This window comes from Pongo pygmaeus, chromosome 3 (genome assembly GCF_028885625.2).
Source record: "Pongo pygmaeus isolate AG05252 chromosome 3, NHGRI_mPonPyg2-v2.0_pri, whole genome shotgun sequence".
Lineage (NCBI taxonomy): Eukaryota > Metazoa > Chordata > Mammalia > Primates > Hominidae > Pongo > Pongo pygmaeus.
The window spans coordinates 84193686-84337864 of record NC_072376.2 but is presented as its reverse complement, the minus strand read 5'-3'; the positions used below and the strand labels follow the sequence as shown (position 1 = coordinate 84337864).

At 36.7% G+C, this 144179-nt stretch overlaps 1 protein-coding gene across 3 annotated transcripts; it reads right to left on the bottom strand.

Moving 5' to 3' along the window:
- Positions 1–25103: 25103 nt before the first annotated feature.
- NPFFR2 (neuropeptide FF receptor 2) lies at positions 25104–143467 on the bottom strand. 3 transcript variants are annotated; one of them, XM_054485726.1, is made up of 5 exons: positions 135089–135371; positions 107468–107578; positions 43768–44102; positions 36121–36220; positions 25104–26431 (listed from the first exon to the last, which is right to left on the bottom strand). In XM_054485726.1, exons 3-5 carry the CDS (start codon positions 44093–44095, stop codon positions 25597–25599), a joined length of 1263 nt encoding a protein of 420 aa, XP_054341701.1. In that variant the 5' UTR covers positions 44096–44102; positions 107468–107578; positions 135089–135371; the 3' UTR covers positions 25104–25596. The 3 variants fall into 3 exon arrangements, with proteins under 3 accessions (XP_054341701.1, XP_054341699.1, XP_054341700.1); XM_054485724.1 differs by lacking the exons at positions 107468–107578; positions 135089–135371 and adding an exon at positions 143267–143467; XM_054485725.1 differs by lacking the exon at positions 107468–107578.
- Between the last annotated feature and the right edge of the window lie 712 nt (positions 143468–144179).

Below are 144179 nucleotides of genomic sequence, written 5' to 3'. Positions count from 1 at the left end.
GGGTAACAACCCCCTAAACAGGAATGACACAAACATCCACTTTAGCAAAGTGGTGCCTACTTAGAACAGAAAAGTACTCTAAGTACAAGCCCTTAGCAGCAAAGTTGCAAGAAGTCTTGGGACCCTAATGCAAGATAAGGCCATGGAGCCTGAGGAACCCCCACATTTCTAATGAGGCATAGTATACAGATAGGTCTAGTCAGAGTATTGCTGCTGGATTGCTGCCACAGTCCAGCCTAGCACTGACACCATATAATTTAATACCAAGTGTAGGCAAAGTAGCTAATAAGTTAAGCTCAAGGCAGTGTAGATAGTAATCACCAGGGAGGTGACACCTATGGTAATCTGCAGCAGTAACTAGGCAGTTTATTGAGGCTTAACCTTGTGATTAATTACCTAAAAGTTATAGAATTAACAAGTTAATCACTGAACCATGTAGGGCCAAGCCATGTGGCCAGATCTATAAGAGGAAGGATATCCTTCCCTGACCAGGTATAGGGACAAACGGCAATCTGTTATTGCCTGCCCCAATGCCCCTAGAGGTAGGGAAACAAACAGACAAAACCTGGTGTTAGCAATGGACCCTCCAAGTCCCTCATTGCAAATGATTGTCTATCGTAGCACTCTGTAGGGAGGGTCTGCCGTATGACTTATATGTTACTCCTTGAGTATTTAATGTGTGGCTTCTATGATTGACCATTCATAGAGGAATGGCCAGGGAAGAAACCTTCCTCCAGGGGACATGTACTGTCTCTGTGGCCTATTATAAGTGCCCCTGTGACTTTGGCATGGGTACAGGACCCAAAGGAACCATAGGGAGCTGAGAAAGTATAGTACCATCACCCAGGGCAGAAGCCCTTGGCGGCTGCATTGTTATCCAGAAATAAAAGTTGGCTTGTATTTTGCCTGAGGGGTGTGATTTGCCCCTGTTAGTACCTGTGATTGCGTTGTCATTCCGGCCAAAGTTTGACCACGATGCTCCAACAGCATCGTGGACCGGGCCCACACCTACACTGAGGTAACCAATGTCTCCAACTGTTAAATCTGCACTGCCCTTCCAGTAGCAGCAAGCAGCTGCAAATGGCTTGCCCTGGCATGTGCATTCCAGCTTCTGTCCAGAACTGGACATGGCTAGAGACTTGGGTTCCCACAAACCATGGGTGGGATGCAACATGGCAAGCTTTAAATAGGGGGCATTGCAAAACCCATGGCAATCCTGCCCCCTGGCTAACTCATAATGTCCATGGTTGGTGGGGCTGGCTAATGGGAGAAACTGGTGGTGCTTCCATTGCAGGTGCCGCAATGCATAGAGCAGCACTGGGGTAAAGTTACTGTAGATGGTTGCCTGCTGAGGTTTATGTAAATATAACACGTGTCACCACACAAAGGATGTGGTAGAACAAGTGGCTTTACCAAGGCTGGGCCCCCATGGACTTCGCGCCCACTGGGAGTTTATGGGTCTCTAAAAACACAGGATGGCCATATCTGCCAGCCAACTAAACTGGACGTTTTGCCTGGGGGTGGCCCTATGTGTCTGCCACTGTGCTTCCCATGTTGCCTAGTCTCTCGCATAACTGGGAGGCGCTGTGTTCCCACTATTTTTCCAGTGTGGTGAGCCCCCTGGTGGTTCTATCCCTTGGTAATAACTATCCCTAAAGCAGGTGTCATTACTGCAGAAATGCAAGTTACAGCCCTTGCAGAGCACACAGCTTAGGTCCTGAATTACACCCGAGTTGCTCTCCTTTTGTTAACTAAAGATCAGATCAGGAAGGTGGTGCTGCAAAACCAAATGGCCTTAGATATAGTCACAGCTGCCCAAGGTGGCACCTGTGCCCTTGTAGGGACACAGTGTTGTACATTTATCCCTAACAACCACCAAAACATAATGGCAGCTTTACAAGGGGTGTCACAGAAAATTAAAGCGATTAAGCACCTTACTGACAACCCCCTGCAGAGATGGTGAGCGTTTCTAGGCTCTGGCCTATGTTTGGCTCTTGTAATCATAGGTAGGATAACAGGAATATTAATGGTAAGTTATTGCTTCCTGTATTGTTGCTGCGGCCTATAAGTCCAAGGTGCTGCCCTATGTGCATGAATCCCCACTAAGGACTCCCTCAGCCTAGGGGGTGGAATGTAAAGTCTGTGTGCCAAGCCTGTTTATCAAACCCATGTGCCCAAAACTTATGTGTAAAGCCTGCGTATTATATCAAGCCTATGTACCCAAAGCTTATATGTATAAGCTATGTATCCAAGGCTTATGTCTCCCTCGGCCTGGGGGGTGAAGTATAAGGAACATGGCTGTGCTTTGGTCAAGGAATAAGTTGAGATGGACATCCGGGACAAAGTGACTCAGTGAGTTTGGAATACAGGTGCACAATTCCATGTATAATGTAAACACAACTATGTAGCCATAACATGGGAAGGCCATCACTTGGATCTAAGCCACTATTGTCTGTAAAATGTATAATTGCCCTGTTGATTGACACTGTGCCAGTACTCTTGCACCCAGAGAAAGAGAGAGAGCCAGAGCTGGCCATCTTTTCAGATGGAGAGCAGGGAGCCAGGACACAGCTTGGCTCACTCATGCCCAGACAGAGAAAGAGTTAAGCTGCTGACCCTGAAGGCAGGGGAGAGCTGGCCGCACAGCTGTGTGTGTGGGACCCAGACTAAGCAGCCGAGACAAGGTGGAGAGTTGGAGAAAGCTGTTGATGAGAGCTGCTGCTGAATAAAATCATCTTTCACCTGCCTACGGTCCCCCAAGTGTTCTTTCTGCTCATCCACCCACTCCCTTCAGCATGGACCTCAGCATGGACTGAAACCTAACCGAAAGCATATCAGCCCAGGAACTTTTATAATTGCAAATTGCTTTTGCATCTGAATTGCTTCTAGTAACTCTGAGACTTGGTGCCCATTTCTTATGGGCTGTCCAGATGAGGTAAGAAATCCTCTCTGTTTTCATAGCATGCCAAACTCATGGGCTATTCCAAAAGCATATTGGCTGTCGGTATATCTATTTGCCAAATTTCCTTTAGCTAATTTACAAGCTCTAGTTAATGCTATTAATTTAGCCGTCTGGGCTGATTTGACTTCTTGGAGTTGGGTGCTTTCAATTATGTCTGCTATAGAAGTGATGGTGTATCCTGCCCGGTAATGCCCTTGGTTGTCCCTTAAATAAGAACCATCTGTGAACCAAATTAATTCAGCATTCTCAGTGGGAGTTTCTTGTAAATATTCTCTAGGGGAGACTAAGATATTAATTAGCAGACTGCAGTCATGTACCTCTTCCTCTTGTTGCTCACCTGGAAGGGGGAGAAGGGTAGCAGGGTTAAGGGTGTTACAGCACTTCAAAATGATGTTGGGGACAGAAAGCAGGAGTACCTCATAAGAAGTGAGGTGGCTAACAGAATAGTGTTGAGCATGGAGATTTCACAGAGTTGGGGGCATAGATGATCAGAGGGGACCCTAGGACAAATTCTTCAAAGTTTTTGCATAGGGTGGCTGCAACTGATATAGCCCTCATACAAGGAGGGTGCTCCCTTGCAACTGGATTTAACTGTTGACTGAAATAACCAATTGATCTGGATCATCAGCATGTTTTTGAGTTAATACTCATAGAACATTCCTGTTTATTTCATGCACAAAGAGGGAAAAGGGAAGACGGTAATTGGGGTGGCCTAGAGCAGGTGCTTGGGTAAGAGCCTGCTTTAGATCTTCTATGTGTTGCTTTTCCCCCTCTTCCCAGTGGGTTGGGTCTGGCTGGGTCTGTTTTAGTTTTTTATACAAAGGTTGGGCTATTATTAAGGAGTAGTTTGGAATCTATCTCCTGAAATGGCCCATCAACTCTAAGAATCCTCTTAATCACTTTTTAGTTTTGGGCAAAGGAAAGGTCATAGCAGCAGAGATTTTCTCAGGGTTTATTAATAGCCCCCTTGGGAAATGATATTTCCCAAATATTTAACTTGAGGGAGGCAAAATCTTAATTTATCTTTTGACACTTTGTGTCGAAAAGTGTTGTAATAGGTGGACAGTATCTTCTCTGCATTTTGGTAGGGAGGATGAACACGACAATAAATCATTAGAGTAGATTCATTTGGAAATTCAATGTCATCTAAATCTGCCTTTAGTATTTGAGAAAAATAAGCAGGACTTTCAGAGTAGCCCTGGGTTAAGACTGCCCATGTGTACTGGTGATTTTCCCAAGTGAAAGCTAAAAGATACTGGGTATTTTCCTCTACAGGTATGCTGAAAAAATGCACTACATAAATTAATAACAGAGAAGTGGCTGGTAGTGATAGGAATATTGGATAGTAAGGTGTGGGGGTTAAGAACAACAAGATGTCTAGGAATTATTATTTTATTCATAGCTCTTAGGTCTTGAACACATCTCCAGCCTTTCCCACTTGGCTTTTTAACTGGGTGGATTGGTGGATTGCAAGGCTGGTGCAGGGTATTATGAGTCCTTTGTCTAAATAGTCCTGAATGATTGGTTTGATTCCTAGTAAGGCTTCAGGTGTTTGAATTGGCAGGTGTTTGAATTTATTTATGATTATCTTTATAGGGACTACTGATTGAATTCTTCCAATATCTGTGAAACATCTTGCCCATACGGAATCTGGTACCTTAGATAAAAAAGGCTCTAATTCTTCCTGTCCAGAATCTTGATTAACTTTCACAAGCATATTACATGTGGACTTTTGTAAGTCTTCTATGTCTTCCAAGTTGAGAACCTTTTGTGAAAATGAGATGCAAGCAGTAAGGGTCTCTAGGAAATCCCATCCCAGCAGGTGCATGGGGACACTATCTACTATAAGAAAAACGTGATGCCCCACTAGTTATCCTAATTGAAATTGAAGGGGATTTGATTTAAAGGCTGTAATAGCAGATTTTGAAACCTTACCATTTGGACATTTTCTTTACTCTGAGGGAGAGGGTTTTTAATCAAGTTGGAGTTGAGAGGACTGACAGTGTAGTGCCAGTGTCGACAAGGGCTTTGGTGTGTTCCCCATTTATGGATATTTCTACTCCTAAAGCATTAGTTAGAAGCAGGGGGAAAGTCCTCTCTATTCCCTTGGAACATCCCGTTTCTAATTTTTGAGTTGTTCTGGTGCCTTCACCCGGGGCCCTTTGCCTCATTTATGTAAGCACCCATGTAAGTTTTTTGCATTCTTTTTTAAAATGTCCTTTCTTTTTGCAATGGTGGCAAATTGCTTCTTCTTGGGGTCACTTAGATCTCTAGGGACCATGGGACCCTTGCAAACTCCCAACTTGGTTACTAAGGTGTTTTAGTTGTAAACTCATAATTTTAGAGACTGTTTTCTTTTCTTTCTTAATGACTGTTTGTCACAATTGGTCAGCTAGAGTGACTAGGTGGTTAGTGGGCAAGGAAGCCCAAGCCACATTATTCCTCTTTATTAGGCTTGATAACTCCTTATAGAAACCTTGAATAAACCCAGAATTTGGTAAGGTGTCACTTCCACCATCCTTAATGTTTTCAGGAGGTATTTGTGAAAACTGAATGTCTTTTCACACCTGATATAAGAGTCAGGCAGAGTTTTGTTTGAGCATATTTTGCATTGTTGTACCGTTGCCCAATCTATAACCTTGGGGAATATCTGTGGTACAGTTTCACAGAGGTGATTGCAAACCTCTCTGCATTTCTCTCCTCCAGTTGCATCTATTTTGTCAAAATATTCTAAAGATCAAATTGTCACATGTGTCCGTGTGAAGAGACCACCAAACAGGGTTTGTGTGAGCAATAAAGCTTTTTAATCTGGGCTGAGTCCAAACAAGGAGTCAGCAAAGGGAGATAGGGGTGGCGCAGTTTTATAGGATTTGGGTAGGTAGTGGAAAATTACAGTCAAAGGGGGTTGTTCTCTTGTGGGTGGGGGCAGGGGACACAGGGTGCTCAGTGGGGGAGCTTCTGAGCCAGGAGAAGGAATTTCACAAGGTAATGTCATCATTTAAGACAGGAACCAGCTATTTTTGCTTCTTTTGTGATTCTTCAGTTGCTTCAGGCCATCTGGATGTATACGTGCAGGCTTGGGCTCAGAGGCCTGACTCGAAACTGTTTCCAGCCTTTAGAATATTAAAGGCTGCTACTCTAAACCATTTTTCAGCTTTGTTTTTGGGGATCAGTAATTCAATCAGCTGATATAGGTCAGAGAACTCTGGATCATAAGTCTGAAATGTTCATTGGAATTCCTTAGCAAACCCAAAGGGATCTTCAGTCGGATTGAGGAATCCAGATACCAGGGTTTTCAACTCTGATTTGGTATATGGGGTATATATTATGTTAGGATCCTCTGTGCCTTTGGTTTTTACTCTAAAAAGGACCAACTGCTATTTTCTTTTCTCCAGCTATTTCTGATCACCCTGTGGCCTGAGGAAAGGAGTAGGGGAAGGAGGAGGAAAAAATGACATTGTCCAGACAAGGAAGTTCAGAGAGCAGAGGGTCAGGAGGAGCAGCAGAGGAGACAGTTTCTGGAGCCTTCCTGATTTCAGAAGTGGTTCTACTGATTTCTTTAATTCTGAGACAATTTCAAATTTTTTTTTTACTAACTTCCTGGAGGGAGGCGAGTTTATTGTTCTCTCTTTTTGGTGATTCTAGATACCAGCTAAACTATGATTCTCATTCATTTTCTTTGATTTGGTAGCCTAATTTTTTTAATCTAGTGATATATATATGATATGCATGGTCAAATAAAACCCATCTGATGAGAATTTATGGTTTATAGGGCATGACTCCCTAGAACCCTTAGGTAGGAATTTGGGCAAGATAAAATATCAAGCTTTGTGCTCATGATAAAGGGCAAGGTACCCATTTTCATAATTTTCCAGTCTTAATCTATAAATAGATATAATAATGACTAACTCTTAAGGTTGTTGTGAATATTAAGTAAGATAATGAAAGGAAAAACTTAATATGGAAATTAGCATATAATAAGCCTCAATAGATGGTAGACCTTGTTACTGCTATGCATGCGTAAGCAGATAAAAAGGCTTTATAAGAATGATTTATAGCTATTAAACTAATAGCTGGGATGGCAACAATATTCTATTTTTATTTAAATTAAACCATTTCTTCTTTAGTTCTTAATTAGGTCAATAAAATATCAGTTGGACAATCTCTGGGAAGTCTTTGCTATTTGAATGAGTTGAGCAGATGTTGCTGACCTATCAATTTACTGTTTCTTTCATGGTAGCCACTTTGTGACCATGAGACAATAAGTGTGAAGAAAAAAAAAAAAAAACAGTTTTCCTCTTGGGAAAATTTACACGTCACTGGGTCAGGAAATCAGCATTTCAATATCTACTCCCCCCTCCACACATGCACAAATAAACAACAACTGCTGTGAAGAGAGTAAGGATAGGAGCATAAATCAATCCCCACCTCTAGAGTGTGAAAATACTGTGCTCCTTATCTCTGATAGATAACATTAAAGAGGGCATTAAAAACTTAATTTATTGCAAAAAAAATAATAGAACAATGCTGTGTGCCTAAAGGAGGACAGTTTGGTTTGCAAATGATACTCTGGAAAGACATAGAAAACATAAGTTCCAGTGACAAGACTGCTTTATGCAGGATTGCATAAAGTTAACATTTGGGAGGCTGATGACCTATTTTGACAGGATATGTTCACATGCAAGAAAATGTGTTTCTACCATAGACCAAAATAAAAATAAGAGTACAAGCTTTTTCACTGTCACTTGAATAGTTTAACTTGTTTGAACATATTAACATAACACTGTCTCAAAGCATTTTTTTGTTATCCTTAAAGTGGATTATCTTGCTATTGTACATATTAATGATGCTGATAATACTGAAGAGTTTTGCCAAGAGAGAAAATTGAGAAAAGATCTCCTTGAATACATTTGACTTAGAAATTTTCGAATATAGAGTATAACAATTTATAAAATTATTACATATTTTAGGTAAATTTCTATGGATACAAGAAAGAGACATGTATTTAAACTAGAAAAATATGTCCCAAGAATATTACTTTAACAGTTCCTAATGAGCTTGGTAGATGTCTTTGGAATAGAACGAAGTTACTTCAGGAAGTGAGTTTGAACAGGTGTTGGTAAAGCTGAGGAACATACAATCCTGTAGCCATCAAGGCATATATACAGATGCTTCCTTGGTGGCATACAAAATTTTGCTTTTATGTCCGTATCAGGAATGTTCCACTTGTGGATTTCAATGTATGAAAACTAAATGACCCACTAGTTGCCACTCAGTGGAATATAGCTCAACAAGCCCAAATGAATACTTCCAAATTAATCAGGTAGATTTGATTGCAGTGGAGAGGAAATTAAGAGTATATGTTGTCATTATAAAACAATAAAACCATTTCACCTGTGAGAATTATAAGCTCAGGTGAGTTACTTTAAATATCATGTATTATATCATTGAAATCAAATTCTGTTTGTAAAATTATATCAATGTTTAGTTGTCCATAAATAACTCCAAAATTGAAAATGTGCCTATTTAGATGTCAACTGTCTCTCATGTAAAAGTACTTTAAAATTCATTTTCTTTTATAATTTTCTTAGTTTTTGTCAGAGGTAAAATGGCTATATGGAAAAAAATTGGTCTAAACTATGCTTTTAAAGGATATGTGAGCACAGTCTGACAATAGTTATGCATTGTTCATTGTTGTGCTCTCTCTCCTGCAATTTTGATGAGAGAACAAATCATTTGATTCATTTTCCTGATAACTCTGTTGCTAGTGGCTGTTTGTAAGAGAAACTGAAAATTGATAATTATTTTTGATATTTGGAAATTTAAGGATGATCCAGTTATTTGGAAGAATAAACAAGATTGATAGACCACTAGCTAGATTAACAAAGAAAAACGGAGAGAAGATCCAAATGAGCACAATCAGAAATGACAAAGGTGATATCACAATTGATCCTACAGAAATATAAAAGATCCTCAGAGACTACTATGAACATCTCTATGCACATAAACTAGAACATTTAGAGGAAATGGATACATTTCTGGAAACATGCAATGCCCCAAGATTGAACTAGGAAGAAACAGAAATCCTAAACAGATAAATAGTGAGTAATGAAATTGAATCATTAATAAAAATTCTGCTAATCAAAAATAGCCCTGGACCAGAAGGATTCACAGCCAAATTCTACTAGACATACAAAAAAGAGCTGGTACCAATCCTACTGAAAATATTTCAAAAAGTAGAGCGGGAAGGACAACTCCCTAACTCATTCTATGAAACCAGTATCATCCTGACTCCAAAATCTGGCAAAGACACAGAAACAACAACAAAGAAAACTGCAGGCCAATATCCCTGATGAACACAATACACAAAAATCCTCCACAAGATTTTAGCAAACCAGATCCAGCAGCACTTCAAAAGTTAATTCATCACAATCAAGTGGACTTTATTTCTGGGCTGCAAGGATGGTTCAACATATGCAAATTAATAAATGTAATTCACCACATAAAAATAGTTAAAAACTATATGATCACCTCAATAGACACAGAAAAGCGTTTGATAAAATCCAACATCCCTTCATGACAAAAACCCTCAACCAACTAGGCATTGAAGGAATAGGACACAAAATAATAAGAGCCGTCTATGACAAACCCACAGGCCATATCATACTGAATGGGCAAAAGCTGGTAGCATTTTCTGTAAAGAGTAGAACAAGTCAAGGGTGTCCACTCTCACCACTCCTACTCAACATACTAGTGGAAGTCTCAGATATAGCAATCAGGCAAAAGAAAGAAATAAAAGGCATCCAAATAGGAAAAGAAGTCAAATTATCTCTTTTCACTGATGATATGATCCTATACTTAGAAAACCCTAAGGATTACACTGAAAGAATTTTAAACCTAATAAACAACTTCAGCAAAGTTTCAGGATACAAAATCAATATTCAAAAATTAGTAATCATTTCTATCCACCAATAATGTTCAAGCTTGGAGCCAAATCAAGAACACAGCCCCATATACAATAGATACACACACACACACACACACACAATACCTAGGACTATACCTGACCAAGAAGGTGAAAGACCTCTACAAGGAGAGCTACAAAACACTGCGAAAGAAATACTAGATAACACAAACAAACGGAAAAATGTTCCATAATGATGGATTAGAAGATTCAATGTGGTTAAAATGGACATACTGCCCAAAGCAATCTGTAGATGTAATGCTATTGCTATCAAATTACCATCGTCATTTTTCACTAAATTAGGAAAAACTATTTTTAAGTTAACATAGAACCATAAAAGAACCCAAATAGCCAAAGAAATTTTAAGCAAAAAATAACAAAGCCTGAGGTATCACATTCCCCTACTTCAAGCTATACTACAAGGATACAGTAACCAAAACAGTACTGATACAAAAATAGACTCATAGACCAATGGAACAGAATAGAGACCTATGATGGTTAATATTGAGTGTCAATTGATTGGATTGAAGAATGGAAAGAAAGTATTGCTCCTGGGTGTGTCGGTGAGGCTGTCATCAAAGGAGATTAACATTTGTGTCAGTGAACTGGGAGAGACAGACCCACCCTCAATCTACGGGGGCACCATCAAATCAGCTGCAAGCACAGCTAGAATAAAGCAGGCAAGAGAAACTGGAAGACTAGACTGGCTGAGTCTTCTGGCCTTCATCTTTCTCCTGTGCTGGATGCTTCCTCCCCTCCAACATTGGACTCCAAGTTCTTCAGCTTTTGGACTCTTCGACTTACACCAGTGGTTTGCCAGAGGCTCTTGGGCCTTTGACCACAGACTGAAGGCTGCAATATCGGCATCCCTAAATTTGAAGTTATAGGACTCGGACTGACTCTTGCTCCTCAGCTTGCAGACAGCCTATCGTGGGACTTCGCCTTGTGATGGTGTGAGTCGATACTCCTTAACAAACTCCCTTTCGTATATATATACGAAATATATATACGAAATATATATATATGAAATATGTATACGAAATATATATATGAAATATGTATACAAAACATATATATGAAATATGTATACGAAATATATATATAAAATATGTATATACGAAATATATATATGAAATATGTATATACGAAATATATATATGAAATATGTATATAAGAAGTATATATATGAAATATGTATATAAGAAGTATATATATACGTAGTACATATATATGAAATATATATATACACGAAGTATATATATATGAAATATATGTATATGAAATATATATGTATGAAATATATATAAAATATATATTACTCCTGTCCCTCTAGAGAACCCTAATACAAGACCCCTGAAATAAAGCTTCACACCTAAAACCAACTGATCCTTAATAAAGCTAACAAAGATAAACAGTGGAGAAAGGATACTCTATTCAATAAATGGTGCTGGGAAAACTGGCTAACCATATGCAGAAGAATAAAACAGGACCCTTACCTTGTACCATTCACAAAAATTAACTCGTGGTGGATTAAAGACTTAAATGTAATAACTCAAATCATAAAAATCCTAGAGAAAAAGCTAGAAAATACTCTTGTGGACCTTGTCCTAGGCAAAAATTTTATGTCTAAGTCTTCCAGAGCAAATGCAACCAAAAGAAAAATTAACAATTGGGACCTAGTTAAACTGATGAGCTTCTGCATAGCAAAAGGAAGTATCAACAGAGTAAATAGACAACCTACAGAATGGGAGAAAATATTTGTGCAAACTATGCATCTAATGAAGGACTAATATCCAGAATCTACAAGAAATGTAAACATATCAACAAGAGTAAAAACAAATAACCCCATTAAAAAGTGGGCAAAGGCATGAACATGCTTCTTAAAAGAAGCATGAAAGATGCTTCTCAAAAGAAGACACACAAGTAGCAAACAAACTTATGAAAAAATGCTAACCATTATAAATCATCAGAGAGATGCAAATCAAGAAGATGATGAAATACCATCTCACACCAGTTTACATAATAGAAGGACTATTATTAAAAGGTCAGAACATAACAGATGTTGTTGAGATTGTGGAGAAAAGGGAACACTTACACACTGTTGTTGGTAATGCAAATTGTTCAACTCTGTGGAAAACAGTTCGGAAAGTGCTCAAAGAATTAAAAACAGAGCTACCATTGGACCTAACAATCCCATTACCGGGATACCCAAACAGAAATAAATCTTTCTACCAAAAAGACACCTGCACTCATGTGTTTATTGCAGGACTATTTACAACAGCAAAGACATGGAATCATCCCAGGTTCCCAACAGTGGTAGACGGAATAAAGAAAATGGTGCTACAAATGCAACACAGAATACTATGCAGCCATAAAAGAGAAATAAATCATGTCTTTTGCAGCAATGCAGATGCAGCAGGAGGCCATTATCCTAAGCAAATTAACACAAAAATAGAAAACCAAATACCACATATTCTTGCTTATAAGTGGTAATAAAACTTTGGGTACTCACGTATATAAAGATGGCAGCAACAAACACTGGAGATTCTCAAAGAAGGGAGGGACGGAGGGAGTGAGGGTTGAAAAATTACATATCAGGTACTATGTTCACTACTTAGATGACTTCCAGTAATAGAAGCCCAAACCTCAGCGTCATACAATATACCCATGTAACAAACCAGCACATGTGCCCCTGAACTTAAAATAAAATAAAAATGTTAAAAACAGAACCTCCATTTAGAAGTATGACTGAATGAGCACAGACTTTGGAACTGTATGGACATGTGGCCAATGCAGAGCTTCATCAGAGTTTGGATATACGATCTTAGATAAGTCACTTGGCATCTCTTGAGTTCTACTTTTAACACCAATAAAATGAGGATAAACAACACATATGTGAAAGTTTGAAGTCAAACAAAAATTATATAAAATTTTGGTACATAAGGCTCAATAAGAGACTGAGTTTTTGTCGTTGTTTGTTTGCTATGGTTTAAGTGGTCAATTTAAAACAGTCATCTAAATCAGCAGTACCCAACCTTTTTGGCACCAGGGACCAGTTTCATGGAAGACAATTTTTCCATTGACCAGGGGTGGGGGATGGTTTCAGGATGTTTCAAGTGCATTACATTTATTGTGCACTTTATTTCTACTATTGTTACATTATAATATATAATTAAATAGTTATAGAATCAGTGGGAGCCCTGAGCTTGTTTTCCTGCAAGTAGACAGTTCCATCTGGGGGTGATGGAAGACAGTGGCAGATCATCAGGCTTTAGATTCTCATAAGGAGCATGCAACCTAGATCCCTTACATGCTCAGTTCACAATAGAGTTCATGCTATGTATGAGATTCTAATATTGCAGGTGATTAGAGAGGAGGTGAGGCTCAGGTGGTAATGTGAGCAATGGGGAATGGATGTAAATACAGATGAAGCTTCACTTGCTAGTCTGTCACTCACCTTCTGCTGTGCAGCTCAGTTCCTAACAGGCCACGGACCTCCGTGGCCTAGGGGTGGGGGATCCCTAATCTAAATAGTACTGACTTTTATCTACATAGTACTGAGCCTCTTAAAAATAAGTAATAGATACTAGATGGGTATGAACCATGTTTCCTATTGGTAAATAAGGTACAGTTCTAATCTATTTACATATGGTATTTCATTAAATTTCAAAATGATCATATTATATCTATTTTACAGTTTAGAAACTGAGCTGGGATGCAAAGAAGACCGTCTCAACACTTAACAAACATTTTAAATTACTGCCCTATTTTGATATTAGTATTTCTATGCTTCAGCTTCTGCATCTACCTGAAAAGTGCTTAGTGATAATACCCACCTCATAGCATATAAGGATTACGATCCAATGCCTATAAAGACCATAGCACAGTATCTGGCTCATTATAAAAACTCATTAAATGTTGACATGGTTATAGTTTGGCTCTACTGCTCACTTGTTTTGTGACTTTGGACAATCTTCTTAACATGTATAAGGTCAGTTCTTCATCAAAATGGGCATACTAATGGCTAATACATGGTGATGCTGTGAAGATTTAAGGAACATCAGCAGTTCATAGCTCTTGTTAAGTGTGGTACCACTAAGGATTTTTGGCTTGATTTCCTTAATACGGCAAACTTAAATAATAAAACTATTTGGCTTTGTCTGAAAATTTTTATATGGAATAAATGTCTAATGACTATAATTTTAAAATAAGTACTATTCTGTTGTGATACTTAAAAAATAGTTTTTCAAATAGAGATTCCAAATTTTTAGAGATATGCTTTTAGAAAATTGAAATCAATATTAAGAAACTAATAGAAAAAATGCTGGTAATATAGTTCCTGGCAAAGTTCTTTATCTGAAATCTACTCACTATCATTATGCTTTGGTAATAAGTAAAGTATCATTGTGAGTTCTTCCATAAGAAAAATATATTTGCTTACAAGAAATATTTAATAGAAAACCAAGAATTCTGATTGGACAGAAGTTTTATTTATTTTATTCCAATCCACAATCACAGATCATAATGTTTTATCCAAGAAGCAATGCAGATATTAGAGTAACAAGTTCATAAGTTACAACACTTGTTCTGACATTCAATTTACTCAAAATCAATGATTATTCACTTACATCTTTAAGGCAATATGCTGAGTGCTAAAGATACAAAGATTTAAAAGCATATGATTTTTCCTCAAAAGCCCACAGTATAAAAGAGGAAAACAATAAATGAAAAAAACATTTGATATATATTAAGCAATGATACATAGTCCAATTGTTAGTCCACTCTCATTCCTGCAGGATTGAGATTTTCACCATTATTAATTTTTTTCCATTTTAACCTTAATTAGCATTTATATGCTACATATATGTCATCTTCTATAACGATCACTCTGTGACAGGTGAAAGCTTACACAAAGTCACTACTCAGGGCTAATTTATCAGGTAAAGAAACTTTCTTGACTTTTATTTTTTTATTCAATATTTTTAAATTTGGCTTTTCCTACCTGAATATGTGGCATGTGCAATTGCAGACATAATTATATGAAGACCAAGCAGTTTCAAACGCTTTGTATAACTCATTTAAGAACAATTTGCAAATAGGTACTATTATCACCTCATTTTACAAATGAGGACACTGATGCACAGAAGGTTTAAATACCTTGCCCATAATCATGCAGCTGATAACAAGCAATGAATCCTTGTTTGGAACCTCTCTGTCCTGCTCTGGTATCTTTGGTTTTAACTGCCACACTACCATACCTGTGGGCCATGTGAGGCATTAGCCACTGGAAAGACTACGGTTATCCTCTTTCTATATTATGATCAACAACTATAAAACATAAAACATTCCTATTCTGAAATTCATGCAGCTTCTTATAGTCTTCAAATTGTAACTTTCTATGTAAATTCATTCAAGCTGAATTTTTGGATTTTTTAATGTATGTATTTTTAATGTCTGGTTTGCTGAATTGAACATATGTTTAATGTGTATATGGTATAAGCCATGTTCCACTAACCACCAGCATTCGCTATCCAGAGAAAGGAAATGCACTACAGCACAATCCCTAAGCATGGGAGCAATACAAGCAACCACCAGGTGGAGCGGCTGTCGCTGGATGCTTGGTAAATATTACCTAAGAGAGAAGGCAGATTCAAACTAGAATTCCTTAACTAGTTATAACGCAAGCCAGGCAGAGATATCATTGAATGAAAGAACCTATTAAAAAGTATAGAAAATATTTTTCCTTACAAAAATGTACACTTCAAACAAATCAAATAATTGATTTTTTAAAAAAGAAGATGAAGTGTATTCTTTTTATATTTCTCCCATAAAAAAAAGATCACAAACTTAGTGGCACTTAGTGGCACAATTCCTCTCCATCTGTGGACGTATAAACCAAACAAGCAGGTTACCTGCTTCTAAAATACAATAATAGGGCCGGCATAGTATAACATTTACAAGCATTCCTGCTCAAAACGGGAGAAAATGGAAGGAAAAATAGGAGTCACTGATCCCAAGTATTTTTTTAAATCCAGTGATGCAAATTCCATTAGGTTCTAAGCCCTAGGAATAATCTTCTGTGGCTTGTGGTTTTGATTCCCTCTGAGCTCTTGGCTCTGCCCTCTAAGCTCTTAGCTCTTTTATGTGGGCTCATGGCTTTGCCTTTTGAGTTTTCGACTCTGTCCTTATTGTCATCTTCCCTTATTCATGAAAAGTATCACCTTTTACAGTTGAAGAGTTTTATCAGTTTGTTTTTTGCCTATAGAATTTTGGGGGTTTGAGAGCCTTCTTTCATGTCATCCCCTCTCAGTCATTTTTAGTCTAATCAGGTAGTGTTTTCTGCTGATATAACATTCTCAAAAACTTGGTGGGTCTCCTATGTAGGCCACAGATTAAATTCTATTAGACAAGAGGATCCTCAACAGATTTTTCAAAGATAATCCCATTTCCATTTTTGGCTTCTGCTGAGATGGCTAAGGGTATCTATGAGTCACATCCTTACTCTCTGAATACTCTGATCTTTTGTTTTTCTGAAATTTAGCAAAAGATTATCCAAACATACCCTGGATTTTTTTCATATAGCATACTTTTCTGACAGTGACTCTCTTAATTTCATTTTTTGCAATCGGAATAGTCTTAGAAGTTCTCAAACTATCAAAACATGTTTTCGTTTATTAAAGACCATTCTTCCCTTAATTTATTTCCCCTTGAATTTTACTATAATCAACAAGAAGCAACCAAGCCATGCCTACAATATTTTGCTCAAAAATTTTCTCAGCTAAATATCCAAGTTCTAATTTCCACAAAATGACAAGACCTAATTCTATTAAACCTCTGCCACTATGTAACAAGGCTGTCCTTTCCTCAAATTTCCCTAACATGCCCCTCATTTCCTTCTGAGTCTGTACAAGCAGTGTCTTAAACATCCACTTTTCTACTAAGAAAAGCCTTTTCATGACAATGTAGGTATTCTCTAAAGTGATAAATATTTTTCTCTCTCCTGGCTCTTATTTCCTTCTCAGTTTTCACTAACAGAATTGCTAATATCCATATTTTTACCAACAGCCTGTTCAAAAAGATCTAGGCTTAGTCTATCGGGATCCTCAGAATTCTTCCAACCCCACTTCATTGCCATATTTCAAGCCACTTACACCTACTTATTGTCACTGTGGCTTCTCACTTCCAGGCACCAGGGTCTGCATTCATTTTCTATTATGGCCACAACAAATTACCACAAACTTAGGGTGTCAAAACAGCACAAATATATATTCTTACAGTCCCATAGGTTATAAGTCCAACATAGGCCTTACTGGGCTAAAATCAAGTCATCATCAGGGCTGTATTTCTTTCCGGAAGCTCTAGAGGAAAACCCATTTCCTTGCCTTTTCCATCTCTAGAGGCCACTCACATTCCTCGATTCATGTCCCTTTCCCACACATTCAAAGACAGGTTTCAATTTTTCTCAAATTGTGCCAGTCTGATCTCTGTTATAGTCAGAGTTTCTTTTGCCTCTCTCTTCTCTATCTTTCTTATGCTTAGAAGTACCCTTATGATTATGTTAGGTCTACCTAAATAATCCAGAATGATTTTTTCATTTCTAGATTCTTAGCTTAAGTACATCTGCAAAGTTTCTTTTGTCAAATACAGTAACATACTTAGAAATGCCAGGGATTTAGACATAGATATCTTGGAAGGGAGGAAACTATTATTTTACCTACCACAGAAAGCAAATGTCTTGTGTAAAGACTTGAAAGTACTTTCCGAAATCAAAATTAAAAAATGATTTCAAAAATAAAAAATAGTATATTTGATAATGTAAAAATGTAAACAATCTGTTCTCTCTTTTTTCTATAGTAGTAGAATTTAGACTGGGCACATGGCTGCTTACCTGAAGACTACATTTCCCAGGTGTCCTTGAACATTTGTGTGGCTATGTGAGTAAATTTCGCTAACTGTATATAAACAACAATGATTTGTATACTTTCCAGGTTTTCCACAATTTAAAGACCCCCTACCTGCCCTAGTAGTGGGTCCCAGCTATCCTTGAAGATTGGCGTGGCTATGTGAGTACATTTGGCTAACTGTGTATAAGCAGCAATGACTTGTACGCTCTCCAGGTTTTCCACAATTTAAAGACCCACTACCTGCCCTAGAGCTCTTCCTTTCCCTCCCTGTGTTCTTATACACGGATGTGCCTATTGGTTAGTTGTGACCATGGAGACAAGAACAAAACTCTGTGGAGAAATTAACTAATTTTCCATAATTATTCAGATAGTAAATATTTTAGTCTTTGTCAACTGGATGGTCTCTGTGTCAATTACTCAGATCTTCCATTCTAGCACAAAGGCAGCTATAGACAATATATACATAAAATGGGCAGAGCTGTGTTCTAATAAGATTGTACTTGCCAAAATGCGGTGGAGGGCCAGATTTGAGGGTAGTTTGCTGATTCCTGCTCTTTAGCAGTCAGAAGGAAGGAATCTAGGTTTCTAAATAAAGTCTATGCTAAACTAGACCACTCCCATCAGGTATAATTTTATAAGAGAGATATAATTATCTATCTTCTTTAAGTCACTTAAAAAAAAAACTCTTTCAAGACTGAGGTCTTTACCCTCATATCTGTATGCATACATGTGCACACAGGTGCATGTTGAATAAAGGAAAATGTGGCTATCTGCCTGCTAGTCAAAGATTAATATCTTGAATTAGAGGGTGTGTTTACAAGTTGCTAAGAAAAATAAATGGAGATGTGGGCAAAAACCATGAAGAGGGAATTGACTAAGGTGGAAATGCAAATGAATACAAGTGAAGACAAATGAATACAAATTAATCAAATTAAATGTAGATTATTTTTTAATGTTCAATTGTGTAGCAATACATATGGGGATACAAGCTCTTTCTTATCAAATTGGCAAAACAACTAGTTTTATGGAATGTGTAGTATTTGAGAGTAAGTGAGTGAACAAAGTTTTACCTCACTAAGTGACGTATTAAATGTTAAAAATCTTTTCAAGAAATATTTGATAACCTGCATTAAAACATTAAGAAATGTACATGCATTTTTGGCCAAGCAATTGAATTTCTTGCAAGTCTGTTCTAAGATGTGTTGCAGGAAGTCAGGGACCCTAAACGGAGGGACTGGCTGAAGCCATGGCAGAAGAACATGGATTGTGAAGATTTCATGGACATTTATTAGTTCCCCAAATTAATACTTTTGTAATTTCTTATGCCTGTCTTTACTGCAATCTCTAAATATAAATTGTAAAGATTTCATGGACACTTATCACTTCCCCAGTCAATACCCTTGTGATTTCCTATGCCTGTCTTTACTTTAATATCTTAATCCTGTCAGCTGAGGAGGATGTATATTGCCTCAGGACCCTGTAATAATTGCATTAACTGCACAGATTGTACAGCATGTGTGTTTGAGCAATATGAAATGTGGGCACCTTGGAAAAAGAGCAGGATAACAGCAATTGTTCAGGGAATAAGAAAGATAACCTTAAACTCTGACCACCGGTGAGCCGGACAGAACAGAGCCATATTTCTCTTCTTTCAAAAGCAAATGGGAGAAATATCGCTGAATTCTTTTTCTCAGCATGGAACATCCCTGAGAAAGAGAATACGTGCCTGGAGGTATAGGCTTATAAACAGCACCCCCAGGTGAGCCTGTCTCTTAAGGTCGAGACTGCAGAGGTGAAATAGACTCCAGTCTCCCATAGCGCTCCCAGGCTTATTAGGAAGAGGAAATTCCCATCTAATAAATTTTGGTCAGACCGGTTGATCTGAAAACTCTGTCTCCTGATAAGACGTTATCAATGACAATGGTGCCCAAAACTCCATTAGCAATTTTAATTTCACCCGGTCCTGTGGTTCTGTGATCTCGCTCGGCCTCCACTTGCCTTGTGATATTCCATTACCTTGTAAAGTACTTGATGTCTGTGACCCACACCTATTCGCACACTCCCTCCCCTTTTGAAACTCCCTAATAAAAACTTGCTGGTTTTTGCAGCTTGTGGGGCATCACGGAACCTACTGACATGTGATGTCTCCCCGAGATGCCCAGCTTTAAAATTTCTCTCTTTTGTACTCTGTCCCTTTATTTCTCAAGCTGGCTGATGCTTGAGGAAAATAGAAAAGAACCAAGTAAATATCGGGGCAGGTTCCCCGATAAAGATTATTATAAATACGACCAGTATTTTACAAGGTGTAAACAACTGTATCATTTTATAAAATGTAAGAAATAATTTACATTTCCAGGTACAGGGAAGAAACTCAATAAATAATGGAAGTGGAATGAAAATAAAATATTTTGATGACTACTAAACAACATAAAACATGTCCTTGATACACTAAGTTACATAAAAAGGTAATAAAGTGTATGCCTCAGAATCATAGTGAAAGAAAGCATGTACCCTTGCTCCCCAAATGACAGCAAGAATGATTATCAGTAAGTGACAGCAGAATAAAGAATGATTTTATTTTATTTTATTTCATCTTCTTTTGTATATTACTTAATGTTTCTATTATGTTCTGAATTATTTCAATATTTAAAAATAAAATAACACATATTCATAAATAAATTTAATGAAAATTAAAAACTGGTAATATTTGTAACCAGTTAATTTGCTCAAATATTTATCATGTGTCCATTATGAGCCACACACTCTCTTAGACACTGAATGATACAATGATAAACAAGACAAAAATCCTTGCCTTTATGATTTTGCTTCTTGGTAGGGGATAGATATTAAATCAGTAATTCAATAAATTTTGAAGATTACTGCAGATAATTAGAAGAGCTATGCAGAAAATAGGCAAGGCTCAGGTGGGGTTTCAGTTGAACACTGAGGGCTAAGGGGGAGCCAATATGTGAAGGTAAATGGGGAGGACACTCCTGGCAGGAAGAACGCAGGTGCACAACACAGAAGCAGCAAGGGCTTGGCCGATGTCAGAGGAAGAGACAGTCTGTATGAATGATGAGTGTTGAGTTCAAGATGAGGTTAAGAGGTAGGCAAGGGCAGAAAAAGTAAATATATGTAAGCCTAGGAGTTTGTTTCTTTCCTAATTTGAAAGGAAACTATTGATGGCTTTGAAATGAGAAAGTGACATCTAACTTGGTTTTTAAAAAGATTGTTCTGCCTTTTATTGAAGATGCTATACCTTAAATACAAAAATGTGTAGCAATGAATAAAAATACAAAAGGAAAAAAAATACACAGGGAAAATGGCCAAAGAATAGGAAGAGGAAGAAATATAAATTAGTAAGAAACAGAGCAATGTTCAACTACACTAGTAATCAAAACAACAAATTTAACTGATTTTTCACAAATAATAGTAGCAAAGTTGAAGAAAAATTTAATGTGTTAAGGATACTGTGAGATGATCAGCCACAAAATTGGAATTTTATATTAATAGTTTCAAAAATAACTTAAGGTGCATATCAAAAGTATTACAAAAATGCTCTTCCTAGTAATTTTCCTGCTAGGAATCTACTTTAGGAAATAATCACTATTGGCAAATTTTATATACAGGGTGCTGAAGTAAGTGTTAGTTGAAATATGTGTTTTCAGTGTGTTTTTTTTCCTTCTTGCTAGAGGGATTATGTGTAATTTTATTCTCTTCTTTGTACTATTCTGTGTTTCTCACAAATTCTACAAGTAGCCCAGGTATTATTTTACAATTAGAAAAATGGCAATTAAAGAAGTGGTTAAGAGGTAGTCCAAAATAAGTTCATCATAACACACAGATGATATGATATAGAAGGAAAAAATAACGTTCTGGAATTATATGTTTCTGAGTTACAAACTTGTTTGTACCATTTTCAAGCTTCATGACTTTGGGTAAACCAGCTTCTCTTAGACTTGATACTCTCATCTGTAAATGGGAATAATACATACCTTGAAGTGCTCTAGTAAGGGTTATCAAACATGTAAAATATAACCTAGCATGGGCTTGAGACTATTATAACTACTACTCCTATTAATACTTTTCACTATCATCAAGACAGCAACAATCATTTAGCCTTTGCTAAGTTATAGTTTCTCTGCTTTTTATTATACAAACCTCCTCCAATCATTTAATACTCACAGCATACCAGGAGGAAGGAGCTATTGTTATTCCCATATTACAGATAAGAAAATTCAGGCATAGGAAATTTGTTTGTACAAAGCACTAAGCTATTAGGTAGCAAATCATGTATCACTATATAACCTAAATCTTAGTGACTGTGCATGTTCAAGACATTTTAGCTTTCTTTATGTGTTATTTTGTTGTTTCAATTCATAGAAAACCTCTCCTTTTTCTGTAACAGGTGTACTAGAATCTGTATGCAAAATTCTACTTGTTCAGAATTAGACATTCCTCTTAAGCAACATGACAGATGGTTTTTGCCTGTGGCAATTATCTAGCATATATGTATCTACTGCCTATTACTGTGATCCACACTGTAGGGAATCTAAAGGTGAGAAAGGCCTAATTCATCACGCCCTTAAGAAATTTATATTCTAGTTGCAAGCACAAGACAAAGCAATTACATGTTAGGTTGTCATATATAAGAGGTACATAGTACTTATAAAAGAGTAACAATTTCTGCTGTAAGAATGCAGACTTCTGAGAGAGGTGGCTTTTTAACAGATCTTGGACAAAATATAGACAGTCAAATAAGGGAGTAAAGCAGTGAATAAGTAATAAATGAGAAAAAACACAACAATCTAGGCTGACCATTTCTGACTTGAGTTTTGAAAACAATTTGTGTCAGAGATATAACCAGGAGATGAGGGCCAGTCCATGGTGGGCTTTTAAAATGCACATCTTTTAAGAGGCGGAGAGCCTATTATAAAAAAAGAGAGAGCTATTATAAGAAATATAGTAGATAGACTCCCAGAGACTTACTTATATTTGTCAAACTATTTATTAATGAAAGAAAGCAAATTAGTCCTCCAGTTCAGGAACATGCCTTTGCCAACTATAGAAATAATTAAAAGATGCAAGACTGAACATCAGGATAAGATGCAGTAAGGAGAGTTTTGTAACCATTAGGGAAGATGAAACAGGGAATAGAAGGTGATAAAAGCAGGCAGATGAATGGGAGGACATGCAATTTGGTGATAATGAGTTTCAAGTGCTGACAGAATGTGTATCTGTGTGAGGAGGCCCATAAGAAAGTGATAGTCTATATCAAAATAATCTTCTATGCCTGAGTACACTGACTGTAAATAGTATTTCAGTAAATCAAGATAAAAGAATATATGGTCAAATTCTGTACCTACAACTTTTAAGAGTTGCCCTTCATAATTGTAGGAAATAACACTTGTATATTCAAATAACACATAGCTCAATTCAACTAAAAATTCAACAATTGGCTGGGTGTGGTGGCTAACACCTATAGTCCCAGCACTTTGGGAGGCCGAGGTGGGTGGATCACCTGAAGTCAAGAGTTCAAGACCAGCGTGGCCAACATGGCGAAACCCCGTCTCTACTAAAAATATGCAAAAATTAGGCCAGGTGTGGTGACTCATGCCTGTAATACCAGCACTTTGGGAGGCCCAGGCGGGCTGATCACGTAGCCAGGAGATCCAGACCTTCCTGGCTAACACGGTGAAACCCTGTCTCTACTAAAAATACAAAAAATTAGCCAGGCGTGGTGGTGGGTGCCTGTAGTCCCAGCTACTTGGGAGGCTGAGGCAGGAGAATGGCATGAACCTGGGAGGCGGAGCTTGCAGTGAGCCGAGATCATGCCACTGCACTCCAGTCTGGGCGACAGAGTGAGACTCCGTCTCAAAAAAAAAAAAAAAAAGCAAAAATTAAAATTAACCAGGTGCAGTGGTGTGCACCTATAATCCCAGCTACTGGGGAGGCTGAGGCAGGAGAATTACTTAAACCTGGGAGGTGGAGGTTGCATTCAGCCGAGATCACACCACTGCACTCCAGCCTGGGCAACAGAGAGAGACTTCATAAAAAAAAAACCCAAAAAACCAAAAACAAACAAATAAACAAAAAACTCTACAATTATTTCTCAAAAGACTAGAATGTGGAAAATTTTATTCCATTTAGTGTTGCTATAAAGGAATTCTGAGGTTTTGCAATTTACAAAGAAAAGAGGTTTATTTGGCTCACAATTGTGGTGACTGGAAAGTTTAAGAGCATGGCACTGGCACCTGCTTGGCTTCTGGTGAGGGCCATGTCCTATGTTACAACGTGGCAGAGAAGCAGACAAGTGAGCAGGCATGTCCAAAGAGACAAAATATGAGAAGAACCTTGCTTTACAACAACCCACTTTTGCCATAATGAATCCAGTTTCAGAAGAGTGAGAACTCACTCCTGTGAAATGACATTAATCTATTAATGAGGGTGGTGTCCCCATGATCTGATCACCTCCCTCTAGGTTCCAGCTTCCCACACTGCCACACTAGGAATCAAATTTTACCATGAGTTTTGATGGAGACAAACCACATCCAAACCATAGCAAATGCTTTTAGTTTGAACCACAAAAATGACTGAAAAAACTAAAGTAACTTCAAATCTAGAAATTTATTTTTATTTGCCAAACTGTTTATTTTGTTAAAATTTCCAATTTTCTAGAGATTTACCTCATCCTAGAATAAAAGCTAACATTGACAACCATTATCATTAGATAATTCTAACATAGCTGAATCCAGGGGTTGTCAACTCACTTTTAAACAATAATATTAATTTACTAAACCCAGGGTGCTGGATTTAAATGTGCTCAGTAGAAGACTTGAAATAATTGTTCTTGCTCTCTATGTGAGAGCCTTACGATAATTGTTAAACATCTATGATTAAACACTTCAAAGAAAGATGCTGTTTTTCTGCTAACTGCTGCATTATTAAAGGGTTTGCTTCTTTACATCAGAGATTCTGTTAGAAAAAGGGGTCAAGTTGGGGTCCTCAATCAGCTCTGTAACAAATGTGTGTTCAACTAGGGCATAAACTTCACTTATGAAAATATGAAAAAGCCAACAAAAACTCCTTTGTACTCTTTTTAAAAAATCAACTTTTAAACATAAAGAAATATGTGTCACTTTATTTGATACTACAGTTCTAACACACAGGAAGTGAGGGCCTCTGTGATATAATTACCCATGGACCTATAATATCTTGCCTTTGTAGATTAACCAAAATGAAGTAATGGAAATGAGAAAACAACAGCAGAGAATTTCATGTGGTCGAATGTATTTCTTAGAAAACCAAGTACAGTTTATAAACATAAGCAGAGTAATAGTCTTGTAATCTAAAATTTTAAATCCAAAATCAAAGGAGAAATTGATAAAATCTAGTTGCACGCAAAGCACTGCTCATCATCACCATTTGGGGAAAATACACACACACATGCATACACGCATGCAGGCTTGATTTGACGCATACACAAATGGTTAAGTTGGGAAAGATGAGGCTTTGTAAACTGTTCTCTAGAAATATATTTATTCATGCAAACATGTCTAAGTCACTCTACGTATTTTTATACAACATAAGATTGTTTATGATCTTATGACCATTTTTGTTTATTTTTGTTTTTTTGCCAGAGAGGGCTTTCAGTAAATGTTTTATTTAGAACATTCTTTGAAAAATTTGAAGCGCAAAGCCACAAAAAGCAATGGCATTTAAATATATAATGCATAGTAGAGTTAGGATTATCACACTAGCTCTTTTTAAATCTCACTGCTGTTAGTAGTTTCTTTTAATTCTTCCATCACTAATTCCTGTTGGGGTTTTTCAGCACTTTTCCTATAAAGCAAGTTTTCCCCATGAGGGTTTTGAAATGTAGATTCCTGGACAAGCTGATTAGATGTGTTTATGAGCACATGGCTTTTAGCTTTTAGGGCATAAGCTTCCATCGGCTTTGCTCTTTTTTGGCAGAGCTGGAGCTGGAAAGCTTCTTGGAAACCACGGCGGAAATTCTCATTGAAGAAACCATAAATGATGGGATTGACACTGCTGTTGCCGAATGCTAGCCAGTGTGCGAAAGGGTAGATGTAGATGTTGATGATCTGCAGTTCATTTGGAGAAAGGTCAGCGTAGTCTGAGAGCATCATTAGACTCCACAGGGGCAGCCATGAGAGAATAAAAAGCAGGGCCACAATCAGGAGCATCTTAATGACCTTCTGCTTCTTGTTGGACACCACATGCCACTGCTCCTGGTTCTGCCTGCCTGTGTGAGGAACCGCAGCCCTGAAGAGTGAAATTCCAATCCTTCCATACATGATGACAATGAGGGAGAGGGGAGCCAGGTAGATGTTGGCAAACAGCACAGTGGTGTAGATCTTCCTCATTTCCTGATTTGGCCAGTCTTCCCGGCACCAGTAGACTGGACTGGTTTTATTCTGGGAGTTGAGTCTCACTCGGTAATATTTTTCTTCTTGCACATGTAACATTACTGCAGATGGAGACATAATGGTGCTGGCTAGGACCCAGATGATCATAATAATGACAAACGCTGTCTTGATAGTGAACTTTGGCTTAAAAGGGTAGACCACACACCGGAACCTGCAATTAAAGACAAATATAAATGAGGCACTGCTTCATCAATTCTGACCAAGTCATACACCAAATTTATTAATGTAGTTATAGGTCTCTCACCCCACAGTCCCCTCAAAAATATAGAAAGTTGTAGTAGAAAGGCATGCTTTGTCATTTTCTGTAATTGATAAGAGATAAATTTTAATTCAAAATTTGAACAAATGGAGTATAGCAGACACTATTAATAATAAAAAGTAATAATGAACATGAATGCCTAAAACCGTTTCAGACTCTGTTCCATTAATTTGCATGGACCGTCTCTTTAAGTCTCCTTGCTTAAAAGATGGGAAAACAGACTTGGAAAATGTAAAAATCTTACCAATAATTACACAGGATTTTAACGCAAGTAGTCTTGCTTCAGAGCTCAAACTCAGCCTCTACAGTGTCCTTTTTAGATGGGTAGCTCTGTTAGGCTGTGGTAGACTGCTGATCTGTACCAATCAATGAACCTTTTATCCCTCAGGCTCTTGTATGGTCCCCTACACATTATCTGTGTAACTTGCTTTGACCAGTAGGATATTAGCAAACATGATGCAAGCAGAAGCTTTTTATACACTTGCATGTGGGGCAGGTCCTTCTGGAATGCTTCCTCTTGAAATCCAGCCTTCAATTTCCAAGAAGCTTGAATTAGATGAAAGGCAGGTAGAGAAAGATTCTGGGAGATAAGAGCTTAGCCATTTTGGATGTTCCAGCCCCAGTTTAGCTCCCAGAATAATGCTGCAACATGAGTGATTCCAGTTATAACACACGGAGCAGGAGGGTGAACAAAGAGGTGCCCAGTTAACCCACAAAATCATGAGATGTAATAAACCAATATTGTTTGAAGCCACTGTTTTGCTGATTTGCTTTACAGCTGTAAAAATCTGAGCGTATTCATTGTGAGTTCTGATTATGAGCCTTCCTAACATTCTATGTCCTCTGGTGAGTATAAAAATTCAGCGTCAGTATGTAGAGTAAGCCTGATTCATTTTACTATGATTTTGATATTGTGGATCTTGTTATTATTATTGAATTTCATTATGTTAATCATAAGATAATCACACTATTATGCAACTGTGTAACATTTTATATTTTTTCAAAGTAACTATTACCTATGTAATCTTCTTTGATTTTTATGACTCCATAAAACTGAAATGTTATGAAAATTGTTACATTCCAGATCTGTAGATAAGAAAATGTAGAGCTTTAAGTGGCTGAGCAGCAACTCCAAATTAACTTATCTAACTTATCTTCATAGAATGACTAGTTAGCTTGGGCTTTCACTGCTCTGTTGTCATTCTTTATAACTCTTTCATGTGTAAGATCTTCTCTCTTCCCCTTCAAGTGTTTTTCCAGTCTTCTAATCCGAGAATCCTCCCAATCACCTGTCCTGAAATTATGGGTAATTTCATAGACACAAACTTATGTATTTTGCTCTTTTTGAATACCAACTAATAGGGTTTTGGATATTATTGTTTCATTTACTTATTAAACAAATATATAAGTACATATATTGATATATGAGATAAATTTTAACTCAAAATTTTAATAAATGAAGTATAGCAGACACTATTAACAATAAAAGTAATAATGAACAAATATAAAAGTACATATGTATATCTGTGCATATATGTTTTATATATTTGTATTTACAACAAATACATGTATTTGTGTATTTGTATTTACAACAAATACATGTATTTGTGTATTTGTATTTACAACAAATACATGTATTTGTGTATTTGTATTTACAACAAATACATGTATTTGTGTATTTGTATTTACAACAAATACATGTATTTGTGTATTTGTATTTACAACAAATACATGTATTTGTGTATTTGTATTTACAACAAATACATGTATTTGTGTATTTGTATTTACAACAAATACATGTATTTGTGTATTTGTATTTACAACAAATACATGTATTTGTGTATTTGTATTTACAACAAATACATGTATTTGTGTATTTGTATTTACAACAAATACATGTATTTGTGTATTTGTATTTACAACAAATACATGTATTTGTGTATTTGTATTTACAACAAATACATGTATTTGTGTATTTGTATTTACAACAAATACATGTATTTGTGTATTTGTATTTACAACAAATACATGTATTTGTGTATTTGTATTTACAACAAATACATGTATTTGTGTATTTGTATTTACAACAAATACATGTATTTGTGTATTTGTATTTACAACAAATACATGTATTTGTGTATTTGTATTTACAACAAATACATGTATTTGTGTATTTGTATTTACAACAAATACATGTATTTGTGTATTTGTATTTACAACAAATACATGTATTTGTGTATTTGTATTTACAACAAATACATGTATTTGTGTATTTGTATTTACAACAAATACTTGTATTTGTGTATTTGTATTTACAACAAATACATGTATTTGTGTATTTGTATTTACAACAAATACATGTATTTGTGTATTTGTATTTACAACAAATACATGTATTTGTGTATTTGTATTTATAACAAATACATGTATTTGTGTATTTGTATTCATAACAAATATATGTACTTACATATTTGTTTAATAAATGTACATATATGAGTATATATACTTATATATTTGTACACATACATATATATGTATTTGTGTGTATATTTTCAGGAAGGCAAAGATGAACAAGATAGAGAATAGTCCTTGCTGAGAAAGTCAATGGAAATATAAAAATATTAAAAACTGTATAATAATTACTAAAATTCTGCTAAAAATTTGGACTTCATTTAAAGAGCAATGGGGCTTCATTGAAGGATTTACATGGTAAAAGGCAGGATCATTTTTACAGTTTAAGAAGCTTATTTGGGCTGCCATGAGAAAAAAATAAATTGGAGGTTGGCTTCCTGAGCCCGAAGGCCAGTTAGAAAACAATCTCAGTATTCCAACTGGCAAAGGACAGTGGCCTGGTTCAGAACTAGTTAGCACTCAGAAATAACAGAATTTGGAGAGTGACAGCAAAGTTGACAGAAAAAAGATTCAAGGATAAAGCTCAGGTTTTTTGTTTGAATTGAGTGAGTGGTCCTGCCTTTCATTGATTTGGGGAGCATGAGAAAAAGAGCTGCCTTTTATTTTGTTTGTGTATGGTGTGGGGCTTGGAATAATGAGTTCGTCTCTGGGCATGTTTAATTTAAGGTGCCTTTTGTTGAATGTGCAGTTGAAGTTGTTCAGTAGGTGCTTTGGAATGTAACTGTAAAATTTAGGCAAAGGATTTAGTCAGGAGAAATCAGCATGGAAGTTTTTTTAGTTTGGCTTCCTGCAAAAGCTAGCCCTGAAAAAAAAGCATTTGAGTGCAAGTGCAAAAAATAAAGATGTGGTAGTTTTAAAACATTTCCAAGTTCTTTGACATTGCTTCCAAATTCTATTCCCTTCTTGGCTAAGGATTGATGACTCAATCTCATGAATAGAATGCAACAAAAATGATACCACATCATGATTTTTGCTGGTACTCTCTTCTGGGACACAGACTGTCAGAGCCCTGAACTGACATATAAGAAGTCCAGTTACTTTAAAGTAGCCTTGCTGGAGAGCCCATTTGGAGAGACCAGTAGAAACAAAGCTCTCTTAGCCCCCACATATTCAAGTGTCCCTGGACTAGGTATAAATGTGAGAGTGAAAGAAGCTTCAGCCCTAACCTTGAAGTGGCTCCACCTGACATCAAGTAGAACAGAGACAAGCTGTACTTTCTAAATCTGTACATATCACAGATTCATGACATAATAAATATTGCTGTCATTTTAACTCAGTAAGTGGTTTGATTTGGGGGTGGTTCATCATATATCAATAGATAACTGAAAGTATAGAGAAGTGATTCATTAATGGGAAGGTAGATAGTGAGGGATGTGAATCACACCATTCGTTGCAGAATTATGCAACCCAAGGGGAGATAATGGTGAGTACATCAACTCTCATGAGATTTTAGTTGAGGGCTACTTCTAGGGGTATTAATTATCTGGCATTTCTTGTCTGTTCTGCTTAGGAACTGAGACTTTGCACAATTTGGATTTGAGATACAGAGATGAAGATACTGGCAGTTGGATGTAAGACAGAACCCACTGAAAGTTTAAGAGATCTGGCAGAGCACTGAGAGTCTCGGCTACAAAAGTGTGATGGCTAATTTAATCCATCAACTTGACTGGGCCAAGGGGTGCCGAGATTGAATCTGATTTCTGGATGCGCCTATAAAATTGTTTCTGGATAAGATTAGCATCTTAATCTGTGGATTCGGTAAAGTGAATTGCCCTCCCAGTGTGGGTAGGCATCATCCAGTCCTTTGAGGGCCTGAATAGAACAAGAAGTGGAGGAAGGAGGAATTTGCCCCCTTTTATCCCTGCCTCATTGCTTGAGCTAGGACATCTCATATCATCTTCTCCTGCCCACAGGATGCAATTTACACAAATGGCCAATTGCACAATTGGCTATCCCTAGTTCTCAGGCTTTGGGACTTGGACTGAATAATATCACTGGCTTTCTGAGGTCTCCAATTTACAGGCGGCATATTCTGAGATTTCTCAGTTTTGATAATTATCTGAGCCAATTTCTCATAATAAATCTCTCTCTTCGTGGACAAATGTACCACTTCACCTTCCTTGTTCCAGCTGAACTACCTCTCTGCACTTCTCTGAACAAGTGCCTTCTATTTCAATGCCATAAGTATATACTTGTCTTAAGAGATGCCCTTTTCCTAGTTTCTTCTAAGGGTAAATTTCTGACTCCTCAAGGAATCAGAAGGTCTCACCTCTTTTGTGAATCCACCACTCCCTGTCCTAATAGATAGAATTGATTCTGTCAAACACTGGCCCCCTATTAGAAAGCATTATTTGTAAATATTTGTTAATGACTTTGCCTGCTCCGCCAGATTGTAGCCTTCCTGAAGCAGCACTTCTAATTTGTTTTAGATGTTACCAACCCAGCCCAGTATCTGGCACATCATAAATGCTCAACAACATGTGTGAATGACTGAATGGATGAATGATTTTCAATCTTAAAATCTAGATAAAATTTCAAATTTATTTTAGCTCATTTGCATTTCTGCTGTGAGAAACGTCTATATTGTAGTGTGAAAAATAAGGAAATTTTACCATCTCCAATTATTTATTTTTAAAGTATGGAAAATTCAATAGTTTCATTTTCTTATTACTGAAACTTTGGTAGGTATGTTGCTCTTAAAGAGGTAGATATTCTCAGGTTCCATTCCAAAATGGCCGAATAGGAAGAGCTCTGGTCTGCAGCTCCCAGTGTGATAGACGCAGAAGATGGGTTATTTCTGCATTTCCACCTGAGGTACCTGGTTCATCTCACTGGGACTGGTTGGACAGGGGGTGCAGCCCACGGAGGGTGAGCCAAAGCAGGGTGGGGCATTGCCTCAGCTGGGAAGCACAAGGGGTCGGGGGATTTCCCTTTCCTAGCCAAGGGAAGCTATGACAGACTGTACCTGGAAAATCGGGACACTCTCGCCCAATGACAGGATCAAATTCAAATATAACACTATTAACCTTAAATGTAAATGGGATAAATGCCCCAATTAAAAGACACAGACTGGAAAATTGGATAGAGTCAAGACCCATCACTGTGCTGTATCCAGGAGACCCATCTCACATGCAGAGACACACATAGAATCAAAAGAAAGGGATGGAGGAAGATCTACCAAGCAAATGGAAAACAAAAAAAGGCACGGGTTGCAACCCTAGTCTTGGATAAAACAGACTTTAAACCAACAAAGACCAAAAGAGACAAAGAAGGCCATTACATAATAGTAAAGGGATCAATTCAACAAGAAGAACTAACTATCCTAAATATATATGCACCCAATACAGGAGCACCCAGATTCATAAAGCAAGTCCTGAGTGACCTACAAAGAGACTTAGACTCCCACACAATAATAATGGGAGACTTTAACACCCAACTGTCAGCATTAGACACATCAACGAGACAGAAAGTTAACAAGGATATCCAGGAATTGAACTCAGCTCTGCACCAAGCAGACCTAATAGACATCTACAGAACTCTCCACCCCAAATCGACAGAATATACATTCTTCTCAGCACAACATCATACTTACTCCAAAACTGACCACATAGTTGGAAGTAAAGCACTCCTCACAAATGTAAAAGAACAGAAATCACAACAAACTGTCACTCAGACCACAATGCAATCAAATTAGAACTCAGGATTAAGAAACTCACTCAAAACAGCACAACTGTATGGAAGCTGAACAACCTGCTACTGAATGACTACTGGGTAAATAACGAAATGAACGCAGAAATAAAGATGTTCTTTGAAATCAATGAGGACAAAGACACAACATACCAGAATCTCTGGGACACATTTAAAGCAGTGTATAGAGGGAAATTTATAGCACTAAATGCCTACAAGAGAAAGCAGGAAAGATCTAAAATCCACACCCTAACATCACAATTAAAAGAACTACAGGAGCATGAGCAAACAAATTCAAAAGCTAGCAGAATGCAAGAAACAACTAAGATCAGAGCAGAACTGAAGGAGATAGAGACACAAAAAACCCTTCAAAAAATTAATGAATCCAGGAGCTGTTTTTTTTTAAAGATCAACAAAATTGATAGACCACTAGCAACACTAATAAAGGAGAAAAGAGAGAAGAATCAAATAGATGCAATAAAAATGATAAAGGGGATATCACCACCGATGCCACAGAAATACAAACTACCATCAGAGAATACTATAAACACCTCTATGCAAATAAACTAGAAAATCTAGAAGAAATGGATAAATTCCTCAACACATACACCTCCCAAGACTAAACCAGGAAGAAGTTGAATCTCTGAATAGACCAATAACAGGCTCTGAAATTGAGGCAATAATTAATAGCTTACCAACCAAAAAAAGTCCAGGACCAGATGAATTCACAGCTGAATTCTACCAGAGATACAAAGAGGAGCTGGTACTATACCTTCTGAAACTATTCCAATCAACAGAAAAAGAGGGAATCCTCTCTAACTCATTTTATGAGGCCAGCATCATCCTGATGCCAAAGCCTGGCAGAGACCCCTCCCCCAAAAAAAGAGAATTTTAGACCAATATCCTTGGTGAATATCGATCCAGAAATCCTCAATGAAATACTGGCAAATAGAATCCAGTAGCACATCAAAAAGCTTATCCACCATGATCAAGTCTGCTTCATCCCTGGGATGCAAGGCTTGTTCAACATATGCAAATCAATAAATGTAATCCATCACATGAACAGAACCAACGACAAAAACCACATGATTATCTCAATAGATGCAGAAAAGGCCTTTGACAAAATTCAACAGTGCTTCATGGTAAAAACTCTTAATAAACTGGGTATTGATGGAATGTATCTCAAAATAATAAGAGCTATTTTTTGACAAACACACAGCCAGTATTATGCTGAATGGGCAAAAACTGGAAGCATTTCCTTTGAAAACTGGCACAAGTCAGGGATGACCTCTCTCACCACTCCTGTTCCACATAGTGTTGGAAATTCTGGCCAAGGCAATCAGGCAAGAGAAAGCAATAAACTGTATTCAGTTAGGAAATGAGGAAGTCAAATTGTTCCTGTTTTCAGATGACATTATTGTATATTTAGAAAACCCCATTGTCTCAGCCCAAAATCTCCTTAAGCTGATAAGCAACTTCAGCAAAGTCTCAGGATACAAAATCAATGTGCGAAAATCACAAGCATTCCTATACACCAATAGCAGACAAACAGAGAGCCAAATCATGAGTGAACTCCCATTCACAATTGGTACAAAGAGAATAAAATACCTAGGAATCCAACTTACAAGGGATGTGAAGGACCTCTTCAAGGAGAACTACAAACCATTGCTCAATGAAATAAAAGAGGACACAAATAAATGGAAGAACATTCATGCTCATGGATAGAAAGAATCAATATTGTGAAAATGACCATACTGCCCAAGGTAATTTATAGATTCAATGCCATCTCCATCAAGCTACTATTGACTTTCTTCACAGAATTGGAAAAATCTACTTTAAAGTTCATATGGAACCAAAAAAGAGCCCCCATTGCCAAGACAATCCTAAGCCAAAAGAACCAAGCTGGAGGCATCATGCTACCCAACTTCAAACTATACTACAAGGCGACAGTAACCAAAACAGCATGGTACTGGTATCAAAACAGAGAGATAGACCAATGGAACAGAACAGAGACCTCAGAAACAACACCACACATCTACATCCATCTGATTTTTGACAAACCTGACAAAAACAAGCAATGGGGAAAGGATTCCCTATTTAATAAATGGTGCTGGGAAAACTGGCTAGCCATATGTAGAAAGCTGAAACTGGATCCTTTCCTTATACCTCATACAAAAATTAATTCAAGATGGATTACAGACTTAAATGTTAGACCTGAAACCATAAAAACCCTAGAAGAAAACCTAAGCTATGCCATTCAGGACATAGGAATCGGCAAGGACTTCATGACTAAAACAACAAAAGCAATGGCAACAAAAGCCAAAATAGACAAATGGGATCTAATTAAACTAAAGAACTTCTGCACAGCAAAAGAAACTACCATCAGATTGAACAGACAACCTACAGAATGGGAGAAAATTTTTGCAATCTACCCATCTGACAAAGGGCTAATATCCAGAATCTGCAATGAACTCAAACAAATTTACAAGAAAAAAAAACCAAACAACCCCATCAGAAAGTGGGCAAAGTATACGAACAGACACCTCTCAAAAGAAGACATTTGTGCAGCCAACAGACATATGAAAAAATGCTCATCATCACTGGTCATCAGAGAAATGCAAATCACAACCACAATGAGTTACCATCTCACACCAGTTAGAAAGGCCATCATTGAAAAGTCAGGAAACAACAGATGCTGGAGAGGGTGTGCAGAAATCGGAACACTTTTACACTGTTGGTGGGAGTGTAAACTAGTTCAGTCACTGGGGAAGAGAGTGTGGCGATTCCTCAAGGACCTAGAACTAGAAACACCATTTGACCCAGCGATCCCATTACTGGGTATATACTCAAAGGATTATAAATCATGCTACTATGAAGACACATGCACATGTATGTTTATTGTGGCACTATTCACAATAGCAAAGACTTGGAACCAACCAAAATATCCAAAATATCCTTCAATGATATACTGGATTAAGAAAATTGTGGCACATATACACCATGGAATACTATGCAGCCATAAAAAGGATGAGTTCATGTCCTTTACAGGGACATGGATGCAGCTGGAAACCATCATTCTGCGCAAACTATCACAAGGACAGAAAACCAAACACCACATGTTCTCACTCATAGGTGAGAATAGAACAATGAGAACACTTGGACACAGGGCGGGGAACATCATACACCGGGGCCTGCCATTGGGTGGGGGGCAGGGGCAGGGATAACATTAGGAGAAATACCTAATGTAAATGACGAGTTGATGGGTGCAGTACACCAACATGGCACATGTATACATATGGAAGAAACTTGCACATTGTACACATGTACCCTAGAACTTAAAGTATAATAATTTTAAAAAAGAGGTAGATATTGTGAATACAATTTGAAAAGATATGACCAAATTTAGTAGGTTATATATTTTTCTGGTATACTAGTTGCAGACATGCCCATTTTTCTGGATTCAGAGTTTGGTGCAGACTTACCTATCTACAGCAATTGCAACTAACGTAAAGACTGAAGCTGCGACAGATATTCCCTGGACCAATCCACTGATCTTGCACATCGTGTTTCCAAATGGCCATCCTGAAAGGAAAATGAAACAGTCTTTCAAAAGATCATATTTCCAAAATCTCACTGAAAATGAAAATAGAAAGTTGTGGAAACAAGACTAATGTAAATTTTTTCTACATGATAGGCAGAGAACAGTCAACGTTTCTCAGTATTTCCCCTAATATCTCCAGAGCTCTGTTTTTCAGTACACTAACAATAACGTCAAAACTTACACAGTAGTTATCACATTCCAGGCACTGTAAGTGGTCTCTGTCTATTAACATATCTAATCCTCACAACAAGCTTTTGAAGACTTTGTTATTTTCCTCACAATATAGATGAGGTAACAAACAAATATTACATACTTTGCCGTGGCTAGTTAGGAGCATTTTAAGAATTTGAACCTGGGCAGTAAGACTCCAGAGTCTAAACCATTGACTCTGAGGCAATAATGCCCTTTAAATGAATAAACAGTCAGAATGTCGGTTTTCTAGTTTGGAAAGGCACCCCAAAATTATGAGGAATCAGGAGTTACATACAGAATAAAATGTATTTATTAATATAGAATGAAATAAGACAATTTACCCCAGAGACACATCCAGAATAAAGAGCACTTTGCATGAACAAAAGTATTACTTTCCTACTAAAACTTAGCTACTGTAAAGTTTATAAAAGAAAATAATAAAATTATTGTAGTAGTTTGATATTCTAAACACCCATTTGCTGTCACAGAAAAGGAACAATATTCTTCTCCTAGCAAATATTCTCATTTCTCAAAAGATGAATATTATGCATTTCTCAGTTTTGAAATTTATTTTTTTAATTTTTCTGCAATTTATTTTCTGAAACAAAATATTCTTACCCATAAAGTATTTTTAAATAACCTAAATAATTCAAGTCTATCTTTTAAAAGTCACCTATCTAGATCATATTAAAATAAATGCTTGAGTGACTCTAGTGAGTGGAAACCAAAAGAGAATATGTCTTTTTCAGTTCTAAAATGTGTTAGCTTATGACAGTATTATTTGTCAACAAAAATGCAAAACAGTGTGTGTAGCCGTTGGTTGAATATGGAATATTAAGCGTATATTTTACCTTATCTCCCTCACACAATTCCACTGAAATGATAGGTGTAGGATAAAAGAGCATAAATCCTTAGAAATTAAAGTACCAGATACTACTAAATGTGAGGTTGAGAAAACAACATGTTTGGTGGAAATTGTGTATAAATCCAATTAGATGCCACTGGCTTTTTCCCCATGTTGATAGAAGAATGGAGGTTTACTCTCTGAGGAGGCAGAACAATAAGTACTCTAATCCCCGAGTCTCCAGGTGCGGGGGTAATGAGTGCCACTGTGATGCAGAAGGATTAAGCAAAAGTATACCGCTGCACTGCATGGCAATGTGGAATGTAACAGCCAGCCCTACATTCCTATGGCAGTACGTTAGAAAATCTCCTTCTGGAAAAAGTGACCTGTTCAATAACACTGATATGCAGATTTTGACAGTTGTGAATTTCTCAAGGAATAGTGCAGACTAATGAAGTGGACAGTGGTCCTAACCTTATCCTCCAGACATGCAGAACTTCCAGGCAGCCATGCTATGCCTCACTCTGAAACACAGAAGCTAAGAAGCAGTTAACTAGATCTAGTCTTTTTTTTTCTGGTGGTGTTTTGTTTTGGTTTGGTTTGTTTGTTTCTTTGTTTTGAGACAGGGTGCAGTGCAGTGGTGTGATCATGGCTCACTGTAGACTTAACCCCTCTGCTCACACCACCATCCTGTCCCCAGGCTCAAGCCATCCTCCTACCTCAAGCTCCTGAGTAGCGGGGAATACAGGTGCAGTCCACCACACCAGTTATTTTTAAAAAACTTTTAGTAGAGATGGGGTCTCACTATGTTGCCCAGGCTGGTTTTGAACTCCTAGGCTCAAGTAATCCTCTCACCTTGGCCTCCCAAAGTGTTGAAATTACAGGCATGAGCCACTGCACCTAGCCTTAGAGCTAGTATATGATAGCACAACAGAGTGACTACAGTCAAGAATAATTTATTGTATATTTAGCAATAACTAAGAGTAGAATTGAGATGTTCTTAACATAAAGAAATGATAAATGCTTGAGGTGATGTATATCCCAAATTCCCTAATATGATTATTACCCTAATATGATTATTACACATTATATGCCTATATCAAAACATCATACGTACCCCATAAATACACACATATGTACCCATATTAACTAAAAAAAAACCAAATTAAAACAATTTTTAAATGCAATGAAAAATAAGCAGTTAACACTAGGGAAACCTCAAACATAAAAGAAAAAGACTAATACACATATGAAGAAAAATAGGAAAACCAAATTGAGTCAGACATATGAAAAATAGAAAACAGAAAAAAAATTACTAATAACCCCAGAGACATAATGCACTTTGTCCATGAAACATGTGCATGATACTGTTTGTATCATGATACTGTTGTATCATGGTGGGAACTACAGAAATATGCATAAAATAAAAATAACTCAAAATATTTCAGATATGGTAACTGTATTGAGGAGTTCAACATAAAGTTTAAAAGAGAAAGTTGAGAAAATCTTTGAAAATAGAAGAATGAGGGGCAAAAAATTAAAGTAAAAAGATGAAAAAAATTAAAAGAGCAATCCAGAATCTCTAATATCTGATTAATATGAGTAGAAGAAAGAAAAACAGAAAAGAACTCCGCAAGAAAATTCCCTAAGATTAAAGGCCACTCATTTTCAGATTGAAAAGCCCGAATTTATGTCCAGCACAATAAATACAAAATAGAAAGGCTCACTTCCAAGCATAGTTTCATGGAATTGAGAACATTAGGGATAAAGGGAAGTTCTAAAAGCTTTCCATAAGAAAAACAAAATACAAATCATGGGCAAAAGAAGAAAGAATTAAATATCGTATTTTTTCAGCAGTAATACCATATTTTACAGCAGTAGAAATAGAGTAATGCCTTTGAAATTCCGACAGAAGAAATTTCCAACCTAGACGTCTTCATACAGCTAACTAATTAAGTGTGAGGGCAGAATAAAGATACTTGCAGACAAATAACAGCTCAAACGTTTCATCTCAATAAACCATTTCTCAGAAAGGAATAAACCAAAAAAGAAGTGGACATGGCATCCAGAAAATGGAATTGTACACAAAGAGAGATGAAGAGAGTTGTTAGGGTGTCAGTGAAGGGGTATCCCGGAGCAGAAGCTGCTCTGCCCTGGGAGTAATGTGTTCCTATAAACAAAAGAGAACAGAAAACACCAGGAAACGTACCTGCAGGTGTATTTATAGATACCTGATATGTTTAAAGGTATTGACGAGAGAGTAACATCTCTGGAAGCGAATTTGAGGATACATTACTAATGGGTACACACTCAAACTAAGAAAATCAAAATATACCCTTAATAAATCTAGGAAAATGAAAAACATTTTATAAGACAGAAATTGATACAGCACTTTCCAAGGCTCAGCAGGGATAAGATATATGTAAAATAAGAATGTATATTCTGTATGTTGATTCAAACAAAAACTGTGATATAATTATACCAGGAGAATGTGAGAAGGTGAGGTGTACGAATGTATGTTTGTGCTGATGTGGTGAAAGTTGATGACAACTCAATTTACGTCTATGAGAGTTTGAAGAAAAAATATTGAAAACATGTTATTTAGAAATATAGTAGTAATTACAAAAAAAAAAAAAGCAAAAATTGCCGAAGGTGGCTGCCTCCTGAGAATGCAAACAAAGAACTAAAGATGGGTAGTTTTTATTTTTTATTTTGGAGACAGAGTCTCGCTCTGTCACCCAGGCTGGAGTGTAGCGGCATGATCTTGGCTCACTGCAACCTCCACCTCCAGGGTTCAAGCGATTATCATGCTTCAGCTTCCTGAGTGACTGGAATTACAGGTGCATGCCACCATACCAGGCTAATTTTTGTATTTTTCGTAGAGATGGGGTTTCACCATGTTGGCCAGGCTGGTCTTGAATTCCTGGCCTCAAGTGATCTGTCTGCCTTGGCCTCCCAAAATGCTGGGATTACAGGGGTGAGCCACTCTGCCTGGCCAAGGATGGTTAATTTGTATGCAAGAACTTTAAAATAATTAATGTAATTTAAAATATGTATGGGACAAAATATTGAGAACACTTTTTGTTGGCAAAATAACTTTCCTTAAAGTCTCAGGATAAAAAAAAATCAATGTACAAAAATCACTAGCATTCCTATACATCCACAACAGTCAAGCCAAGAGCCAAATCAGGAACTCGATCTCATTCAAAATTTCCACAAACAGAATAAAATATCTAGGAATACAGCTAACTAGGGAGGTGAAAGATTTCTACAAGGAGAACTACAAAACACTGTTCAAAGAAATCCATGATGACACAAACAAATAGAAAAACACTCCATGCCCACAGATAGGAAGAATCAATATCATGAAAATGGCCACACTGCTCAAAGCAATTTATAGATTCCATGCTATCCCTATTAAATTACCAATGACATTCTTTAAAGAACTAGAAAAATTATTTTAAAATTCATATGGAACCAAAAAAGAGCCTGAATAGCCAAAGCAATCCTAAATAAAAAGAACAAAGCCGGAGGCATTATGCTACCCAACTTCAAACTATACCACAAGGCTATAGTAATGAAAACTGCATGGTACTAGTACAAAAATAGACACATAGACCAATGGAACAGAATAGAGAACCCAGAAACAAGTCCATGCACCTACAAATATCTAACCTTCAACAAAGCTGACAAAAACAATGGGCAAGTAATGGGGAAAGGACTCCCTATTTAATAAATGGTGCTGGGAAAACTGGCTAGCCATGTGCAGAAGATTGAAACCAAACCCCTTCCTTATAACATGTACAAAAATTAACTCAAGATGGATTAAGGACTTAAAGGTAAAACCCAAAACTGTGAAAACTCTGGAAGACAACTAGGCAATACCATTCTGGACATAGGAACAGGCAAAAATTTCACTAGGAAGACACCAAAAGCAATCACAACAAATGCAAAAATTTACAAATGGAATCTATTAATAATTAAACTAAAGAGCTTCCACATGACAAAAGAAAATATCAACAGAGTAAACAGACAACCTACATACTGAGAGAAAATTTTTGCAAACTTTGGATTTGACTAAGGTCTAATATCCAGCATCTAAAAGGAACTTAAACAAATTTACAAAAAATAAACAACCCCATTAAAAAGTGGGCAAAGGACATGAACAGATATTTTTCAAAAGAAGATATACATGTGGCCAACAAACATATGAAAAAAAGCTCAACATCACTGAATATTAGAGAAATGCAAAAATAAAAACAACAATGGGATATCATCCCACACCAGTCAGAATGGCTACCATTAAAAAGTCAAAAAATAACAGATGTTGGCGAAATTGTGGAGAAAAATAAACACTTTCACACTGTTGGTGGGAATGTAAATGAGTTCAACCATTCTGGAGGACAATGTGGCAATGCCTCAAAGACCTAAAGACAGAACTACCATTCAACCCAGCAATCCCAATACTAGGTATATACCCGGAGGAATATAAATTGTTCTATTATAAAGACACATGTATGTGTATGTTCATTGCAGCACTATTCACGATAGCAAAGACATGGAATCAATCTAAATACACATCAATTGTAGATGAATAAAGAAAATGTGGTACATATACACCATGGAATACTATGTAGCCATAAGAAAGAATGAGCTCATGTCCTTTGAAGGAACATGGATGGAGCTGGAGGCCATTATCTGCAGCAAACTAATGCAGGAACAGGAAACCAAATACTACCTGTTACTATTTATATGTGGGAGCTAATGATGAGATAGAGGGGAACGACACGTGCTGGGGCCTATCAGAGGGTAGAGGGAGTAAGGACGAAGAGACTCAGGAAAAAAAAACCAATGGGTACTAGGCTTAATACATGGGTGACAAAATAATCTGTACAACAAACCCCCATGACACAAGTTTACCTGTGTAATAAACTTGTACATGTACCCCTGAATTAAAAATAGAAGTTAAATTAAAAAAAAACCTTGTCTGAGAGTGATAACAATAATTTTTATCAATTTGTACACCCTCTTTTTGTTTAGCACAGTATCTTGATAATTGATATGGACGTGAGGCAAGGAAATACTAGTTGGAAAAGGGCAGAGTCCCTGGCAGGGACTCCACCTTCAAGCTTGGACCTTGTGGCTCTAAGTGAGAACATGCAATCCTGTATTCCCAACTGAAAGTTGCCTTTTTCAAAACCACCCTGACCTGCCACGCCCCCCCCCATCCTATACCTATAAAAATCCCAGGTTCCAAGGGCACAGCAGCAGAGTGGTGCGTCAGAGAAGAAGACAAGAAGTGTCTGAACATCGAGAAAAAAATAGCTGGGCATTGGAGACTATGGTTGGAGAGGAGTTCAGCCGGGGACCGTCAATCATCTTCCCACTCCATCCCCGTTCCAGCTCTCTATCCTGCTGAGAGCCACTTCCACTGCTCAATAAAATCCTCCACATTCACCACCCTTCAATTCATTCTTGAGACTTGATTCTTCCTGAATGCCAGACAGGAACTCAGGTACCAAGACGGCAGGTGCAAAATGCTGTCACCCTGACCCTCCACTGAGCTGGTTAACACTTAGCTGTCTGCTCTCTGGGGCTCCAGGGGTCACAGGCAACCTCTAGACACAGCACTGGGGCTGGTACAGGATTAGTTCCTGCTGGCACCCAAAAACACTTGCCCTAGCTCCTGTACCCTCTCACCTGCACGCTCGCCCTCCCACAAGGGGCTTGAGAGTTGCAGGTGGAGTAAGGGAGACTCCCCTTCACCAGTCCCGAGACGGGGTCAAGGAAATGGTCCTTTCATCACATCCTCGATAAAATTTTTTTTTAATGATAAACATCACAGAAACTCAGATCTGTGCAGTAAGGTAAAGTACTTCTGTGGGCCCAGAAGTACTATAGGGTGCTACCCTAAGCTTTACAATGTAAACTTATGTTGCACACATAAACTACCACTTTTTGAAAAATCATTAATATTGTTGCATCTTCTCTCAAAAACTGTTGGAAATCTCTCTAGCTAACAACATGAGGGCCTAAATTTCTGCTTATGTCAGACTGAAGACATTGCATTAACTCAAATCAGATGTGTCAGTTCTTCGGACCTTACATTTCATAGTGATATTTCTATCATCTTATATGTGCCCTGAACTTTATTAAGAAAATTCAAAGGCTTCAGGTAAGACACACTAAATCTTATTTTCTCATGACCTCCAGTGAATACTCTATAAAAATTGCAGCCTCCACTTTCTGTTTCTATTATATCACTTTTCTTTTCCTCCAGAATCCTTCTCATTCTCTAATTATATAACTCTTTGTTTATTGTCCATCTAGTCCTTCAGAATGCAGATCCAATGAGGGCAGGTTCCTGGATCAGTTCCTGGAATTCCATAAATATCTGTATACAAATGAATGAATGAACAGCCCTGCCAATGGCTGCCGAAATATGGGACAAATATTTCATATTATCTTCAAACTGCACAAAAGCCAACATACCTGCTATAATATTGTCCAGCAGTGTTATAGGCATGCAGAATATGCCGACTGGTAAATCACTTATGGCCAGGTTTAAGATGAAGAGATTAGTGACTGTGTGCATATGTTTGTTCCTCATTACAATAAAGCAAACCACAGTATTTCCCACGATGCACAAAAAGAAGATCAGAAAGTAGGAAATAATGAAGATTGCTGCCACTTGAGGCTGGTGAAGATAGTAGTTCACATAGGTAATATTAATATCTGAGTACAGATGATGCTTTGTGTCATTGACATTCCAGATGGGATGCCAGTTTTCTGAAGAGTTTGTGTCCCATTTCTCATTCATGATGAACCTTAACAAAGAAGAGACAGAAAAGAAAAACATAATTAGGAACCAGTAAAGCATAAATTCTGTGCCTGAGTTTAAGAGGAACACTTGTAAAATGCCATGGAATTTTTGTGGTCTTTCTATAATAATCTATAAGTTTTACATAAAACTGAACTATAAATAAGGCACTCAAATTATTAGGATTTTAACCAAGAGCATTTGAAAATTCCAATTTGTGCCATAAGTAATGGTTATTATTATATTTTATTTCTAATACACTCTATATTTCACTTCTTTCAGCATGCACTCTATCCATTTCCCTTGCCTTCCAAAACTCTCCTTCCCTCTACCTCCAGCTATCATATTCTGTCAAGACTCACTTATTAATTTAAAGTTAACTCACATGACTCTAGCTTTCCTGATAATCTGAACAGGATACGATGTCTACATCTTTGAAACTCCTAAAGAAATAAGCTTCTTGTATTTGCCATATTCTGTTCTGACTCAATTAATTTAATATTATTATTATTTTTTTGCAGGGGTTTCACTCTGTCACCTGGACGGGAGTGCAGTGGCACCATCTCAGCTCACTGTAGCCTTGATCTCCCAGGTTTAAGTGATCCTCCTGCCTCAGCCCCACAAGTAGCTGAGACCACAGGTGCATGCCATCATGGCCAGCTAATTTTTGTATTTCTAGTAGGGATGGAGTTTTGCCATGTTGCCCAGTCTGGTCTTGAACTCTTGAGTTCAAGTGACCCACCCACCTCAGCTTCCCAAAATGCCAGGAATACAGGCATGAGCCACTGTGCCTGGCCTGAGTATTATTTTTAGATACTTCTCTATGCAGACACAGCCACCATATTGTGAGTCTCTTAATATAGGGCTAGGTTACTTGTCTTAGTTTCATTTAGCATAATTCTATTCATATACAATGTATCAAGAAATTATTTAGAATCCGTATGTCCTTTTATTTATTTATTTATTTTTTTGAGATGGAGTCTTGCTCTGATGCCCTGGCTGGAGTGCAGTGGCGCGATCTCGGCTCACTACAAGCTCCGCCTCCCAGTTCACGCCATTCTCTGGCCTCAGCCTCCTGAGTAGCTGGGACTACAGGTGCCTGCCACCACGCCTGGCTAATTTTTTTGTATTTTTAGTAGAGACGGGGTTTCACCGTTTTAGCCAGGATGGTCTCCATCTCCTGACTTTGTGATCCACCCATCTTGGCCTCCCAAAGTGCTAGGATTACAGGCTTGAGCCACTGCACTTGGCCTGTATGTCTTAATGTAGACAGCTTAATCAATCCTGTATGTCAGAGGTCCCCACAACCACCCCTAGGTATGGTGATTCACTAGAAAGACTCACAGGACCCAGCATATAATGTATTCACAGCTAATATATATTAAAGTGAAGGTTGCAAAGCAAAATCAGGAATGGAAAAGGTACAAGGGATGAAGACTGCAGGAAATTAGGCATAAGCCTCATGCACCTAATCTCAGTGGAGTCACACAGAACATGCCTAATTCCTCCAGTAACAAATTGTGAAAGCACATGTAAAGTGTTGTCAACCAGAGAAGCTCACTAGAGACTCAACACCCAGGGTTTTTCTTGGAGAATGATCAAGTGGGGATCTACTTTCTAGCATATATCAAAATTCCAGATTCCCAGATAGAAAGTAGATATTCAGCATAAACCATGTTGTTTGTACAAACAGTCTAGGCATAGTGAGCCACTCATCATTTAAGTAAACCTGTGTATCACTACAGTAAGTGTTTATTATTTCAGTTCCCAGACCCCAACCAAGGGCCAACTTAGCAAGCAGGCTTTTCTAAGGGTAGCAGCCTCAGGCCTGCTTGTTATCTCTTTTCTGCACACCTTGCTAATTAATTGAACAGAAGGTTATATCTGCCCATAAATGAAAATGAATTTGACAGTGGGCTTATAAAATTGACCTCCCCACACTGTTGGTGTGTTCCAGCAAAGAATTATAAATGACTGCTTAAAGCAGTGGACAAAAGTTTGAAACAGGATAGTCACGTAGTCTGAAATTATCTACCCACAAAATACTTTATTAATTTCAAGTTAAAATTGTAACTTTTCAGTGAAAAAACTGGGCATATTCTACCTTAGTTAAATGATCCAGGATAACATTTTGGATAATGAGATGCAAACACATCGTATGATCCTTGATGTAATGCTTGAGAATTCAACATCAGTTTAGCAATATTTTTGTCAAAAATGCATAATCTTATCCTGAGGAAATATCAGAAAATTTCTAAATTAGAAAAATTCTATAAATGTAAAATATTTCAATATTAATCTACCTCAGAAACGAATGAATGCTTATTGTCCTTAGCTACAAAATTTAAACTTCCTACCACCTATGGTCAGCAGTATAATGGCTTCCCAAGTTTCTCTGTCCAAATCTCCAGAACTTCTGAATAGGTTAGGTTACATGGCAGAGGGGAATTAAGGTTGCTAATTAGCTTATATTAAAATAGGATATCCTGGTTATATAGGTGGGCTTAATGTAATCGTGAGAGTCCTAAAAAGTGGAAGAGACACAGAAGCATCAGTATTGGTGCTATTCTAGGTGAGACCAACTTGATGGGCCATTGCTGGCTTTAAAGATTGAAAAGGACCATGAGCCAAGGAATGCAGACAACCTCTAGAAGCTGGAAAAGAAAAGCAAGCAGACAGATTATTCTGTAGAGCCTTAAGAAAAAAATGCAGCCTTGCCAACATCTTGACTTTAGCCTAGTGGAAACCATTCCAGACTTCTGGCCTTCAGAACTACAAGATAACAAATGTGTGCTATTTTAGACACTAAGTGTGACAACTTGGTGCCGCACTAATAGGAAACCAATAGACCACCTATCCTTCCCTAATTTTTGTAGTATTACCTGAGATCTTTTCCTTGAACTTTCTATATACACAGTTGAGAGGTTGGAGGTTTTCTTTTCCACAGCGGTTGAACTAATTTACCCTTCCACCAACAGTGTAAAAGCGTTCCCTTTTCTCCACATGCTCTCCAGCATCTGTTGTTTCCTGACTTTTTAATGACTGCAATTCTAACTGGCATGAGATGGTATCTCATTGTGGTTTTGATTTGCATTTCTCTAATGACCAGTGATGATGAGCTTTTTTTCCATATGATTTTTGGCCTCATAAATGTCCTCTTTTGAGAAATGTCTGTTCATATCCTTCACTCACTTTTTGATGGAGTTGTTTTTCCTGGTAAATTTGTTTAAATTCCTTGAAGATTCTGGATATTAGCCCTTTGTCAGATGGATAGATGGATAGATTGAAAAAATTTTCTCCCATTCTGTAGGTTGCCTGTTCACTCTGATGGTAGTTTCTTTTGCTGTGCAGAAGTTCTTCAGTTTAATTAGATCCCATTTGTCAATTTTGGCTTTTATTGCCATTGTTTTTGGTGTTTTAGTCATGAAGTCTTTGCCCATGCCTATGTCCTGAATGGTATTGCCTAGGTTTTCTTCTAGGGTTTTTATGGTTTTAGGTCTTACATTTAAGTCTTTAATCTGTCTTGAGTTAATTTTTGTATAAGGTGTAAGGAAGGGATCCAGTTTCAGCTTTCTACATATGGCTAGCCAGTTTTCCCAGCACCATTTATTAAATAAGGAATCCTTTCCCCATTGCTCATTTTTGTCAGGTTTATCAAAAATCAGATGGTTGTAGATGTGTGGCATTATTTCTGAGGTCTCTATTCTGTTCCATTGGTCTATATATCTGTTTTGGTACCAGTACCATGCTGTTTACTGGTACCAAACTGTACTGTAACTGTACAGTTACAGTAGCCTTGTAGTATAGTTTGAAATCAGGTAGCGTGATGCCTCCAGCTTTATTCTTTTTGCTTAGAATTGTCTTGGGTATACGGGCTCTTTTTTGGTTCCATATGAAATTTAAAGTAGTTTTTCTAATTCTCTGAAGAAAGTCAATTATAGCTTGATAGGGATAGCATTGAATCTCTAAGTTACTTTTGTCAGGAAGGCCATCTTTCATGATATTAATTCTTCCTATCCATGAGCATTTCTTGTGTCCTCTCTTATTTCCTTGAGCAGTGGTTTGTAGTTCTCCTTGAAGAGGTCCTTCACATCCCTTGTAAGTTGGATTCCTAGGTATTTTATTCTGTTTGTAGCAACTGTGAATGGGAGTTCACTCATGATTTGGCTCTATTTGTCTATTACTGGTGTATAGTAATGCTTGTGATTTTTGCACACTGATTTGGTATCCTGAGACTTTGCTGAAGTTGCTTATCAGCTTAAGGAGATTTTTGGCTGAGACAATGGGGTTTTCTAAATATACAATCATGTCATCTGCAAACAGAGATAATTTGACTTCCTCTCTTCCTAATTGAATACCCTTTATTGCTTTCTCTTGCCTGATTTCCTTGGCCAGAACTTCCAACACTGTTGAATAGGAGTGGTGAGAGAGGTCATCCCCGACTTGTGCCAGTTTTCAAAGGCAATGCTTCCAGTTTTTGCCCATTCAGTGTAATATTGGCTGTGGATTTGTCATAAATAGCTCTTATTATTTTTAGATACATTCCATCAATACCTAGTTTATTGAGAGTGTTTAGCAGGAAGCGCTGTTGAATTTTTTCAAAGGCCTTTTCTGCATTTATTGAGATGATCATGTGGTTTTTGTCATTGGTTCTGTTTATGTGATGGATTACATTGATTGATTTACATATTTTGAACCAGCCTTGCATCCCCGGGATGAAGTCAACTTGATCATGGTGGGTAAGCTTTTTGATGTGTTGCTGGATTCAGTTTGCAAGTATTTTATCGAGGATTTTTGCATCAATGTTCATCAGAGATATTGACCTGAAATTTTCTTTTTTGTTGTGTCTCTGCCAGGTTTTGGTATCCTGATGATGCTGGCCTCATTCCGTGAGTTAGGGAGGAGTCCCTCTTTTTCTATTGTTTGGAATAGTTTCAGAAGTAATGGTACCAGCTCCTCTTTGTACCTCTGGTAGAATTTGGCTGTGAATCCATCTGGTTCTGGGCATTTTTTGGTTGTTAGGCTATTAATTACTGCCTCAATTTCAGAACTTGTTATTGGTCTGTTCAGGGATTCAACTTCTTCCTGGTTTAGTCTTGGGAGGGTGTATGTGTCCAGGAATGTATCCATTTCTTCTAGATTTTCTAGTTTATTTGCATAGAGGTGTTTATAGTATTCTCTGATGGTAGTTTATATTTCTGTGGGATCAGTGATGGTATCCCCTTTATCATTTTTTATTGTGTCTATTTGATTCTTCTCTCTTTTCTTCTTTATTAGTGTGCCTAGTGGTCTATTTTGTTAATCTTTTCAAAAACCAGCTCCTGGATTCATTGATATTTTCAAGAGTTTTTCATGTCTCTATCTCCTTCAGCTCTGCTCTGATCTTAGTTATTTCCTGCTAGCTTTTGAATATGTTTGCTCTTGCTTCTCTAGTTCTTTTGATTGTGATGTTAGGGTGTCGATTTCAGATCTTTCCTGCTTTCTCCTGTGGGCACTAAATGCCCACAGGAGAAAGCAGGAAGATCTATTAATTGTGTCCTAGAGATTCTGGTACGTGGTGTCTTTGTTCTCATTGGTTTCAAAGAACTTACTTATTTCTGCCTTAATTTCAATATTTACCCAGTAGTCATTCAGGAGCAGATTGTTCAGTTTCTATGTAGTTGTGCAGTTTTGAGTGAGTTTCTTAATCCTGAGTTATAATTTGACTGCACTGTGGTCTGAGAGTCTGTTTGTTAAGATTTTTGTTCTTTCGCATTTGCTGAGGAGTGTTTTACTTCCAATTATGTGGTCAATTTTAGAATAAGTGTGACATGGTGCTGAGAAGAATGTATAGTCTGTTTATTTGGGGTGGAGAGTTATGTAGATGTCTATTAGGTCTGCTTGGTCCAGAGCTGAGTTCAAGTCCCAAATATTCTTGTTAATTTTCTGTCTCATCGATCTGTCTAATATTGACAGTGGGGTGTTAAAGTCTCCCACTACTATTGTGTGGGAGTCTAAGTCTCTTTGTAGGTGTCTAAGAACTTGTTTTATGAATCTGGGTGCTCCTGTATTGGGTGCATATAAATTTAAGATAGTTAGCTCTTCTTGTTGCATTGATCCCTTTACCATTATGTAATGCTTTTCCTTATCTTTTTTGATCTTTGTTGGTTAAAATCTGTTTTATCAGACACTAGGATTGCAACCCCTGCTTTTTTTTTTTTTTTTTTTTTGCTTTCCATTTGCTTGGCAAATATTCCTCCATCCCTTTATTTTGAGCCTATGTGTTTCTTTGCAAGTGAGATGGGTCTCCTGAATACAGCACACCAATGGGTTTTGACTCTTTATCCAATTTGCCAGTGTGTGTCTTTTACTTGGGGCATTTAGCCCATTTACATTTAAGGTTAATATTGTTATGTGTGAATTTTATCCTCTCATTATGATGCTAGCTGGTTATTTTGCCTGTTAGTTGATGTGGTTTCTTCATAGTGTTGATGGTCTTTACAGTTTGGTATGTTTTTGCCGTGGCTGGTACTGGTTTTTCTTTTCCATGTTTAATGCTTCCTTCAGGAGCTCTTGTAAGGCAGGCCTGGTGGTGACAAAATCTCTGAGCATTTGCTTGTCTGTAAAGGATTTTATTTCTCCTTCTCTTATGAAGCTTAGTTTGGCCAGATATGAAATTCTGGTTTGAAAATTCCTTTCTTTAAGAATGTTGAGCACTGGCCCCTACTCTCTTCTGGCTTGTAGGGTTTCTGCAGAGAGATTGGCTGTTAGTCTGATTGGCTTCCGTTTGTGGGTAATGCAACCTTTCTCTCTGGCTGCGCTTAACTTTTTTCCCTTCATTTCAACCTTAGTGAATCTGATGATTATGTGTCTTGGGGATTCTCTTCTCAAGGAGTATCTTTGTGGTATTCTCTGTATTTCCTGAATTTGAATGTTAGCCTTTCTTGCTAGGTTGAGGAAGTTCTCCTGGATAATATCCTGAAAAGTGTTTTTCCACTTGGTTCTATTCTCCCTGTCACTTTCAGGTACACCAGTCAAACATAGGTTTGGTCTTTTCACATAGTCCCATATTTCTTGGAGGCTTTGTTTGTTCCTTTTCATTCTTTTTTCTCTAATCTTTTCTTCACGCCTTATTTCATTAAGTTGATCATCAATCTCTGATATCCTTTCTTCCGCTTGATCGATTTGGCTATTGATACTTGTTTATGCTTCATGAAGTTCTTGTGCTGTGTTTTTCAGCTCCATCAGGTCATTTATGTTCTTCTCTAAACTGGTTATTCTAGTTAGCAATTCCTCTAACCTTTTTTCAAGGTTCTTAGCTTCCTTGCGTTGGGTTAGAACATGCTCCTTTAGCTTGGAAGATTTGTTATTACCCACCTTCTGAAGCCTACTTCTGTCAATTTGTCAAACTCATTCTCCATCCAGTTTTGTTCCTTTGCTGGTGAGGAGTTGTGATACTTTGGAGGAGAAGAGGCATTCTAGTTTTTGGAATTTTTATGCTGGTTTCTCCTCATTTTCATGTATTTATCTACCTTTGGTCTTTGATGTTGGTGACCTATGGATGGGGTTTTGGTGTGGACTTCCTTTTTGTTGATGTTGATGCTATTCCTTTCTGTTTGTTAGTTTTCCTCCTAACAGTCAGGGCCTTCTGCTGCAGGTCTACTAGAGTTTGCTGGAGGTTCACTCCAGACCCTGTTTGCCTGGGTATTACCAGCAGAGGCTGCAGAACAGCAAAGATTACTGCCTGTTCCTTCCTCTGGAAGCTTTGTCCCAGAGGGGCACCTACCAGATGCCAACCAGAGCTCTCCTGTTTGAGGTGTCTGTCAACCCTTGCTGGGAGGTGTCTCCCAGTCAGGGGGCACAGGGGTCAGGGACCCACTTGAGGAGCCAGTCTGTCCCTTAGCAGAGCTGGAGCACTGCGCTGGGAGATCTGCTGCTCTCTTCACAGCTGGCAGGCAGGAATGTTTAAGTTTGCTAAAGCTGCACCCACAGCCACTCTTCCCCCAGGTACTCTGTCCCAGGGAGATTTTATCTATAAGCCCCTGTTTGGGCTGCTGCCTTTCTTTCAGAGATGCCCTGCCCAGAGAGGAGGAATCTAGAGAGGCAGTCTGGCTACTGTGGCTTTGCCGAGCTGCAGTTGGCTCCACCCAGTTTGAACTTCCTGGTGGCTTTGTTTACACTGTGAGGGGAAAACCGCCTACTCAAGCCTCAGTAATGGCGGACGTCCCTCTCCCCACTAAGCTCAAGCCTCCCAGGTCTACTTCAGACTGCTGTGCTGGCAGTGAGAATTTCAAGCCAGTGGATCTTAGCTTGCTGGGCTCTGTGGGAGTGGGACCCACTGAGCCAGACCACTTGGCTCCCTGGCTTCGGCCCTCTCTCCAGGGGAGTGAAGGGTTCTGTCTCACTGGGGTTCCAGGTGCCACTGGGGTATGAAAAAAAGAAAAAATGCAGCTAGCTGGGTGTCTGCCCAAATGATCCCCCAGTTTTGGGCTTGAAACCCAGGGCCCTAGTGATGAAGGCACCTAAGGGAATCTCCTGGTCTGCAAGTTGCAAAGACCATGGGAAAAGCGTAGTATCTGGGCCAGAATGCACTGTTCCTTAAGGCACAATCTCTCAGGGCTTCCCTTGGCTAGGGGAGGGATTTCCCAAACCCCTTGTGCTTCCCTGGTGGGGTGATGCCCCACCCTGCTTCGGCTCACCCTCTGCGGACTGCACCCACTGTCTAACTAGTCCCAATGAGATGAACCAGGTACCTCAGTTGGAAATGCAGAAATCACCTGCCTTCCATGTTGATCTCGCTGGGAGCTGCAGACCAGAACTGTTCCTATTCGGCCATCTTGCCAGCTACATTTAGATTTTTCAATGCTTATTTCAATATTTTAATAAGGCAGCTTCTCCATGTATTAAATTGTTATATTGCATTTAATAGTATTATAAATAATTACAGTGTGTATATAACTACAAAGCTTCTCAAGAAGTTTCCAAATTATTGTATCTGCTGAGTTAGTACATATATGAGACCAAATCCTTATCCTTTTGACAGGAATAACAATCTATGTACAACATATTTAGATCCCACTATTTTTTGCCCATATCCTTGCAGACTTGCTCCATTATCTATTGGAAATTTTGGTACAAAAAAATTTGAATCCAATCCAATATTTTTGTTTTCTTATAGGTGCTATGCGTTTTTATATATTGTATAGAAGAGATTTTTTAATCCTCAAATTTTTTTAGCTATATCAGCATATATTTTTTCTATTGATTATTTTTTTTCTGAAAGAAAACAAATCCTGTCCAATTCTCATCTCAGTACTTCCTTCATGTCAGAAGTCATTAACTGTTCCACTGTTATATTCTCTATCATGGATACCTATTTTCCATATGTTGATATGCTATATCCTATCTTTCAAAAATTATTGGTTTATAAAAGTATTTATTTTTCTGTTGAAGATTTTTGCTGCCTTTACCAACCACATTTCCATTTTGTTATGCCATTTTATACTGTATTATAAAGTATGTTCTGTGAGAGTAGAGACCAGTTCACAGTTGAATTCTCAGTACCTAAAAGCATGGTTGAACCAATAATTGGTGCTCAATAAGTATTTGTTAAATGCATTAATTAATCTCATCATATAATTTTTGTTTCATAGATTGTCGTTTTTCTCTTTTGTAATTTCTTGGTTGTTAAGCATTTGCTGTCTCAAATTTTCTTCTATTAAAGGTAAGTGCATGTCTTCTTGTAATAACATAGGGTTTAAAAACATTAGGCTATGGAGTCTAATTGCCTGCACTCAAATCCCACATCTTGTTTTCTATTGATATTTCCTGGAAGATAGATTCATGATTAATACCTGTGTGACTTTGAGTAAATTATTTAATCTCTTTGTGATTCAGACTCCTTATCAAAAAAGTAAAAATAATAATGATACAAACTTCATAGTGTTGTTGTTAGGTTTTCATCAAATAATTGTAGTTAAAATTTATTGTGTGCTTACCATATGTCAGACTCAGTGCTAAGCATTTTTATATGCATTGGTTTATTATAGTTTTATGGTAGGACAGTCAAATAGGAAACTGAAGCAATGGCTAAATTAACTAATCCGCTAAATGTCACATCATCAGTAAAAAGCAGAAGTGGGATTTTATTCCATGCAGCTCAGCTCCAGAGCACATATTTTCAACCTTACAATATAGTTTATATAAAGCACATAAAAGTGTACATAATTCAGAGTAAGAACTCCGTGAACATTTGATATTATTTTCCCTTTCCTTCCTCCATATGTTTTTCATTTTCGCCCTTCCCCCTTCCTTCCTTTGTTCCTTTCTTCCTCCCTTTTGGTTTTAAAACCATTTTTAATATATCTCAGGTTACTTTTTTGTTACCTTACTCATATTGTGTTTAGGGCTAGTGCTACCAGAACACAAACAAAGTATGTGTGGTGTGCTTTTTATTTGTTCCTTTTTTTTTCATTAATATTAACATCATTCCTTCAGAAAGTTATCTCAAGGACTGGCTACCAAAATTGTTTACATTTTCTTTCATTATTGGATTCCTGAAGCAGGTGGTAAAGGGCCAGAATCACATGGGCATTCCATCAGGGAAACAGTTCACTATACTCTTTCTTGGAAGTGAGGGGAAAATCTTTTGTTCATTCATTCATTGATTGATTTAACAAATATTGACTGTGTTGACAATGTGCTAGGTAGTATTCTAAGAACTAGGGAATATAACAATGAAGTAGACCATGTCGCAGCTTTCATGGTAATGAGGAATACAGATACTGGTGTTCTGGAGTGAGCTTACAGTGAGAGCTAACTGTGCACATCTCTGCCCAAAGACACATTCAGTAATGTTACGGTTGCTGCTTGAAGTTGACTGTGATTGATATATTTACACCATGAGAACTGGCAAACTCTAAAGATGAAACCTCTTTATTTTTAAAAATTGATTATTAAACGTGTATTCATATGCCAACAGATTAAACCTAAGCATCAAAAGCAGAAAATAAATGTAAAAATGAGGATAATTAGGAAGGTTAAAAAGAAAAGGAATTAAGTGACTACTATAAGGGATAATTGGAAGGACAGCCGAGAAAAGAATGAGGCCAATAGACCCAAGTTCAGGCAAGCTGATTTATTGTCAGTCCTGCCGGGCTACATCCTGACAAAAGCAGAGGAGGTAGCCCAGCTTACAGGCTATAGCAAGGTTTTATAGGGCATAGAACTGGGTCAGGGTGAAGGAAAAAGAAAAGGGTGGGGGGTCCTTTGTGCCAGGTGTCTGACCGCTTCCTGGAGATGTTTTTCTTGCCAGTTGTGCTGTGTAAGGTAGACGTCTTGATCACACCCTGGAACAGCTGGCCTCTGGTCAGACAGATACAGGCGGGTTTGGGGTAGGCGGTTTTACTTTTGGCCTTTGGGGCTTAGATCTACAGGAGGGGGAAACAGTCCAGTTGGGTGGACCCTAACAACTGCAACTAAACTGAAAAGAAGATACAACACAAACAAAAGAAGTACAGTAAATGAGGCAATGTAGACCAGAGTGACAGTATAATATAAAATTATAAATATGCCCGAACAAAAGATTTAATCAAATGAATGCCCATAAAAGAAATAAGCCCATTAATTAAATGACTGTTATACTTTTACACCTCAAGTGAACTGTTTATAGGTTTCCCTCTTAATTTTGTAGTGTCAGTGAAGTATTTTTCTTCTTGCTTTTTATTTCAAAAGTACTATTTTTTTCCTTTTTTAATTTCAACTTTTATTTTAGGTTCAGGGGTACGTGTGCAGATTTGTTGCATGGGTATATTGTGTGATGGTGAGGTTCGGAGTACGAATGATCCCATCACCCAGGTAGTGAGCACAGTACTCAATAGGTAGTTTTTCACCCTTTATCCCCTTCCTTCCCTTCCCATCTAGTAGTCCCCAGTGTCCATTGTCCCCATCTTTATATCCATGTGTAGTCGAATTTAAGTTCACCAGCTTTCTTACTATGATAAAATTATGAAAGAAAGCAGATTATAGTTAAATAATCACCTTAACAGTGGAATTCTACTTAATAGTATAATAAATTTCAAATATAATCTAGTGAAATAAACATGTCTACAAATAAAAATATATACACAAGCATATTCACACAGCTTGTTACAGAAAAAAATTTCTTTAGTACAAACATTAAAGTTTGATATTTGCATGCAATCTGTGCAATAGTTTCAAAACAATAAACATATGCAGTGGAAAAACATATTGCTAGGGATATCCTACTCTGGCATCCTTTCATTCTTATTTTAATAAATGTACAAATCAATGTGTAAAAATGACTAATTATGTGTGTATTAGAATACTACAGTTTCATTGCCCATTCAAACCAAGAGATATTAATATTGTCCCAAACTAGAATGATCAATTTCAATGACTTGTTTGAAAGTCAGAACCACTTTAATGCAACAATACCTTTGTGAAGGCTAAATTAAAAGTTCTAAAGGAAATAGTGAAGACTATTAAAAAACAATCTATAGATACATTGGAAAACAAAAGAAGAGTGCTCTTAAAGGCCCAGAACACAAAAGGCTGTTAAGGTTGAATAAAGAGAAACAAGACTGCAGGAAATTCTAGGTTAAAACTCATCTAAGAAAGAACTTTCATGAAAATGGAGGCTTTAGAGACGGCTCCAAGATCAGAGTTACAATGTACAGAAATAGGAGACAACCCAGGGGAGTTATTTGGGGTAAACTGGGAAGCTGATTTTGGATCAGCTGAACCCGATAGTACCCACTACACCTCTGCCTATAAGACCAAGGACACACATGCTCAGATTTGGTCCTAAGACCTTATTTAGATGCAGTTATTCCCATGCCCTCCCAGTCACAGCAAACATGTTTCTAATAATCAAACCTCACATCCACCCCACTGGCAAAAATTTAAAAGATTAATGATATCTGATGTTGGCTAACAACAGATGACGGGAAGCAAATATTTTCACACAGTGTTAGGGATACAATGATAAGACTTATTGAAAGTGAATTTGGGAATGCCAGTCAAATTAAAATGTGCATTATGTTCCACTTGACCTTTTCATTTCTACAAATATAATTTATTGAAATAAATACGTCTGTGAGTAAAAAGCCATGAAAGCATTATATTCATTGTAACTTTGTTATAGGAAAAGTTTAGAAACAACATATTTGGCCATGAACAGACAAAAATTTAAGTGAATTATAGCAATATTAATAATCCAATGTGCAATATGATAACAGATTAATAATGGCAAAATATATCCAATGCTTGACCTCTGCCAGGGTCTGTTATAAACTTTATCCCTATTAATTCACTTAATTCTCTGAGAAAATACTATGATTATCACTATTCCCATTTTTAGGTGAAGAAACTGGGGAAAAAGCAAGTAACTGGCACAAGGTCATCAGCAGGGAAGTAGCAAGGTCAAGATTTAAAGTCAGGTAGTCTGACTTCAGAGACTTTACGGTAACCTTTGTGTTAAAATAAAGCCATTATAATCAATAGGAAGAGTCTATTCTGACACATAATGTTCTATAACATGTTGTTCATGTCAAAAGCAAAACTCCAATAGAAAAATATCTATTAGTAGGGGTGACTTCTGGGGTCAGGAGTAGATTGTGTTATAAGGTGATGAAAAAGCTTTTACATTTTACTACTTTTTATTGCTTGAATCTTTTTACAGCACAAATATATTCATGTTGTACTCAAATAATTAATATAAACAAAGAACAACAGGATCTGTGCATTATTTACATTTGCCAAATCCTAAGAAAACGTTTGAAAGCCACATGCTTAGAAAACTTCATATTTTCATATAACAGACAGAAGTTAGACCCCATTCTATAATTTAAGACATTTCTATCTACACATGTGTATATGTGATTATCTACATGTGAATTCTTATAGGGGTACCAATCAACAATTTAAAATAACACATTTTTAATTATAAAATTATATCATGATGATTACTTGCCCCTGGATGGAAGTACTGACAGGAAACAAGCATGAGGGAAGGCTTCTGGGCAGCTGGAATAGGGATATTTCTTGATCTGCGTGCTGGTTACAAGAATATATTCAGTTTTTTAAAATTCAATGAATTTTATATTTATGCACGCTTTTTTGAACAGGAAGGAGTTAAAGCTGCTGACTGGCTATTCATTTCTGACCCTGGGAGAAAATAAGAGGGCAAATAACCCAATATAATCTCCTTGTCAACATGGTAACTGAAGCTCTGGGCAAATAGTCTATTCATATTTCTAGAAAAGTCCTTATCTATGAAAAGTTCTTAACAGAATGTCCTTGGTAAAGGATTGCCTGTAGAAAACATTAATAAATTAAGACCCTAAGGATTTATAATACTGGGCTTCCTGGAAAATGTCCCTTAAACTGAGGTATAAGGTGGCAGTATTTTATAGACTAAATATTCCTCTGCTGTGTGAGTCAACCAAGCAAAACTCCACCAGGAGACTTCATCTTCTATTCGAACTGGAGACTACATCTCAAACATGGAAAGTGCCAGGGAACTGGTCTACTCGCAGACAACCCCCCAGGGTTATCTGAGCCTCTTGGTTGCCCGTATTCTTGAAATTATTAGTACATTTCAGAACTGGTAAAGCTTTTGAACCATGTTTCTTTGCCAGTCTGAGACTTTGTGTTAGCACAGATTGGCAGTGCAAGCAGAACTATGCTTTAATCTCATAAATCTTAATGGGTTGGGTCATTTTTAGCAATAAAAAGTACATAAAAAATATAGTAAAGATCTAATTACAAGTTGAGTCCTACCCATTGATGATAGAACACAGCAAATCTTTGATGCAATGGAATGTGGAGGAAGTACACTTAGATATGAGGGAAATGGCTAAATGGATTGATGAGGGGTGGCTGGAAGAGGGAAAGATAGAACAATTTCTATCCCCTGGCTAGTGCTAGTGGTGCTGATAAAGTAAGACCTATAAGTTCCCTTCAAGCAAAGAACAATAAAATCTATGTATTGCTTATAATTACCAAAAACTAAGAAAAAAAATTTCCAAATCCTACTATTCTTTGCTGTGAGACTTTTCTTTCCTGTCATGGAAGACATACTTGTACTTCTATGACTACTTAGAATGATGTCCCACTTCTTCACAAAGTAGCATAAACAAGGCCATTGATTACTCAAAAAATACACAAATAACTGCAGGATAAGATCAGGTGACTACTAAATCCCAAGGATATTCTGTGCAAATTTTCAAATGTTTTACATAAAAATACCAGTAGAAGCCAGGTAAATTATTACTTGCAGGGTTTCTTTACCTGTCTAGGAAATCTCACTAATTTTAGAGTTATGTAAGTTGAAGGCCAATCCCCAGTGGCTGAAAACTTCTGTAAGCAGGTATTTTCATGTTGTATAATAATTAATCTATATAACCGGTAAAAGTAGGAGCATACCAACCCTCTCCTGAGAGAGGTAAATTCCCTATCCCCTCCCTTGTGAGATAGGTAATTTCCTATCTCACAATGTGACTCATTGTGAGACAAATGAGACATATGACTCACAAATGTCACAATATGACTCACAAAATGACTCACTGTGAGACATATGAGACATATGACTCACAAGTGTCATATGTCTCTTCATGCTTCAGGCATGGTGTGAGTGACCAACCCAAAGTTGTCTATTTGATGATCAGAAAGATACAATCAATTTAATGTTTCTGGCACAGATAATGAAAGACGTGCTACTTTGGAGAGCTTCTGTCTCCTGTTCTCCTTATGTAATGGGAAACCAAGGGAATATTTAGGAGATGATGATGAACCTGCCAGCTCAGTTAATGCAGAGGGGGCTGCATGATGATAAAAAGATCTATGCACACAAAAGAAAGGACCATGAAGAGAAAAAGGAAATAAGAATCCCCTCAACTTAGTGGAGCTCTTTAGATGGTTTATAAAAAGCAGTGTAAAAAGAGAGAGAAAGAATCTTACAGTTTCTACTAAGAAGTTAGAACAACAGTATCCACATTTGGAAGGTGGGGAGCTGCTCTGATCCTCCCTCCCACTTCTTAAAGTGTCACTGCAAGTTCACTCAAATTATTGTAGTCTAGAAAAAATCAAATCAACTGATGAGAGTCAAGATTCAAAATGGAAAGTACTTAAAACAGCAGCCTGAATGTATTTCCATAGATAAAGTCATTGAGTCTGAAAAAGATTGGCTGAGAGGCTGAGATATTCTTATCCTACCCCAAACAAACAATCATAGGCCTTTTGCAAATATTTGGGTAAAAAAGCCAGGAACTGGTAGGCAAAGCCTCTAAAATGACTAGATAGAGGTTTTCAGTGTTCAGTAGAACTTATGATAAATCAAGGCAGTGCTATGAAAGACCCAAAGCTGAAACTAGCAGGATTTGGAGATGCCATGTTGCGGGGACTAGCATCAGAATAAGATTAGGAGTGAAGAATATGACTGGGGAGACTTTTCACTGGTTAATGGCCTTTAGCTGAATGCATAATTGGGATAGATACTATGTGCTAATAGAGAATGTTCCCTTTTTCCGTTTTTGGTGGGGAGGTATATTGCCTAATCACCCTTCCTGGAGTTTTAACTGGCCATGCTGAATGGTGATTTTGGAATTTCCTGTGTTGTCCTAGAATAAACTATAAACAGTACAGAACTCCAGGAATGTACAAGAGATTATTGCCCTGATTAAGGGAATACTTGGGGTAGGATTATTGGTTCCCATTAGCTTCACCGTTAACAGAGCTGTCTGGCCAGTCCCTGAAGGTTAACTGTAGATTATCAAGCATTCAACAAGTAGTTCTCCTAATTGCATCAACTGTACCCGATGTGATAAACACTGTATAGGATGCACAACAAGACAAGGAGGATGGCTATGTCATTAGAAACTTGCCTAGTGCTTTCTTCTCCATCTCAATTTCCAGGAACAGCCAGGTACAATATGCATTCTCACAGAATAGGACTCAGTATACATTTACTATATTGCAAGAAGTATGTTTGAATTTGCCTGCACAATTGTATAATTTCATGAAGTGGGACTTGGACTTAACAAATATTCAAAGCAAGTTAGTAAATTGATTATATTATAAAATCTTCTCCTCTAGTAAGAATTAAAGAGGAGTTAAGGACTGTGGTGACTCACATGACAAATAGAGCCAGGCTGATGAGCCCAGATAAAATTCATAGACCTTGGAATTACATTGACTGGAGCAACTAGAGACATTTTTTGAAACCATAAAAAATTATCTCTTACAGAATCTGCAAATGACTAAGAGACCTAGAGATAAATAGCGCTTACTTTGGCTTTTGCAGAAGTTTTTTGTTTTTGTTTTCTTCAATCTAAGAATGCTATTGACCTCTGTTCACAAAGTCACCAGAAAGATAACTGAATTTGAGTGGACGCTCTGAGCAGAAGAAATTGCTAAAGGATTTTTGGAGGGTGGTGATGCAGGAAGGTATATTAGGATTGTATGATTTGACTGCACAGATAATATTAGATGCACCTGAAACCAGAACATACACAGACTAGAGCTATCTGCAGAAATGAAAGAGTTCAGTGAAGACCTCTTATTTTTTTGAGAACAAATGTTAGGCAAAATAGCTATTCCTAATAAACCATTTAAAAGACAATTGATTGCTTCTTACTGAGTGGTGGTCATCAAAACTGTGCCCACCACAGAAGGGCATCAGATAACTCCAAAGCTAGGGAAACCAACTTTGTCTTGGATGATGTCAGAAACATTCACATAGGGATCAAACAGCACAGCCAAAGTTCACTCAGAAATTAGAAATGGGATATTAAAAAGCGTACTTTGGGAAGTGGGCAAGTACACAGAAGGGAATCACTGCATACAGGAGCAGTGTATTAGTTTGTTCTCACACTGCTAATAAAGACATATTTGAGACTGGGTAATTTATAAAGGAAAGAGGTTTAATTGACTGACAATTCAGAATGGCTGAGAAGGCCTCAGGAAACTTACAATCGTAGCAAAAGGGGAAGCAGACATGTCTTTCTTCACATGGCAGCAGCAAGAGAAGTGCTGAGCAAAAAGGGAAAAGCCCCTTATAAAACCATCATATCTCATGAGAACTCCCTATCATGAGAGCAGCAGCATGGGGGTAACCGCACCTATGATTCAAGTATCTCCCACTGGGCACTTCCCACAACTTGTGGGGACTATAGAAACTACAACTCAAGATGAGATTTGGGTGAGGACACAGTCAAACCATATCAAGCAGGTTGCCTCACTGACTATACAGCCGATCAAATAAAGCCCTCAGCAGACTTTTCCAGCTTAATTGCTGCATGTTCTGTGTCTCATGAATTGCTCCCCATGAAGCAAAGTAAGTTGTCTGGTTCACTGATGAGAGTTTCTGGATTATGTCACTTGTTTGGAAAACAACAGCAATACACCCTGCAGATGGGGAAAGCTTAATGGAAGAAGACAAGGGCACACCTGCACACTGGACAGAGATGAAAGCAGTTCAAAGATTTTTCACTTACAGCCAGTGGCCTTGTTGTTGTTGTCAAGGGAATGGGCATTCATTAAAAAACAACAACAACAGCAACAAATTTCATGGGAATTTAGGGAAGAATTCAAGTGTGTCTGTACATAACTACCAGAAATAACTAGTTGTTGACTCAGAAGAGATTTGGAATAAGGCAGATGCTTTAGTCAGATTTCCAGGATTATTATCTGCTTCTTGAAGTGAGCAGGCACTGGGTTCTCAGGCCATACACTGGCTAATGAGATAAGAAACTGCACCCCACAGTCAGTCAACAGAAAAAATCATTTAAAAATGTCTGTGGAAATCCTACTATTTCTCACGACATGGATGAATGTGCAAGACATTACCGTTAAGTGAAATAAACCAGTAACAGAAGGACAAATACTACATGATTCCACTCATATGAGGTATGAGAAACTCTTAGAAGCAGAAAATAGAATGGTGGTTACCAAAAGTTAAAAGGAGGGAAAAATGGGAGTTCTTCAATTGGAATAAAGTTTCAGTTATGCAAAATAAATAAGCTCAAGAATAACACTTTTGGACATCTCTCTCAGATCTGGGTGCTGACTAAGGGCCAATATTGAAAGAAAATCCTTGGACTTATTTTCTCTGAAAAAGGAATATTAGGTTCTTAGTAATCTGTAATCCAAAGAAAAGAAGAGACACATTTCCCTGATTGATACTGTAAGTTTTACTAATGTATGGTGTGTCAAACACTACATCAATCTCTCTATCATAGCTACAAGGTGTATTAGAGGGTTTGTAATTTATTAATAGAAGTAAGTGATAACCAGACTTATGCAAATGATGCTTCCCAGGAAAAGGAAACGCTTTGAGAGGTTGGATTGAATCCTCCCATTGATTAAAAACATGTTAAAATGGATTGTCCAGAGAAGAAAGTGAATTTGAACTTATAAATATTGCATTGTTCAATTAAGTGTCTCCATCAAATCACATAAAATGTGCAATTGAAGATAAACACTAATTAAGTGGAATAAATGTATCAAAAGACTTTTAAATAAATGTTTTCACTATGAATATATTTTATTCATAGTCCCTATTAGGTAGTTAAGATCTTGTTGATTTGAACAAGATCTATAAAATATAATATGCATAAAAATAAACTTTCATAACCTTATATCCAGAAATACACATATATAGTATTTTAGTCTGTTTCCTACAATTCTTTTGGGGTTTTTTAAGGTATTAGATGCCTTAATTCTTTGTTAAAATATAGTAAAACAAATAATAATAACTAGAGAAATGTGTGGCAAGAAGATATTAACTGAGTTCAGACAGTGAATTGGTAGAAGCTGTTAAAGCAACTGGCCAGAAATCTATTTCTCCCCCAATACCAGGAGATTGCACCCAGGGGAAATGAAAAGAAGACTGACAATTGAAATGAGTGTTCTTGTGAACATAATAATTGAACCACAAGGTAGACTAATGATATTTACTAGGATAAGCCTTCTTTATTTAATTCTTTAATAGGCTATCCCTGAATAAGTATTGTTTATAAATAAATACAGAACATATGAATTTATGAGGCATGACTCCCTGGAAACTGTCATACAAACTGTATAAAATGGAGATATTTTATAGACTGAACCCTCACTCTGCTGTGGTATATAACACTGCAAAACCCTCCTTGGAGGCCTCATCACTTGCTCTGGGCCAGAAGTGAGCATCTAATGTAGGAAGGAGGGTCCTAAGGCACCACTCTCAATGTCCCAGACCTTCTTTGATTAAGTTCATTGATCGCCTATATTCATGAAATTGTTAGTAAGGCATGGTGGTAATAAGTAAGATCTCTGTTTTTAGAAAAGAAATTCAGATTTGATATATAAAATACAATATGCATAAAAATAACTTTCACAACTTTATATCCAGAAATACACATAAATAATATTTTAGTCTATTTCATACAATTCTTTTGACTTTATTTTTTGACATACAAGTCCCGGAGAGGAAAATAATATTATTTTCAAGGAGGTAACTCATTGTATTGGGAGTGAGAACTGTTTCACTTAGGAAAATATTTTGAGGAGTTCTTTTCATGTAAGAAGGAAACCACTCCCATTCTACCTTACCCTCTAGGGCATACTTATGATGTGTAGAAGAAACAAAATGCAAGCTGAGTACCTTATGAAACATAAACTCTGTACCAGGCACTAAGCTAATTGCTTTATACGTCAGTCCATTTAATTTTCCCAATAATCCTGTGAGGTAGCTACTCATAGTATCCCAATTTAAGGGAAAAGGAAAGAAAGATAGGAAGTTGCTAAGTAACCTGACCCAGGCCCCACAACTAATACTGGAAAAGTTGGGAAACATATAGGATGATCTCCCAGGATTGTGAAGGTCAGCAACATAGCCAGGAATTGGGCAACTTGAGGGTTGAAAACTAACCAGAATGAAGTTCAGTGAGGTGAATATGGCCAAGGAATTTCTAAAATCTAGTGTGCCTTATATTTAATTTTATGCTAACTTTTATACTACACTAAAAAGTACTCCCCCACCCTGCCTATAACCCCAAGTTGTGAGCAGGAGTCTATTTAACATAACTCCCTTTGTGAGAGATATTTTTCAAATATCAAGGTAGAGGACTTGTATTGTAATGTTTGAATTAGTGCTGGGCAGAGAGAAATAAGCAGCTATAAGTGATGAGGTAGGAAAAGGAAAAAAAATCATCTATATCCGGGAAAATCCTGGGCACACTGTGGTGGGGGAGATAGGTGGATATTGGATTCTCTAAAATACAAGAAATGGGGACAACTTTATTTTTATATAGCAGCTGCACTGATGAAGCATGACTTGTGATATTCAATGTGAAAGCAACTATATTTGTATGCTGCTAACCTTTTAAGTCTAATATTTGAAGCTAAATTTCTCCCTTTCCTTTGGGTGAAATTTGGACGGAATAAATCGTACTAGTTTGCTAATTGATTTCTAATAATAAAAATGGTATGGTAATTAATTTGTTCAGCTTAATAATAAATAAAATGTAAAATCTCCAACAAGGATGCCTCGTTGGCTTCTTTTCTCTTTCCTGACTTACTCTGCAGTATCTTCATCTCCAGCTTGTCATTCTCAGCTCCCATCCTCACCAGGATTGTGGGTGAGCAAGTTTAGAGTGGCAGAAAGAGGCAGGGAAAGTCCTACTTCTCTTTTTCAGGTTGTCATGAGGTGTTCCTGGGAATGGACAGAGTTTTAAGCTGACCCTTACTTTTCTGAGTGTTATTACGGGCTCTTTGGAGATACCAACTTATTGCTGTGAATTTCTTAACAAGCGTTCTCTTCATGCAGGGCAATTCATCTCTGGCTGCTGCTGGCTCTTTCCTTGGCCGTGAGAAATCTGACAATTCACCTCACTATAGAGTACCAAAGTTAACTCTCACTCACATGTGTCGTTCATCCCTAGCTTCGCCATTAACACTAATGCATCTTTTGTCCAGAAAGACTCTAGGAGTGTCAGTTGGCGAGTGACGCCAACTCTCCTTCCCTCTGCTGTCAGAAACCAGCCAGCAAGGTCCTTCCACGTTAGATGCCTAAGGTGTGTCTGTGAGGCAGACCCAAGTCCACTGTGTTCTCCAAAGTATTCAGCTCATATATTAAACTCTTTGCACATCTCCTTTAATCCCCTTTCCTAAAGCATGATTTGAAGGGCAAGCACACTGACCCCTCCATCTTACAAGTGTGTAGGACTCTCTACACATCAACAAACTGTTCTCTCTAATCCTGGGTCTTTTTATCTTCCCAGGCTGAGGATAAGTGTTCCTAATGAGGGTTAATAACTCCCCTTTACAATTTCTGCATGGTGGTCTCAATAATAGTATTGGGGCTTTAGCTGAAACTAAAACCAGAGTAGTTCCATAGTGTTATAACATCCTGTTACATAATTATTAGGAGGAAAAACCCCAAAGGCAAGAGTATCTAGGAATAGTCTAGCATGTGACACTCATTATATTTAAGGTTTTGAAATTGGAATTGTACTGAAAAATAGTTTTTTTCTTGATGTCATTTAAGATTATATTGTATTTGTTCATACAAATAAATAGTCTCTTCAAAGTTCACAGCAAGATATGCTCTTTTCAAGAATGATTTTTCAATGGTGACTCTTGATCTGTTATAAGATGTAGCACAATTAATTTAACCTATAACCTGGTGTTAGTCAATTATAAAATTTCCACTCCTTTTTGTATTAAGGTAATATTTTGACGTTTTATCTTTCCTTACATTCATTAGTACTCTCTAGAATACCTTGGATTGAGAATTAATAGATTTTAAAAATGATCATTTTTCTGCTCTTAAGAAATATTGATAATTTTCTCCTAGAATGTTGATCTTGCTTCATAGTTATTCCAGAGTGCATAGAAATTTCCAGCTAGCAATATGTCATTAATTTGTTTTGGGTTTTAAAACGTTCATATTTTTGTAGTAAAATATGTTATTTCCTTTGTATTTCTTCTAAGATATTCTTTCTGGCACCATATAAATATTCACATATATTTTATACTATTTGAAATATTTTTCATGTTTTATAACTCTCTCTATATATTGTAAATTATTCATTTAAAAATCCCTATTCAAATGAAACTGACACTTCATTTTTATTGGCTACTTTCTCCTTAATTTATGAACACCTAAATTTACTTCTCAAAGTGTATATATTACATTGAAAATCAAATCGAAGTTTGTAAATATATCAAGCATACATATATCCCTAGAAAATATTAAATATACATTATACCACTTAGATTGTCGTTACTTCCTACATTTTTCAAATTTGATAGAAAATTTGTCCTACAGTTGTTTACAATTCTTTATGTACATATGTTTCTATAGTTAATTCTTAAATATTTGGACTGTGGAAAGATAACAGGTTTCTCAATTTCCTATGGCGCCTAAAAATACCCTATGAGTGTATACTTCATATTAATGTATATTAATGTATATTTCATACTAATTCTTCTGTAACTTAAATATTCCTTTGATATTAATAGTCACTTCTGTTTTAATGCCTGCAACAATTTTGAAGGAAGAATTGATTACCAGGAGTTAATGACAACTGTATCTTCTGGAAAGACCTCATCAAGAGAAGCATAAGGAAATACCAGGGGGAGAAGTTAGTTCTGAGTCCTTTATAACATAGGACATAACGGGCTCTAAGCATTCTGAGCCCACCTTTATTCCGCCCTTAGCTATATATGCTTTGGGGTTTATGAGGTTTGACTCTTGAACAATGTTAGTGGAAATTAGGCACGGGGTATTTAAGCTAGATAGTTTGCCATTCTTCAGAAATGTACAAAAACATTTCATGTTCTCAACCAGGAAGTTCACCATACATTATCTTGTAAGCATTTGTGAAAAAAATGATAGTTGGAATATGGTTGTTCTGGCAGCTTCAAGAAATTGAGGCCCTCCTACTTATTATGAGGCAAAGTCCCATGCCTGAGAGAAAATGAATAAATGCCAAAAATAACAGGATGATAATTGACATCATCACAAGGAAAGCTTACATCTGATGGGGCACCCAAAGAACTTCTATTATCATGGTAGCTTCTCTATTTCTTGTGAAAGAATGTTCTTTCATCTGCAGAAATCGAAAGACCTAAATATGGCTGAGGGATCACATCGATGTAGCTGAGATCCAACTAGGCAGGGGATGGTGAACTTTGCCATTTGCCTCCATATGTTTTTCATAATTTCTGGACTTTTTCATTCTGCTAGGGAACTACAGCTAAACTGCTCATTAAATATTCCACCAAGAATGCTAATCTTCAAAAACTGGTACCACCTTTTGAAATAATCACTGATTTTTTTAGAACAATTTCAGAAATTTGCCGGTTCTGTTTCTTGGAGGACTGAGGAGGAGATCAACACTTGTTATTTATAACAGCTTGGAATTAGACCCACTTTAATTTCTTATATAAAATGAGATGTATTTCTTAAATGATTTTTGATAAAATGTATTTGGAAGGCATTTTTTTCTGATAAAGACAACATAAATCATTAATGGGTAATATTTTCTATTGGTTCAGCTTTGAAATGATATGGCATAACTAATTTAGTGTCTTTTTTATTTCCATAAAGGAAAGTTTATTGCCTTCACAGATTTTTTTTGATGATATACAATTATTAGATTTTAAATTAGCAATATTGGACTCCAATGAAGTAAGCCCTCTAATCTTCAAGAATTAGTCAAGGACAACGGGCCTTGGCTTAATTCGTTTGTGCTGCTATGACAAAATGCCTGAAACCGAGTAATTTATAAAAAAATAGAAATTTATTCCCTCAGAGTTCTGGAGGCTGGAAAGTCCAAGATCAAGGCATTGGCAACTGGTAAGGGCCTTCTTCCTGTGTCATCACATGGCAGGAGGTCAAAGTGCACAAGAGTGCAAATCCTCTTTTGAGAGCCATTTATATCCTACCCTCAAGACCTAAACACCTCCCATTTGACTCCTCCTGCCAACTCTGTCACATTGGGGATTATAAGTTTTCAACATATAAATTCTGTGGGATACATTCAAACTGTAGCAGACCTTAAACAATTTTTATAAATCAAATAATAGAATTGGCTCTTAAAATGATTCAACTGCCTTCATAAATCATTTGTGTTTGCACATTCTAAGCTGGTTTCAGCCTATAATATTTCCTCATTCGAAATGCGAATCAAAACCACAATGAGATACCATCTCACACCAGTTAGAATGGCGATCATTAAAAAGTCAAGAAACAACAGGTGCTGGAGAGGATGTGGAGAAATAGGAACACTTTTACACTGTTGGTGGGACTGTAAACTAGTTCAACCATTGTGGAAGTCAGTGTGGCGATTCCTCAGGGATCTAGAACTAGAAATACCATTTGACCCAGCCATCCCATTACTGGGTATATACCCAAAGGATTATAAATCATGCTGCTATAAAGACACATGCACAAGTATGTTTATTGTGGCACTATTCACAATAGCAAAGACTTGGAACCAAGCCAAATGTCCAACAGTGATAGACTGGATTAAGAAAATGTGGCACATATACACCATGGAATACTATGCAGCCATAAAAAAAGGATGAGTTCATGTCCTTTGTAGGAACATGGATGAAGCTGGAAACCATCATTCTCAGCAAACTATCACAAGGACAAAAAACCAAACAGCGCATGTTCTCACTCATAGGTGGGAACTGAACAATGAGAACACATGGACACAGGAAGGGGAACATCACACTCTGGGGACTGTTGTGGGTGGGGGGAGGGGGAAGGGATAGCATTAGGTGATATACCTAATGTAAATGACGAGTTAATGGGTGCAGCACACCAACATGGCACATGTATACATATGTAACAAACCTGCACGTTGTGCACATGTACCCTAAAACTTAAAGTATAATAATAATAATAATAAATATTTCCTCATTAATACATCCTGTATATTAAGTTTCCATATTAATTTCTTGAAAGATTTTTAAATATATTTTCCCACAGTTTAGCATTCTTCTAAGGCTCCTTACTTCTAACACAAAGTCCAAGCTCCTTAATCTGACATTTAAGTTTTTCCACCAACAGGACCCAATTGATCTCATAATTCTTGTGTTTTTCAATTCTTGATAGTCAGCTTTTTCCGCTAAAAAACTGAAATGATTAAGGAGAATAAACCCATACTCATGACTTTTAAAAAGAGCAGCTGAAACACTTGAAAAAGACATAAAATTCAAATTTATATGAGTTTTCAAAAACAAAAATCACATCTTCAATTAATTAGTCCCACAGAAATGTGATATTTCCATATGATAAGCTATGCTGCATATCCTGTGGCTTTTTGGAGCACCTATTCTAGTCTATTCTAACCTTTTTTACAGAGTTGATATTCAATATTGATATGTTTATTTTTATTTTTCTTTGGATTCTTAGATTGGATGGGCTTAGGTATATCTTCTGGCTAACAACCTTGCCCATGAGTCCCAGCTGGAGAATACATTATAATTCTCCTCAAAGGCAACACTCTGTTCCAGCTGATTATTTTTCACATATTGCTCCTTGAGGGAGTCTTATGGTTTTCTACTCCTTTGCTTTTGTTGATGTTTTGACCCCTTCCTTCCCCTTTACCCAGGAAAACTCCTCTTCTCTTCTGGCCTTCTCTGAACTCCTAACTTAAATTTTATCTCATCTAGGAAATTTTTATCAATTAATATAGTGTACAATATATATTCTTCCTTGAAATTCCTAAATCACTTTTATTTTATGACCTCTATTTTATTATTAGTCATTGAGTATGTTATAGTATCTCTTCTATTATATATAACATATTTTAATATTTTATTTAAATATTTTATTAATGTACCTGTGTCCAATTCTTCTAATTTGAAAGTTAATATCTTGAGGGAAAAAACATATAAATAATTGTCTCACCCCAGCACCTCTTCTAGTCTATTCTGATCATTTTTACAGAGTTGATATTCAATATCGATACGTTTATTTTGATTTTTCTTGGGATTCTTAGATTAGATAGGCATAGGTATATCTTATTCAAGAAGTAATGTGCATAAATAGGAGAATTGTATGGCATGTGAATTACCTCAGTAAATTTGTTAAAATAAAGTGAAGTGATGTGAAGAACAAAGACAGATATATTTTGGCAAACGTATTTATTTTGTTTCTTAACGTAATTTTATTATTTAAAATGTAAATAAGTGGAAATAGTGTAGATTTTTATTTTTTCTTTAAAGTGAAATCTAGTTTTTGAAAACTGTTTTCAAGCAGTTGTTTTAGCAATGAGACACTATCATTGACAAAAAAAAATCGAATGATTTCTCTCAATATGAACCCATGAGGATGGAAAATGCATAGAAAGATACATCCTATACCTTCTACCAAGATGATTTAAAAAGATAACAGCCATACAATAATCATCTTTTACTTGCCATTTATTCGTTTTTCTAACAATACAAGAAATTTCTGAAGTCTACATCATTTTAATTCTCTGATCTGTGATGTGTTCAATTATTATGTTATTCCCACTGTGTTCAGGTAACATATTTTGTTATACTTGTCAAATTCAAGAAATTATATTAACAGGGAAACTATTTGCCAAAACTCAACCTGTTAATAATAGTATTCAAATGAAAAATAAAAGAAGTACACTTTTAAATTCTATTTTAGTTTGAAGATGCTCTGATAAGTCCTCAAGGACTTTAGAAAGAAACTGATAATAGTACTAGTAGTAGTAGTATAAAAATATCCCGTTATTATTATCAGAGAGTCAGAAATTTGCTGCTGATAACAAGAATTTTATACAGCTACATTCTTTCTTCTTCTTTCATCTAACTATCTAATTTCATCTAATTATCACAGCAACTCTGAAATTCATGTACTATAACACCTATTTTATAAATAAAAAGACTGAAAGTTAGGAAGATTAAGTAGCTTATACATATTCACACAGAAATTAAGCAACAGAGCCAAAATTTGAATCCAGGTGTGTCTGAATTCAAAATCTATACAGTTTTCTTTACAGCTCTTGTCTTAGCCAGTAGTAAGCCATTTCTTCATTTGTAAAATAAGGAGACCGAATCATGCGTACTTTTACTCTATAATGTTTTTCTTGTACTTCTTATAGTTATCTTTAGAATGAAAAGATTAATAATTTGAAGGACAAAACGTTTAAATGTTGAAAATACATTCACTGAGCAGCAGTATAATAACCACATATTAAGTTAGATGTCAGAATTTTTATATCAAATATGAAGCTATAATTTAAACATTAATGTGCAAAATGATTTTTAGAGATGAAAATATTCCCATATGTCTGAAGGTACAAATTCAGACATTAGGTCAATGCCAAGACCACTGATATTTATGTATATGTGTGGAAATGGGCCCCTCGTGTGTTTCTGTGTGTGACGCATACACAGCACATATGTCTGTTCTCTAGGTATAGTAGCATAAAGAATTACACCACTAAACCATAGTAAAGTAATAAAATGCCAAGTATTTTTTTAAGAAATGGTTTGATATACTTTGGATGTTCCTTCGAAATATCATGTTGAAATGTAATTCCTGGTGTTGGAGGTGGAGACTGATGGGCGGTGTTGGGGTCATCAGGGTGGATTCTTCATGGCTTGGTGCTTTCCTCACAATAATGAGTTCACATGAGATCCAGCTGTTCAAAAGCTTGCGGCTCCTCCTCCCCCTCTCTCTTGCTCCTGGTCTCACCATGTGATATGCCTGCTCTAGCTTTGCCTTCCACCATGAGTAAAAACTCCCCAAGGCCTCCCTGGAAGCGGAGGAGATGCTAGTGCAATGCTTGTACAGCCTGCAGAACCCTGAGCCAGTTAAACCTGTTTTCTTTATAAATTACCCAGTGTCAAGTATTCCTTTATAGCCATGCAAGAATGACCAAATACGTGGTTCTATTGGTGTCACCAAAAAGGTAAAATAATGAAATGGTAAACTTCATTCTTTATCTCTTAATTGAATCAATTTTTTACCAGATTCGTTGTGCTGGTCTCAACAGACATTAACACAATATTTACAAACAGCAATTTATCAGGAGGTGAATGAAATAAAAGCTCAACAGTGCTAAGATGTATGTGATTGTCATGCTTTCTTGTCTGAAGAGAGGTTTTTATACTTGTAATTTAATAACACATCAGGAAAACATCTTGGAGTATAGTGATAAGAAATAAGTTGAAGTACTATATAAGTAAATTGTTCCTTTATAAGCTGCCTGTACATATTGACTTCATACTTACACTTGGCAACTGAGCTAGAGGCAATACTATATGCTGCACACCACAGTGCTAATCAGACCATTCTCCTCCTTGGCAGACAGGAAGAATACATTTCTGAGCCTCTTGAATCAATACAGAGTAATAGGGCAAGTTCTGGCCAAACAAATGTGACAAGAAGTGACACATGTCTATTTCAAACAGGATCTTCATGGAACAGCATATTGTAATTGCCCATTTCCCTCCGTCTGTCTCTCCCATCCATTTCTTGGAGGCAAAGACTCAGAGTTGGCCCAGATACATAACAGAAGAAGCCCAGATCCCTGTGTCATGGTTAGGAGAGGAGTGAGTAAAGTTTCTAGCCCACCTCCAACTTGGATGAAGCAGAAAGAAAATTCTATTGCTGTAAGCCACTAAGATTTGAGGGTTCACTCGGTACTCACTAGAGCAGAGGTGTCCAATCTTTTGGCTTCCCTGGACCACACTGGAAGAAGAAGAATTGTCTTAGGCCACACATAAACTACACTAACACTAACGATAGCTAATGAGCTGAAAAAGAAAAAAAACACCGCAAAAAAATCTCATAATATTTTGGGAAAGTTTACAAATTTGTGTTGGGTCATATTCAAAGCTATTCTGGGCCACAGGCAGTCAATGGGCCACAGGTTGGACCAACTTGAACTAAAGCATATCTTGTCCTATCTCAACTAATACAGCTCCACAGTTATTTGTGTACCATTTTATCTCTTTTTACATATGTCTAGTTTTTGACAGTAAGTGCTTATATCTTACTCATCTTTGTGACCTTAATCACATAACACAGTATGTTATATGCTATTTGTTTAATCCCATAGTTTTCATAAAATATCATGTTGTTTCCATAATTGCTAAAGGGAATATCCATCTATTCAATGCACATTCATTGAGCTCTTACTTTATGTTGGCATTGTGCTTGGCTTAGAGATTCTTTAAGTTACTCTACTTGTCATCTGGAAACTTTCAATCTAAAAAGCAAGATATGTATGTAAACAAATATGTATATAATGGCATTAAGATAGAGAAAAATGCGTGGTATAGGAAGAATATAAAGGAAGAATCTGTCAGCTCTATCTGAAAGGTCAGAAATTGCTTCCAAGAAGGTAAGTTATTTGAACCTAACCTGAAGGGTATATTGTAGTTCATTAAATTACATCAACAACCAACAAGTGAGGTAATTTGAAAACACTCTTCCCACTTGTATATTTTGGGGGTTGTACATTCTGCACAATCTTCTGAAAAGCTAAACATTTATTAGATACATCTCAGAAGTATGGTGGTCTCTTTCAGATTAAGACTTTATCACCCTGGACTTGGGTGTAGTTTACAGATGTGATTTTTCTTCTAGATGTGAAAGTGCAGTTTAAATGTAAAACTTCAAAGAACAATTTCAATTCAAGAATCCAGAAGCAGGAAGAAAACAAGGAAAAGTCTCCAGTAGTTAAAAGACTACCATAAAGCTTTCACTATAAAGTCCATATTTTAAGGCATTACTCACAGACCAATTTTATTAAACTCATTATTCTAATTAGCTTGGGTTACCTTATGAGCTGGTCACAATAGATTAGAATTGAGAGAGGAAAAGCTGATGGAGACAGAATCACTACAGAACTAGAAAAGGGCCATATAAAAGCCTGAATAAAGGAAGACAGAGGAAAACTATAAAACACTGACATATTTAAAAAGGCTTTCTTTTTTCAGTTACGTTATTCATAGAATTTTACACTCAGATCTGGGGGAGACCCAAGAAATCAGTCAGTAAGATCGTGACTTAAATTCCAGGTCTCATACACACTTGCTTTGGATAAGTCACTTAAATGCCTGAGGCTCAGTTTAATCCTCTGTAAACTAGGAATAATTACTATTATTTTTCAGCAGTTGGTAAAGACAAGATATGGAATGTGCTTAAACGTAGACCCAGCACCTTGTAGGCACTTAATAAATGTAAAGCATTTCTGTTTTAAAAAAAATAATAAAAAGGCACAAAGTCTTGGAAAATTTCATGTAGGGAACATCAATTTCACACATTTTCTAAAGACAATAATATATTATAGCCACAAAAATGGTATTTGATAATGCAAGTGTTGACACTGAATTATTAGTGAAACTATAAACTTTATAAGTTTTCCCTATGTAGGAAGAACAAAATACATGGAATGTACTTTAGAAAAATATGTGGTAAGTAGGTAATCCTTTTGGAAATTATTGATTCTATTTAGGGAAAACTTCAATTATCTAGAAAACTAAAATGTAGGAACATCTAGTATTCTATAATATCTGATAGAACACATTATTATTATTATAAGCATTATTTTACATTCTAAATTGTCTATAGAACAACTTAAACTTTTAACAATATTTTATTTATGGCAAAATATTTGTATTACACAGACAGTCCTCAATTTATGATGGTTTTACTTAAATTTTTTTGTTTTACAATGGGCTTATCAGGGTATTAAATGCATTTATGACTTATGATATTTTAGACTTTTGATGATTTCATTGGGACATAACTCCATTGTAAGTCAAGGAGCATCTGTATAAAACAATTTGTTGAATGAATGAATATACAACTGAGTGAACAGAAATATCTAGTGTATATAAGTAAGATGTTAATTAGTTGTCACAATCCCCAGGTTGGTAAATTTCATTAAAATCATACATTTCTAAAGAAAAGAGGCTTGGTTGATATTGATGTAGCTTTCTTCATACAATATTAAAAGTAGATGCTCGAGAAGAATTTTAATTGAGATAGGTGTTTGTTCTCCTCAAAATTGTATATATATATTTAACAACACACAGTTATCAAAACTGCACATTAAAGAATGTAATTTTATGTTTGTCTTGTAATACTTTATTCAGGCTGCATTTCTAAACAAAACGACATTAATTCAACAGCATTTATTAAATATGGTGTTTGATCATGAATGCATATTATAAATACAGCATGGATTATTGTTACCCTAATAAAATGTAAAGGCTTGACAGTCCATGGATGCTAACACAAAAGCAGAAGATTCATTCTGATATTCAGCTTTAGGTTCAAAACAGATGTCATGGCCTATTCATTTTTTTAAAATTACCAATATTTACCTGGTACCATTCATTTTATCAAGGTTTCACCACCTAATATTTTGCTGGTATTTATCAGACCTTTGTAGAGGTAGGGAATTATTGGAAGGAATGTTAAACTATCCACAATATCAACATAATTTGAAAAAACACTTTATATTTGCATACATATCCTTAGAACTTCTATCCACATGGGATATCAGAAACTGGATTCACTCTCTCACCTGAAACAAACAAATAATGAACAAAATATATTGAAACAATTATTTCAAAAACACTAGACATCAGATAGAAAGGACAGTTATCACTGAGATCTGGAAAACAAATAAGGAGAGCCCCATGACTGCCTGCCTAGCTTACTGCCTTGAGAGAGTTTTGAGGCTACAGAGCAGAGACTGAGCTAAGCCCTGTGAACTTTCTGAGTTAAAGAGACAGTTGAAAGTCCAGGAACACCAAGGCAGCTAAAATCTTCAGGACAGACTCCTGGAAAGGTGAGAGCTGCACAGAAAGTGAACGGTCCTCTCCCTCCCTAAATAATAAGAGTGAGCAGTACTGGGGCTTATACACGGCCCATAATAGTGCCTCTCCCCACCAGCCAGAATTTAGCAATTCCTTTAATTTCACTTCAATTTCTCTTTCTTCTAAAATTTAAAAATATTTTTAAATTGAATAAATATAATTAAATATTATAATGTAGACCATGAGGTAATTTTTGTCTGTCTCCTTATAGAAAATGTTTAGCTGTCTTTCTATATCTGTTCATAGCGATATATTCAGTGATGTATGGGCTTGCAAATCTTTAGTAACTGGCTTTCAAAACAACAAAAAACAGCAACACAAAAAGAGCCTTTCAGTGTAGTCTATTTCCGTGGTGTTAATATTCCCATCATGACTGATTTCAGTCTACTAATGTAATGTCCCTGGGTACAGAGCTGGGACAAGATGCACACAATTAGTTCTCAGAAGCCAGTACAAGCCAGTTCCAGCACACCAGCAGACATATCTGTAATTATGTCCATCAAGTGTTAACAGTGTTTATTTCTGAGAATTGGGATTTGGGAATCGTCCTCTTACTATCTTTCTGAAAATTAATATTATAGTTAACATAATATTCATTTCTTTTTTCAAAAAAAATTCATTAAAGAAAACAATGAAAAAGCCTTGGAAGAGGGAAGATGTAGGAAAATAACCTTTATTAGTTATAATTTTTAGTCATTTTTGTACAAAATATAGGAAACAGCTAAATAAATGAGTGGGTAAAGAAATACAGTTCTGGAAAACGGCAGATAGGAGGCAGGACTAACTTGCAGCTCCCACTTGGATGGACAGAACAGTGTGTGGAGACCCAAATTGTGAACCTTTTCTCCAAGAACCACAGCAGGAACATACCAGGAAAGCTGAGAACTTCCACAGACTTTTTGAAGTGGATGGATTGTTGCTGCAGGCTCTGTGGGGCAGCAGAGGAGCTGAGTCCCTTTTCTTTCCCAGCTAGGAGGCTTGTAACCTGGGGCAAGTTCTCAGCCCTGCTCACCAGCTTCCTGGAAATAAACTCAGTCCTGTTGTCAGGGGCACAGTGAGAGTAAGACCAGCCTTTCAGCCTGCAGGCTGCATAGGAGCTAGATGAGGCCTGAGGTTGCTGGCTTTCCCCTACTTCCCAGGCAACCTGTGTGAGGCAGCAGAGGCAGCCATAATCCCTCTGGGAACATAACTCCATTGGCCTGGGAACCACACCCTCATCCCCCACAGCAGCTGCAGCAAGGCCCACTCAAGGAGAGTTTGAGCTCCTAACCCTGCCCTCCACTGATGGTCTTTCTCTACCTGCCCTGGTAGCTGAGGACAAAGGACATAGTCTCCTGGGAACTCTATGGCCCCACGCACCACCTGATCCTAGGCCAAGCTTGTATCCTCCCTATACTACTGCAGCTGATGTGCTTTTGAAAGTGCCACCTCCTGGCCGGAGGCCAACCAACACAAAATCAGTGTACTTAGCAAAAATACAGCCAAGAACTCTCACAGAGTCCACTTCACTCCCCTGCTGCCTCCACCAGAGCAGGTGTTGGTATACACAGCTGAGAGACCTGAAGACAAATCACATCACAAGACTCTTTGGAAACACTCTCAAGCACCAGCCTGGAGCCTGGTAGGTCAGCTGAGTGGCTAGATCCAGAAAAGAAATAACAATCACTGCAGTTTGGCTCTCAGAAAGCCCCATCCCTAGGGAAAAGGGGAGAGCACCAAATCAAGGAAGTACCCAATGGGACAAAAGAATCTGAACAGCAGCCCTTGAGTCCCTGATCTTCCCTCTAACATAGTCTGCCCAAATGAGAAGGAACCAGAAAAACAATTCTCATAATATGACAAAACAGGGTTCTTTATCACCCCCAAAATATACTAGCTTACCAGCAATGGATCTAAACCAAGATGAACTCTCTGAATTGCCAAAAAAAAAAGATAAAAAAGAATTCAGAAGGTCAACTATTAAGCCAATCAAAGAGGCACCAAAGAAAGGTAAAGTCCAACTTAAAGAAATCAAAAAAAATGATACAGGATGTGAATGGAAAAATCTCCAGTAAAATAGATAGCATAAATAAAAAACAATCACAACATCTGGAAATCAAGTACAGACTTAGAGACATGGCAAAATGCACTGGAAAGTCTCAGCAATAGAATCAAACAAGTAGAAGAAAGAAATTCAGAGCTCAAACACCAGGCTTTTGAATTAATCCAATCCATCAAAGACAAAGAAAAAAGAATTTTAAAAAATAAACAAAGCCTCCAAGAAGTTTATGATTACATTAAATGACCAGACCTAAGAATAATTGGTGTTCCTGAGGAAGAAGAGAAATCTAAACATTTGAAAAACATATTTGAGGAAATAATCAAGAAAAATTTACCCGGCCTTGCTAGAGATCTAGACATCCAAATACAAGAAGCTCAAAGAACACCTGCCAAATTCATTGCAAAAAGGTCATTGCTTCGCCACATAGTCATCAGGTTATCTAAAGTCAGAATGAAATAAAGAATCTTAAGAGCTGTGAGGCAAAAACATAAGGTAACCTATAAAGAAAAACCTATCTGATTAACAGCACACTTCTCAGCAGAAACCCCGCAAGCTAAAAGGGTTGGGGTCCTATTTTTAGCCCCCTTAAACAAAACAATTTTCAGCCAAGAATTTTGTATCCATTAAACTAAGCTTCATAAATGAGGAAATGATACATTCTTTTTCAGACAAACAATGCTGAGAGAATTTACCACTACCAAACAAGCACTATAAAAAATGTTAAAAGGAGCTCTCCGTCTTGAAACAGTCCTCAAAATATACCAAAATAGAGCCTCCTTGAAGCATAAAACTCACAGGAACTGTAAAACAATATGATGAAAAGAAGGTATTCAAGCAACAAATGGCACAATGAATTGACTACAGTCTCACATTTCAATACTAATGTTGAATGTAAATGGCCTAAATATTCCACTTAAAAGACAAAAAATGGCAAAATGAATAAGAATTCACCAACCAAGTATTTGCTATCTTCAAGAGACTCACCTGGCACATAAGGACCCATATAAACTTAAGGTAAAGGGGTAGAAAAAGATATTCCATGTAAATGAACACCAAAATGAGCAGGAGTAACTATTCCTATACCAGACAAAACAAACCTTAAAGCAACGGCAGTCAAAAAAGACAAAGAAGGACAATATATAATGATAAGAGGACTAGTCTAAGAGGAAAATATCACAATCCAAAATATATATGCATCTAACACTGGAGCTCCCAAATTTATAAAACCATTACTATTAAACCTAAGAAATGAGATAGACAGCAACACAGTAATAGTGGGAGACTTCAATATGCCACTGACAGGACTAGATAGGTCATCAAGACAGAAAGTCAACAAAGAAACAATGGACTTATTGATGTATAAGAATGCTTGTGATTTTTGCACATTGATTTTGTATCCTGAGACTTTGCTGAAGTTGCTTATCAGCTTAAGGAGATTTTGGGCTGAGACAATGGGGTTTTCTAGATATACTATCATGTCATCTGCAAACAGGGACAATTTGACTTCCTCTTTTCCTAATTGAATACCCTTGATTTCCTTCTCCTGCCTAATTGCCCTGGCCAGAACTTGCAACACTATGTTGAATAGAAGTGGCGAGAGAGGGCATCCCTGTCTTGTGCCAGTTTTCAAAGGGAATGCTTCCAGTTTTTGCACATTCAGTATGATATTGGCTGTGGGTTTGTCATAAATAGCTCTTATTATTTTGAGATATGTCCCATCAATTCCTAATTTATTGAGAGTTTTTAACATGAAGGGTTGTTGAATTTTGTCAAAGGCCTTTTCTGCATCTATTGAGATAATCATGTGGTTTTTGTCTTTGGCTCTGTTTATATGCTGGATTACATTTATTGATTTGCATATATTGAACCAGCCTTGCATCCCAGGGATGAAGCCCACTTGATCATGGTGGATAAGCTTTTTGATGTGCTGCTGGATTCTGTTTGCCAGTATTTTATTGAGGATTTTTGCATCAATGTTCATCAAGGATATTGGTCTAAAATTCTCTTTTTTGGTTGTGTCTCTGCCAGGCTTTGGTATCAGGATGATGCTGGCCTCATAAAATGAGTTAGGGAGGATTCCCTCTTTTTCTATTGATTGGAATAGTTTCAGAAGGAATGGTACCAGCTCCTCCTTGTACCTCTGGTAGAATTCGGCTGTGAACCCATCTGGTCCTGGACTTTTTTTGGTTGGTAAGCTATTGATTATTGCCACAATTTCAGCTCCTGTTATTGGTCTATTCAGAGATTCAACTTCTTCTTGGTTTAGTCTTGGGAGGGTGTATGTGTTGAGGAATTTATCCATTTCTTCTAGATTTTCTAGTTTATTTGCATAGAGGTGTTTGTAATATTCTCTGATGGTAGTTTGTATTTCTGTGGGATCGGTGGTGATATCCCCTTTATCATTTTTTATTGCATCTATTTGATTCTTCACTCTTTTTTTCTTTATTAATCTTGCTAGTGGTCTATCAATTTTGTTGATCCTTTCAAAAAACCAGCTCCTGGATTCATTTATTTTTTGAAGGGTTTTTTGTGTCTCTATTTCCTTCAGTTCTGCTCTGATTTTAGTTATTTCTTGCCTTCTGCTAGCTTTTGAATGTGTTTGCTCTTGCTTTTCTAGTTCTTTTAATTGTGATGTTAGGGTGTCAATTTTGGATCTTTCCTGCTTTCTCTTGTGGGCATTTAGTGCTATAAATTTCCCTCTACACACTGCTTTGAATGCATCCCAGAGATTCTGGTATATTGTGTCTTGGTTCTCGTTGGTTTCAAAGAACATCTTTATTTCTGCCTTCATTTCGTTATGTACCCAGTAGTCATTCAGGAGCAGGTTGTTCAGTTTCCACGTAGTTGAGCAGTTTTGAGTGAGATTCTTAATCCTGAGTTCTAGCTTGATTGCACTGTGATCTGAGAGACAGTTTGTTACAATTTCTGTTCTTTTACATTTATTGAGGAGAGCTTTACTTCCAAGGATATGGTCAATTTTGGAATAGGTGTGGTGTGGTGCTGAAAAAAATGTATATTCTGTTGATTTGGGGTGGAGAGTTCTGTAGATGTCTATTAGGTCTTAACAGACAAACAGAGAGCCAAATCATGAGTGAACTCCCATTCACAATTGCTTCAAAGAGAATAAAATACCTAGGAATCCAACTTACAAGGGATGTGAAAGACCTCTTCAAGGAGAACTACAAACCACTGCTCAAGGAAATAAAAGAGGATACAAACAAATGGAAGAACATTCCATGCTCATGGGTAGGAAGAATCAATATCATGAAAATGGCCATCCTTCCCAAGGTAATTTACAGATTCAATGCCATCCCCATCAAGCTACCAATGACTTTCTTCACAGAATTGGAAAAAACTACTTTAAAGTTCATATGGAACCAAAAAAGAGCCCGCATCACCAAGTCAATCCTAAGCCAAAAGAACAAAGCTGGAGGCATCACGCTACCTGACTTCAAACTATACTACAAGGCTACAGTAACCAAAACAGCATGGTACTGGTACCAAAACAGAGATATAGATCAATGGAACAGAACAGAGCCGTCAGACATAATGCCACATATCTGCAACCATCTGATCTTTGACAAACCTGAGAAAAACAAGAAATGGGGAAAGGATTCCCTATTTAATAAATGGTGCTGGGAAAACCGGCTAGCCATATGTAGAAAGCTGAAACTGGATCCCTTCCTTACACCTTATACAAAAATCAATTCAAGATGGATTAAAGACTTAAATGTTAGACCTAAAACCATAAAAACCCTAGAAGAAAACCTAGGCAATACCATTCAGGACATAGGCATGGGCAAGGACTTCATGTCTAAAACACCAAAAGCAATGGCAACAAAAGCCAAAATTGACAAATGGGATCTAATTAAACTAAAGAGCTTCTGCACAGCAAAGGAAACTACCATCAGAGTGAACAGGCAACCTACAAAATGGGAGAAAATTTTCGCAACCTACTCATCTGACAAAGGGCTAATATCCAGAATCTACAATGAACTCCAACAAATTTACAAGAAAAAAACAAACAACCCCATCAAAAAGTGGGCGAAGGACATGAACAGACACTTCTCAAAAGAAGACATTTATGCAGCCAAAAGACACATGAAAAAATGCTCACCATCACTGGCCATCAGAGAAATGCAAATCAAAACCACAATGAGATACCATCTCACACCAGTTACAATGGCGATCATTAAAAAGTCAGGAAACAACAGGTGCTGGAGAGGATGTGGAGAAATAGGAACACTTTTACACTGTTGGTGGGACTGTAAACTAGTTCAACCCTTGTGGAAGTCAGTGTGGCGATTCCTCAGGGATCTAGAACTAGAAATTCCATTCGACCCAGCCATCCCATTACTGGGTATATACCCAAAGGACTATAAATCATGCTGCTATAAAGACACATGCACACGTATGTTTATTGCCGCATTATTCACAATAGCAAAGACTTGGAACCAACCCAAATGTCCAACAATGATAGACTGGATTAAGAAAATGTGGCACATATACACCATGGAATACTATGCAGCCATAAAAAATGATGAATTCATGTCCTTTGTAGGGACATGGATGAAATTGGAAATCATCATTCTCAGTAAACTATCGCAAGAACAAAAAACCAAACACCGCATATTCTCACTCATAGGTGGGAACTGAACAATGAGAACACATGGACACAGGAAGGGGAACATCACACTTCGGGGACTGTTGTGGGTTGGGGGGAGGGGGGAGGGATAGCATTGGGAGATATACCTAATGCTAGATGACGAGTTGGTGGGTGCAGCGCACCAGCATGGCACATGTATACATATGTAACTTACCTGCACATTGGGCACATGTACCATAAAACCTAAAGTATAATAATAATAATAATAATAATAACAATAAAAGAAAAAAAAAAAAGAAACAATGAACTTAAACGGTACCCTAGAACAAATGGACTTAATAGATATTTACAGAACATTCTACCCAAGAACCACAGAATATACATTCTATTCATCAGCAAATGGAACCTTCTCCATGATAGACCATATGATAGGCCACAAAACAAGTATCAACAATTTTAAGAAAATTGAGATTATATCAAGTACTCTCGCAGACCACAGTAGAATACAATTGGAAATCCACTCCAAAAGGAACCCACAAAACCATGCAAATACATGAAAATTAAATGATCTGCTCCTGAATCGTCACTGAGTCAGCTATAAAATAAAGAGGGAAATTTAAAAATTATTTGAATTGAATGATAATAGTGATATAAACTGTCAGAATATCTGGGATATAGCAAAAGCAGTGTTAAAAGGAAAGTTCATACCATTAAATGCCTACATCAAAAAGTCGGAAAGAGCACAAATAGACAATCTAAGGTCACACCTCAAGGAGCTAGAGAAACAAAAACAAACCAAACCCAAACCCAGCAGAAGAAAAGAAACAAACATGATCAGAGCAGAACTAAATGACATCGAAACAACAACAAAAAATACAAAAGATAAACAAACAGCTGATTCTTTGAAAAGGTAAATAAAATTGATAGAACATTAGTGAGACTAACCAAGAAAAGAAGACAGAAAATCCAAATAAGCTCAATTAGAAACAAAACAGGATATATTACAACTGACGCTACAGAAATACAAAAGTTTACTCAAGGCTATGATGAATGCCTTTTCACACATACACTAGAAAACCTAGAGGAGATGGATAAATTTTTGGATATGTACAACCCTCCTAGATTAAACCAGGAAGAAGTAGAAACACTGAACAGACTAATAACAAGCAGTGAGCAGTGGTAAATTGGTAATTTAAAAATTGACAACAAATAAAAAGTGCAGGACCAGATGGATTCACAGCTGAATTCTATCAGACATTAAAAGAAGAATTAGTACCAATCCTATTGACACTATTCCAAGAGATAAAGAGGGAATCCTCCCTAAATCATTCTATGAAGCAGTTCACCCTAATACAAAACCAGGAAAGAATAATACAAAAAGAAAACTACACACCAATGTCCCTGATGAACACACATGCAAAAATCCTCAACAAAATACTAGCTAACTAAATTCAACAGCATATCAAAAAGATAATACACCCTGATCAAGTGGGTTTCAAACCAGGGATACAGAGCTGGTTGAACATACACAAGTTCATAAATGTAATACACCACATCAAGAGATGTAAAAACAAAAATTTTAGGATCATCTCAATAGATGCAGAAGAAGCATTTGACAAAATCCAGCATCCCGTTATGATTAAAATAGATTAACATTTATGATTAAAACACCCAGCAAAATTGGCAGATAATTAAGGTAATAAAAGCTATCTATGACAAACCCACAGCCAACATTATGCTGAATGGGGAAAAGTTGAAAGCATTTCCTCTGAGGACTAAAACAAGACAAGGATGCCCACTTTCACCACTTCTATTTCACATAGTACTGGAAGTCCTAGCCAGAGCAATCAGAAAGAAATAAAAGGCATCCAAATTGGTAAAGAGAAAGTAGAACTGCTGTTGTTCACTGATGATATGATCGTGTACCTAGAAAACCATAAAGATTCATCCATAAAGCTTCTAAATCTCATAAATGAATTCAGTAAAGTTTCAGAATACAAAATCAATGTACACAAATCAGTAGCACTGCTAAACACCAACAGTGACCAAGCTGAGAATCAAATCAAGAATTCAATCACTTTTACAAACGCTGCAGAGAAAGGAAATAAAATACTTAGGAATATACATAACCAGAGGGGTGAGAGATCTCTACAAGGAAAACTATAAAACACTGCTGAAAGAAATAATAGATGACACAAACTAATAAAAACACATCTCACACTCATGGATGGGTAGAATTGGTACTGTAAAAATGACAATACTACCAAAAGCAATCCATAAATTAAATGCAATTCACATCAAAATACCATCATCATTCTTCACAGAACTAGAAAACACAATCCTAAAACTCATATGGAACCAAAAAAGACCCTGCATAGCCAAACCAAGATGAAGCAAAAAGAATAAATCTGGAGGCATCACATTACCTGACTTCAAACTATGCTATAAGGCCATAGTCACCAAAACAGCATGGTACTTGTATAAAAATAGGCAATAGACCAATGGAACAGAATAGCGGACTCTGAAATAAAGCCACATACTTAAAGCCAACTGATCTTTGACAAAGCAAACAAAAACATAAGAGTGGAGAAAGGACACCCTATTCAACAAATTGTGCTGGGATAATTGGCAAGCCACATGTAGAAGAATGAAACTGGATCCTCATCTCTCACCTTATACAAAAATCAACTCAAGATAGATCAAAGACTTAAATCTGAGACCTAAAACCATAAAAATTCTAGAAGATAACATTAGAAAAAAACCCTTCTAGACATTGGCTTATTCAAAAACCTCATGGCCAAGAACCCAAAAGCAAATGCAACAAAAACAAAGATAAATAGATAGGACTTAATTAAAGTAAAAAACTTCTGCACAGCCAAAGAAATAATCAGCAGAGTAGACAGGTAACACAAAGAGTGGGAGAAAATATTTGTAATCTATGCATCTGACAAGGGACTAATATCCAGAATCTACAAGGAACTCAAACAAATCAGTAAGAAAAAAAATCCCATCATAAAGTGGGCTAAGGACATGAATAGACAACTCTCAAAAGAAGATATACAAATGGCCAACAAACAAATTAAAAAATGCTCAACATCACTAATTATCAGAGAAATACAAATCAAAACCACAATATGATACCATCTTACTCCTGCCAAAATGGCCATAATCAAAATATCAAAAAATAATAGATGTTGGCAAGAATGTCACGAAAAGGGAACACTTTAACACTGTTCGTGGGAATGTAACCTAGTACAACCACTATGGAAAAGAGTGTGAAGATTCCTTTAAGAACTAAAAGTATATATACCATTTGATCCAGCAATCCCACTACTGGGTATCTTCCCAGAGGAAAATAAGCCATTATATGGAAAAGATACTCGCACATGGATGTTTATAGCAGTACAACTCGCAATTGCAAATATATGGAACCAGCCAAATGCCCATCAACCAACAATTGGATAAAGAAAATGTGGTACATATATACCATAGAATACTACTCACCATAAAAAGGAACAACATAATGACATTTGCAGCAACCTGGATAAGATTGAAAACCATTATTTTAAGTGAAGTAACTCAGGAATGGAAAACGAAACATCGTTATGTTCTCACTCACAAGTGGGAGCTAAGCTATGAGGATACAAAGGCATAAGAACGATACAATGGATTTTGAGGACTCAGTGGAAAGGGTGGGAGAGGGTTGAGGGATAAAAGACTACATATTGGATACAATGTAGGCTGCTCAAGTGATGAGTGCACCAAAATCTCAGAAATTACCACTAAAGAACTTATTCATGTAACCAAATACCACATGTTCCCCCAAAACATATTGAAATTAAAAAAAAAAAAAAAAGAATTGTTTTCCCTACATGTCAAGGGAGGGGCCTGGTGGAAGGTGATGGATCATGCTGTTCTTGTGATAGTGAGTGTACTCTTGGGAAATCTGATGGTTTTAAAAGTGGCACTCCCTCCTTTACTCTCTCTCTCTCCTGCTGCCATGTAAGACGTGTTGCTTCCCCTTTGCCTTCTGCCGTTATTGGTAAGTTTCCTGAAGCCTCCCTAGCTGTGTGGAACTGTGAGTCAGTTAAACCTCTTTTCTTTATAAATTAAAAAATAAAAGAAATACAATTTTTCAAATCTACAAAGGCAAACATACACATAGAAGTACATATGCCTTCATATAGTCTCTCTACATATGTCTATATATATATATATTCTATAAACTATCTTTAAAATGTAAGCTATATTACTTACTTTGAATAATTTTTTAAAAATCTGCTCCTTAAAATTAATCTTCCCTTAAAGGTCAAAACCTACACATTTTCATTAATATGTTAGAGACACTCAGGAAAGAAATGAAGAATGTGGTAGAAATATAGAGTTAAATAAATATGCAACATAGTTCACAAATTAGTGAGGCAGCCCAAGAAATTCATCCATTCATTACCTAACTGACTAATAATCATACAAAAAATGTGTACTTTACCTTTACCTATACTTCTGAGATAAGCCTTTTTGTTAATGTCTATTTTAAGTCGCTCTTACCCTACCCAGCGGACTGTGATAAATTCAGTTCTCTCTCTCGGAATTTGAGGAAATTAAGTAGTGAAAAGAGGTATTTGGTCTCTCTTCTGGTCCCAGGTTCTGGCTCTCACTAAATTCTCCCCTCCTTTGGCTTTCTTGACCTCCTATTTAATTTTCAAGGTACACTTTTGCATGGCTATTTTTGGGGGGATGATGCCAGAAAAATGCAGCAGAACCAGAAATGAAACAGTCTTAAATTGGACTTTAGATAACATTTTTCACAAAGTTCTTCTGTCATTGCTACCATGAAAAAAAAGTTTTCTTCAAGGGAAAAGTTATTTTCCTTAATCTCAGCCTGTGGGAACTGTTCTCACACTCTCCAATCCCTTCCATTTTCTCCCTTCTTCCATCACTCCTTTCTAAAGAACCACTCCTTTCTAAAAAGTAGCAAAGTTCTCCTTTATCTTCAGCCTTATCTAGGGACATTGTCAAATTTCTGTTAAATTTATTACTCAGATATTAGCTTATTTCTCTGCATTCTTTCCTTCCAGATCCTATACAGGGTCTCTCATCCAACACAACTGAAGAAGATTATCTACACAAGACCATCATGTATTAATGCTTAGATTCTTAGCAACCCAGATCACTAGCAAAATTTCTAATTTTGGTTAAAATTTTCCTAGATTACATTTTTAGTCAAATCTATCTTTCCTGTAACAATCTCTGTAAATAAAAGGCAATAAGAATTGTATTATCTGCCTTTCCAAAGGAAACAGCAGAAGCCATGGAAATTTCTTTTTTTTTTTTTTTTTTTTTTTCTTTTATTGTAATTATTATTATTATTATTATTATTATACTTTAGGTTTTATGGTACATGTGCCCAATGTGCAGTAAGTTACATATGTATACATGTGCCATGCTGGTGAAATTTCTTTTTATATGTTGTGTTTGGATTTTCTTCCCAGAACTTTAGCAACAATGTTAAACAACCAGGCTTTTAGTAAAGCAATTCATAGAATCTCAGGTGAGTCTTAATTTTATTTCTAGCAAGCTGCTGTGTTGACCATAACCCAAATTTTTCAGTGTTTAGAGGTGAATGTTAAATCGAACTTCTACAGGCTGGCATGTACCTTCAAGGCAAAATCCTCACACCAAATCACGTACATCATCAATATAAGCTCAGGGCAAAATGGTCTTTCTTTCAACCCAAGTAGGTATTTCTTGTGGAGTCTACCACCCTTCTAATGCTAAATGTGAAAATAAATGCTTCATTTTCTTTTTCTCTCCCAATTTCTCTGTCGGAATGTTTATGCAGAAATTACAGACTTGACAAAATATTTACTAATTTTATTATTATTAAATGTGCTTGTGCATATCATAGTTTATCAACAGTTCAGTAGCTAGGAAATACGTTTTTGTGTTCCCATGGGATGCATAACTCTTATTAAACATGGTGTCATCTTATATTTATATGCAGCTCAATCTCTACCAACAATTGTTTTACTATTTATTCTGCATTAGCAATAAACTGTTCCAAAATATTTTTTATTTAAGGGGATCCATTATTGAAGGATAGCATACAATATGGTTAATGAGGTTTTAAAGTATTCTGGATACTAAACAGAACTAACTAATGTAAACCATCAATTTCAGCTTTTTTCTCTGTTAACTAGTTAAAAATATTGAAGTGAATAGACATATAATTATTTCCTTATAATCATCAAGAAAATCAGAATAAACATATAAATTACGTATTTAATATATAATTTTTCACAAGACCCTTACTTAATTAAGACCTAATTTTTAATTGTCAGTTTGCTAGCTTACATTCTAAGAGGTTCTAAACAGAGCACTATAGGTGGCAAAAATAGCTGAAAATAATGTAGCTTGCTTACAGTGAGACAGAAATACAGAGTTATTAGTGATATCCATGTTCTGGTCCATCAGACTGCTATCTATGTAAGATGACTGCTACCTACTTAGGAAAGCTACCTACTTAAGAAAAAATGACTGCTACATACTTAAGAAAGCTGAAACCATTTCCACACTGCAAAACAACAAGGATCTAAACCTTTTTTTATGGACTTTGCTAGTTCATGGACTATTTATTTAAATTTATTTTCAACCTTCAGTATAAAGCAATGATTGCTGCATTAATCAACAAATGAGAACAGGGCATACCAAGGAAAATATATTTATTTCACACTTACAATGTGCTTGGTATGTGGTAATCTTCTATCCATTATTTAATATAAAGAATGCTCATAATAACCTTGTGATGTGATAACCAATGGCACATTGATAACGAGTGATCATTATTGAGAATCTTCTTGGTATATATCAAGCAAATCAGACAAAGCACCTGCTCTCTTCCAGTTCATAAGATGAAGAAATCCATGTTTTCCCTCCATTGTTTCTTCTTAGATTTTGGCTTGCTGTGACAATATGTATATACATCTAAACTTGTACTTTTAGGACTTACCAAAAAGATAATTTAATTTTTAACCATTAGTTTCATTTAAAAACTTTAGTTTGCTCTAAAAAAATCATGTGCTGAAGAGTGGGATGGAAATGTAGTCAGTGTAGGAGGGTTCAGAGACTTTTTAAAAAATTAGATAACCAGCACTTCTTTACATCTGGATTGTCCCATCAGCCTACTTAATTGAACCTAACATAATTTAGTTGTCCTCCTTAATCAGTAATGATGTCAATAAAAAGTGAAACAATTTAATGGTAGAATACCATTTGCCTAGGCAATTATGCAGAAACAACTCTGAAATGAAAGGTTTTATGCCATGAGGATCTCAACATAGCATACATTTAGTTGAACAAAAGAAAAAGTAGATTAAGGCATGTAAGAGAAAGAAAGAAAAAATGTAAAATATATGCTGGGGAAAAAAAGCTTGTGGCTGAAGCTTGAAATGCAAAATATACATATAAAAAACAAGAATCCAAGTTATGAGCCCTTTGTCTCAATAGACTTTCTTCCCTCGTCCTTCATAGCTGAAGATTGCTTAGATTTCATAGGATTTTGACACTGCTATTATATAAGATATGAAACTAAGAGCAAACAATAACTCCATGTTCAGCTGAGAGCCACCTCATGTCAGTTGAAATAGCTACCAAAAAAACTAATATGGGCTGAAGAATGTGGAAAATAGTACTAACTAGTATTAACATTTGTTGGTATCTCTCTTGTTTTTCATCCCATACATTTCTAGTTTTACTCTTAGAAGATTTACCACTATTTTATGAAATGTCTTAATGACTTTGTTTTTTTTAAGCACATTATTCTCAACTAATAGTTCTTGAATAAAGAACAGCATGATTGTAATTTTTGGATTCCACCTAACACAGAATCTAAAACAAGGACTTGGATGCCGTATTTGGGAGGCAATTACAGGAAGCAAGAGTGAGTGAACAGGGTGAATGAGAAAGTGAAAGAAGAAAACTCAATAAAGGCCAGTTTTTCAGCTGCTTAGTGCTGTGGGCAAAAAGAGCTCTCTGAGTAAATGTGTGGAAATCATGACCTGTGGCCAGGGCATTTATCTACTGACTCCAGACACCCTCAAGGCATTCAGTGTCCCTCATTCCAGGTTGAGAGACCTGCTGCTTCCAGGAAAGCACTGAAGCACAAATGCTGAGAGTGGGCCACTTTTGAGATGAAAAGTTGACATTGTTTGCAGAAACTGTTCACCACAGCTGTTGCTGAAATCAGACGTGGGCTGAAAGAATGAGTGGGTCACCTAAAACATCTGCTAAAATGATTAATCTGAGGCACTGTTTATCATTGATAAACCAAAGTTAGTTTATTGTCAGTTGGTCTTAAAAATGTGTAATTTTTGATGTAGTAATTTTATTGCTCAAATTCCTTGAGGAAAGTCTCAACTTCTAAGTTCCTAAGTCTTTTTCAATTTCATCCTTTCTATATTTTCAGTCTCATCACCTTCCAAAGTTTCACATATCTACCTTTATCCTCAGCCATATTAATGTTTTGCAGTTTCCCAGCTACAACATACTGTTTTCTATTCTTTTGTGGAGTTGAGATAAGAGACTGCAAATATCAAATCAGTTGTAAGTAAATTTTTACAAGCCATGGTAAAGGAAATGAATTTTTTTCCTAATATGAAGTGTTTCAAACTGGGGAAAAAATTACCTGCTTTAGATTTTTTTTTTCTTTTTCTTTTTCTCTTCATTTTATTATTATGAACTCATACATTTTTTTTCTTTTATTATTATTATTATTATTATAATTATAATTTAGGTTTTATGGTACATGTGCGCAATGTGCAGGTAAGTTACATATGTATACATGTGCCATGCAAAAGATGTTTCTGATTGTTATATAGAATGGTTTGGGCAGAGGAGAGGAGCAAGAATAGAAGCAGGAAAGTCATTAAGAAGTGATTCTAGTAGTTTACATGGAAGATGCTGGTGTCTTAGGTTAGGTGATAGCATTATAAATATAGAGAAAAGGATGGGTGGGTGATCTTTGGTGGTGGTAGTGTTGACTTTGACAATGTATTGGATCTGACTTGAGTAGAAAGGAAGGGAGCAAGCAAACACGCTCTAGCTTTGACTTAAGAACTGAATGGAATGCAGTAATATTTACATATGTTGGAAAGCCTGTTATGTTTTGGCCATACTAAATATAAGATGCCTTTTAGAGAGCCTAGTGGAGACTTAAAGTGCTTGGTTTTATGAGCTGAGAGCTTAGAGGAGAGATAGAAGATAATGAGATCAATTTGGGAATTATTAGCATATTGATGGTATTTTAAACTGTGGAATCAGAAAACATCACCTATGAAAAGAAGGTTGATGAGAAGAGAGGGGCCCAGAGTCAAGCTCAGAGTCCTGCAATATTTAGAGTTTAGGCAGAGGAAGTGAATCCAGCAAAAGAAATTGAGAACAGAAAGTGAGTTACAACAAAACCAGGAGAACATGGTGTTTCTGAAGCCAATAAAGTATTTCAAAAAGGAGACAGTTGTCACTGATGGCAAATACTCAAATGCTGCTAAGGTAATGAAAAACTGCCAAACACCAGTAATCATCAGGGAAATTCAAATTAAAACCACAATGAAATACTACTTCACCTCTATCAGAAAGGCTATTATCAAAAAGACAAAAGATAACAAGTGTTGGAAGGATGTGGACAAAAGAGAACCGGTGTATGCTGTTGGTAGAAATATAAATTAATACAACCATTATAGAAAACAGTATGGAGAGTTCTCAAAAAATGAAACATAGAACGACCATATGATTCAGCAATTCTACTTATGGGTATAGAGTCAAAGGAAATTAAATCAGTATCTCGAAGAGATAACTGGACTTCTGTGTTCATTGGTGCATTATTCACAGTAGCCATTATTCAAGTGTGATATATATGTCACTTCTCTTTATCAATTTATCTGTTGTTTATACACACACACACACATATACATATGAATGGATACACATACAAACAGTGGAATACTATTCAGGTTTTTTTTTTTTTTAAGAAAATCCTGTTATTTGCAACAACGCAGATGAACCTAAAGGACATTATGTTAAGTTAAATAAGCTGGGTACAGAAAGAAAAGTGCTGCATGATAGCAATTATATGTGGAATATAAAGAAGTCAAACTTAGAGAGGTAGATGGGAAAATAGGGGCTACCAGGGAGTGGGGGCTGGGGTGGGAAGGTGGAATGGGGAGATGTTGATCAAAGGATACAAGGTTTCAGTTAGTTAGGAGATTAAGCCTGGATATCTATTGTACATCGCGGTAACTACAGTTAATAATAATGTAGCGTATACTTAAGAATTGCTAAGATAGTAGATTCTAAATGTTCACGTCACAAAGAAAGATGCAGATTTATGTGAGGTGATAGATATATTAATCAGCCTGATGTAATCATTCTGCAATACATACATATCAAACCATCAATGTACACCATAAATATATACAATAAAAATCTATAACAAATTAGATTGTGTATACATAAAGTAAAATGTCAGTTTAAGAAAAGCAAGTTGAGTAAAATGAGGACCAAAGAGTAGTCATTGAATTTGGCAAAATAGATATTCCAGATGAATTAGAAAAGATTATCTTTGCTAGAGCAGGTAGGAAGAAAGCCTGATTGGAATGAATTAAAGAGAGACTCAGAGAGGAGATACCTAGCCCCTTGGCTTCTTCATTGAATGGAACAATTCCAGTCTTTTTGCTGAGTTCCTCCTATTCCTTGAAGGAAGTTGTCTTGAAAGTGGTTCTTTCTAAATTAGTCTTATGCTGATGTCTCTACATCAGGTTCCGTATGTGTTATCTGGGAAACATGCATCCTTTTAGAAGTTGTGATGGGAATACAGTTACTTTCCAAACACAATTATGTACTTTGCTGCCATAGGCACCATGGCCAGTCTCCTGCCAATTAAGTCTGAACTCAGTTACAAGTCTCTAGTATCAGACTTATGCGGTCTACTTAAAGCTACTCCAACCCTCATCCCACTCCCTGACAAGGCTTGATCTTAGGAGAATATCCCTGTGTCCTACCTACAAAATGTGTGAGAATATGGTAGTAAGATGGAGAAACAGTGGGAAGGGAGAATGCCACAGCTGTTCAACAAAATGTTTTTCAAGGAAATTCCCTCTCCAGTTGTTCACTGGACTCTAAACCTCTGTAAAACTTTTTAGGGGTGTCTATTTGGAGATGAACTAACAATTATTAAATCAGGCTGAGTGTGGTGGCTCATGCCTGTAATCCTAGCACTTTTGGAGGCCAAGGCAGGAGGATTGCTTGAGCCCAGAGGCTCAAGACAAGCTTAGGCAACATAGCAAGACCCCCATCTCTACAAAAAATAGAAAAAATTAGCCAGGTGTGGTGGCATGCACCTGTAGTCCTAGCTACTTAGGAGGCTGAGGTGGGAGAATCGCTTGAGCCTGGGCAATTGAGGCTGCAGTAAGCTTGACCATGCCACTGCATTCCAGCCTGGGTGACAGAGCAAGACCTCAGTCTCAAAAAACAAATTCTTAAATCAATTATTAGCCATCTCCTTTATGTGTCCTATTTAAGTGGGAACATCAGTGAAGATTCAGTCAGGAAGGGAGAAACATAATGTAATACGGAATTTTTATAGGAATTATACATTACAGCAGACATCAACACCTTTTCTGTAAAGAGCCAACAGTAAATATTTTGGGTTTGCAGGCCCAAAGGCTTCTGTCACAACTACTCAACTCTGCTATATAGCAGAAAGCAGCCACAGACGATACAGAAACAAATGGGAATAATTGTTTTAATAAAATTTTATTTAAAAAAATAAGCAATGGGACTGTAGATACTCTGCCCATCCCTGTTTTAGACAAGAGTAGGAATTGCTGGGGAGGTGAATTTTCAGAGGGAAGTTTTGGAGTATTGCAGATAAAGTCACTAAACAGTCATCTTGAAGCACTGGTACAGAGGACCACTAGGAGTTGGCGGTGACATCTGAGTAGACAAGCAAGCTGAGCTTCTTTAGAGGGACTGTATAAGGGAAGTTGTGGAGGGATCTATGGGGAAGATGTTTCAGTGTGGCCTCTGTTATCCGCATCTGGGGGCAGGCTTGAAACCACTGTTGGTCCTCAAGGTCAGCAGTTGGGAAGAAGAGCTGGTGGAGTACAGGAAAGTGAGGAAAAGCTGAGGGCCTCTGTAGCTGTCATTGCCTCTCAAACTTAGATCTTTCTGAAAGTAAAGGCCCCTGATTCCCTTTAACCTCCCAATATTGGATTTCCTCTTTTATCCAACTCTAATACAGATTAAGGAGATTATGGGGAACATAGCTTCTAGTTCAAGACAGTTGACACTAGAACAAATTGGTATGTTCTATCTTTGCATCTCAGCTGAAATTGAGGAACAAATATTCTCATTTTAGCATAATGCAACTGTGAGAAAATAAACCTGGATTTATTCCCATGTTTCAAAGCCACAGGTCCATGAAACATGGAAATATGTATAAGATAGAGAATGTTTGTTTTACTTCTCTTAGAAATATTTAGATTAGGCCAGGCGCGGTGGCTCATGCCTGTAATCCAGCACTTTGGGAGGCTGAGGCAGGTAGATCATGAGGTCAGGAGTTAGAGACCAGCCTGGCCAACATGGTGAAACCCTGTCTCTACTAAAAATACAAAAATTAGCCAGCCTGGGTGACAGAGCAAGACTCTGTTTCAAAAAAAAAAAAAAAAAAAAAAAAGACCAAAACCAAAACAAACAAACAAAAAAACCAGGTATTTATATTTCAAAAGAAATTAGTCCCAGAACTGTAGAGACATCTCTGTGTTGTGAAACCTGGAGACACTGAACTTATTTGGTTCCTAGAGAGAATTATTTATATATCAAAGAGCTAGAGTGTGCATTCCTTCCATTACATATCCAAGCAGCCTCTCTCAGAAGGGAAGAGGAGAAATTGGTTTCTTTTCCCTTTAAAATCACAAAAATTTATTTTTTTCTGTTTTCCTTATTCAACAAGTAAAATCTGACAATCATGTAAGAGATTTCTCCATTTGGCTCTCACTGCATCAATCTACAGGGTTGCAGGGCCCAGGGGACATATGCTGCAAAGCTAATCTGGCTGTAAGTACTTTTCTGTGTTGTTTGTATGCTGAGTTTTGAGATGTTTTGATACATTCTGAATACAAGTTGTTTATCAGATGTATAGTTTGAAAATATTGTCCCCCTATCTATGGTTTGTCTTTTCATTCTCTCAGAACTGGTTTTTGCATTTCTTTATTTTTATTATGAGGTCTAATCTATGAATTTATCTTTTCCTAAACAAGGTCACAAAGATTTCCTCCTATTTTATTCTAGATATTTTATTGCTTAAAGTTTTACATTTAGGTCTCCGATCCATTTTTAGTTTATTTTGGTATCATGTTCTTGTTTCTTAATTACAGTGCTGATTGGTAACATAAGTTGATTATGTTGACTAACTGTTCATATGTTTTTAAAGCAATAATTCACATGCATCAAACCACAAAATCTTTCATAAGGCTATCATCCAAATGTAGTATTTGAAAGATTACAATTTTTTTCAATAGGAACTAAAAAAAAAGAAGACTAAGATCAAACCATTTATATTCTATCTCCTGTTTTTTTAACATTTTATTTTGAGATAACTGTAGACTCACACATAGTTGTAAGAAATCATACAATGAAGAGCCTATGTGCCATTCACTCAAAGGTAACATCCTGCATAACTACAGTACAATACCACAAGCAGGAGTTTGACATTGACACAATCTTCTGACCTTATTCAGATTTCAACAGTTATATATGTGTGTGTGTGTGTGTGTGTGTTTAGTTCTATGCATTTTATAACACATGTAGTTTCTTTGACTATGACTAGAGTCAAAATAACCGTTTTATCATTAAGTATTCCTTGTGCTACCCTTCTATAGCAGCAGCCACCTCCCACCCGCCAACTTCCATAAACTGGGCAACCACTAATCTATTCTTTATCCTATAATTTTGTGATTTTAAAATGTTATATAAATGGAATAACATATTATGGAAAATTTGGGATTGGTCTTTTTCACTCAGCATAATTCCACTGAATTGCTTTTACATTTTTGTCAAAAATTTGGGTGTGTTTGTATGCGTCTCAAGTTCTGCTTTTTCTATTCTCTTTCATTGATCTATGTGTCAATTTCTTCACCAATACCACATTGCTTTTTTATCAATGTAGCCATATAGTAAGTGTTAATAGCAGGTAGAGTAATTCCTTCTACTTTATTCTTATTTTTCAAGGTCGTTTTAGCTATTCTAGTCCTGTGCTTTTCTACATAAAGTTTAGGAGGAACTTGCCTATGTCCACAAAAATCCTTGTGTGCATTTTGATAGAAATTACAATATTCTACAGATCAGTTTGGGGAGTCTTCTGTCCTCTTTCAAAAAGCACCAGATCTTTTGAAACTCATGCCACAAGACAAAGCTTCATGCTACTCTTTTTTTTTGTTGCTATCTGCTCTCACTCATTCATTGATAGCTTTAGTACATATGTCAGTCTCTTTCCTCAACCCTTTCTCTTGATTTCTTTCAAAGACACCATCTTTGAAAGCTTGATTTTAGAAGACATTCTTATACATTCAGTTCATTTACTTTATCACGTCACGGCAGCAATTTTGTTGCTACATTAAAACTTCTAATCCAATCTTTTCAACAAATACTGCTGGAACAATAGGGTATCTACATGCAAAAGATGAATCTTAATCCATAATTATGGCTGATAACCCATGGCATCTACTATGGAACAAACATTAATAAATAGCACACCAATTATAGATTATGACAGAGCAGATACCTTTTATTTCTGACATATTGCACTTATTTTTATTTAAGAATGGTTCTGGCAAATAAAAAAAGGAAATGACACCATCACACAACCGCTACACACATGCACACAACATAAATGACCTTTAAAATCTCTGCTTTAAAATTGCAAACTAAATCTAATTTGCACTTTCTTTATCTGAGTAAAAATTTGTTGAGGCAAATCTATTTTTTACAAAAACATGTCGCTTCATACTGGCTTTCTAATAGCTAAAATGTGTGAAGGAATTAATACAAAAAAATGGTAAAATGAATCAAGTGATCAAGTGAAAATTAAAGCCCCGTGAAAAGTATGCCTTAAAAATCGGGACAAATCTGTGCTAAAAGATTCGATAGTTTCTGATGAAGCTCTTACTTAAGGAGTGAGGACTTTCACTGGGTGCCTGTCAAGATCTGCAGCAATTTCAATTTCAGTGTTAAAGATTAGCAAAATGATCAACATTTTAGGAATGCTAATTAATAATCAACCTGTTTGTAAAAGAGGTTCATATTCTGCCAGACTGAAATCATGGATGAGATATTAATTTTGTCTTCCCCTCATTGGAAGGGCATTTGGAAAGAAAAAAGCAAGAAACCTCAGTTGTCAGCGTATGAGGATGGTTGAATTTTTCTTCTCTTTATAGTTAATCAACCTTTCATTAGATTTGGCAGTTAATTTGTCATTTTCCTGGCCCACCACAGCCCCTGGAAGAGATGATAGTGGTAGCTTTCAGTACTTTAATAAAATATTATGTAGAAACAAAATTTTCTTGTAGTAAGTTTATGCCAGCCAACGAAAAAACCCCAATATATCCAGTGTAATGTACAGGGTTGCATTAGTGAAAGGCTGGAAGAATGGAACTCAGGAAAGAAGTATTTTAAAATAGGCTGAATATGAGGATGAATATAGAGGTAAAAAATGGAAACCAGTGAACATAAACAAAAGATTTTTTAAAGACTATTTTACCCTAAGTACCTCAGCAAATCATTAACTGATAAGGGGAGTAGCACATGTTCTCATTTGGAGGAAAATAAGATAACATTAATTTAGATGAGTTATTACTTTCTAGAAAAAAGAACAATATTTTACTCTTTCTTGAAAATGCTGATGACTAAAGGCAATAACATTGAATAAACACTTAGATGTAATGCTTTACTGACGGTGCAGACTGTTTCTTTAATTACTTTTCATGATCACATCACAGATATACTGTGTGAAAGTGCAGCACCAAAGGAGTGATGAGGGACATTCTTGCTGGATGACTGTTGCATGAATTTGCTTGCTCTCTCTGGGACTTGGCTACATTAGGTTGTATTTGTGCTAAAATGATCTGGTTACCCTCAAGATGGCGTCCTGCTCTAGCAGTCACTCTTAATCATCCTGAAGAAAAATGATGCTGTCTTTACCCCTTCAACCACCATTTATTCTTCCACACACAGCAGCTTGGCTTCTGCCTCTATTTTCCACTGAATCTGTACTTGCTAAGGTCATTTCCTGATGGTCAAACCAATGGCTTATTTTCATATCAAATCATGATGTCTTTCTTGTGCACGCCAAAGCCGTGTAGTCTCTTAATATTCTGGTTGGGGGTACATGCTTATTAGGAAAATGGTTTATACTCAATATTATTAAAATGAGATATAAATGAGTACATAAAAATCAACTTTTGTTAGAATATAACAATTTATATATAATATAGATGAAATAATTAGTTTTTCTCAAAATACCAAAAATACAAAGTATCTTACACAGTTCTCTTTCCTCTCCAATCTATATTTCCATATTACTTTTTCCCAACACATAGAGCAAATAAGGTCATTTTATTTTTTTAATCCAAAAATGTATTTGCTTTAAATTATAATGGAAAAAAAACTCCATAACATAGCATCAATTATTTTTCTAGATTTGGCATTTACCCAACTTTCTAGACTTATCTCCACTACTTATGCCATCTAGCCTCACTGGTTCTTTGTTATTTCCAAAATATAGAAAGTGCTTTGTTCCTTCTTGTTTTGGCTTGTGCTGTCTGCCCTCTGTGAGTGTGTGTGTGTGTGTGTGTGTGTGTGTGTGTGTGACAGAGAGAGAAAGAGATTGATTTACTTTTTATTATTTTGAGTAACAACTATTTTAGGTGTAAAGTTTGGGGATATTAAGTACATTCATATTGTTGTGCAACCATCACCACCATTCATCTCTAAAACTCTTTTTGTTCTGCAAAGTTGAAATTCTATATTCATGAAACAATTACTCCCCTTTCCTTTCTCCTCCCAGAATATGGCAATTTCCGTTATGCTTTCAGTCCCCATGATTTTGACTACTCAATGTACCTCTTATAAGTGGAATCATACAGTATTTGTTATTTTGTGATTGGCTTATGTCCTACATGTACCTGAGAAGAATGTGTATCCTATTGTTGTTGGGTAGAATGTTCCATGTATGTATGTTAGATATAGTTGGTTTATTATGGGTTCAAGTTCACTGTTTCCTTAGTTATAATTCTGTCTGGTGGTTCTCTCCATTATTGAGGGTAGGGCATAGAAGTCTCTGAATATTATTGTAAAACTGTGTATATCTCCCTTTAGTTCTTTAGTCATTTCTTACTTCATGTATTTTGGTAGTCTGTTATTAAATGTGTGTTAGTCAAGTTTCTCTAGAGGGATAGAACTAATTGAATGGAGTTTATTAAGTATTAACTCACACAATCACAAGGGCCCACAATGGGCTCTCTCCAGGCTGAAGAGCAAGGAGAGCCAGTTTGACTTTCAAAACTGAAGAACTTGGAGTCCGTTGTTCGATGGCAGGAAGCATCCAGCATGGTAGAAAGATGTAGGTCAGGCCAGTCTCACCTTTTCATGTTTTTCTACCTGCTTTATATTCACTGGCAGCTGATTAGATTGCACCCCCTAGATTAAGTGTGGGTCTGCCTTCCCCAGCCCACTGACTCAAATGGTAATTTTTGTTGGCAACACCCTCACAGACACACCCAGGATCAATACTTTGTATTCGTCAATCCAATCAAATTGACACTCAGTATTAACCATCACAAAAATAAACGTGTTTATAATTGTCTCTTTGCCATATTGAATCTTTTATTAATATGTAATATCCTTGTTCATCTTATAATCTTTTTAAAGTTAAAGTCTATGTTATCTGACATTAGTTTAGCCATTCTTCTGAATTTTTATTACTGTTTACATAGAATATCCATTTTCAACCTTTCAACTTACTTGTGTCTTGGCCTCTAAAGTGAGTCTCTTGTAGACAGCATATAGTTGGATCTTTTTTTTCATCTATTTTGCCAATCTCTGTCTTTTGATGGGAAGGTTTAATTCATTTACATTAAAAGCAATTACTGATAAGTAGTAGGGTCTTACTTCTGTCATTTTGATTTTTTTTTCTATATAGTAGTCCCCCCTTACCCATAGGGGATACGTTCCCAGACCCAAAGAGGATGCCTGAAATCATGGATAGTGCTAAACCCTATATACACTATGGTTTTTCCTACACCTAACCACCTAAGATAAAGTTTAATTTATAAATTAGGCACAGAAAGAGATGAACAAAAATACAGTAATAATAAAATGGAGCAATTATAGCTATCTACTGTAATAAAGATTATGTGAATGTGGTGTTTCTTCCTCAAAATATTTATTGCACTGTCCTCACCCTTCTTCTTCTTGTGATGAAGTGAGATGACAAAATCCCTATGTGATGAGATTTATGAGGTGAATTATGTAGGCATTGTGACATAATTGAAAAGTCCAAAAATAAAGAATTCATAAGTTTTAAATTGCATGTCATTCTGAACAGCAGGATGAAATCTTTACCTGGATTGTCATTAGTCACCTAATAACCATCTTGGTTAGCAGCTTAATTGTCATAGTATTGCAGTACTTATGTTCAAGTAACCCTTATTTTACTTAATTCTGGTTCAAAAGCACAAGAGTACTGATTAATATTTTTGAACTGCAGTTCACTACGGGAAACTGAAACCATGGAAAGTGAAACCCTGTGTATGAGGAACCACTCTATGCCTCATAGCCATTTTCTTCCTCATATTCTGCATTACCATCTTTTTTTCTGTTTAGCTAATTTTTTTGTGGTGAAATATTTCTATTCCTTTCTCATTTCCTTTAGAGTATACTCTTTAGTTATTTTTCTGTAGTTACCATGGGGATTACATGTAACATCCTAAAGTTGTTACACCAATTTGAATTTATAACATTTCACTTTAATAACATAAAAATTCTGCATCTTTAACAGTTTCAGCACTACCTTTTTTAGTTGTCAGTGTTACAAAATTATATCTTTACACATTGTGTTTTAAGAAACATAAACTAATAAATTTTAATGTATTCATCTCTACCATTATGTAGAAAAAAATGTTAACTTACAAACTAAAGTTATAATAATACTAACTTTGACACTAATAATTTTTTAAATGGATAAATCTCTTAAATAGAGTAGAGAACAAAAAGAGGAATCATACATCAAGGTTACCACACCACTAGCTTTTATAATTGCACATGTATTCACCTTTATTGAGATCTTTATGTCTTATTATTTAGTGTTCTTTAATTTCAACCTGCAGGGCTTCCATTAGCATTTCTTTCAGGGCAGTTCTAGTGGTAAGCTTTTGAAAGATAGTTTTGCTGGCTACAGAATATTTTTAATTTTTGTTGGTACATTGTAGTTGTATATGTTTATGGGGTACAGGAGATATTTTGATACAGGCATGCAATATGTAATAATTACATCATGAAAAATGGGGTATCCATTCCCTAAAGCATTTATTCTTAGTGTTACAAACCATCTAATTATACTTTTTTGGTTATTTCAAAATATACAATTAAATCAGTTATACAGTTCTTGGTTGACATGTTGTTTCTTTGTTTGCTCTTTCAGAAGTTTGAATATATCAGTCCACTGCCTTCTGGATCTAAAATGAGTCTCTTGTAGACGGCGTGTAGTTGAATCATTTTAAAAACTCTATTTTGCTGATCTCTGCCTTTTGATTGGTGAATTTAATTCATTTACATTAAAAGCAATTACTGATAAATAGGGACCTACTGCTGCCATTTTGCTATTTTTTTCTACACCTTAGTCCCCCTTATCCATAGGGGAAATGCTCCAAGGTTTCTGATGAGAAATTTGCTGATAATAGTATTGAGATCCTTTTTATGTGGTAAATCACTTCTCTAAAGCTACTTTCAACATTATCTGTTTTGGGATTTTGATACTTTGATCATAATGTACCTCACACTGAGTATCTTTGAGTTTATTCTACTCAGAATCTATTGAGCTTCTCGGATGTTTATTTCCATATCTTTCATTATATTTGAAAAATTTTCAGCCATTATTTCTTCAAATATTCTCTCTTCCTCTTCCTCCTTCTCTTCCCCTCTGACATTTTCATAATGTATATGTTGATCTGTTTGATGGTGTCCCACAGGACTCATAGTCTCTGTCCACTTTATTTCAATCTTTTTTCTTTCTGTTTCTCAGACAATAATTTCTATGGTCCTATCTTCAAGTTAGCTGATTTTTCTGCTTGATCAAATTTGCTCTTGAATCCCTCTAGTGACTATTTCATTTCAGTTATTTTCTTTGTCAGCTCCAAAATTTCTTTTTTTCTTTCTTTTTAGGTTTTCTATCTCTTCATTTATGTTTCTATTTTTTCATACATTGACTTCTTGGCATTCTTCGTGTCTTGCTTTGGTTCTGTCAGCATCTTTGAGAAAGTTGTTCAAAGTCTGTGTCTCGTAGGTCCACTATCAGTTCTTTGTCAGGGGCAGTTTGTGTGGTTTTCCTTTGAATTATCCATATTTTCCTGGTTTGTAAATATGTTTTATGATTTCTGGTGAAAACTAGACATGTTAATCTAATGGTACAGCAATGCTGGAAATTGAATCCTTCCTCTTCACCAGGATTTGCTGCTTTTTTTTTGTTGTTTCTTGATTCTTGTAGGCTATCTATCTCTGTGCCAAGAATAAACCAGAGGGGCAAACTGAATGTATTCTCTGGCCTTTTCTGAGCCAGTGCCTTCCCCTGGGCATGAGTGGTGACTTTCTAATTTTCTCGTGTATGTGGTTTCTTTTCAGTGAGCTAGTCTTCAATGTCTGGCTCAAAAAGTTGAAAAAGAGAAAAATGAAGGTGAAGGGGAAGTCACTGGCCCTTTAATACCCCTGGAAGTCACTTCAGCCAGAAGGGGAAGGGCTTGCAGCAATGGGAGGAGGTAAAACAACAATGGCTTTAGCCTCTTTGTGCCTCTGCATTCAGAAGTAACAATCAGGGCATAGATCCCGGGTATATAAAGGAAAGGGTCCTTTTTGTGCACCCAGGCTTCTTCAAGCTATGTTCAAGCTATTCCAGGTACATGTGCAGATCTAACTGTCATGTGGATGAGAGGTAGGGGATGGATGGTTTTGTGCCAAGAGTGGAAATTTACTGAAATTAACTGCAAGTTATCATTCCAGTCTTCAACTGCAAGCCTTCAATACACTGTAGAGCTCCAAAATAGTTACATCAGACAGATTGTGCCAGTGCAATTATTGTCTAGTTAGGGAGAAAGATTTCACATGCTTTATACTGCACCATCTTCCAAGAATCCACTCTGTACTATCTTCTATTTGGGGGGTCATACACACTCCTCATAAAAACAAAATCTCACTTAATATTCAAAAATCAATAAAGTGTCAACTCTTGCCTGTACCTCTGATCTTAGTAATTATTTACACTTTCCTCCATGAATTCATAGTCTCTGCTAGGTGATATTTACCATAGAGCATTGACATTTATGATATTCATGCTTGTTTTTAAACATGTCTGTGCATGAGAAACACCTGGAGGGCTTGGTTAACAAAAAAGGAAAACATAGATTCTTGGAGAAGTAACTCTAGAGCTATTGAATCATAATTTCTGAAGATGATGTCCAGAATTATGTTTTTTTCTCAGTCAATGTTCAACATTATTTGCTTTTGATAATTTGCTAACAGTGATAAAGCCTCAGTCACATGTACCACTTTTAAAACTAGAAATGCAGTCAACTGTTACTCTCCCTCTCAAAGAACATGAACTATTGGCAAGAGGGTGAAGGCTGAAACACTGTCAAAATAAATTTGATCCTAAGAAAATGGGAATGGATATTATAAAAACAACCACAAAGTTCATTACAAGTATACAATAGGTTTTTCAATCATTAAACCTATTGCTATGCATCCACTCCTTAGTACTACATGCTGCAATAAACAATCTTGTACACATCTTTACATTTATGTACTTTTTTTTCCTATAAAGTGTGTGAAAGTTGTCAGAATCAAAATGGAGCCACTTATTTTGAAAACCCTGACAAATGGAGCTGCAAAAGGCCATGAGTGGAGGGTTCCCAGGCATGTGTGTCTGATAAAATAACTATCACAAAACACTCTGCATAAAAACACAATCTTGCACAAAGGCCACCACAGCCTCACACATATACACACACACACACACACACACACACACACACACACGATACTTCCATGAGGATATCTGCCCAGCAACTGCCTGTCCAACTTTGGACTGATGCCACCCATAGTATTGATACTTGTAGCCAAGGATAACTTTCTTAAAAAAATGTATGTGAGCCTCCTCATTTTTCCTTTAAAAACTGTGTGTTCCTCTACCTCCCTGAATTTGCTTATGCTTATTCCTATTGGAATGCTTATTCACAAATATTGTCAAACCTAGAAGTGAAGTGAGGGGCCAAAGGCTATAGTTCTAATTTCAATAAATATTGTGGGTTACTCTATAAAAACTATAATAATTCTTATTTCAATGAGCTATATATGAGAAGGGCACCTTACCTATGTTGCTGATAGCAATGAGAAAATTTAGTGTAGTGGTTAAAGGAGCAATCTCTAGGGTCAATCTGCTAGGGATCAATTATAGCTCTTCAACTTTTCACCTGTGAGACCTTGAGTAAATTACTAAATTGCTATATTCCTTGGTTTAATTGGGTGTAAAATAGGAATAATAATACCAGTATTGATATATTAGACTAACATTAGTTTTAGTCATATGCTTGTTATAAAGAATATATGACTTAATATACATAGAACATGAGAAAAGTCCCTAGCATAAATCAGTACTTGATTATAATGTAGGCTATTATTAACAGTTTGTATGATCAATTTTTATATTTACCAATCTGATACAGAAAAAGTATTCTATAATTTTAAAACAATTTACATTTCCTTATTACTAGGTTGAACATATTTTCATATGTTTATTTGCCATTTAGATTTACTTTACTGTGAATTTCCTATTCATATTTCCAACAATTCTGTTACTAATTGTCATTTATTAATTTGCAGAAATATTCTGTACCTTAAATATTTTTATAATCTATGGAAAAGCTTTTGACTTTATTACATCTTTAGTCAATGTTGTTTATTGTCTTGTCTTATCGCAAACGTTTTAAAACTTTCATGTTGACTAATAGTAATAACAGCATCTGCAGTGATCATAGGCATCCCTGTCTGATTCCTATCGTAATAAAAACGGCTTTAAAAGTTCACTTTTTAGAATTTTTCCGGTTGGACTTTGGTGAAGACTCTGTTTTATACTTAAAAGTTTTTTAAATTTATATTTTATTTAGCACTTTAATCAGGAAAGACTGCTGAATTATTTGAAATGCCTTTTTAGAACGTGATGGTACAATTATAGTTTTTAAAATGCTATGTTGTGTTTACATAATGATATAATTTGATAATTTACTATTGACTTCCTTTGCATTCATAAGATATTTTTTCATAGGTCATACTCCAGTGTTCTTTTGACACACAGCTAATTTTCAGATTGCTAATACTTTGCCTTTTAAAAATCTGTAGTCATAAATGATATTTCTCTAGTTAAAAGTGAGACTTAGTCAGTCTTTATAAGGCTTAGCATTACTGTTATGCTATTCTTATCTTTTCCTCATCAGAATAGCTTAAGTAGTGTTGGCATTATCTCTTCTTCAAAAGATCAAAATAATATTGGAATACTTACACACCAGTCACTGATCTACATGCTTCACTCTTATTAAGACATTCAATCTTTTTGGTATTTCTTGTATGTCAAAAGCTATAATTAACATCCTAATTTCACAACTGAGGAAACCTGGAAATAAAGAAATCAAACCATATGTGTCTAGAGCCATGCAGGAAAAAAAAGATAAGATAAAAAAAAAAACAACTAAGAACCTCAGGCAGTCATATTCTAGAACTTAAGCATTATTAAGTTCTATTCTCTAGCATAGAACCATTATTCTATGCTGTCTCACCTGAATCCATCTGCTAATCCCCTTCCAATTTTTTTCTATGGAAATTGATCTATATAATTTTTCTACTTTGTTCATTTATTCATTCATTAATTCAAAAATTGGTTCATTCAACAGTATTTACTGAATGCCTATGACATGCCACTGTCTGTTCTAGGCACAAGGATAGATACAGCAGTAAACTAAACAGAGAGGGCCCTGCTCTCATAGAAGTGGTGCTATGGCTTGAGCATGTCTCCTCCAAAATTCAGGTGTTGAAACTTAATAGGCAACATGATATTATGAAGTACTACTGTAGGGCCTTTAAGACGTGATTAGAGCATGAGGGCTCTTTTCTCATAAATGGGACTAAGCCTTTTACAAAAATAGCTTTACTCAGTGCTTGGCCCTCTTGCCCATATGCTATCTTAGGACACAGCACTCCTTTCCAGAGGATGCAGCAACAAGATGCCATCTTGGAACCAGAGAACAGTCCTCACCAGACAACTAACCTGCCCACATCTTGATCTTGGAGTTCTCAGCCTTCAGAAGTGTGAGGAAATACATTTATGTTCTTTAAAAATTACTCAGTCTGTGATATTTTGTTATAGCCATAAAAATGGACTAAGAGAGAAATCAGTACCAAAGAAGTGGATGTTGCTATAACAGACACCAAAATATGGGGAAGTAGATTTGGAATTGGGTAATGGCTATAGGCTGGAACACTTTTGAAGTAAATGTTGAAAAAAGCCTGTATTGCCATGAATGGAGTGTTAAGGGTGATTCTGATGAGGGCTCAGAAGAAGAGCAGAGCTACAGGGAAAGGTTCATTCTTCCCAAAGATTACTTAAAGTGGTTGTGAACAGAATGCTGGTAGAAATATGGTTAGCAAAGACTATTCTAATGAAGTCTCAGATGGAAATAAGAAACAAGGTATTGGAAACTGTAGAAAAGGCTGTCCTCATTATAAAGTGAAAAATAATTTGTCTGAATAGTGTCTATGTCCTAGGACTTTGTAGAAGGCAGAACTTAAAAGCAATGAACTAGGATATTTGGTGGAAGAAATCTCTATGCGCAAAGTATTCAGGTGCTACATGGATTTTCCTGTTTATAGTAAAATGTGAGAATAGAGAAAAAAACTGAAGAAGGAATTTATAGTTAAAACAAAAGTAAAATGTAAAGATTTGAAAAAATGCTCAGCCTGGCCATGTACAGAATTTTAAAAGCTTGTTTAGGAGAGAAAAACCAACGGTATACCCAAGAGACCATTTGATAAGATTATTATGAATAGAAGGAAGCCAGGTGTTATTCATTAAGATAATGGCAGCATGACACTGAAGGCATCTTAGAGGCTGCAGTGCCCATCAAACACCCAGAGTGCTGGGCCTTGAGAACAGAACAGCTGGAAGAGAGGGGCCCAGGGTGGCTGTGGGGCCTCAGGGTTTTCCACCCAAGGTTACTGTAAGTCCTTTCTTTCCATATTCTGGTACAGTGCTCACTGGCCACTTCAGCTGTGGCTAAAGTGGGCCAGGTAGAACTCGGGCCACTGCTCTGCAAGGCATGATCTGTAAACCACAATGCCGTAAACGAGAGAATCCATCCACATGATGCTAATTCAACAGGCTCACAGAGTGCTTGACCTGTGGTGGCATGATTTCACCTCCACCAAGATTTCAAAGGACACCCCTCAGAGAGGATCGGGGCCCAGGCAGAGGACTGTTGCTCATGTGCTGAATAAGGCCCCAACCTGGGCAAAGCCCAGCAGAGCCGAGGGGTTGGGGCCACTGCAGAGAGCCCCCACCAGAGCAATGCTTAGTGGAGCCGTGGGAGCAGAGCCACCTCAGAGAGCCTAGATCTGTACAGTCACCAATGCGGAATGCCAGTCTGGGAGAGCTGTAGGCACCCAATTTCAATCTGTGAGGGCAGCTACTTGGGGTACACTCAGTAAAGCCATGGGGTTGTAGTCCCCTGGAGCCTTGGGGACCTAACCCTTACCCCAGTGTGCCTGGAATGTGAGACATGGAGTCAAAGATTATTCTCAAGGCTTAAGATGGAGTGTTGTTTGCCCTGTTGGATTTTAGACTTACTTAAAACCAGTTACCTCATCCTTCTTTCCTGTTTCTCCCTTTTGGAACAGAAACATCTATCTTGTGCCCATCCCACCACTATACTTTGGAAGCACATAACTTTTTTAACTTCACAGATTCACAGATAAAGGGAAATTTGCCTACAGATGATACATACCTTTGCATCTAACCCATATCTAATTGAGAAATATTTCAATGAGACTTTGGACTTTAGACTTTTAAGTTGATACTGGAAATAGTTAATACTTTGGGGGCTATGGGAATGGACTGAATGTATTTTTCATCTAAGAGGGACATAAATTTGGATGTATTGCTTTAAAAATTCAGGTGTTAAAACTTAATGACCAAAGAGATGGTATTAGGAGGTGGGGCCCTTAAGAGGTGATTAGGTCATGAGGGATCCTTCTTCATTAGTGGAATTAAAACCCTTATGAAAGAGCCTTCACTAGGTGTTTGGCCCTCTTGCCCTTATGTCTTCCACCTTGTAAGGACACAGCACTCCTCCTCTCCAGAGGATGCAGCAACAAGGTGCCATCTTGGAAGCGGAGAGCAGCCCTCACCAGACAATCAAACCTGACAGTACCTTGATCTTGGACTTCCAAAGCTCCGGAACTATGAGAAAACAAATTTCTGTTCTTTACAAATTACTCAGTCTCTGGTATTTTGTTGTAGTAGCACAAATTAACTAAGACAGGTGGAGAGATATAATAAATAAATGCATAATATATGAGGCAAAATATCAAGTAGGATAAGGGGGCTTGCATGAGTAGTAGTTCATTAATTCACTAGGGGATGGTCAGGGAAGTGGATAAGGTGACACTTAAGCAAAGTCCTGAGGGCATCACAAGGATGAGCCTTCTGAAGATCTGGGTAGGGAGAACCACAGGACCAGATTTGTCTGGGATAGTTCCTGTACCCTGATGCTAGTCTTAATGTAATTATTACAGCACTCTCTTTGGCGCTCCAATTCCAACCGTGCAGTTGGGGAAAGGCTGCTCCTACTAGAAGAAAATGGGACTAGGAATGATGGTGCCCTGCATTTAACGAATAGCAAATAAACCACTTTGGCTGAAAGAAAGTGTCTTAGAAGAAAATGTGTATCTCCTTGGGTCAATTTGTCTAATTTACAATAGGATAAATTGTTTCATTCTCAGAATTCAGTAATTATACTAACATATGATCAGGAGTTTCTTTTAAAACATTAATATTGGAATTTCATTTTCCTTTCAATCTGTTGGAGAAGAAAGTCTTTTTGAGGCCAAGAGCTTATTTCTCTCATATATTTAACGATTGCCTGTAATTTCTTGATACCTTTTCTTCTTTAAGAATTAAGATTATTTACATATTTGCATTCATTATTTCCATCACATTCCTTTTGGTCTCTGATTTTTTTCAGAGACCTGATTCTTTAACTTGATATTTCAGGTTTCTGATTCAGTTCTCAATGTTAATGTCATCTCTTTCCACTTGCCCATGGAATTATTTCATTCAAAAATAATTTTTAATGAAGTTTTTTAATCCTCTAAATTATCTTTTAAAATATTCTTGATATTATTTTTGTGAAAATTGACTTTGTCATAAGCTTTGTGTTTTTTTTTTCCTCTGAGCAACCAGTGCTGGTTGTTTTATTTCAGATTTCTGTCTCTGGCCACTGAACAACTTGGATGCATTGATATTGTGCTCTGTCCTTCACCTCCTCTTTTCTCTTTTCATATTTGGCAGTCAGGTTAGGCTGCAAGCATCCCTCCAGCAGCATCTTGCCTGTGTAGAAGAAGTAAGAAACAAGTCTCCACCACGTGGGCACTCGAAGCGCTTCTTTTCCTAGATGTGTCAGGTGAGCAATGTTAGCATTTTTTAGCCCTACTCACAGGGATCAATGTATCCCACCTATGCAGGCTCTCTGGTTATTTCAGTAGAACACTAAAATGTTCCCTATAATTTACCAACTGTCTGTCTCATCAATTTCATGTTTCCCTATCACCCACCTCTTTTCCTAGTACTATCACTCATGATGGATGGAATTACTTTTACCATCTTTTGGGGGCTACTTCTAAAAGGCTCCCAAAGATCCCTCCCTCCTGCTACCTATGTCCTTGCTTTATATTCCCTCCCACTTCCTTAAGAGTGGGTTGGATCTAGTAACTTGCTTTTAATGGATATAATATGGCAAAAGTGACAGAAGTCACGTCTGAGATTAGGTAACAAAAGATTGACATCCATCTTGCTCACACTCTCTCTGGCTCTCTATGCTTGCTTACAAGCTGAGAAGTTGAGAACTGCCTACAGAGGGTGGCAGGGAACTGAGGGTGGCCTCAGGCCAATAGCCAGCAAAAACTGGATCCTGCTGATGACCAGTGAGCATGGAAGTGGATCCTCCCTGCACTGTTCCTCCAGATGAGGCTGACAGCAGCCTTGATGGCAGCCTGAGAGATCCTGAGCCAGAGGGCCCAGGTGAGCCATGCTGAGCTCCTGACCCACAGAAACTGTGAGATTAATATTGTTGTTTTTAAGCAAGTAAGTTTTGCACTAATTCATTTGCAGAAATAAATAACTAATATACCATCAGTACTATCATATTTTACCTCCATCCTCTTCCGTCCTGGGTTATCCATGTTTCTGGTAGGTGGAGTTTTCCACTGTGACTCACTCATTCACATCCCTATGCCTTTGTTTATACTGTTCCTTTTTATTACTGTCATCCTTTTTTCCTAAATGGTAAACTACAAACGTAAATCGAGACCCAGTCATTGGTTTTCTCCTCTGTGAATCATTCTCTAGTCACATAGACAAATTTTGTTTCTCATGTCTTGCATATACTATTATTCAGCATTTCACACAGATTTACAATCATTTTCTTTGGCCAACTCTGTTCTCAGTACCTAGCAGAATGGCTAACACATTATAGATAAAAGATTAAATTTTCTTGAACTATCTTGAACCCCCTCTTTTGATAAGTCATTTCTATGTGCCATATGCCCCAGCTGGAAAACTTCACCAGGTACTGAATTAAAGTGGGCTGACTGAAAATAACCACTTTTGCCTTTCTCAAGCAATACTGAAAAGAACTTTTATTTTTATTTATGCCAACTAATATTATGTTTTGAAAGCTTGCCTGCTGAATGCTTGAAACCTTGCTCTGCTTTCCAATCATAACATTTATCCTACTTATCCTCAGAGTAACTCAATACCCTTAAAATACTTATAAAGCTTTTTCTTCTTAATCACTTCAAAACCATTTCTGTAGAAGCTGACTTCCCTGCTGCACAACATTATTAAAGAAAAACCATTTATTTATTCAAACTACCTTGTTGGCTTCAACGTAGGCAGCAAGTAAGTATAGAATGCAAAATGCAAGGAATGAATAACTGCTTCTGATTTGTATGTTTTGCCATAAAATTTTGCCATACAAAATTCATTTTGCCAATGAATAAATTCTTTAGACTTGTTTTATAGACCCTTGGTAGAATAACAAATATAAACATCCTTTTGGTTATGAATGCAGATGCTCTACATTTTCCCTAAATTAATGTTTTTGAAAGCATTATATTGTATATTTAGAAAAAGCATCAAAAAGATGAAACTGCTACTTTTCTAACATTGGTAAACAAAAATACTTTTTGAATTTAAATATACTTACTGCTCAGTTTGTAATCATGTCACTGTGTATGTACAGTTACCTGTTGCTGCAATAATTACAACCAACTACACAGCCTTCAAGATGTACAGTGTTTTTTGTTTTGTTTTGTTTTGTTTTCTCAAAAGTCTCCCGGAAATTCTACTAATATGAAGTGGGCTTGGTTGGGCTCATCTATGCATCATTGGTCAGCTATAGGCTGGCTTTGCTAATTTCAACTGGCCTCTCTCACACATCTGGGGCTTTAACTGAGACAACCGGGCTGAATCAGCTCTGCTCCATATGGTTCCACAAGTCTCATCCTCTAACAGGCCAGCTTGAGCATCTTCTCATGATAAAGGCAGAGGAGCAAGAAAGAATCACAAAGCCTCAACCTGGAGTACCATCACTTTTTGTTGGGAAAAAAAAAGTCACATGTGCAGCCCATATTAAAGGGATCTGGAAGATTTCACGTCTTTATGGAAGAAGCTACAATTTCACATTGGAAAGGACATATACAGGAAAGAATGAAGACTCTTGACTTCTTTTTTTGTTTTACAATCTATTACAGTATACCTACTCTTGAATGAATTTAAAACATTATGAAATTATAAAGTCAATTTGTGAAAAGTTTAATTGATTAAGTTGCAATCAATGCTTCCAGAGAAATTCAAATTGGAAGATCTGTTTTATTACTTTATAGTTATGGAGGAAACCTTTAGAGGCATCTTAATTATTTATGGACATTTAACAAAATTATGATCCTACCAAGAAGAGTAAAAAGACCTGTGGTATTTTTGCTTGGCCTTCATGAAAAAATAAAATATAATGACTTAAGTGTACTACCTTGAGCTTTCAGATGAGTGTCCTTTATGTAAAAGCAATGCTGATTAAACATAAGCTAGCTGCTAGTATATTTAGCCTCAAACACAACGTAAACCTAAAATAGTTAAATAATTATGGTTCCTGTGGAAAGAAATACCTCAAATAAAAAATAATTGAGTACCAAAGAGTTGCAAACAGATTATGCAATGCCTAATCACTTTATTTGCATTTTTGCAAAACCATTTTGTACATTCATATATTTTAGTAATAATTTCTTTTTTCTGTCCTCATGTATTTATTATTTTACTTTAAGTTCTGGGCTACATGTGCAGAACATGTAGGTTTGTTACATAGGTATACGTGTGCCATGGTGGTCGCTGCACCTATCAACCCATTATCTAGGTGTTAAGCTCTGCATGCATTAGGTATTTGTCCTAATGCTCTCCCTCCCCTTGCCTCCCACCCCCCAACAGGCCCCAGTGTGTGATGTTCCCCTCCCTCTGTCCATGTGTTCTCATTGTTCAACGCCTACTTATAAGTGAGAACATGAGATGTTTGGTTTTCTGTTCCTGTGTTAGTTTGCTGATAATGATGCTTTCCAGCTTCATCCATGTTCCTGCAAAGAAATACTTACATATGTCAGGCATTATCATAGAGTACATTGAACTAACTCTTAAAAATCTTTGAGGTAGGGAGATTAGCTACAGTTCAAAACTGTCACAACTGAGGAACAAAGAAATTGGGCACCCTGCCAAGGTCATAGAAATAGTAGGTGGAGGAACCTGGCTCTGAACCCAGGTGATCTGGCTCCAGAGCTTCAAAGCCCATTCTCTTAACCACTATGTCAGTTTGTCTAGTGATAGATTAGCACAGTCTCAGCTTTTCTCTAATATTCCTGTGTCGCAGGGCTGGAAACAAGTAACTTCTTTAGCTCTGGGTTAGGTCCAACAGCAAAAAGCAGTTATGAGATTTGGAAGGTGAAAGACAGGCAGAAAGCTCTACTTTGCTCCTCCAGCAGTGACAGTCAACTTTATGAGCTTCAGCAGATAGAAAGTCATTCACTAGCCTCCAGGTGCTTTGCAAATCATGACTGTCAGTGCTGCAGTGAAGACACTGGTTCCACACCTTCCTGATTTTTTCTAAAACTTGATAGAGGTTTCTAAAACCTACAGCCAGCAGCAGCTTTCCCTGATCTTTGATCCTCCAATATTTCTAATGCTTTTGTGAGCATATATTCTCTGACCTAAATGACTTTCTGCTGTTGAAACTCTCCTTTAAGAGACTGTTGACTGATATTGTATAAGATACATAAATGGCTTGCAGTGAAAAATGTGATATTTGTAGTCTCTAACATGCAGTGGCAAAAAAGTTACTTAAATTATCACAGGTTTTTTAATAGAATGAAATGTCCATTAAAGGCAAGGTTTAGAATGAACAACTCAGCAGCTACTAAATGGGGACGTTAGTAGAAAAGTGATGATGAAGGGGACTCAGGTGGGTTGGCTTCTGACCTCATCGGAAAAATCCCCAAATAATAATAAGAATGACAAGCTCGGGGTTTTAAATTCTCAGCTTAACGTCTATATTTACATACATTGTTTTCCCCAAAGGTTCAGAATTTAATGTACTGTTTTATGCAACTGGAATAAATCTGTTTTCTTGGTTCATTAAATTCAACATTAATCTACATTCAATAAAATCATATTTTTTAACACTTCTGTTATAATATTGAGGAGGGAATCTATCTCTTCATTGTATACTAGGAGGGCCCAGAAAACTTTCTATTTTACCAAAGCACTGGGAAATGCATTGGTCAGTGAAATGCCAGCATCCTTGGGTATGGTTATATTCTGAAATCAGTAGATATATAATGGCTGGAGATGGTGTCATTGAAAGAGGCTCCTTGATTACAATAGGTATTATGGAATCCTGGACAGACAGACACTTAACTGCCAGACAAAGGTGAGTGTGCTTATTCTAATGGGAGGCAGGTTGAATAAGGTAGTAAGAATGTCTGACACACAGAGATTATTACAAAATGCCACTGACTCAAGAACTGAAGTAGGTGTACTTTCTACTAAAGTTATACTTTAGGAATAAAGATTGGACATCTGTCTCAAGTCACTACAATGGAAAACTATAGTCTCTCACTCAATTTTTAGACCTGAACCAGTTCACAGACATAAAATCTCTTTAATAAATGGGAAGCTGGATCCATTTGAGGAAGCATCATGCATCACTGCCTCAAATATTTCCAAAGATATTTTAATAAAGGAAGCTGCAGCTAATTATTAAAGTGATAATTATCTGGGAGGAAAAATAACCAGGTTTTCCAGGATTTGTGGTCATTGCTAATGTGTAGGTTCCCAAATTAATTCTGGGCCACAAGTTATAGTGGAGACTTACGGAGGTCAGATAATGATAGAACATTAGCCTGAGTCTGTCTCACAGTACACCCAGTAGGTCTACACGCATGCTAAGCTCTTTTCTTCCTTTAGTGACTAAATATTAATATAAGTTGGAATATCCACACTCAGCAATTAGAAGAAACCCCACTTTGGTTCACAGCACCACAGAGTTAATACTATAAGAATAGGAAGAGCCAAGTTAAAGATCCTGTAATTTTCTCCTCCCCACCAAGACAGTAAACCAAAAGCAATTACTATATCACTGGGGCACTACATAAATTAGTGTCATCATCAAAGACTTCAAAGACACAGAGTTGTTGATTCCTCTTACATCCCTGTTAAATTGCCTATTTAAGAAGATAGACAAGTCTTGGAAAATGACAGGGACTTACTGCAAATTTAAATCCCATAGTATAGAAGCCCCTAGAATCTGGTGTGCAGCTCTTAGTCTGACAAATATGTTTTCTCCATGCAAATTATCAAACTAGTCAAAAAACTAGTTTTTTGTTTTCACTGTGCGGAGATAGTAGTATATATTTTACCTCAGCGCTATGTGAAACTATATCTTTTCTTTAACTCTGTCATAATCTATCTTGCAGACCTTGCCCATCTTGTCATTACATTGGTCTACTAAATCAATGAAATCACATTAATCAGACCTGGTGAGCAGAAATTAGCTAATTCATGAGATGCCTTGATAAGACACATGAGTACTAGAGGACAGGAGATAATTCTTACACATCCCAAAATAGTAAATTGCTACCTGAATAAAGTTTCTAGGAGAACAATGGTCTATGGCCAGAATAGTCATTCCCTCCAAAGGGAAAGGCAGTTCCATTAATTTGTACCTCCTCAACAACTAAGAAGTACTTTACTTGATAAGCTTATTTGGCTTACGTGAACAATATTTTGTAATGGATTTACTGGTGTATTTGCTAGAGCTGTTAAGTTTGAGTAATGCCCAGAGCAGGAGATAGTTTTGCAGCAGGTACATGCTGTGGTGTGAGCTGCTGTGCCTCTTGGGCCTTAAAATCATGAAGATCCAATTGTACTTGAAAGGTTTGTGACAGACATGACACTGAAAAAATCCTGGTGACCCTAGAATGAGGAAAAACAGCCAATCCCATGGGTTTTACCAAAAAATCCATGCTAGATGAAACTCTAAGTAGAAAACTCAGTCAAACAATTCACATTAAATTGTAAACAATCCAGAAGTTGTCTTATTTTCCATAAGCCCATTCAAAGACTGATAAGGAAGAAAAATCATAAAATCCTCTAAATATTCACTGCTGCTTCAGAAAACCAGTCAGGTCACTGGCTTTGTTGCCAGGGACCAGCTTATATGCATTAAAACATATATCACATCACTGTTCCAGCCACAGTGAATTTTGGGGACCAGACTCCTCTGGGGTAACTAGATATTTTCTTCAAAGTAATTTTTTTTTTTTACTTTTTATTTTGAAATAATTTCATAACTACAGAAAAGTTTCAGCAATTATACAAAGAACTGCCACATACTTTTCAGAATCCCCAAATATTCACACTTTGCCATATTTACTAAATTATCTTTCTGTATATACATAGTATTTTCTAAACTCTTTAGGAGTAAGTTATTGAAATAATGTCCCTGTGCCCATAAATACTTTAGTGTGTATTCCCCATAAAATAAACACATTCTCCTACACAATACGATAATCAAAATCAGGAAGTTATCACTGATAAAACACTGTCTCTATCCAAAACCCTACTCAAATATTATTACCTCCTGGCAATGTCTTTTAGAGCTGAAGAAATATTTATCTAGTCCAATTTTTAACTAGTCAAGCCTCACCATCCTCTCTTCCTGTCTTTCATAACTTTGAGGTTTCTGGAAGTATCGGAATGCCACTCCATTTGGATTTGTGTATGTTTCCTCAGAATTAGATTCATATTATGCATTTTTGGCAGAAATGTGGCAGAAGTGACATGGTACTCTTCATAGTGCATCATGCATGGAGGGATGCAATATAGATTTGTACTACTATTGATGACATTGACCTTGATTTGCCAGGTCTCTCCATTATGGAGTTTCTACTTTTCCCTTGGCACTTAATAAGTATATTGTGGGAGATACTCTGTAAATATCCTGTTTTCACTGTTGTGCATTGGCTTGTGACTCCTCCAAAGATTTGTCCACCTGGAATCTATGTATGTGACCTTACTTGGAAAAACGGTCTTTGCAAACATAATTAGGGATCTGAAAATGACATCACCCGAAATTTAGGGTGAGCCCTAAATCCAGTGAAAGATGTCCTTATAAGAGAAAGGCAGAGGAAAATTCAGACATAGCAACAAAGAATGTTATGTGAAGACAAAGGCAAAGATTGGAGTTATGCTGCCTTAAGCCAAGGTGTTCCTGGAGCCACCACAAGCTGGAAGAAGCAAAGAAGAATTTTCTCTGAGATCTTTCAAGGGAACTTGGCCCTTCCTACCCCTTGATTTCAGATTTCTGGCCTCTGGAACTGTGAGAAAATAAATTTCTATTGTTTTAAGCCACCAAATGTATGATGATATGTTATAGCCGCCCTAGGAAACTCACATGGTCAGCAAACTTGCACCCACCAGTTTTAGCCTTAATTGATGTTTCCCACCTGAGTCAATGATGATGATGATGATGATTGCCAAGTGGTAATTTTTAAATTCTATTATTTCTTTTGTATTTGTTAGTTGGCAATCTAATATAAGGAAGAGCTTTCTTCTATTTGTTTATTTCGGTATGAACCAATATATTCTTTTATTATTCAATAAGCTTCAATATATCACTTTATTGTGGTTTTTACTCATGTCATTTATATACAAATCCTTTGTTGCCATTTCAACAATGTCCACAGCATCTTCACCTGTAGTAGATTCCCTCTTAAAAAAAAAAAAAAAAAAAAAAAAAAAAACACTCCCTTTGCTTATCCATAAGAAGCAACTCCTCATCTGTTCAAGTTTGATTATGACATTGCAGAAATTGAGACACATCTTCAGGTTCCACTTCTAATTCTAGTTCTCTTGTTATTTCCATCAGATTTGCAGTTACTTCCTCCACTGAAGTCTTCAGCTTCTCAAAATCATCCCTGAAGATTTGAACCAACTTCTTCCAAACTGCTGTTAATGTTAACATTTTGACTACCTCCCATAAATCACAAAAATTCTTTCATGGTATCTAAAATGGTGAATCCTTTCCAGAAGGTTTTCAGCTTACTTTGCCCATGTCCATCAGAAGAAGCACTATTTGTGCCATTTATAGCCTTAAAAAATGTATTTTTCAAATACTAAGGCTGGAAAGTCAAAATTACTCATTGATCTATGGACTAAAGAATGTATGTTGTATTAGCAGGCATGAAAACTACATTAATCTATTTGTATATCTCTGTTAGAGTTCTTGAGTGACAAGGTGCATTGCAAATGAGCAGTAATGTTTTGAAAGGAATCTTCTTTGCTGAGCAGTAGGTCTCCATAGTGGGCTGAAAGTATAGAGTACACCATGCTTTAAACAGAAGTGCTGTCACCAAAGCTTTGATGTTTCATTTATAGAGCATGGACAGAGTATATTTAGCATAATTCTTAAGGAACTTAGGGGTTTTGGAATAATAAATGAGCATTGGCTTCAACTTAAAGTCACCAGCTGCCTTATCAGGCTGTCCTTTGAGGTTCTGAAGCCAGGCATTTTCTTCTTCTCTCTAGCTATGAAAGTCCTCAATGGCATCTTCTTCCAACAGAAGGTGTTTTCATGCACATTGAAAATCTATTACTTAGTGTAGCCACTTTCATCAATTATCTTAATGAGAACTTCTGGATAACCTGATGCAGTTTCTGTGTCAGCACTTGTTGCTTCACCTTTGACTTTTATGGCACAGAGAGAATTTTTTCCTTGAATCTCATGAACCAACCTCCGCTAGCTTCACAGTTTTCTCCTGCAGCTTCCTCACCTCTTTTAGCTTTCATAGAATTGAATAGAGTTAGGGCCTTGCTCTGGATTAGACTTCAACTTAAGGGAATGTTGTGGCTCGTTAGATTTTCTATCCAGACGACTCAGACTTTCTCCATATCAGCCACAAAGCTATTTTGCTATCTTATCATTCACGTATTCACTGGAGCAGCACTTTAAATTTCCTCTGATAACTTTTCCTTTGCATTCACAACTTGGCTAGCTGTTTGGCTCAAGAGGCCTAGGGTTTGGCCTGTCTTGGCGTTGGACATGCCTTCCTCACTAAGCTTAATTATTTCTAGCTTTTGATTTAAAGTGAAAGATGTGCAACTTTTCCTTTAACCTAAACACTTAGAGGCCATTGTAGGGTTATTCACTGGCCTAATTTTGATATTGTTTTGTCTCATATAATAGGAAGCCTCAAGGAGAGGGAGAGGGGAGAATATCTGCTCTACTATGTGCTATGGTAGAACAGTCAGAATACACACAACACTTATCTATTACCTTTGCCATTTTATGCAGTCACAGTTTGTGGTACCCCAAAACAATTACAATAATAGCACTACAGATCATGTTCACAGATGCAATATTTCAAACTTTTTTATTATTATTACAAGAATTACCGAAATGTGACAAAGACACAAAGTGAGCCTATGCGCTCGGGGAACATGGGAACATGGCACTGATAGCTTTGTTCAATACAAGGTTACCACAAACCTTCAATTTGCAAACACAATACTGTGAAGCACAATAAAGCAAAAGTGTAATCAAATGATGTATACTTGTATGTGGATATTAAGATTTTCTTCTACTTAGTCTAATGCTTTTTAAGATTCATTGATGTTTTGCATATATTAGTAGTTTAATAGTATCTGTTTTATACTATGTGTATATGTATTATATACACATATAAAATCTGTATATTATACAATATAGAAAATTTTCATCTGTGCCTAAGAACTAATTTTTACTACCTTGGGGATGATATCACCCTTGTTGAGGATGATGGTGTAGAGATGTCTCACTATTTTTTAGTTTGCTTTTTCATGAAGACAGGACTCTGAACACTTTTTCATGAGTTTATTAGCTATTAATATCTCCATTTGTGAAGGTTCTTTGTGTTCTTATTGAGTTATAAGAATTGTTTATATCTTCTGGATAAAGTACTTTGTAAAAATATATATTTTCAAAACATTTTCTCCCATTCTGTGATTTGTCTCTTTGTTTTCTTAACTATGTCTTTCAGAGAGCAAAAAAATTTTTTCTGTAAGTTTTGATAAAGTTAATTGTGTCAGTTTATTTCTTTCATGGTTTGTGATTCTTGTGTTATATTTAAGAAATCTTTCCTGTAAAAGTTTGCAAAAATTTTCTCTTATGATTTTTACAGAAGGTTTATAGTTTTAGCTTATATGTTTACATTTATGTTCCATTTCAATTTAATTTTTGTGTATGGTGTAATGTAAGAGTTAAGGTTAATTTTTTATAGGGATATTTGGTAGTTCCAGTGCCATTTATTAAAAAGATTAATCTTTTCTAATTGAATTATCTTGGATCCATTGTCTAAAATAAATTGACCACATAAGTGTGGGTCTATTTCTGTACTGGTGATTGTGTTCTGTTTGTCTACATGGCCATGCTTACACCAACAACACTGTCTCGATTACTGTAGTTTACAGCAAATCTGTAAACCAAGTAGTCTAGTCAAACTTGTTCATTAAAAAAAATTGTTGTTTCTTCTAGGTTGTTTGCTTTTCCATATACATTAATAGCTTATTATTTTCTTCAGAAAAAGCATGCTGAGATTGTGTTGGATTGAATCTATAGATTGAATAGAGATCAATAGTGTCTATAGATCAACTGAATCTATAGATCAATTTTAAGAGAATCAAAATCTTAATAATATTGAGTTTCCCATAAATGTAGACTCAAAATATGAACATGCTATTCAATACTGTTTATGATTTTAAAAACTAGGAGAAAAGGGAATTTGAGAAAGGAGACCTATACAAAACATACAGTTACTATAGTCATCAATGGTAAAATTATTGAATACTGTGCTCTTAGATAAGGAATAGGCAAAGATGTCTCTTCTTTCTATTTTAACACTGTACTGGAGATATAGCTAGTGCATTAGAAAAAAATATAAAAGACATACAGATCAAAAAGAAGGAACTAAAACTGTCTTTATTGGCATAATGCATGATTGCGTACATAGAAAATCCTGAATCTATATGAAAGTCATCATAAATAATAATTTAGTAAGTTCTCAAGATATAAAGTCAATTTACAAATAATAATTATATTTCTATATACTGGCAATGGATAACCTGAAAGTAAAATTTTGTAAAGTACTTGATTTATCATAAATAAAAAAACAAAATACATGGTAATAAATTTAAGAAAAGGTGTATAAAATGCATATGCTTAAAACTACAAAACATTGCTGGCGGATATTAAAAAAATACCTTTCTTATAGAACTTCCAGTACTATTTATAGTATTTTTGTTCCTAGGGTAAACTTTCTCTTTCTGGGGACAATTTTAGTTCACTCATAGGCTCTCTGTTCTCTGATTATCTCTTCCATGCTGTTTTCTTTCCCCCAGATTCACTTCATTCTCCACAAAGCCTGGAGGTCTGGGAGCTTGAGAAACATCTCTGCTTGAAATTAGTATTGTTGTTGTCATTATTATAGTTTTCTATTTACAGATAACTTGGTTTGAAGTTTTTGACAAAATGAGTCAAATTCTGTAAAATATATGAAGAGATTTATTCTAAGCCAAACCCGAGGACCATTGCCAATGACACAGCCCCAGGAAGTCTTGAGAACATGTGCCCAATGTGGTCAGGCTACAGCTTGGTTTTTTATATTTTAGGGAGGCACACGATATCAATCAATACATGTAAGATGTACACTGGCTGGTCCAGAAAGGCAGGACAACTTGAAGCAAGGGGTAGGGGTGTTCTAGATCATAGGTAGATTCAAAGATTTTCTGATTGTCAATTGGTTGAAAGAGTTAAGTTATTATGTAAGACCTGAAATTAATAGAAAGGAGTGTCTGCTTAAGATAAGCGGTTGTAGAGAGCAAGATTTTTATCATGAAGATGAAGCCTCCAGGTAGCAGGCTTCAAAGAGAATAGATTGTAAATGTTTCTTATTAGACTTAAAAAGGTGCCAGACTCTTAGTTAATCTCTCCTAGATCAGGGCAAAGACCTGGAAAGGGAAAGAGATTCTCTACAGAATGTAGATTTTTCCCACAAGAGACAGTTTTGCAGGGCCTTTTCAAAATACGTCAAAGAAATGTATTTTGAAGTAAAACATGTTGATTTCCTTCAGGGCCTGCTATTTGTCATGTCATGCTATACTAGAGTTGGGTTGGAATTTGGTATTTTATTGCTGCAAAGAGTCTGTTTTGTCAGTCTTAAGGTGTCAGTTTTAATGTTAATGCTGTTCAGTTGTGCCCGAATTGTAAAGGGAGGAGTGTATAATGAAGCACATGCAACCTCCCTTCCCATCACAGACTGAACTAGTTTTTCAGGCTAACTTTTGAATGCCCTTGGCAAAGAAGAGGGTTCCATTCAGTTGGTTAGGGAGCTTAAAATATTAGTTTGGGTTTATATAGTACTCTGTCTTCTGGCTAATGTCAATGGCAAAGGATTTGTATGAAATTATTTGTTCTTGGTTTGTATAGTTTGGAAATTGAGACTTACAGCCCTCCATGTGTTCACTAACGTGGAAAATCTCCAAACTCCTTTGATTAGGACATTTATGAAGGATTAGGATATTCATTACCTAGGCATGATTTGTTAAATCATTGGCCACTAATGATTAACTCAACCTCAAGCCCCTCTCCCATCCTTGGAGGTTTGGATGGGAGTGCTAAAAACTCCAACCCTCTAATAATGGTGTTGATTTCCCTCACAACCAGTGACCCCCACCCTTAGGCGCTTTCCACAAGTCACTTCACTGACATAAATTCAAGTGTAGTTGAATGGGGCTTTTTATGACTAGCAAAAGATTATTCTTTCACATTTTCAGAAGCGTTTCAAGAGTCAGGAACAAAAACCAATTACATTATAATAAAAGGTGCTCCTATAGCTCTTATCACTAGCACTTACAAGAGTTTCATGAGGTCTGGCCAGGAGCTGGGAAAGAAGACCAAAATGTGTATTCTTATTGTATCACAATATCTCAATAGATATTTGGAATTTTTGATATAAATACGAATTTATAATACCTAAGACTGCATTGCCTGTGGATCATAGCTTCGTAAGGTGATCTCTTAGTTGCCAAATCATATCATACTCAAGGCTACAATTATAACAGGTTTTTAAAGTTCTCCTACCAAACATTTTCCAGCGTCTAAACACCAAACAGCATATTCTACAAATCAATGGCAGTCTGTTTTCTACAGCTTTAGCCAAAAGATCATTTTCTAGGCCCTTTTATATATTTTTAAGAGAACAATCACCCTGAAAAAATTATATTTCACTACATCTTGGCAAGCTAAATTAAAATATTGTTCACACTGAATGTAGTGGAACACATATGTGTCTTTTATGAGGACACTAAGTTGATGCTCCTTTGTAGATTTACCAAAAGACAACCAAAGGCACAACACAGCCTTGACATTGATTGCAAAAGATGCTATTTAATATATGTACTTTGGCTTCTGTTTGCAAATAATAATTTTCATAGGACAAGTTCTCTTAATAAAAGTAAGCTCTAAGTTCAAACAGTTCTATTTTTAAGGTTTTGTCCTTATTATTCACTTTCAGATAAAACAATCCAATTATGCTGTGTAATAGAGCAGTAAAACCATCTGGTTAAAATGTAGGTTCAAAAAATAAGGGAATGAGAACTTTCTTCCTTTTCCTTATTGGAAGATTCATTGTAATTGACTTCCCTACATATCTTCTTTCACAGGATCTTCAAAAATTGTGAACTAGGGTAGATGATAGTATTCTAAAGCAGACACTACATTAACCGGCAGAATAAGAACCAGACTCCTCATTGTGGCTCTATAAGCAATATAACTATTTGTAAATTTTAATAGATCTGTGAAATTAGGAAAAAGATTACATTCTAACTCTAAAACTTCACAATAATTCCAACAAAACTCATGCTTACTGAGAAGTAGTAGAAAAATATTGAAAAAAAAGATAAAAGAAGAAGTTATTTCACATTTTGACCACATTACCAAAGTATCATTAAAAAAAAAAATTAGTACTCATATCACTTGGCATCAGCCACTTCATTTAAAATATAATTTTCTCACACAAGAAGCTATCCCCAAGTAATTGTAAATAGTTAATATAGATGTTTCTCTTTTATATATTTTTAAGCAATTTGTTCATTTTCTCCATCAGATACTTCTTTCATTCCCACACAGGAGAGCTACAATTTTACACAGGCATATGTATATTGTGAATTGGCCAAATTAACACTTGTGAGAAAATAAGAGGCCAAGAAAAATTAAGATAGCAATTTATGTTTTAGGAATTTTTATCTGATTAAAAATAGTCATGATCATTGGAAAACATAGAAAATATAAACAAAAAACCAAAAACCCAAATTACCCCCTTCTAGAGATAACTTATTCTCTATTCCCGAAATCTTCTCTTGGATAAGTTGTCTGACTCCTTCCTCACTTCTCCAAGAATCTGGAACATGGGAAGAAGAAACTGAACTTGAGTGTCTCTGGCCTTTTCATTGCTCCCTATTGAATCTTGCTGCCAATAAAGTGCATATGCTGTCTGTGCTTTACGTACATGTGTGTATATATATATGGCAGGGAGATGACCTATACATAAACATATATGTGTGTGTGTAATATACATGTGTGTAATACATACACACACAATATGATATGAACTGTAATATATATGAAGTTAGCCATCTCCCTGTAATGAGAGATTGAGTGGGGGAAACTGTCAAATTTAGGAATAACTTTACTCCTTGCCCACAGTCCCTAGACACATTCTCAAATAGTTAGTTTCAACAGGAATAAAGCTGATATTTTGATGTCTATATGTTTGCATCTATCCTAAATGGAAGCATATATACTTGTGTGTCTATCTCTAAACAGCTCCAAATTCAGATGAGTGGAAAGAAGGCTACTATTTGAAATATTCTGTAAGACCCAACTATTATTAACATATATGCGTATATTTCTATAATTTTTATTCATTCATTATTCATTTAGGATCTTCTACTGTGAATTAAATACAATATTCGGGCTTAACAGTTTGCATTAAGCTAACAATCCTATATAAAAGACAAAGCACTGAGCAAGTAATCACAAGGATTATGAGTTCTGTGATTTGGGAAACCTGGGCAGTGGGGCAAAGTAGATCAGGGAGAGCTAAACCAGATCCCAGATTGGGCATGCCCACTTTGAAAAGGGTTAGATCAAAACATTAGATATGAGATGCTCCCAGTACAGACTAGGGGCACATTGCTGGAATCGCAATGAGTAAAGACCCAAGTTAACCCTGGGCAGTGAGCCCATGGAGGATCCTTCAAGACCATCATCAGAAACCATTCTGCCCTCCTATAGCTCTGGGCCTATAATGGAAGGGGCAACCTCAGTGATATGTGAAATGCCTTCAGGGTCTTTCTTCCATGGTCTTGATAAATAGCACTTGGCTTTCATCCATATTAATCTCTTTAGCAATTGTCACTTGGCCACATCCTTAGTGCTCTCTTCTGAAATTTTCTTTTTTTTTTTCAATTCTTTACATAACCAGGCTGTGAATTTTCCAAATCCTTTCACACTGTTTCTTATTTTATTATACATTCTTTATTGAAGTCATCCCTCATATCTCACTGTATATAGTTAAAAGCAGCCATGCAGCAGCCTGAATGTTTTGCTGCTTGGGTATGTCTTCCACCAGATATCCTAGTTCATCACTTTTAAGCTCTGCATTCTGCAAAGCCCTCAGGCTTTCGGTACAATTCAGTCAAGGTCTTTACAACTGTAAAACAAGGATGGACTTTACCCCAGTGTCTAAAACATTGTTCTTCATTTCCCTCTGAAACCTCATCAAAATGGCCTTTACCTTTAATATTTCAATCAGCCTTCTGGTCACCACCCCTTATGTAATCTCTAAAAAGTTTCATGTTTCCCTACAGCTCTCCTCTTGTTTGGACCCCTTACCAGAGTTGCCTTTAATGCTACATTCACAGCAATCTAGACTTTTTCTATCCTGCTCCTCCAAATTCTTCCAGCCTCTACCCATTATCTAGTTCCAAAGCTGCTTCCACCTTTTCAGCACTTTGCTATAATGACAGCCTCACTTTTCAGTATGAATAGTATGTCTTTTTCTCTGCTGTTATAATAGAGTACCACACACTGAGTAACTTATAAAGAACAGAAATTTATTTGGATCATGGGTCTGGATACTGGGAAGTCCAAGAGGATGGTGCCAGCATCTGGTGAGGGTCATCCCACTGTGGAAGGGTAAGCAAGCATGTGAGACAGAGAGAACAAAAGGGGGCTGGACTTATCTTTTTATCAGGAGCCCACTCCTGCAATAACTAGCCCACTTCTGCAATGATGGCATTAATCCACTCATGAAGGTGAAACTCCCATGACCTAATCATCTGTTAGAGTCTCCAGTTTGCAATAATATTATATTGGCAATTAAATTTCAACATGAGTTTTGGAGAGAGCTTTCAAACCATAGCATTATCTATATTTTACAGTGCTGAAGCAGGAAAAGTATAAGTAACTATTCAAAGTTATGACAGGGCTGGGACTCAAATCTATCTAGTCTTTTCATTTAACTAAGTCATGGCAGCAGTTTTTTTGCCTACCTGTGGTATTTACCACATGAGTATATTACATATTACTTACCCATTCTTTAATTAATGGTTTAATTTTTCATTATTTTATTACAAATAATACTGTAATAAACATCTTTATATATATATCTCCTTATGCATATATAGGGCATATACTTTTTAATTGTATGAAATCAGATTGATTTCCAAAGTGATCAAAGCAAGTAAAAATCTTCATTACTCCACACCATCAATACACGCAGTTACCAACATTCAAAGGGTCAACCTAGGATTTTTCTACTTTATGATCATGTGAAAGCCATATGCATTCAACAGAAACCATACTTTGAGTACCCATACAACCATTATTTTTTCTCTTTTCAGTACAGCATTCAATAAAATACATGAGATATTCAAACTTTATTACAAAATATGTATTGTATTAGATGATTTTTGCCTAACTGTAGGCTAATATAAGTTTTCTGAGCATGTTTCAGGTAGGCTAGGCTAAGCTACGATGTTCAGAAGGTTAGATGTACTAAATGCATTTGGGAATTGCAATATTTTCAACTTAACCATGGGTTTATTATACATCATAAGCTGAGGAGCATCTGTACTTGGTTGCTCAGATATCCTGAGCAAACAGAGAAAAGGCAAAAGTATCACACTATTTGATTTAAAAATATATTATAAGGCTATAGTAGCCAAAAGAGGAAATGGTATTGGTATAAAAATAGACACATAGACCAATGGAACAGAATAGAGAACCTGGAAATACTCCCTGCTGTGGGAATGTAAATTAGTACAGCCATGATGGAAAACAATGTGGAGATTTCTCAAAAACAACTATAAATAGAATATCATTCAATCCTGCAATCTCACTACTGTGTATTTATCCCAAGGAAACAAAATCAGTATATCAGATACTTACAGCGAACTGATTTTTGACAAAGGGACTAGAACATACATTGAGGAAAGAACACCCTCTTCAGTAAATGGTACTGGGAAAATTGGATATCCATATGTGGAAGAAAGAAACTGGACACATATCCTTCATACACAAATATCAACTCAACATGAAATAAAGACTTAAATCTAAGATTTAAAACTATAAAATTACTAGAAAAAAATAGGGAAAACAATTCAGAACATTTGTCTAGGCAGAGATTTTATGGCTAAGACCTCAACACAGGCAACAAAAACAAAAATAGACAAATGGGATTAGTACAAGCTGAAAAGCTTCTGCACAGCAAAGGAAGAAAAATGAACACAGCAAAGAGACTCTGCTGAATGGGAGAAAATAATTGTAAACTATTCATCCAAAAAGGCACTAATATCCAGAATATACAAGGAATGAAACAACTCAACAGAAAAAAAAAATAATCCCAGTAAAAAGTGGACAAAGAACATAAATAGAGATTTCTTAAAAGAAGACATAAAAATGGCCAATGGCTATATGAAAAAAAATTCTCAGCGTCACTGATTATCAGGAAAATGCAAATCAAAACCACAATGAGATATCATCTTACCCTAGTTTGAATGGCTACTATTAAAAAGATAAAAAATAACCGACACTGGTGAGAATGTGGATAAAAGGGAACACCGTTGAAAGAAATCACAGATGACATAATCAAGTAGAAAAACATTCCATGCTCATAGATTCAAAGAATCTATACTGTTAAAGTAGTGCTGGGATAACTGGCAAACCACATACAGAAGAATGAAATTAGACTCTTACTGCTCAAAATATACAAAAAGTAACTCAAGATGGATTAAAGACTTAAATGTAAGACCTAAAACTATAAAAATCCTAGAAGACAACCCAGGGAATACACTTCTTGACACTGGCTGTATTAGTTCATTCTCATACTGCTATAAGGACATACTCAAGACTGGGTAATTTATAAAGGAAAGAGGTTTGATCGATTCACAATTCTGCAGGAGTGGGGAGGCCTCAGGAAACTTAAAATCATGGTGGAAGGGGAAGCAAACATGTCCTTTTTCACATGGTGGCAGCAAGAAGAAATGCCAAGCAAAATGGGGAAAAGCCCCTTATAAAACCGTCAGATCTTGTGAGGACTCACTCACTATCATGCGAACAGCATGGAAGTAAGTGCCCCCATGATTCAATTACCGCCCACCAGATCTCCCTCATTACATGTGGGGATTTTGGGAACTACAATTCAAGATGAGATTTGGGTGGGGACACAGCCAAACCATGTCATTCTGGCCCTGGACCCTCCCACATCTCATGTCCTCACAATTCATAACACAATCATGCCCTTCCAACAGTCCCCTAAAGTCTTGACTCATTCCAGCATTAACTCAAAAGTCCAAGTCCAAAGTCTCATCTGAGACAAGGCAAGTCTCTTCCACCTATGAGTCTACAAAATCAAAAGCAAGTTGGTTACTTGCTAGATACAATGGGGTACAGGCATTGGGTAAATACACCATTTCACATGGGATAAATTAGTGGAAACAAAGGGGCTACAGGCCCCATGCAAGCCCGAAATCCAATAGGGCAATTATTAAACATTAAATTACCAAAATGATCTCCTTTGACTCCATGTCTCACATCCAGGTCACACTGATGCAAGAGGTAGGCTTCCATGGCCTTGGCAACCTCTGCCCCTGTGGCTTTGCAGGGCACAGCCCCCTTACTGACTGCCTTCATGGGCTGACTTTGAGTCTCTGCACCTTTTCCAGGTACACGGTGCAAGCTGTCAGTGGATTTGCCATTTTGAGGTCTAGAAGACAGTAGCCTCTTCTCACAGGCCTACTAGGCAGTGCCCCAGTGAGGACTCTGTCAGGGCTCCAACCCCACATTTAACCTTCTGCACTACCCTAGCAGAGGTTCTCCACAAGGGTTCAGCCCCTGCAGCATACTTTTGCCTGGACATCCAGGCACTTCCATACATTCTCTGAAATCTAGGCAGAGTTTCCCAATCCTCAATTCTTGTCTTCTGTGCACCTGCAGGACCAACACTACATGGAAGCTACCAAGGATTGGGACTTGCAATGGCCCAAAATGTACATTGACCCCTTTTAACCATGGTTGGAGTGGCTGGGACACAGGGCACCAAGTCCCAAGGCTGAACACAGCAGGGGGGCCTGGACTTGGCCTAAGAAACCATTTTTCCTTCCTAGGCCTCTGGGCCTATGATGGGAGGGCTGCCATGAAGGTCTCTGAGGTGCCCTGGAGACATTTTTCTCATTGTTTTGGTGATTAAATTCTGCTCCTCATTACTTATGCAAATTTATGTTGCTGGCTTAAATTTCTTTTCAGAAAATGCATTTTTCTTTTCTACTTCATAATCAGGCTGCACATTTTTTAAACTTTTATGCTCTGCTTTCTCTTGAATGCTTTGCCACATAGAAATTTCTTCTGCCAGATGCCCTAAATCATCTCTCTCAAGTTGAATGTTCCACAGATCTCTAGGAAAGGGGCAAAATGCCGCCAGTCTCTTTGCTAAAGCATGCAAGAGTCACCTTTGCTCCAGTTCCCAACAAGTTCCTCATCTCCATCTCAGATTACCTCAGCCTGGACATTATTGTCCGTATCACTATTAGCATTTTCGTCAAAGCCATTCAACAAGTCTCTAGGAAGTTCCAAACTTTCCCACATTTGTTATCTTCTACTGAGCCCTCCAAACTGTTCCAACCTCTGCCAATTACTTAGTTCCAAAGTTGCTTCCACATTTTTGGCTATCCTTATAGCAGCACCCCATTCTGGATATTAATATACTCTACTAGTCCATTCTCACGCTGCTATAAGAACATAGCCAAGACTGGGTAATTTATAAAGGAAACAGGTTGAATTGACTCACAGTTCTGCAGGGCTGGGGAGGCCTCAGAAAACTTACAATTATGGCAGAAGGGGAAGCAAACATTCCCTTCTTCACGTGGCGGCAGCAGGAAGTGCCAAGCAAAAGGGGGAAAAGCCCCTTATAAAGCCATCAGATCTCATGAGAACTCACTATCACAAGAACAGCAGGGACACATGGGGATTATGAGAACTATAATTCAAAATGAGATTTGGGTGGGGGACACAGCCAAGCCATATTATTGGCCATGGCAAAGAATTTATAAACCTCAAAAGCAATTGCAACAAAAACAAAAATTGACAAGTGAGACTCTAGTTAAACTAAAGAGCTTCTGCACAGCAAAGGAAACTCTCAACGAAGTAAACAGACAACCTACAGAGTGGGAGAAAATATTTGCAAACTATGCATCCAACAAAGGTCTAATATCCACAATCTATAAGGAGCTTAAATCAAGAAAAAATAAACTCCATTAAAAAATGAACATAGGACATGAGTAGATGCTTGTCAAGAGAAGACATACAAGCAGTCAACAAACATGAAAAAATGCTCAACACCACTAAACATCAGAGAAATGCAAATCAAACCACAGTGAGATATCATCTCACACCAGTTAGAATGGCTATTACTAAAAAGTCTAAAAAGAACAGATGCTGACGAGGTTGTGGAGAAAAAGGAATGCTTATATACTGTTGGTGGGAGAGTAAATTAGTTCAGCCACTGTGGAAAACAGTTTGCAGATCTCTTAAAGAACTAAAAATAGAGCTACCATTCAAACCAGCAATCCCATTACTTGCTATATATCCAAAAGAAAAAAAAATCATTCTACCAAGAAGACACTTGCACTCACATATTCATTGCAGCACTATTCACAATAATAAAGGCGTTCATCAACAGTGGTTTGGATTTAAAAAATATGATACATATACACCATGTAATACTATGCAGTTATAAAAAAGAACAGCATCATGTACTTTGCAGCAACATGGATACGGCTGGAGGCCATTATCCTAAGCAAATAAATGCAGAAACAGAAAACTAAATACCATATGTTCTCACTTATAAAAGGGAGCTAATCATTGGAAACACATGGATATAAAGATGGGCACAATAGACACTAAGGAATACAAGAAGGGGAAGGGAGGAAGGGATTAAGGGTTGAAAAATTACGTATTGGATACTTCGCTCACTACCTGGGTAATGGGTTCAACTGTACCATCAGCATCACACAATATACCTTTGTAACAAACCAGCACATGTACCCCCGAATATAAAATAAGTTAAAAATTTTTAAAAAGTAGCCATTCTTAATATTAGCAATAGCGTCTAGAAATTAAAATGAATATATATATATGTTTTACATCAATGACTAAAATGTAGCATATATACAAATAAATTTAACAGGAAAAAGATGGAGTATAAAATAATGACATAAAAAATAAAACCCTATTGAAAGATTTTAAAATTTCTTTAAAATTGAACAACATGCCTAATTTTTGGAAGAGAAATTTTAATAATTTATAGGTCATCTCCCCAAATTAACATATCAATTTAATATAATATCATTTAAAATATGTATAGACAAACAGTTTGTTTGGTAAAAATATTTGCAAAGCAGTGACAGGATTTGTTTTGGAATATGATTTTTAAAAGTTCAGAGGGAAGAAAATGTGCCCAAGAAAAGCTAAGAACATTTGTGAAGAAAAACAGTGAGGAGATATGCTTTTTAGGATATCAGAAAAACAATCTACGGCAAATATAATCAAAGCAATTTGGTGTTGCCATAAAAATGGAGAAATTGGTCAGTGAAACAGAATCAAGGATACAAATACAGATCCCATTATATATGAGATTTTAAAATATGACAAAAGTGGATTTTCAATTCGAGGAGAAGAATGAAATATTTAGTAAGCTGTTTGGAAGAAGTGAAAGTTGGCTCACTATTTATGGCATGTGTTTTAAAACCCCACTTGAATTAAAAACCCATGCTAAAATTCTTAACAATAAAAATCCTTCAGTAAAATCTAGAAGACTACATGTCTAATGCAGCAATAAGAAAAAAATCATATTAATCAACACTGGAATCCGAAATGTATACAATAACAATTAAATATATTGTCTATACAAATATTTTAAATGTGCATGATAAAGTTATGAACAAAGGCAGCAGACAATATGGAAAACACCTACTATCTATGATAAGTATTAATAATTACAATATTCAAAGAACATATAAATTGAGAAAAAGACTAATATCTCAGTAAAATGGGCAAGAATATTAATAAATGATTTACACAAGAAGTCCAAACATCTGAAGAAGATAAAAATATATTTAATTTCACAAGTAGTTAAGAAATTCAAATTAATTTAACAACTAATAACATAAACATTTACAACACCTATTGCTGTAAGGACATGAGTAAAGAACAGTGTCATAGTCTTCTAGTAAAAATGTAAATATTTGTAGTACTTAGAAAGCAATAAGGCAACATACATTAAAATTGAAAAATAGCTTTACTCTTTAAACCTGGAGATAAAGTAGTTTTTAAATAACTACTTTTATTGTAGCCTTGTTTTGTGACAAAATCCAACAAAATAGAAACCTCCGGAAACAAAGTGAATGTTTATCAAGAAGGGAATGGTTGAATTTGTTTCTTATTATCCACATCACGGTGTATTATACATAGCCATTTAGAATTGAATTTTATCCATAACAATCGACATGGAGGGCTTTCCACAAGGTCATCATGAGTTAAAAAACAAGATGCATATATATTTTAAATGATGACAAAAAGATTGATTTGAATGTGTATATATGTGAATGGAAATAAGAGCAGAGAAAAATCTAACATAACAGAACCCAGTTAAGATTGGTTACCTGTAATATGGAAGCAGAAGAGAAGAGGTGGGCAGAGGCAATTAAGAAAGGAAATTGGCCAGGCGCGGTGGCTCACACCTGTAATCCCAGCACTTTGGGAGGCTTAGGTGGGTGGATCACGAGGTCAGGAGATGGAGACCAATCTGACTAACACAGTGAAACCCCGTCTCTACTAAAAATACAACAAAATTAGCCAGGCGTGGTGGCGGGCGCCTGTAGTCTCAGCTACTCGGGAGGCTGAGGCAGGAGAATGGCATGAACCTGGGAGGCAGAGCTTGCAGTGAGCCGAGATTGCGCCACTGCACTCCAGCCTGGGCGACAGAGCGAGACTCTGTCTCAAAAAAGCAAAACAAAACAAAAAGCCAGGCGCCATGGCGGGCGCCTGTAGTCCCAGCTACTCAGGAGGCTGAGGCAGGAGAATGGCGTGAACCCGGGAGGCGGAGCTTGCAGTGAGCAGAGATAGGGCCACTGCACTCCAGCCTGGGCGACAGAGCGAGACTCCATCTCAAAAAAAAAAAAAAAAAAAAGAAAGGAAATTTAAAAATCAAGAATTAAAAAACAACATTATGATATAATTTAGTTTAGGCACTTATACAAAATTATATCTCTATATATGTATATATTTTCAAAATATATTTTAAACATGAAAAATCATGCCAATGAATATAGTGGAATTGGTAATGTAACTTTAATAAAAAGTAAACGTTGTGCTACTTTTTATTTTCGTTTTTCCTAGTACTCAGATCCAGATTATTCTCTGAAATCAACATATACAGATACTATGGAACCTGAATGTATATTAAAATGGTGCAATGATAGCTTTTTCAAATTTTTTTTCCATATTACAGGAAAAAAAATATACTGATTGGTATTTTAGCTAAGGTAGGATCAACAGAAAGGAATTAAAAACAGGAATGAGGCATGGGACCAACCTAAGGTTGAAGTTTCAGCAACTTGTCTGGACCTATAAAAAGATGCAGGATAATCTAATAGGGAAATGGAAGTAAAATTTTCACAGAACAAATATTTGCTTAGTATCTACTATGTGCTAGACTCTGTTCCAGGCACTAAGGCCAGCAATAAATATGAACGCATACTGTACATCTCTCATGGAGCTTATATTTCATTTTGGGGAATAAAATCATTAATAAGTGAACACATAAATGAGAAAGTCTCAACTAGCAAGTGGGCTTTGACACAAATCAGACAATACTGTGATGACTAGTAGTGTGGAGAAGCATTCCAGACCCGAGATGAAAGGACTTAAAGAACCCCTCCCGTGCAGCTCTGAGACGCACGATTCCCAGGCAGGGAGAGCATCAGGTGCAAAACCTGTAATTGAGAATGAGCTTGGCATATTCAAGGCTCGAGGGTGTCAAAGGAGGAAAAAAGATGAGAGCTGAGGATATGGACAGTGAGACACTGTAAGGCTTTGGATACTGTAGAATCTTCAAGCCGGGCACTAATTCTGTAGGTAAACATGAATTAGAAAAAGTTACTAAAACCTAGATAATCAAAATATCAAGAAAAGCAAGCTCAGGATATTGGCCAAGCTCATGCTGGTCTTTGATACTTCCGTGTTAAGGGAAGCACAGGGCCACTAGTTTTGAAAGAAGCATATATCACAGAAGTTACTTAATGTAGTTTTTCCAGCTGAAAAAAGAGCAGGAACAAAGGAAACTCCCTCAAACAGGGAAGATTTTAGCCAAAGCCTTCGAAGCCTTAAGTAACACTGATATTAATGATATAAATGGCTACCCAAGGACAAAAACAAACAAACAAAACACTTTGCACACCTGTGGAGGATGGGGAATTCCAGACAGAAGAGGAGATCATGAGTAAGGAGAAAGGGAAACACAAGGCTATAAACTCTGCTGAGAGAGTTGTCTATTATAAATGAGACACAGCATCCTTACAAAGAGTGGAAGATGTGATCCTAGAAAGACCCCACATTCGGTTTATCATCAGTGCGCCAAGAATGCAAGGACAGGAAGTAAAATGAGAAGGAAAATTTAGAGACTTTAAATGAGGTCCTTTTTTTTTTTTTTTCCAAACAAGATCTTGCTGTGCTGCCCAAGCTGGAGTGCAGTGGCACAATCATGGCTCACTGCAACCTCAACCTCCAGGGGTCAAGCAATCCTCCCACCTTAACTTTAACTTCCTGAGTTACTAGAACTACAGGTATGTGTCACTATGACCAGCTAGTTTTTATTTTTATTTTTTTAATTTGTAGGCACAGGATCTCACTACGTTGCCTAAGCTGATCTCAAACTGGGCTCAAGCAATCCTCCTGCCTCTGCCTCCCAAAGTGCTGGAATTACAGGCATGAGTTACCACACCTGGCCTAAATGAGGTACTTTAAAGATTTTAAATGAGACTCCATACTTTAAGGGAAAGTAGAGAATTTGAGAGAAATCCTGAGCGCTGCAAGTATCACCTCTTTAAATGTTGACATTTATCAAGGAGACAGGGTGTTTGAGATGTCATTCTTGATAAGATACAGCAGTTTTTATAAGTCACAAACTCTCCCAAGATATGAGAATCATAAGGTCATGTGCAAGCGCTTAATCTGAAATTTGTCCTTATTTCCTTGCATGTTTGCAGGTGGTAAATTCTAATATATACAACTATTTGATTTAACTCACATTCTGGTGAGGCTAAATTAAAGAAATGTTTATCCTCTCATTATAATTTTTCTAAATACCTCCTGTCCAAGACAACACTTAAGATTCTTAAGATTAGTCTGTCTATGGCTGCAAAATGGCATTGTGGATTGGGACAAATTTTTTTCATTATGGGAAATCATGAAAATAATTTTGACTCAGAATCTCATATATATACTACGTATTTAAATGTATATATGTATTATATATACATACACACACACACATACTACCCGAACCCAACTCCAGCCCACTAATCTGTGGTGGGAGATTTGAAAGTTTCACAAATAACTCTGATGCTTCTTACTTCCACTTAGAAAAATCTTCATGAGGACTGTAATATTTATCTCTTCCTAGGTACACAGCTTTCATGTGGAAAGGATCAGTATATACAGAAATTGGTACTTTGATTATAAGCTGTTTTTGCTACATACTTGGGAGCCCTGCAGTGTAGAATTTAAGCATGTAGACTGGGAGATTACATGAGTTCATTATCCTGGTTCCTCAACCTAATAAACATGTTTACTTTGGCAAATTGTTTCTGAGCCTCAGTTTCTTTATCCACCGAAAAGGGATTGTGAGCATACTCAATTTCTAAAATCATGAAGATTAAATGAGATAATGTGTATGGTTACAGCTCACTTAAGTTTAGATATTTTGATCTCATTTGGCTTTGGGAAATTATTGATGCTTTTTTTTTCTTTTTTTTTTTTCTTTTATTAGTATTATTATTATTATTATACTTTAGGTTTTATGGTACATGTGCGCAATGTGCAGGTAAGTTACATATGTATACATGTGCCATGCTGGTGCGCTGCACCCACCAACTCGTCAACTAGCATTAGGTATATCTCCCAATGCTATCCCTCCCCCCTCCCCCCACCCCACAACAGTCCCCAGAGTGTGATGTTCCCCTTCCTGTGTCCATGTGTTCTCATTGTTCAATTCCCACCTATGAGTGAGAATATGCGGTGTTTGGTTTTTTGTTCTTGCGATAGTTTACTGAGAATGATGATTTCCAATTTCATCCATGTCCCTACAAAGGACGTGAACTCATCATTTTTTATGGCTGCATAGTATTCCATGGTGTATATGTGCCACATTTTCTTAATCCAGTCTATCATTGTTGGACATTTGGGTTGGTTCCAAGTCTTTGCTATTGTGAATAATGCTGCAATAAACATACGTGTGCATGTGTCCTTATAGCCGCATGATTTATAGTCCTTTGGGTATATACCCAGTAATGGGATGGCTGGGTCGAATGGAATTTCTAGTTCTAGATCCCTGAGGAATCGCCACACTGACTTCCACAAGGGTTGAACTAGTTTACAGTCCCACCAACAGTGTAAAAGTGTTCCTATTTCTCCACATCCTCTCCAGCACCTGTTGTTTCCTGACTTTTTAATGATTGCCATTCTAACTGGTGTGAGATGGTATCTCATTGTGGTTTTGATTTGCATTTCTCTGATGGCCAGTGATGGTGAGCATTTTTTCATGTGTTTTTTGGCTGCATAAATGTCTTCTTTTGAGAAGTGTCTGTTCATGTCCTTCGCCCACTTTTTGATGGGGTTGTTTGTTTTTTTCTTGTAAATTTGTTGGAGTTCATTGTAGATTCTGGATATTAGCCCTTTGTCAGATGAGTAGGTTGCGAAAATTTTCTCCCATTTTGTAGGTTGCCTGTTCACTCTAAATTTTGTGGGAATGCAACCAGAACTGTAATATTCTAATATGTTTGGTAAACCCTCCAGAGTTCTAAAAATATAGATCAACTGAGACTTGATTGAGGGACTAGAAAAAGGCACATCAGTTCTAATGGCAGGTGCTTTATTCTGCAACTGCCACATGGAACCCAGACTCCATGCAGACACCTAAATAAGACTCTTACAATAGCCCAGGAAGATAAAAAGTAAGAAATATACTTTCATAATATTTGAAAACTTTAAATTTTAAATGGAAATACAGCTGAAAGAGAACCAATTTTTTGGCATTTCAGGAGTTATTTTGTTTGTTTTTTCTTTCCTTTTTCTAATTACTGGTGTGGTGTGATTTGGATTGTGCAATTATTCTGTTGGTCATTATACAACCTAGCTGGTATGCTTAGCTGTAACAGAATCAAGCCTAGTTTGAACGGAAATCAGAATAGGACATGTCTTGTCAGTCATGTGTGGCATTAAATTTAATATTTATGCTGTCCTGACTCACTTTGACTTGTCTTGGGGTGGGCTAAACTATGGAAAGATATCAAGGAGGCATTCATACTATGCTTGAGGCTCTGGCCCTCTCTTTTCCTGGTCTCTGGTGCATACTATAGAAACTATACTGGGAAATGCCTACCTACAGATGCAGGATAGACTCCTCTGCTTTTAGTTCATTTCCTCCCCTGCCACAGGCAGAAATCCCTTTAGATTTTTCAGAGATGGTTGCCTTAAAAACATTCTTGTGCATCCTTTATGTACTAGACACTGTATCCAGCACAATAGATCATTCCATTAATTTCTTCTATTAGGCCATTTTATAGAGGAGGTATTGATGTCATAGAATTTCAGGGCCTTGCCTAAGGGCAGAAGCTCTCAAATGGCAAAGCAAGGATATCTGAGCTTTCTCACTCTGTATCCTCTGCCTTCTACCATAGAAACAGAGAAATCTAAATGGGGTGAAAGGATTTTAGAAATCAAATTATAATTCATCCTTTTATGTTTGAGGAATCTTAGACATAGAGAAGTTAAATGATTTGCCTGAGGCACAGAGCCAGTTAGAAGTCTGACTGGGAAGAAACCTAATTTCTTTACTTTTAGAAGTCTTGTATTTGAAAACTCCGCAAAGCAAGGACACGAGACCCATTCTAAACAGCTGTCTGCTATAGTGACCATTGCATCTTTTTGTATGGGCAGTATATTTCCATTTCCTTCTAGTTTAATGGAGTGGAGGTCTCCCTGGACCCTTAATGTTCAGTTTCAAGGCAATTGGAAAATTCATTTAAGAACCAATTTATCCACAAAGCTGGAACTTAAAATCAAAGGGAAACAGAGAGGAAAAGAAAATCAGCTGTTAACATCAGGTTAATGGTAAGCATAAAATTCATATGTTTAAGAGAACAATTTATTAAGATTATTAAAATACTATATAAATATTGATATAGTTTGGCTGTGTCCCCATCCAAATCTCATCTTGAATTGTAGTTCTTATAATCCCCGTGTGTCCTTGGGAGGGACCTGGTGGGAGGTAATTGAATCATGAGGGCAGCTACCGCCATGTTATTCTCATGATAGTGAGTGAGTTCTCATGAGATCTGATGGTTTTATAGGGAGCTTTTCCCCCTTTTGCTTGGCATTTCTCCTTGGTGCCGTCACGTGAAAAAGAACGTGTTTGCTTCCCCTTCTGCCATGATTGTAAGTCTCCTGAGGCCTCCTCAGCCCTGCAGAACTTTGAGTCAATTAAATCTTTTTCCTTTATAAATTACCCAGTCTCAGGCAGTCCTTTACAGTAGCATGAGAATAGACTAATCCAGATATGTTTTAGGAATGTGAGATTATATTTATTCCATTTTCTTTGAATGTGCTTGACAGTTTTGAAGTCTTTAGCTAAAACCACTGTCCTTTTTTCCATAATAAGGAGGGCAGTATTTTACAAAATTATTATTTTTAAGTTTCTGAAGCTTCAAGGCATGAAATTGTCCTTATTTTGTGTTACATATTACAGCTGGAAATCCATTTTAATGCAATACAGTGAAAAGGTTTATAAATATTTATCACAGAGGCATTTGCATGGAATTCTCTTAAAAAATGCCACTCACTCACACACATGCACACACACACACACAGAGCCAAAGAACAACTACAATAAATAAACTGATATTTCTGGAAGAAATCATTCATTGGTTTATAGTGAATTCATATTTATTCAACCTATAGTCTTTGACATCTGTAAAAGAGATTATTGGTGAGCAGTATGATTTATAGGAACTATGGGATAAAATAATCACACAAATAAAACAATGAATTTCTAATATATAATTTTAGATACTTTGTAATGTGTTCACAAAATGCACCAAGAATAAAACTGCCAGATAAAACAGACAAATAGATAGATGAAGCAAAAATAAGCTTAAGCCTCAAATGCTCTGAAGTTTTCTATAGACATGAAGAAATCATGGCTAGTAGAAAGATCTTATTGGGGTGTATGGATTTTGGAGAAACACATATTGAGAAAAAGAATAGGATAATGATATATGAGTAACATGTTATTTTCAAGCAATAAAGAAAGCACATTTTTGATTATTACAATAGCCAGTCTTTAATGTTAATATGTGCCTTTAAATATAGTGCAGTAGGTACTGTTACTGCACTATATTGCATCACTGTTTTATTAAATGATCAATCTATAGAAGTTTTTAACAGATGAAAGACTCTAATTGAACTCTGCATACAATTGCCATTCTGTTGATGATAATGGCACTATTTTTGAGCACATTATAGCCATTTTGCAAATTCATCCATAACTTAGATCCATCATTATTATGATAATTTTACTCAATTTATTATGGTTTAATTAGAAATCCAGATGGAAACAAAAATATGTCCTTCACAGTTTACAAACCATTGAATTTTCCATCCTTCCTCTCATTAGTGGTTTCCACTTGAAAGTTATTTGGATGTGAATGGAATTATAAATTTAGACATACGTTTAAAACAACTTTGAATATTTGGATTAAAAAAAGGAAACCAGCATCTTTGTATAATTCATGTTATCATTAAGATTTTTAAAAATAAATATTTCAAATATCTACACTATAGCTGAGGGGAAATGGGAGATGAACAAATGTATTTTTTGTTTTTAGTTAGTAGTTCTGTCTTTAACTAGAACGACAGCTCGAAGAAGATAATTTTCCTCTCCGCCAGACCCTAAATTTGACCTAGGGCGGCACTGTTGGAAAATGCCTGATGGTTTGACAGAAGAACTAAAATGGTATTGTCTGGAAACCCTATCTCACTCCCAGAAGGGGATAAAACCTCTCCAAACGCCTTCAATAAGGACTCTGGTGTCCTGCACGCAGCTCAGAAACCTCATTTCAGCTTTTCTAGCAAGTGGAAATGCACAGGATGAAGCCTCAGATACACAAAGATCATTGCTCAGAGGCATCACGGATAAAAACAGTTTAGAAACTCGCTAGCTTCAGACCCGCTAAGGAAATTCAACAAAGTTACAACACAATACAGCCCCGGAGAGGGTTTGGGGGGAACTTTAAGGTTAAGAAAGCGCCCCACATCCCTTGACAAGGTCCCTGCTCTGCAAGCCTGGGGCCACAGCCATCTGTGGTGCAGACATCCAGGGCAGAGAAGCCCCCCAGTGTTGGGCCAGTGACCAAGCGGGTGCCTGTGTAATTAGGAAGGGATTTGAAAAATCCAAGGTGTCGGTCCACAATCGCTAATATGTATCATCAAGGCAAGCGTTGGGCATTAGAGAGGGGTCGCGCTCCCAAGCGGGGGCCCCCAGCCAAACTGGCCCATGCTGTTACCTCTCCCGGCGAGCCCTGTCGGCGGCAGGAACCAGAATCCACCAAGCCCGTCTGCAGCAACAGGTTCTGTCCCTGCTCCGGCTCCAGCTACTTTTCGCAGTCTAGCGGCTCAATCCCAGCCGACGTCTGTCCCCCGTGGGCTCCCTGCTCCACTCCAGGCTTCCGCTCCGGGCTGCCCCGCCACGCTGCCGGGCGCTGAGTGCTCTGCGCTCCCTCCCCGCCTCCTTGTCCCGTTCAGATGAGACTTCACTTTCCAGGAGGCACCAGCTGGCCGCTGGGGTTCCGAAGAAGCTATTCATATCCCGCTAAGGGGCACCCAGGTACATTCTTGTGAAACTCAGAATCCGAGTGCGGCAAAGAAAAGGAAGCATCAGTATGACTAGCATCATCGCCATTACTTGGCTCCAGATCCTGGGCAAGTGATTTAGCCTCTCTGTGCCTCAGTTTCCTCGTTTGTAAAATAGAGATGATGATGATATTAATCAGTAAGTAATCTGAGAATTATTTGTCTACATGCAAAAGTGCCTGGAATTGTCCTGGTACATATTAATCATTACATTAAATGTGAGCTATCATCATCTTTAAGGTTCTAATGGGACTGAGAGTTTCATCGCATATTGCAAACCCTCTCTCTGTCTGAAGCAGACCCTATTTTTTGAGTCTTTGCAAAGATCTTTTAGCTTGCAAGCAAACCCCTCTGAAATTCTGGAAATATATTCACAGCATAATCAGAAATGGAAGGGGAAGAACTCTGGAGACACTCACAATGATCCTAACAGGACTATCTGCCCAGTTGGGTCTTGCTAATAGAGAGATGATGACTAGACTTTAATGGATTAACTTAGAGATTTATACAATTACTAAGAAGGGGATAATTAAAGGTGCTTTAAGCATGAGAAGCCTGTGAGGAGCC

Bases quoted from the DNA above. Each gene is read 5' to 3' on its own strand.
- NPFFR2 (XM_054485724.1), bottom strand. From the start codon at position 44,095: ATGAATGAGAAATGGGACACAAACTCTTCAGAAAACTGGCATCCCATC. The intron at 36,221-43,767 runs GTATGTTGGCTT...TTTTCCTTTCAG, and splicing joins GCTGGACAATATTATAGCAG to GATGGCCATTTGGAAACACG. The intron at 26,432-36,120 runs GTAAGTCTGCAC...CTTTAATTGCAG, and splicing joins GTTGCAATTGCTGTAGATAG to GTTCCGGTGTGTGGTCTACC.